Below are 114,255 nucleotides of genomic sequence, written 5' to 3' on the forward strand. Positions count from 1 at the left end.
ATTATGGATCTACTACCAGAAACTCAATGCGTAATCTTAGCATTCCATGTGTATTCCTGAATAATCTCATTTTTCAATTATTCAACCATTTCATTTTACCAAGTTCAATGTTAGTCAGATTAGTCATCTCGCTCTCTTCAACATTCTCGTTTTGAATCTCGCTCTCTCATAAAATCTCGCTTTGAATCTCGCTCTCTCATAAAATCTCGCTTTGAATCTCGCTCTCTCCTACTATCTCGCTTTGAATCTCGCTCTCTCCTTAATCTGCTTCAGCCTACTTATCTTCTTAATCGCTTTGAAGTTTCGACATGTGTGTAACCTTCGACAACCTAATATACAAAATTTTGTTCGTAGACAAAGCTAATTCGGAATTGTCTTTCATTCCAAGGCATAACTTGTATCCATGCGCTTCATATTCGCCTGGAGTTCGCTCCAAAAAATATAGCCACCCCCACCCCCCACGTCAATTCCACAAGCCTCCGTCTAATTCGAAATGATAAAAAAGGCATATGTTGTTAGAAGCAGCCCGAGTACACAGATACATATAGTATACCATCTCATACTTTATTTCCTCTATGAAGGGAAAAGAAAAGTAATAAACCTGCAATCTCGAGGGTGGATGTGTGTCGAAACTTCAACCTTCGACAACCTAAGCGAGATTCGCGAGATTTTCCTTGTCGAGGGTTGAAGTTTTTGCCTATGTATTGTTTCCAAGTTTTTCTTTGTTCGTCGAGTTCTCAACGTTCGACCTCCACATTAGTTGAGTTCTCAACATTCGACCTCTAGCCTCGAACTCCCAAAATAATAATATCTCTCTAATAAGTTTTGAAAACAACAATATTTCTCTAATAAGTTTTGAAAACAACAATATTAATATTAAAGGTCCATTTTGTCATTATTACTGCTCTCTTTATCTTTCTCTCCCTTTTATCAAAGTAGACTATTTTGCTTATTCGATTGGATGTGATTTAATGCTTTTTTTTTTTTTTTTTTGTATTTTTAATAGTAAGTTATTGATTTTAAATCTTATTTTGGTCAAAATTTTTTATCTTTACTCTATTTTCGAATTTTAAACCATTCATATTTTAATGGTAGATTTTGCATAAATACTTACTATGATTTTTTTCATTCATTTTAATAAAATACTTGATAACAAACATGGCATGATTAAACATTTTTCTCCTCCATTTACCTAAATAATAAATATTTATGATGATTTTTAAAAATAGAAAAATGAGAGAAACTATTTACATAATTAAAAAAAAATTAATTTTCTTTGATAGCGGTGGATAGAAGTCTATCAATAATAAAAACGGATAGAAATTTATCATTGATAGATGTTGATAAAAATTTGTCAATATTTTTTTTCTTTTATTATTTTTATAAATAGTTTAACATTTTTTCTAACTATAAATTTTTTTCCATATTTTGTGATTTTATTCTTATGAAGTTATTATTATTTAAATCCTACAAGTGTGAACTTTTCAAAAAAATAAATAAATAAATAAATAAAATACAAGTGTGAAAAGGTGTCTGAAGAAAAAACAATGGTTAATGTTATCTATTTGAAAAGGGGGCACGTGAGATGTAAAGAAAAACAGGTGAACAACCCATTAATGCCACCTGTACCGTGTAATATGATGACATCAATAACAAATAACATTAAGAAAAATAAAACCTTGGGAAAATTATTCCATATTTTAAATTTAATTTTTACAACAAAATTATATTTTTTAGAGAGGGAAAAAACCAAATTTGCCCTCTAAACTTTTGTATCAACTTTTACCTTAAAATTAGCGAGTGAACTGATTAATTGAGAGTACAAATTTGTAACATTTATTTAAGTTTAGGTCAAATTTAATGACATTAAAAGTTAGAAGTACAAATTAAAAGTTTGTAAACTCGGATTTACACGTCTAGTCACTATTTTTTTTTTTTTACTAAAAATCCATTTTCATTTTTTTTTTTTGAATTTAGTTTAAGATGTTACTGTTTATATCCTTGAGACTTGAGATTTGAAGTTTACATTTTTATTCTCAAAACGTTATTATATATTCATTTTCTATTGCTTCATAAAAATACAATTTTCTCTTAATTTTAAAATATCATATCATTATTAAAACAAAAGAAAATTATTAGTGATCTTTTAAACTTATTCTTAAAAATATAAAGACTAAAAAGATATATTTTAAAATTCAATAACGAAACGCATATATTTCATAAAATTTGAGGATTAAAAAATTAATTTTTTTAAATGATAATAATAAGCTTCTTAATATTTTTTAAATGAATAGTTGTCTTAATTATATTCAGTGATGAAAATATTCATGAATGTATTTGTAAACCAAAGGGTTAAACAATATCTTTTATAAATACTTGTAAAACATTGAAAATGTTATCTATTTTTTTAGTACAACAACCATGGGGATTGAAAATTAAATATTCGTGGAAGGTCATGTTTATTATTGCTAAGTTAAACTCATTTTGACTATCATATATTTAATTCAATAGAGATAGAAATACTAATAACAATATTTATAATTTAGCTCGAGAGTAAAAACAACTTAATTAATTTTTTATTTTTTATTTATAAAAAATATCAATCAGTATCGATATTTTATCGATATATCCATAAAATTGAAAATACGATATCGACTCTGACATCGATATTTTAATCCTTGTTATCATGGGTGGAGCCACATAGAGGCTAGGAGGGGCACGTGCGCCCTTTCAATTTATCCGTCTTTTGTATTTTTAATATAAAGAATAAAGTAATATATATTAATATATATAAAAGAATTCAAGTTGAGTAACAAAAATAGTGTTGGTTGGCTGGTAGATTTTATTTTGGACTTTTGTATGAGTTTTTACCCCTTTTTAATCTTAATGGGTTTTCAAAGACCAACTCATGTAATGAATAATAAAGGAAAGTGGGTCAAACAATATGACATATAGAATATAATAATGTATCGTTTTTTAATAAACAATGTGACATTTAAAATATCATAATGTGTTGTTTTTAATAAATAATCAAACAATATATTTTTTTACCTATAATAAGATTTGACAGTTTGTAGACTTTTTTCATTCTTTTCGAAATTTATTTTTCCATCGTTCATTTTTTGCACATAATTTTTATATTTAAATTGCACTTTATATATTTTTGTTTGTTTCCATGTTATTTTTACATTCACATTTACTCGTATAAGTTTTTAAAATGAATTTCAGAGTCTAAGCAATAGAATTATTTGTTGTCAATCGTTTAGATATACAAACTTGACAAATGAGTTTTAAAATCTTCTTAGACTTTAAGTTTTTATACCTTTAAATTTATATAATAAAATAAAATATTTTTATTATTAATACTTAGTTAATATATGAAGGTACAACTATTTTTTTACATTTATTTTAATTTTTTTTTTTGTCGTTAGACTTGTATATATAGTGGCACTATATAAAATTCTTGGTTCCGTCACCGTAAGTTATGTTATAATGTTTTAGAATGGAAGACTAAGAAAAATAATACAAAAAATAAGAAGGGAATTGGTCAAAGGGGGGAAAAAATAGAAGGGTCAAAATAGAGAGCGCGGCGAGGAAGGGAAAGGAAATGAGAGAATTTTGTGGGAATTGGAGACTAAAGCAGCTTTTGTAATGCCGTGTGGCTAAAGCACGAGGACAGAGAAAAACCATATACACCCCACCAACAACAAGTAATAAATAACAAGTTGACCCTTTATTTATTTTTTTTCTTTGATTAATATTTATTTATTTCAAATTTTACTTTTAATTTTTTTTTTTAATGAAAACAACTATTGACTTCAAACACAAAACTTTATAAATTTATATTGAATAACTTTATACTCTCGACGCGTGTTAGATAACTCTACAGCTTAAACAATTTCATTCATTATCCTAAACGTTTGAATTCTTAATCAAATTAAAATAAATATTAAAAAAAAAACAACAACAACTTTCATTAACTTTCAAATTTTACTTTGGGTTTTAAAAACATTCCTAAAAAGTAAACAAAAAAACATAATAACCAATAGATAATCAAAATGCTACTTTTTCTTTAAACTTTTTAAAATTTGACTTGATTTGTTTGGGAAATATTCATAACAAACAATAAAACCTATCTATAGAAGTAATGATTTTAAGCTTATTTGAAAAAAAGAAAGTATTTAGGGGAATGAGTAAGTTGTGAAGTCATGAGGCCTACAATAAAAAGTTTATAAAACGAAAAAAAATGATATCTTTCAGTCATGAGACTCGCAAACTTCTTGAATCAAACAAATAGTATAAACCCAATGTACCCAATCAAAATTTAGCAAAGCAACAATATATCCAAATTCCATTATTTATTTGCAATGATATTTTAGTGAGTCAGAATAGATGCTACCGAGGGACAGTCAAATACTATTTCACTAAAGCAAGACATTCTTGATTAAATACCAATACTAGAACAACTCTTTATTCCTATGGTGATTCAGTTACCGTTTTCGGTCAAGAACTTACTAACACTTAATAACTCTTGTAAGTGTAACCCTCCATTTTCAGGTTTCATAGAATGGTATCAACAAGCTCTCAATTTGAAAGAATGCTAAAGACGGAACTATGAAACTGAAGGAACTCGTATTGAAGGAGTTCCTTCAGCAAAAGCGGATTGTCCAAATTCCATTAATTATTGAAAACATAATTTACAGTAAACATACAATATATGCATTCATAATAAATTACAACATGCTTGATACAAGAAATAAAGGGTTCAAGATACATTACCTTTGAAGAATTATTCTTCGTGTAACTCCTTCGAACAGTCACGAACACTACAACCTCTTGAAGATCTTCTTCAAGAATTTCTTGAACAACAACAAGGACACAACCACAATGAGCCATTGGTATTTTCAAGGTGAGAACCCAAGAGTGGTGAGCTCTGACTATTTTGGTTAAGAGGGATAGTTTGAGTTTGGAGAAAGAAGATTGAGAAACACACATAACTTTTATGCAAAACTCAATCGTACAGCAAATACAACGTCCTAGCCGTTATGGAAGAAGAAGAAAACACTTTTTTTATTCCTCTTGCCACAAAAACAATAACCACCCTCTAAGATAGTTGGAGAGAAAAGAAGAAAGTTATTATTAAAAAATAATAAAATAATATAAATAATATAATAACTAACTTATCATATTATATTTATATTAAACTATATGTCATATCAAATATAACATATAACTTATAGTTTTAATATTGTATCATATACAATATAAACTATATTATATTTTATCTATTTTATGGCATTTAATATAAATCATATTTATATTAAATTAAACAACTATTAATCATATTCATATAAAATATATCTGAATCTTATTGAAATATTTGTTTTTTCCCATTAAACTATAATGCATCAAGTATATTATAACAATTATATCATATATAATTGAAACCATTTAATTATATCATATATAATTATATCATATATAATTAAATCTCTCTTATTAATTTGAACAATTCAAATTAACCCAAAAACTGATTTTCAACTAAATCCTTTTGAGCTATCAAGGGGACTGTATGGACCTATAGCTCGAAGCTCCAACGGTACATGAATAATTAATTGAACTCTTTAATTACATTACCTATCATCCGTTAATTGTCGAGCACTATACTAAAGACCGACAGTTGCACTCTTCGCACTATAGATATATTTTTGTGTCCATTGGATATAACCAATCAACAATATGATGACCCTTCACAAATTGCTCGTAAGTACAATTGGGCCAAAAATACCGTTTTGCCATTGTAGTTACATCTAACTCCTTAAGTATCATCGATCCCTCTAATGAACAATAAATCATAGTCCAACTATGATCAAACCCTCTCAGGGCCAGGAGAGAGTATGGTGTAGAGATGGCAAAATTTTTCGCGAGGTCGGTCCCCACCAGTCTCCGACCCGATCGAGGCGGGGAATCCCCAGTTTGACCGGGAATGGAGGTCAAACTAGGGATTTAAATCGAGTGCTCGGTCGGGGATGGGGAGGGGATCCCCGCCCTGTCCCCGACCCTGAACCCAATCCCCATTCCCGCCCTGATTTTTTTAAATTGTTAATAAAAATAATAATAATAATAAGAAGAAGAAGGAAGAATATATTGTACTGTTTCATTTTTTTTTTTAATTTTAAAAATATAATATAATAAATTTAATTTTTATTAATTAAACAATTATATGTAATAATAATACTATTTTCTTATATAAATTTACAATTTTATAATATAAATATTAAATTTAGTTAATTTTAAATAATAATATAAAAATAAAAATAAAAAAGCGGAGATTTTTCCCCACGGGGATACTTCGACTCCCTAAAATGGGGAATGAGGCGGGGATGGGGATAGGGAGTGCATCCCTGCCCCGGCCCGGTCCCGTAGTGTGGCGCCACATTGTTCAAGCCTCGGAATCAGCCCTTAAGGGAACAATTTATCTAACTTACCCCTACTTCGAGGAATGAGTGAATTTCATATTGTGTAGCTGAGTTCCCAGCTCCCCAATCAGATGAATCCCCAAAATGATAGGCCTGTTGAGTTGGCGATCTGGCCACTCTCACCCATACAAATAAAAGGATTATCATCATAGGCAGGAGTTCATAACTCACTCAGGATTCGGGTCTTGTTACCTATGGTCATCCTGGTGAAATGTAAGTCTCTATTATGAACGGTGTTATATAATGAGACTAAACATTTCGTGGTCCGGACTTATACAAACTCCTTTGTATAAAATATCCCCGCTTGCATGTCTATACATGAATGTTCTCAATCAGACCATTTGTAGCACTTTACAACAATTGTAACATCTACAAAGCGGGTCATACTCGCAGTGTCACCAGGATAAGGTACCCAACCTTATCCATATACTACGAACCATTTAGATTATCACTTAGACATGATCCACCTGTATGTCTCCACATACATGTTTAAGTTACAATGATAACCTTGGATGTTAATTTATTGGTTTTGGCTAATGTAACTAAAATATCACATATATTTATAGACAAAGTGAATAAAATATCATATTTTATTAATCACATAAAATTTATTCATGCAAAGTTTACAAACTATAGAACCCTACGAGATTTAGGGCATCAATCCCAACAGAAACCCTGTTCATTTATGAAGTTTGTGGTGTTCTGAATCCCATGCTACAACCCTCCGAGGGGATAGTTGCTAAAAATACAACTAGCTTATGTCGTCTAAAAATGACAAGCATGCACAACATAGGAATCTCATGATGCATCCCAACGGAAGAGACCGTAGGATATATTGACACACATTATTCACCCACTTACTATGAACTACTTCCCTTATTCGCCTTGCTATTGACCCATGCAAACAATTTCTAAATGGATCAGTTGTGGTAAAATTGACATGAACCAAGCATGGATCTCACGGTGTGAACTCTTAGGGACACGAGAGTTTAGAACAATATATTGTATATATTATTAATCTCCCAGTGAAGTGTTCTATTTGTTTTGGGTAAATATTTACTTGGGTATATTATGACTAATAAACATCCTAAGTCTGGATGATTATCCAAGTATAACGTTTATATTTGGATTTAACCTCCAATGTCTAAGTGATAAACCATTTTATTACCTCATGTCGTTCATACATGCTCATAAAATTGGGTTAACAACGCTTAAGAATCAACTAAAATTTCTAAGTAGTAGGTGTTATGTAAACTGTCAACTTAAGTACTTCCATCCTTAGACATGATTTAACCCAGGTGAGTTTGTAACCAAAGATTTATAAGATAACGACCTATTTTAACTATTTAAAACAAGTTATTTGTTAACCCTAGGTGAGTATAAATTTTATCTTTGTTATGGATTTTAAATGTATTCTATTTTATAAAACTTTATAAAACTATAGACATGTTTTTCATCCATAACATACATCACGCATTTCAATAATTAATATAAATATTTATATTAAAATCATGAAACCCTAAATCATGCATATTATATATTATGACAAATTATAACATAATTTCAATGCATGATTCATGCTTTCCTATGGTGAGAATTTAAATCTACATGACATACTTTATGCACATAAAATTTTTAATATACTTATTAAAGGAAATCAAACTCGAGATTTCCATGAGCAACAGAGAAAAGATCATTCCAAATTATAATCATGAATGAACATTATAAATTACAGTTGTAAACGAAGCATACAGTTATGCAATTGTTACAGAAGTTATAGCATGATAACTATAAATGAACAAGGCGAAAGCTACAAATATTTGTAGACTCGTCTCCATGCTCTTTACTCACGAACGCTCGAGCACAACAACCTCGAACGCTCGAACAACACGACCGCAACACTGCACGAACACTTCGCGCTCGTCCTCAACGATCGCCTCGGTCACGAACTCCATGAACGACCTCCATAGAACCTCAACGGTGTCAAGTTGAGTAAGACACCACCAAGAAGGTTACCTTGGTATTCTCGGTGTGAAAATCCAGATGGTGGGCTCTGTTCAGACATGGATTGAGGCATACAAAGGAGGAGTGAACAGTCATGTACACGATTGGGCAAGTGGGAGAAGACAGAAACCTATCGCATAGGTCGATGCCCAATCGTTTAGCTAAAGATAAGCGATCGTCTAGGAAAAGCTAAGTGATCGTTTAGCTCAGTGTCTGTTGCCTACAAAACACTACACGATCGTTTATTAAAACACGTTGTCGTTTAGTAAATCAGTATTTACTTGACAAGCGACCATGAGTTTCTTTTTGCAAGAGAACCTCAAAAAACAATTTTCAACCTTTTGTAAAAAAACTTACTAAAATTAGGAAAACAATTTTCCTTTCAACTCACGTTTACCATGAATCACCAATAACCACCCACTCAATTGGTTATTAAAAAAAAAAAATTAATTATCCAATAATTAATATTATTGTAAATATAAATGATAACCAACTTATCATACTATATTTATAACCTATAGTTTTAATATTTCATCTCATGAAATATATAAACTATAGTTCTTTTTCTATTCCATGGTACTTAATGTAAATCTCATTTACATCAATCCTCCACTAGATGTATCTCATACATCATACCAATTATGTCATATATAATAAAAATACCTCTTGTTAATTTGAACATTTCAAATCAACACCAAGAACTGATCCTCAACTGAATCCATTGAGTTACCAAGGGGACCTTATGGACCTGTAGCTTGAAGCTCCAATGGTACGTGAATAACTGACTAAACTTTTTAGTCACGAGATCCACCATTCGTTAACTGCCAGACACTCTACTAAAGACCGACAGCTGAATTCTTCTTACCACAGATATATTATGTATCCATCTTAATCAATTAGTATTGCGATAACCCTTCACAGATCACTCGTAAGTACAGCTCGGCCATTAACCGTTATGCCATTTTAGTTACATCTAACTCCTTAAGTACCACTGGTTCCTCTAATGAACATAAGTCATAGTCCTACTATGACCGAGTCTTCTCTTCCAAAGAGAAGTTGTGGCCACTATGTTCAAGCCTCGGAATCAGCCCTTAAGAAAGCAATCTCTCTACTTTTCCCTGCTTCAGGAAAGGAGTGAATTTCATCTTGTGGATTGAGTTCCTAACTCTCAGATCAGACAAGTCTCTAGAAAGGTAGGCATGTTGAGTTGGCAATCTGGCCACTCTCAACCATACTAATGAAAGGACCGCCCTTAAAGGCAGAAGTTCCCAAAACACTCAGGATTGAGGTCGTGTCACCTATGGTCATTTAGGTGAGATGTAAGTCTCTAGTATCAACGGCGTTAGAGTCTAGTCATCTCGTGGTCCAGGTCTTATACAAACTCTTTGTATAGAACACCTTCGCTCACACGTCGTCAGAATCTACCATCTATAGTAGTTTACAACACTTGCAATCCTCTACAAAACGAGTCGTATCCGTAGTGTCACTAGGATCAGGTGTCTCACCTTAATCCTTATACTACAAACTTATTTAGGTTATCACTTAAGGCAAGATCCATTTGTATATCACATATACATGCTTAAGTTTACATAAGATAACCAAGGAGTTTTGTTTATTGGATATAAGTAAATGCCATAATTAAATAACACTTATTTTATTCATTAAACGGTGTGTATCTTTACAAAACAACGAGACTCCGGAAGAATTAGGACACCAATCCCAACAATTATAACATACATTAAAAAATGCATAGATAATTAAACACACACTGATATGGATCAGTTTTGGCATCCTAAGCAAACAAACAACCTAAATTATTACAATAATATTTTTTTAAAAAAAAAACTACTTCAAACAGCCTTTAAAGCGCACAAACCGACCCGAATCACTTGAACCGGACCTACAGGCTCCAAAATGGGCAAAACCGATAAAAACAAGGCTGAATCGGACCTCTTTGACCCAAACTGGTCGAACCGGTTCACCCTAAACCGATCAACTCGCACGTGTCTGTACCTGGGCTTGCTGATGAACAACGTTGCAATACCACGAGGCTTCTTTTCTGGGTTGGCTGAAGAACGGTGTTGTAACGCTAGGCAATAGCTTTAAAAATGAATTTCTGCTATTGAGCTTGCTTCCTTCTTCCTTCAAGTACAATCTAATTGCAACTCTATTGACTTTAACAAATTCACAGACTCTTAATCACATACTAAGGCCCATAAACAAATAGTCAATTACAACTATCACATCATAATTGAAGAGAAATCTAATGCCAAATTTGAAATTATCCATATAAGTACCTATTTTCATACAACTTATGAAAAACACCTACCATACTCAAATTAATGTAAATTGAGTGTTTAAATCATGTTCTATCAATTGATGGAGTTAACATGCAATAAACAGAAGCAAAAAAAATCAATAAGCACTCTAATTACATCAATTTGAGTAAACAAGCATGCATAAACACATTTTAGAAAATAAGGTTTTGATATTATACCTTTGAAGAATCTTTCTCTAACTGCAATCTCAGTTGAATTCTTCACTCCAATACTTAAAGACTACCACTGATCTTTCCTACTATTCTCTAGGACCTTAGGTTGGGAGGTGGAACCCAAAAATGAGGATGAATTTTTGGGAAAAGACAGACTAGAGAGTCATTTTTGTGGCTGAGTTTGAGATAACTCATTCCCTATAATGATAGAAATTGCATCAACCTCTTTTTAGCCAAAAGTATTTTGTTTTTAAAGAACTTGTCCATGCAAGTCAGAAAATTCACAAAATGACACCAAATAACCACTTATTTGAGTGGAATTGAAGCTAAAGTGGAGAATTAGGGATTTCTCCCCTAAGTCAATATTTTGATTTCTTAAATGAATTTCACAAATTCATTATAATGTAATTTTAAATAACAATAATAAAAACAATTAATTTATATAAAATCTCTTTAAAACTAGTTTTAGAGAAAATTAATTTCAAAATTTAATTTAAAATAATTAGTTAAACAAAACAATTTAATATCAAATATTAAATTATTAAACCAATAATTCCACAATCAAATATTTAATATCAAAACAATTTATTTATGTATTTAAATTGTATTTAAATATTCACAACTCCCCATTTTAGTTTGATTTGCTAATTTAACGTTTAATTATATTGTATATAATTAATAATTCTTGTAATTCGAATTTAAACGTTTCAAAACTTCTCATCACACTATTCTAAGGTTTTTAGTCCGTTTATGAGTTAGTAGGGGAACTTAATGGACCTATAGATCATGAACTCCAACGACTCGAGATTAATTGGCCAAACTTTTTTAACCGATTTAACCAACATTCATTAACTACTGGATCACTCCACTAAAGCTCAGTAGTTGTACTATCCTCACCATAGATATATTTCTGTCTACTTGATTTAACTATGACTAGTAAGTCGATCATTCACAAGTTGTTCGTATTAATAGTTAGGTCAATATTACCGTTTTATTCCTGAAATACATCTTATTCTTTAAGTCTCCACTGATCCACTAATGAATAATTGGTTTATAGTCCTACTTATAAACCAAGTCACTCTCGGTCATAGAGAGAGCGAGGCCCCTTGTTCAAGACTAGGAAACAATACTAAAATAGGAGACTTATTGAGCGATGCCATTGAGCCACTCTCACCTATGCAGATTAAAAGATAATCCCAAGTAAATAGGAGTTCATAGTTAGCTCAGGATTGAAATCAAGTTACCTTAGGTTATCAGATTGAAATAGTCAATTTTAACAGTAAACGGTCGTTATAAAGAAAAGTGACTACTTCGTGGTTCGGTCTTATGTAAACATCTTTTGCATAGGATACCCCCATTCGCATGTCTCCACATGAACGATTTTGGAATCGCATCATTTATATCTAATACAAAGCAGGTCATATTCATAGTATTACAAGGATATGGTACCTAACTCTATCTTCATACTTATAGATCATTTTGGCTATATACTCAAACCTGATCATCTTTTATGTCTTCACATAAAATTCAAGTATCCATGTTATAACCAAGGGTTCACTAGTTTATTGGATTTAGGCTATTACTAGTGCAATTTACTCATTCAATAATAACTTTATTGAATAAATCTCAATGACAACTTTATTATAAACAAAATATATTTACTGTATATAAATTACGAGTTTTAGAACATACAACCCAACGAAAATCTCTTATTGCTATCAATGCTCTCAATGAAAATTCTTCCTCAGGAACGAAATGGGTGTTTGGTGTAAGAGTATAATGGAATCCTTTTAGCTCTATGCTTCTATGCTTCTTTTTCAATCACCCCTAAAGTTCAGTTCTTTAGCTCATTCTTTAGCATCTTTTGTAAACAACTCTAATCCCACTAATTGTTGGGTTGGTTATTTTTCTAATAGGCTTTTAACTTTAGCTCAAAAAGAGCTTATTTCTGATCTTCAGTAATAATTTTCTTCATTTTCAAAAAAGGAAAAAAAAAAAAAAGAAAGTTGGCAAAATGCAACTTCTTTTTGTATTTTGCAGCCTCTCAATTTCTATAAATTTTGTATTAATTAAAAAAAATTATAAATTTGAATATCTCGAAAATTTTAATATGAAAGCGCGTTGAATTGAATTGCGCCCCACATTCAAAGCTCTCTCCCATATTTATTACAAATCCGTCTCTTCGCTTTTCATTTCATTTCTTTTTCCTCTTTAACTTTCATTTCTCTCTCTCTCTCTCCTCCCCGATTTCGCGCTTCTCTTTTCCGGGATTTCGCCTCCTGGTCTTCACAATTCCTGTTTCGTTTGTTCTTGATTTCTGTGGAATCTGATTTTACTTCATCTCAATTTCGACTTGATTTAATTCTTTCATTCCGTTAGCTCTGTGAAACTAGTTGATTCTTCATTCATCATTTGAAGTGATGCGTAATGGATTTTCTCGGTAACCAAACAGGCAGTAGCAGAGGATTTCATAATTGCAAAGTGTTTCTTACATTGATTTTCCTTTTGCTGTTCTCCGGTGTATTTGATTCGGTTGTTGAAGCGCATGTTCCTCAAGGATTCGACAACTCCAATCGCTCTGGTATTTTCGGAATCGAATTGCCGGAAAATCTTAGCTCCGGTATTGCTACTTCATCCGCGAGTGCTCCTTGTAGCTTCGGAAAGGAAGGTGAAGAAGATGAGACAGAGACTTTAATGGCGGATTCAGTGAAACAATCGGTGAAGCTTCACCTGAAAAAGCGGTCAACGAGTCGAGCGAACGAGCCGAAGGAATCGATTACTGAATCTGCTGTTAGGGATTTGGCAAGAATCCAGACGCTTCATACCAGAATCGCCGAGAGGAAGAATCAAGATACGACTTCGAGATTGAAAAAGAGCAATGTCGAGCAGAAGAAGCCAACGGAGGCCGTTTCTCCGGCCGAATCGCCGGAATCTTACGCCGATTACTTCTCCGGTCAGCTTATTGCGACTTTGGAATCTGGCGTCAGTCTCGGCTCTGGCGAATACTTTATTGACGTCTTCGTCGGTTCTCCGCCTAAACACTTTTCTCTGATTCTCGATACTGGAAGCGATTTGAACTGGATTCAATGTGTCCCTTGCTACGATTGTTTCGAGCAAAACGGACCTTACTACGATCCTAAAGATTCAATTTCATTCAGAAACATTACCTGTAATGATCCTCGATGTCATTTAGTTTCATCTCCAGATCCGCCGCAGCCGTGCAAATTCGAGACGCAATCGTGCCCTTATTTTTACTGGTACGGTGACAGTTCGAACACCACCGGCGATTTCGCGCTCGAAACGTTCACTGTCAATCTGACCTCGTCGACGACGGGGAAGTCGGAGTTCCGTCGAGTGGAGAATGTGATGTTCGGATGCGGCCATTGGAACCGAGGTCTCTTCCATGGCGCCGCCGGATTATTAGGGCTTGGCCGAGGGCCTCTCTCTTTCTCATCACAGCTTCAATCGCTCTACGGCCATTCCTTCTCTTACTGTCTCGTCGATCGAAACAGCGATACGAGCGTGAGCAGCAAACTGATTTTCGGTGAAGACAGAGATTTATTAACTCATCCAGAACTGAATTTCACATCTCTGATCGGCGGAAAGGAAAATCCAGTCGATACATTCTACTACCTACAAATCAAGTCGATCTTCGTTGGAGGAGAGAGACTCCAAATTCCGGAGGAGAATTGGAACCTCTCCGCCGATGGCGCCGGTGGAACAATCATCGATTCCGGCACAACTCTCAGCTATTTCTCCGATCCGGCTTACCGGATCATCAAGGAAGCATTCTTGAGGAAAGTGAAAGGCTATAAACTAGTTGAAGATTTTCCGATCTTACATCCTTGCTACAACGTCTCCGGCACTGATGAACTGAAATTTCCAGAATTCGGCATCCAGTTCGGCGACGGCGCAGTGTGGAACTTTCCGGTGGAGAATTATTTCATCAGAATCGATCAATTGGATATAGTTTGCTTAGCGATGTTGGGAACTCCAAAATCAGCACTGTCGATCATCGGAAATTACCAGCAGCAGAATTTTCATATATTGTACGATACGAAGAATTCAAGATTGGGCTACGCTCCGATGAGATGTGCTGAAGTTTAATTTAACTCCATCTCTATACATAATCTTGATCTTAGCCGGAAGAAGAAGAATAACACAGTTCTTTGTTGTATTATTAAATTATTATCAATTATTTTTTTTAGTATTAAATAATTTAATTTTTCTCCTCGAAAAAAAGACAGAGGAGCCATAGTGCATACAGAAATTGACTGAATTTGTAGTGAAAAAACATCATTTTTTTTTCATCTATGAAATTTTCGTTTATTTTTCCTTCATTTTTATTTCCTCTACAAAATGTGGGTGATTATGATTTTAAAAATAGAAAAATGAGAGAAACTATTTATACAAAGTAGTAAATTTTAATATTTTCGGATAGAAGTCTATAAGTGTCTATGACGGATATAAACCATACTGTGTGATAAACGTTATTAGAAGTTGACATTTTTTCCATCTGTAAAAATTTTCCTTAAAAAACAAAAAAAAACTTTTTAAAAACAATTTTTTTTACTTTTCAAAATCTGGCTTAGGCTTTTTAAATCATTGGTAAAAAAGAATATATCAAATGAAGAAATTTGGATGTAAAAGTATTGTTATAGACTTAATTTTAAAAAATAAAAACTACAAATGAAAGAGTTATCAAATGGTTATTAATATTAAATTTGTTGAAATAATTAGGGTGTTACCTACCATGGAAGCCAAAACATTGTTGGAGTCAAAATAGGTAGACAACGAGTTTATTTTAAACTTGAATTAATTATTCAATCTTAGGAGAGTGCTTTGATTCTCGAAGAGATTGAGATTGTGCTGATTAAATTGAAAATTCCACCAACTAGTCAATAGTCAAAATTTTAAGGTTGGTTTTTTTAATATAAGAGGTGTGAAATTGAAATTTAAAACTTGATTTGGTACTTAGGTTTTGTTTAATAATAATTTTATTTTTTATTTTTGTTTTTAAAGATTCAATCTATTTTTTCTCCCTTCTTTGGTTATGATTTACGTTTTTCTAAATACAATGTTAAATTTTTAGTCAAATTTTAAAAAAATAAAATTTGACTTGATTTTTTAAAACATTGGTAGATTAAAAAAATGAAGAAATTTAGGGGTGGAAGTGGTGTTTACAGGCTTGATTTACAAATCATTTTTCGTTTTTTTATTTTTAAAAATAAAGTATATTTCCTCTCTATTTCTTACCATAATTTGCATATTTCTTGAATACAACGATTGAATTACTAGTCAAATTCTAAAAATAAAAACAATATTGTAAATATTTTTTTTCAGAAATTGATTTGGTTTTTCAACCATTGATAAAAAAAAATATAGATAACAAATAAAGAAACTTAAAGGTAAAAATAATGTAGACTTAATTTTAAAAAATCCAATAGTTACCAAATTCGACCTAAATTTTTAGGGTCAATAGAGTGGTATATTAGCAGATAAAATATCTACTCTTTAAAGCTAAAGTTTAAAGATGATAGTTCTTTGCCAATATTTGTTATACTGATTTTTTTTGTTTTTTTGTTTTTTTTGTTTTAAAAAAAAACCCTCTAATTTATGGTCTACATTCTCTATATTATCAAACTAATGGGAATCTCACATCTACAACAATGACTATAGTTAGTACTAAACATCAAGGATCACATCGACAATATAAGAGTTGTTAATTACATTCCACTTCTAACTAATAAATAGTTCATCGTTATAATTGAATCAATGACAATTTTGTTTTCTTTTTTCAAATTAATTATTCTCTAAGGTTTTATTTTATTCATCTATGTTTTAACAATTTAGTCTCCCATCAAATGAACTTAATATAATTACATAGTAAATGAAATTTAGTGAACTAATGAAAATTTAGAGAAATACTTAAAAAAAAAAAGGAAAAAAAAACCCGTTAACTTGTCACATTGGTAATATGTAGGAGTTGGATTTTGTTTGTACACATATTAATTAAGGAAAAAAAATATAAAAAATATTGAAAAAATAATACGTGATGTCAATATGGTCTCTATAGGTTTAAAAGTTTAGACTTAATTATGGAGTTTCCTAATTTCTCAGAGACCTTGTATATAATCACGTTAAACATATTATATGTTATTTATTTATTTATTTATTTAAATCTATGTTATGGAGTAGCCTTGAATTTCATAAGTCGGATCCCTTGGTTGAGGTAAGGAGGAACACTAACCGTACATGGAGGATATGAAGTGCCAAGCTATGCCTTAACTCGAGCCACTTGTCCCTATTCTTTTACTGATGAAGTAAACAAAGCTGCCATAATACGACTGTGACGAATGAGTTGGTGAATGTGAGTACAAATACAATGGACAAATCTATTAACGAGGTACATATAGAGATGTCTACGGAGCGAGGCAGGGCGGGAATGCCATTCTCTATCTCCGTCCCTGCTCTCCATTTCATTCTCCATCCTGTGAAATTCTCTATGGGGATCGGGGTGGGGAATTCGCGGGGATCGAGTTCTCCATGGAAATTTTTTTCATTACTTTTTTTTTTTTGTAAAATGTCAATTAATTTAAATCACTAATGTAAGCAAATTTTAATTAAATAATTAACTTTATCACTAAATTGTTTATTATGGTTAGTTTTATATGACCATTTGAATTTAAAGATAAATTACTTAAATTTTGGCCTAAAAAAGCTAATTATTTTTTAGTAGAAAGAAATAAATATAAATCAAATTATTCATATATATAATATAAATTTAGACATTCAATTTAAACATATTATCATTATTCCTAATAAATAATCAAATTTAAAATTTAAATGTAATATTTATATAATAATAATAACATAGCATTAGATAACTATATTAAATAAATATGTAAAAACTAATCGGGATGGGGACAGGGAACAGGGAGACCAGGGTCGAGAGCAGGGACGGAGAATGCATCTCCGTCCCCGTCCCCGTTTAACTCACGAGGAATTTTTTTCCCACCTCTCAGGATCCGTCCCCGTAAAAAAATTAGACATCTCTAAATACACACCATCCTAGCCTAACTCAACATCACACATGCTCTAAACACTGATTTAAACATCGGATCATGGTGGACATAACACTACATCATAAAATGCTTTTATTTTTTTTTTTATTTTTTTATTTTTATAGGTCAAGTAGTCCCTTTAAAATACTTACATAATGACATAACTCATCTATATTTATGACGAGAATATCCTGTAACAATTTACACGACATTTTCTTTTATTTGACTACGTCATGTTATTGTCATTTAACTTTGTATTGCATTTAGGCAGGTAAAAAGAATTTAGAAATGACTTGTAAGATTTAACTCACCATTGTGATCAAATTAAAACTACAACTACGTCAAAATTAAAAACACTAGATTCCAATTTCATAACCATAAAGATAAAATTGAAATTAAGCATGAACTATAAGGTAGAGGTGTACACGGGTTGAGTTGGGTTGGATTGTCGGGTTGTGTTTTTTTTTCCTTCCTGTTTTTGGTAGATTAAGAAACCTTGCAACAACCTAATCATTATAAAAACATTTATCCAAGATAAATATAAACGTAAAATAGTCTTTAAACATTAATTGGTATATCCATAATCCGTAGTCAGAAGCATATCCATGAATCAAATTTCTAAAACATAAAGTACAATATATCCATATATGTGAAACCACATATCCATGAATCCATAATTAGCCACAAACATAAAGTACAACATTAATAGAATACAATACACAACCACATAAGTTATTAATTCTATAGAATTACATAACGACAGCCAACGACTAAAATATGAACCAAACTTCTAAATCCACATTTATTAGCATCACGAGCATTCAACTTAGTCCTGAAAATTTAAAAACATTTCAAGTTAGTTTAAATAAAATAAACCAACAATACAAAATAAAAAGATACATCATATAAGAATTCAACTTACCATAAAAATTGTCAACCCATGGAGTTTCATTTTTGTGTTGTGATTGAGGGTTGGACATTATCTAGAAAGACAATATAAAGGTATATAATGCCATATAAAAATGCATAGTAAATTGCAACAAATGAATAACAATAAAGTTGGAGGCACCACTTACCACTCTCAATTTTTTCACAAATCTTCACTTCTTCAAGCTGTGTAGGAAGATCTAATAAGAATATTTCGCCACGGATCCAATTTTGTGTACCAATAAAAGCTTTCACTGTTTTAGGTGATAACGAACTTCTAAAAGAATCAAGAATCCTCCATCCTGTACTAAATCCTGATTCAGAAGCCACAGTAGACACTGGAACGACAAAAACATCTTGAGCAATTTTTGATAAAACTCGGTATTTATAGCCATTTAGTTTCCACCAACCCAGAACATCAAAATGATCACTTAGCTCTTCACTAGGGTCAGAAAAATATTGATCTACATCATTCCTCAATTCTAAAGTATGTTTTTCTTCTCTTCTTTTCTTGTATCGTGATAATACAAGACCACTCGGGTCAGTCTCAACAATAATTCCCGAACTCAATAGTCTTGAACTATCACTTGATTCAACTTGTTCATAAACACAACTTTGGACACTCAAATCATCACCAAAGCCATTAACTTGTGATTTGTAAAAATTATATAAACACATCAAATAAGATTCAATCCCATCAGCAAGAGCTTTAGCCATAGCATCATCATTAACACTTTCAAAACAAAAGCATATATAATCCAAATTATAATGAGGATCAAGCACCACAGTTAGAAATACAAGCTTGTTATTTTGTCAAATGAACCCCAATATTTGTCAATACAAGCTTGTTATTTTGTCAAATGAACCCCAATATTTGTCATACCTTGCCTTCATATTTACAACCATAGTATGCAAAATAGAGTTATGTTCTTTGCTTCAACGAATTAAAAGCTCATTAATACTCATCCCATCTCATGAAAGTAAGAATTTGCAGTCACATATAAAGAACCGCTTATCTTCGCGTGACATCATAGAATACCTTAAAAAACATGACAAATACTTCAATATTTTTCCAAACAGAATTACTTGGTGGCCCTACCTTCTTCTTTCCATGATCATCTTTGGCAAAACAATCCTGACAATCCAGCTCCTCTTCCTCTAATATTTGAAAAGCTTTATCAAATTTGAGTGCATGCTCAAGCATAAGATAAGTAGAGTTCCATCTTATTTCCATGTCCAAAAAAACAAGAGCTTTGCATTCTATTTTCTCTTGCTCCACACAAGCTTTAAAATTTTTCAATCTCTTACGAGACAATCTTACATAACTTACAACATTACAAACACTAACGATGGAAATCGTGCATTTCTTTCAATCCATCATTCACAATCAAGTTAATTATGTGAGTACAACATCTCATGTGTAATGATTCACCTTCCAAGACTAGAGTTTTCCAACTTCTAAGTCTTTTCTTAACATACGAAATAGCTCCATCGTTTGAACTTGCATTATGAATAGTTATGGAAAAGATTTTATCAATCCTCATTCCAACAAACAACACTCAATGACCTTGCCAATCGTCACACCCTTATGGTTAGCAACTTGACAAAAGTTCAAATTTCTTTTTTATGCAAAACCTATTCTAAATCAACGAAGTGTATAGTGAGCACCATGTAGTTAAAATTTTGTAATAAAGTCCACATGTCAGTTGTAAGACAAACCCTTTGAGAATTGCTAACTAAAAATGACTTCAATTTCTTTTTTTCCTTGAGATAAAGTTGATAAATGTCTCTAGCAATTGTTAATCTTGAAAGAGGGTCAAACTTAGGATAAGACACACTGCAAAAAATGTCTAAACTCTCATTCTCTATAAATTTGAATGGGAATTCACCAACAATTAACATCTTAGCACACACTTCTCTACATGCTTGTTGACTAAAAAATGTAGTAACACAATTACTACCACATATTCCATCATTAGAAGATTGAAGAGTCAAAATACTTTGTCATTTTTCTTCCTCCTTATATGGATACTTCTTACACTATTTTTTTAAGTGTTTCCATAATTTGCTAGTCCCACAAGAAGTAGTATCACAACAATAATATTTACCACAATAATTGCACGTGCACCTAATACTATTTTTTTCCAACTTTGTGAAGCGATCCCATATAATGGAGGTTGTCTTAGTAGATCTAGGCCTGGCCCTCACTCACACAAGCCGCAACAGCAGAGAGAATGTGAAGCGAAAATGGGGGCAGTCGGTCACACGCTTGAAAACATCCCCCTTCGCACGTGGCGCTGACCCAAATACTGGTTCTCGACTTTATCCAAGCTACTCAGGGGACCTAATGAATCTGTGACTCGAAGCTCCAACGGTCCGTGAATAGCTGGCTAAACTCTAGCCACGAGATCCACCATTCGTTAACTGTCAGACTCCAATAAAGACCAACAGTTGAACTCTTCTTACCACAAATATATTTCTGTGTCCATCGGATATAACCAATCATGAGTACGATGACCCTTAACAGATGCTCGTAAGTACAACTGGGCCAAATTATCGTTATGCCCCAGTAGTTACATCTCACTACTTAAGTACGACTGATTCCTCTAATGAAAAATACAACATAGTCCAACTATGTGTGAACACCTCTCGGGCTAAGAGAATGTGTGTCCCGCCACATCGTTTAAGCCCCGAAATCGACCCTTAAGGAAGTTATCTATCTACTTACCCCTGCCTCGGGGAAGGATTGAATTCCATCTTGTGTAGTTGAGTTCCCAGCTCCCAAATCAGACGAATCCCCAAAATGGTAAGTTCGACTCGGCGACCTAGCCACTTGCACCCATACAAATCAAAGGACCGCCCTCAATGGCAGGAGTTCCCAACTCACTCAGGATTAAGGTCATGTTTACCTATGGTCACCTAGTGAAGTGAAGTCTTTGTCATAAACGGTGTTATATAACGAGACGTTTACACTTCGTGGTTAGGTCTTATACAAACTCTTTGTATAGGATGCCCCACTCGCATGTTCCCAACACGAATGATCAGGATCAGACCATTTGTGACAAGTCACAACACTCATGACCATTCCACAAAGCGAGCCGCATCCATAGCGTTACCAGGATAAGGTTTTCCTCCTATATCCATATACTACAAACTATTTTAGTTATCACTCAAGACATGATCCACTTGTATGTCACCACATACATGCTTAAGTCACATATAGATAACCAAGGATTTTATGTTTATTGGTTTGTGGTAAAGCAAATAAAACAAGTAAATGAGCAAAAATAACAAAATGTGAAGTAAATATCATATATTAACAACATAAGCGTTCGTATAAACTGTTTACAAACTACAGGACACGAGACTTTAGGGCATCAACCCCAACACAAATGACTCGACAACCCAAACAATTCAGATTACCCAATCCAAAATAAAAGAGTTGAGTTAGGTTAGTTTAAAGTTTGGATTGGGTTGGGTTTTTTTTTATTTTTTTTTATTTTTTGGGTTGGGTTAGGATTTTGAAAAAATCGGGTTGACCCAACCCAACCCGAATTTTTAATATCAATATTAGTGGAATTAATAAAATATTAATATATATATATATCTTTTTTAACTCTAGGGTGTTGGAATTGGTGTCATAATTCTCCCAGAATCTCGTAGTTTGTAAACAGTTTGTACATATTGTTATTAATAAAATAAGAGTTATTTTTTTGCATTTATTCATATCCAATAAACAAAGATCCGTGGTTATTGTATGTAAACTTAAGCATGCATATGAGATATACAAGTGAATCATGCATTAAGTAATAACTTAAATGGTCTATAGTATAAGGATAAAGAAGGGATCCTTTATCCTTGTGACACTACGGATACAGCCCGTTTTATAAAGGTTTGCAAGTGTTGTAAACTACTACAGATAGTTTAATCCTGACCATTCATGTAGAGACATGTGAGCGGGGGTGTCCTATACAAAAAGTTTGTATAAGATCGGACCACAAGATTATTAGTCTCTTTATATAACGTCGTTGATAATCGAATTCGAGACTTACATCTCACTAAAACGACCATAGGTGACATGACCTTAATCCTAAGTGTATTGGGAACTCATGTCTATGAGGGCGGTTCTTTGATTAATATGGGTGAGAATGGCCAGATTGCCAACTCAATAAGCCTACCTTTTTCGGGGTTTGTCTGATTGGGGAGTTGGGAACTCAGTCACACAAGACGAAATTCATTCCTTCCCCGAAGTAGGGGTAAGTAGTTAGATTTCTCTCTTAATGGTTGATTTCGGGTTTTGAACATAGTGGTCACACCCTCTCTTTAGAAGAGAGGACCCGGTCATAGTAGGACTACGACTTATTGTTCATTAGAAGAATCAATGGTACTTAAGGAGTTAGATGTAACTACAGGGGAAAATGGTAAATTGGCCCAGCTGTACTTACAAGCGATCTGTGAAGAGTTATCGCATTGTTGATTGGTTGATATGAACACATAAATATATTTGTAGTGAGAAGAGTGCAGTTCTCGGTCTTTAGTGGAGTGCCTGACAGTTAACGGATGGTGGATCCCATGTCTAAAGACTTTAGTCAGTTATTCACGTACCGTTAGAGCTTCAAGCTATAGGTCCATAAGGTCCCCTTGGAAGCTCAATGGATTTAAGTTGAGAATCAGATTTTGGGGTTAGTTTGAAGTGTTCAAATTAACAAGAGGAAATTTAATTATATATGATATAATTGGTGTGATGTATGAGATACATGAAGTGGAGGAATTAATGTAAATATGATTTACATTAAGCACCATAAAATGGAAAAAGAACTATGGTTTGTATGTTTCATAAGATGAAATATTAAAACTATTGGTTATAAATATAATATGGTAAGTTGGTTATCATATTTATTTATAATATATTAATTATATGATAATTAAATCTTTTTCTCTAATAACCGATTGAGTGAGAGGTTATTGGTAGTTTTATGGTAACTGTGAGATAAAAGGATTTTTTTTTCCCTAAATTTAGAAGTTATTTCATTCAAAAAGTTCTTACAGAGACAAGTTATCAAGTGAAAGAGTTTCACTAAGCGATGGTCATTGAAAGACTAAACGATCATTTAAGAGTTGACAATACGATCATTGACCTTTTGATCATTGTTACATGATCGAGTAGTAAGTCTATGCGATAGGCTTCGTTTTACTAAACGATCGAGCATATCGTCTATACGATAGACAGTGTTTCATCTCCCACTTGCTCAATCGTCTTCTCGATTGTAGACCTTCAATCTCTTCCTCAATCCAAGAACATACAGAGCTCAACTCTTGGATTCTCACACCGAGAATACCAAGGTAACCATTGTGGTGGTGTCCTCACTCATTTTGTGGATCGAGTTAGACTCGATTATTTTCGATGAGCTATTGGCCGAGCTAACCCTCGACGACTCAACCTCTGTCGCCATCGTATCGTCTCCATCTCTGTTGTCTCCGTGTCCGTGTCCATCTCTATCTCCATCTCCGCTGTGTCTGTCTCCGTCTTCATGACCGTCGCCATTGTACGCATGTACCGTTCTTGCTATCTCCACTTTTACGCATGTACCGTTCTTGCTGTTTCCACTTTTTTTACTCTGATCAGTGATTCATCTTTAAGCTTTGCCATTTTTTTTTTAATTTCAAATCTCCACTTCTTCGTCTCCTTGACCGTCGCCTAAATTTCAGATTTCCAGTGACAGATTTCAAAGTTTGTAAAAATGTTTTTGTGTGTTTTTTTCTTTTTTTTTTTGTTGGACTGTTGGTGGATTTTTTTAGTACTCGTGTTGGTGGTTCTTTTAGATTTATCTGCTTACTTTGTTTATTGAATGTATACATTGAATAATTATAAATGGTTTTAGATTTTTATTTTTTATTTTTTATTTTATTTTATTTTGCTTGGTGATTGTTCTGTTTTGAGTCTTTGACTATAGTTTCTCAACTTTTATAGATTATGGACAATAGTAGTAGACATCTTAGCCAAACTAGTCCTAATCTTAGCTCTAGTCCTGCTCAAATTGGGAATTCAAGTAAATCACCACTATCTCCCACTAATCTCATCTCATCATCCTGATGTGATCCTATCCCTTCCCTTTCCCTCTGCTGATCTGGCATACTCTCTTTTTCTCTATCATTTTCTTTAGTTCAACTATAATAGGTAAGGAATTAGGAGTCTACACTCAAATCACACAAATCGAATCGTTTGTAAAATCGAATTGAATACTTATTAAAAATTTGAAATGTTCAAATTGACAAGAGGAAGTTCGATTATATATGATATAATTGGATTGGTTAATTATGTATGATATAATTAGCTGAATGTATGAGATACATTATTTTGGAGGAAATTAGATATAAATATGATTTATACCAAGTAGAGGAGAAAATACTATAGTAGATATGTTATATCAAACTATAGGATAAAAATATAATATGATTATATTTATTAATTAATCAGTTGGTTAATTATAAGATAATTATGTCAAATTTCACATTTAGATGTGGGTTAGTGGGGAGCGTCGGTTAATGTAACCGATGAATTAAAATGGAAAAGGTTTTCATTTTGATCGCCCGTCGTTCAATCGCCCGAAGAGAAAAGTGAGAGCGTGCATTGGTAGAAAGCAAAACGATCGCTTAAGCATTTCGAGAGACTATATGATAGCTCATCGCACCTAAACGATCGTTTACCTCGCGCCTAAACAATTGCACACTATTTCCTACACGATCGGATAGCTTCTCTAAACGATCGTATAGTGTGCTGGTTTTACTGACGATCATGTACCTTTTCCTAAACAATCGTTCAGTAAATCTTACACGATTGCATAGTTCCTCCTAAACGATAAGCACTTCTACTAGGTGATAGCATTGTTTTCACTCCCACTTGCTTATCGACTATACGATTCGTGTTTCCTTCTTCATCTACCAAATTCACCAAAGCCAACCCTTTAGGTTTTCACTCCGAGAATACCCGGGGCTCTTTAGTGGTGATGCTGTCCCCGTTGCGGTCGTGAGTTCGCGTTGTTCGTGCTGTTGCAGTCGATGTTTTCTGCCGGGCGTTGGTAGAACACTTAGAAGGTTCCGCTGCGTTGGAGTTCTAAAGATTGAAGATTGTCTTCAACTGGTATGGAACTTTGTCCCTTTGTTAATTTGTTGTTCATATCATGCCGATAATTAGATTTGTTTGCATAATTGTATATGTTGAATGTGTATTATTGTATTTCGGTCACTGTGAGATCAGAGCGATCCGAACGTGCTCATGAAACTCTGATCCTTCAATTTGAACATTCCTACTATAAGGTTTTAGCAATTCAACCGAATTAATATCATGAAACAATATTTAGAATCACAAATTAAAATAACATGCCATTTATGAAAGTATTCAGAATTATTTTTTAGGCATTTCAAATGGGCCGGGCCGGCCCAGTCACTTGCGGCCCAGTTGTGGAGCAGCAGTTTAGGGTTTTACTTCATCATTCTCGGCACAATTTTTACGCTTCTTAGCATTTTTTGGCTATCGGCCGTCGCGAGGACTAAGTTGAAGCACTGACCTCTCTCAGATCTTCGAGTTCAAAATGGTCACATTCAGGGTAAGAATTTACTTCATGAACACCAAAATTTTCTCGAATCGATTTGTCTTTTACGTTATTTTTCGCCAACATTTTTTTTTTCTGATGTTTGATTCACTTCTTCCACTTGGAAGTGAATTTGCAAGACGTTGATCTGTTTTTTCATTTGTTTTTGTCTTGCTTCATCGGGAAGTAGTTTCACCAGTACCAGGTCGTCGGGAGAGCTCTGCCTTCTGAGGCGGATGAGCATCCCAAGATCTATCGGATGAAGCTATGGGCTACCAACGAAGTCCGTGCGAAATCCAAGTTCTGGTATGTTGTTCTTTCCGTCCATGTTTATGCATCTTTTTTCATAGGTTACGGGGTAGAAAATGTTGGGGAAGAAGGTTTTCCCCCCCTTTTAAAATGATCTTTGTGTTGTCTCTATAGTTCTGGTTCATGTAATTAGGTCTGTTACTGTATTTGGTGTTTTCACAGTGATTCTTTCTACACATTCAGGAGGGACTTTTTAATAATTGTATATAGCTCGATCATGTAGTTTTAATTTTTTTAAGTTAGACAATGAGGTTTCATTTGTGGGTCTAGTTCTTTTAATATATATGTGTGTGTGTGTGTATATATATTTTTCTGCCAATACTGGAAGAGGTTTGAACAATTATGTTTATTTTGATTCTATAGTCCTAGTTCAATAGTTCGTATAGTTAGTTACACAGTTAGGTCAATCATTGGATTTAATATTTCAATCTTGTTCCCTTTGCAACTTCATAGAATGTTTGACTCAACCTAGGGACTGAGAAAGGTTTCTTTTCATGTAGGGGTCCTTGATTTTTGTTTTCTGTGTTTGAATGTTGAACATATAGACACTACTTCCCCTAATGTATTTCTTGTATTGTTATCCACATTTTACAAAAAGAAAATAGAAGAAAAGAAAGAAAAAAAAATCGAATTCCAAGCCGAACTTTAAAAACTGTAAAAAGTAGTTTTCAAATTCTTGTTTTTGAAATTTTGGTGAAAATGCAAATCTGTTTTTAGTAAAGGTGGACAACACATTGAAGAAATTGTGCAAAAGCTAGCTTAGTTTTTTACACGAACTAGGAAATATTAATGGGAAGATCTTTATCAAACTAGGCCTCGGTGTTTTTGTTTTCAAATATATTATAAATTTGGATTTCAAAGTTGTTTCTCCTTAGAAGGATTAAAGTATTTAATCCTTTTCCTTTTCAAGTTACGTTTGTTTAAGTATTGGGTTTTTGTTTAGTTATACTTGTTGCTTTGGGACTTGGGAGAGATGAAGTTTGTATTCTGATTTATTTGTCCTCGCATTTGGACAGGTACTTTCTGAGGAAGTTGAAGAAAGTCAAGAAGAGTAATGGTCAAATTCTTGCCATTAATGAGGTATTTGGTCTGGAACACACTTCTATACTCTTTTAAGTCTTTATCGTGTGACCAAGAGAGTAGTAAATTGAGCTAGTTTCAGCTTCTTTGTGACACCAAGAGAGTAGTAAATTGAGCTAGTTTCAGCTTCTTTGGTGTTCAACTCAAACGTGTCAGGATTCTTTCATTTGTCTATGAAATCTTCTATTTTAAGACATTATATTTAGCATATGATTCCTCAAAATGAAAAAAAATAGATAATGTTATTCATTTTTGAATGTCTACCAGTCTTCATGTGCTTGTTAGCTTTATCCATTTCATAAAGCATGCAAGTTTCTTCAAAAGCTTTCCTGCGTTCCTTGAATATGTTTGCATATATGTGTCGTCATATATATGTAAATTACTATATGCATAAATATGTATGCATAAAATATGTATACACTTTTATTTGTACATCTGAAACACCTGTTGTTCAATATGAATGGTTACTCCAAGCTGAACTTCCCAAAATGTTTTACTGTCGTTGCCTTTTGAATGGCAATGGGCGACGACTTTAGTGGTTTAAGTTTCCATTTGATTGCTTTTATTTCCTATATAGTAGTGTACTTCATTCAAGTAATTTCATGTAAGATTCTTGCCTGCAAATAAGCATCACTTTTCCTTTTGTCAGTTGTCTCCTCTGTCTCCATGTTCTAAATCGTAATACAATTATTAATCTTCTCACATTTTTGCAATTGATAGATTTTTGAAAAGAACCCAACAAAGATCAAGAACTATGGTATTTGGCTGCGGTATCAGAGCCGAACTGGTTATCACAACATGTACAAGGAGTACCGAGATACCACATTGAATGGTGCTGTTGAGCAAATGTATACCGAGATGGCTTCTCGCCATAGGGTTAGGTGCCCGTGCATCCAAATCATTAAGACAGCAACCGTTCCTGCAAAACTCTGCAAGAGGGAAAGTACGAAGCAGTTTCATGACTCAAAGATCAAATTCCCGTTGGTGTTTAAGAAGGTGAGGCCACCCACCAGGAAGCTCAAGACAACATACAAAGCATCTAGGCCCAACTTGTTCATGTAATTCTGCTCATCTTTGGGTTCTCTTCTATGGAAACAATTTGATTATTATTGATATGGGTAGATTATAGAAAACTTCGAGAAGTAGATGAAATTTCTTCAAAACCATTTGTTTTTCTAGCACAATTATTACTCTGTTATGGATTTTTGTGAGATGAGTTTGACAATTTTGGTTGGATTAATCTAAAGAAAATGTTTTCGAAGCTTTGTTTTTCAAGTATTGGAAGTTAAAAAGTCTTGAATTGTTACTTTTGGTATTTGGTCAAGCATTTTCAAGTTATCATGGTTTGATTTCTGAAGTGATTTTCCATTTTTCTGATGAGTTTTGCTTAGTTTAAGTGAAAATTGTGCTTCTCGAGAATTCAATCAAATTAAATTGATTGGTCTTTCTTATCCAAAAAAGTTGATTGGTCTAAATCGGGCTCTTTGCATCTTCATGATTTTTGTTCTTTCATTATGTATTGTTTATTTGGGTCGATGCATAAATGGTCAAAACAGAATGTGATGACTAAAACTATTTTAGTTTAAGAAAATGGTCAAATAACAAGGTTTACTATTTTTTTAAATCTCTAAATGGACAGATTTATCCCTAGTCAAATATGGTGTATTTTTTTTAAAAATAAATCTAACAAATTAAAAACAATGTCTAAGAAAATCTAAACCATTCAGACCTAAAGTCTATAAAAACACATCTAAAGGCTAGTTTAACAAATTAAAGAAATACACTCTACTTTGGATGGCTATTAATTTCCACCAACCTTGTACACTCTCTCTCCAAAAACTAATATCAGAGGCTAAAATATTTGTTTTAGTCAGGTAAATACAACGAACTAAAAAAAGAAGCCGCACACAGTTCCAACTTCTAATAAAGGATTCAGATTCATAAACCTCTCTTTGCAAAGTAAAATAAAAATAAGAACAAAAGGGTAAAGAAGAAGTAAACTGGACGGGAGCCTTTTTTTCTTTTAACAAATACCTAGTGATAGATATTATAATGTACAATTAAATACCTAAAGTTATATTAAATAAATAAATAAATAAATAAAAACAGTACTAGCAGAAAGGAGGAAGCAGAGCGAAGAAGCCTTTTTCTTTTTTTTCCTCCCTCCCTGCTGTGTTGCTGTGTTGATTGCAATTGTATAATTGTAGGCTAACGTCGTAAAGAAGAATGATCCATTGATAATCAAATATCAAATATAACAAAAGGAGGAAAAATTATTTTTAACGATTTATTAGTTATTAAAATTTAAAAAATAAAAAAAACCATTAACCCATATTACGATTTTGTCCAACTCATAGTCGAAATCATGAAATTTAAGAAACAAATTAAACAATAGATTGTAGTAGTGGTTAGTAATTTTGAAATGGGGATTTATGTATGGATGTAATAAAACAGTTGTAAAAATCACTAACAAACACGTGCATTTTAGGTGGGAATTTATTTATGTTAGAAAACATTTTTAGTCCAAGCTTTAATTAATGACTATAAACTTTAATTAACGAGGATTTAATTTCTGTAATTTTAAATTGGTAATAATTTCAAAAAAATTAAGACATCCTATTACTAAAGCCAACTCTTTTATGGCTAAAGTAGTTAAAGGGGAGATACTCTCCGGACTGATATTTTGCAGGGCAGCTGTAAATCGATCCAGCTCTTAATTCTGGAAGGGTCTCGTTTGGGGTTTGTGGCAGGCGTTAATGTAATGTTTGTTTGTTTGCTATTTTTTTCTATTAAAAAAAAAAAAAAGACTAATTTATCTATCTTAGATGTGTAAGAAATTTTATCCAATCGTAAGACTAATTTTCACCTTAAGAAGAAGAACAAATCCTTAGAAATGGTTAAGGAAATGGATCAACTTATTACAAATCTAAAAGTTAGCAGACTCGATCTTTGCGCATTAAAGTTCACTAAATTCTTCATTTTCATAGAAGTTGAGAAATCAATAGTGTTTTTTAATCATCAGCAAACAAACGATTACGTATATATATTTAATCTGGCCAATCGCTCATCGTTTAATTAGGGTTTTCCCGCTTTAAACTCTGCTAGATTTCCCGGCAGAATCTGAACACAAGAAGACTTTAGCAAACCAGCAGGATGATCGGCTCCATGAAAAAATTTGAAGAAATCGGAGTCGACTATTTGAGTTTCATTACTTGAAATTGAATGAAAGAGATTAAGAACAGCGAAACCAGATCGATCCATTTTGATCAATGAAGAACTGCAGCAGAGGCTACCAAGAAACGCCTTCAAGAATGGATGTTTTCCTATCGGGCAGGTTTCTGAAGAATTGTACAGAACTACAGCAAAATGGAGAAGAATATTATGGAGACTGTAGCCCTAATTTTGATGCAACTTCGAATCGAGTCGGAACAAAATTCGTCTTCAACGTCGTTGTCTTCACTTTGGAAGGCATTGTCCCATATTCAAACGCACGAGGTTCATATATATATTTATTTATTCTTAAAGAAATTCTGTGAGTCTTTAATTTGATATTTATTTTCACATGCGGATCTCGACGCTGAAAAGTTTGAGGGTTAGATCTACCTTTGTTTAATTATCTTGGATTTAAGTCTGTTTATGAAGAAACAACAAAGGATGGGTTGGTACTCGATAAATGGATTAAGGGTTCTGTTGCACTAGCAGTAGCCACCTAAATATGACCTTAGGATTATAATTCTTTCTTTCTTTTTTTTTTTTTTTTGGTAGGTGGAATTTTACTGGCTAGTGGTAGGTGGGAGGGGTGGTGGCTGTCCACTTGACTCTACTTTTGGTCTATTTGTATGCAACTTTTCTTCAATTTCCCTTGTTTTCATTGCTGATCATCTTTCATTTCACTCCCCTGCTCAGATTGAAGATCTAATTTGGCTTGGTTTTTTTCAGTTTCTTCGACTGCTGCTGCCGTTTTGATTGTTCATTTTGCCCACTTCCATCCAGAATTTCCACTTCGGAATGGCGCTGGAAGTTGTTAACCCAGATGAACAGGTAGTTCTTGACTGTTTTTCTGACTTTTTGGAATGTGACCCTTTGTTTTTAATATGATTTTTTAAACCATTTTACTTGTAATTAAGAATGTTTCCCCCGGCTGAAATTTTGTGAAAGTTTCTCACTCCTTCATTCACTTAATGCTTGTCCGGATTTAACTTTCAGGTTGTTCTGGGAGAAGTTGGAAATGTTAGGTTGATCACATTTAACCGGCCAAAACAATTGAATGTTATCTCATCCAAAGTGGTGTGTAAATTTTTAACTCCAATTAACTTGATGTTGATTGGTCTCGAGTTCTTGAATCTGGATGAACAAGGATTTTCCTCTCTTTTTGTATGTATGTAGGTTTCTCTGTTGGCTGGATGCTTAGAAAAATGGGAAAAAGACGATGAAGCGAAACTTATACTCATTAAGGTCAGTTCTGTCATATATGCCTGATAAAAATATTGCTTAGTTGCAGTTGGCCTTGACTCTTAGCTTATCCAAACTGCAGGGATGATAGTGTGCAATCCAGACAAATAAGAGCCTGAACTTTTTTAAACTGCCATTTATTTTTGTAAATTCATCTTTGTCTTGTGCCTCAAATAGGGAGCTGGTCGAGCCTTTTCTGCTGGTGGAGACCTGAGGATGTTCTATGAAGGCAGGAATTCAAGTAGGTGTTTGTTTCCTTTTAATACATGAGTATGCTCTTTAAGATTAGTGGGTTGGACTGTCAGCATAGTTGTAGTGAAGCTTCAATTCACTAGGAAAATCTGACATCTTACACTTAATATTCATCCTATCCATCCACATATTATCACATTCTGCAGTCTGGATACCCCCCCCGTTTTAATAATAATAATAATTATTATTATTATTATTATTATTATTATTTATCAGAATGAGAACAACGAATTCAAAATTTAAATTTCAATGATCACTATGTCAAGTTCCTAATGCATTCTGCTTGACAGAGGATTCATGCCTTGAAGTTGTCTACCGAATGTATTGGCTTTGCTATCATGTTCACACCTATAAGAAAATCCACGTGAGAATTTCTCTGACCCATGCCCATTATACAAGAATTGTCGGGCAAAAAAAAAATCTTCAGCCCTGTTTTTTTTCTTTAAGAAGTTCGATAAAGTTAAACATTTGGATGTTCTTCTGCTCATCTTATCACAGGTTGCACTTGTACATGGAATTGCAATGGGAGGAGGTGCATCATTTATGGTGCCAATGAAATTTTCAGTTGTCACGGAGAAAACTGTGGGTTTTTTTTTTTTTTTCTGCCTTCTTAAATGTTCCTTGATTTGTATGTTTGGTTTCAGTCTCCACAGTAATTCCCCAGTGATTTTTTTCATGGATTCTTTTTAATATAGGTTTTTGCCACTCCAGAAGCAAGTATTGGATTTCACACTGATTGTGGTTTCTCTTATATGTTTTCTCGTCTTCCTGGATATTTAGGTAATTGTGCAGTGAGAAAAGTTGATGTGAATTTGATTATATATATATAAAAGAAAGAAAAAAGAAAAATACGTAAAGAAGAAAGAAAGAAAGACAGAATCTTCAGAGTTGCGACTACTGGACATAAAAACTAAAATGTTCTACTTGTATTAGTTTATTTTATTTCTGTTTAATGTTCATGGTTTTCTATTTTATTTATTTATTTTTTTTTTGTAAATTTTTTAATATATATACATTTTATTTTCAAAATCCATCAACATCAAAATATCCGTGATTTTAACTCGTGTCCATCAACATCAAAAAATCCATCAACTATCATGGGTTGGCCTAGTGGTAAAAAAAGGAGACAAAGTCTCAATAAATAGCTAATAAGTCATGGGTTCAATCCATGGTGGCCATCTACCTAGGAATTAATTTCCTACTAGTTTCCTTGACACCCACGATACATAAAAAAGGAAGAAAAAACTGTGTCCAACTTTAGGCAGTTATCTGTAATTGTGAGAAGAAACAATGAATGGGTAAAAAGATAACAAGAAATCGACTGATTTAATGAGGATGTGGACATATGCAGGAGAATACTTGGCCTTAACTGGGTCCAGGTTGAACGGCAAGGAACTGGTTGCGGTTGGATTTGCAACACATTTTGTCCCTACTGAGGTAAGTTTGGCGATCTCCTATTGGGGAGTTCTGATTTCCAGATTTTGTTGACTAATTTTAGAAGCAATTAGTAAGAACACTTCATTTATCTGCCAAGTGAAGAAAAATAAAATTCAAGTGATGAAGGCACTAGAAATAAATTAGGGCATATTACTTTTCCTCAGTCTACCGTTCAATACATGAAGTTTGTTCCCATCTTTTCACTCAAATTATGTCTCTGAAGCACTATCCAGAAGCTTACATGTATAAGAAATAAAAAATAGCATCATCTATAATCAATAAGGTTCCACTTCATTTCAATTATTCAAGGTAATAGAAACTAGAAAGCATCATTTATGATCAAAGGTTGTTTAGTTTTTGATTTCACACTCAGTTTGCTTCAGTTCTGCTGCATTGTTCTATTTGAAATGCACTATGTGACAGACGGATCCTTCATATGTTGCAGAAATTAGGTGAACTTGAGAAGCGTTTGATTAGTTTGAACTCCCATGATGAAAATTCGGTTAGATCTGCAATTGAAGAATTTTCTTTAGAAGTTCAACTGGATGAAAATAGTGTCTTGAAGAGGTTGTGAATGGAATAGATGAACAGTTTCCTTTTCATATTGAATATCTATGAGATCATAATGAGTCAAATAGCTGACGTTAAATGTTGGGAATCTTCCAGGCAATTTGTAATCAATAAGTGCTTTTCGAAAGAAACTGTTGAAGAGATAATAAAGTCCTTTGTAAGTCTCTCTCTCTCTCTCTCTCTACCCTGCTAATTTCTTTCTTTCTCTAAGCAGCGGGGCCTCCATAATTTTGTGAACAAATTTGTTTTTCAGGAAGCTGAGGCAAGTGTAGAAGGAAACAGTTGGATAGTTCCCGTTCTGAAGGGACTAAAGCGATCATCCCCTACTGGACTGAAAATAACTCTAAAATCGGTACCTCATCCAATTCTTTATCTTGACAAATGCTAATAATTCTCTTCATCTTGACAACCTTGTTCCATTTCTTAATTTTAGAACAGACGCCAAAATTCCAATAATGTGCAGTATAATACTTTGCTTCCTTTCAGTTTTATTTATAACTTCGCTGTCTTCTACTAATGTGAACTCTTTATGTTATTTCTTTTATCCCACACATGTTGGCTGGAATAACTTCTCTCGTGTGTTTGCCTCTAATTCTCGTGTTTCTTTCCAGATACGCAAAGGTCGATCACTAACACTACAAGAATGTTTGAAGAAGGAATTCAGGCTAACAATGAACATTCTACTCACCCTTATCTCTGGAGATGTTTATGAGGTAATTATTGATCATTGATAGTTAAGAGAATCTAAAATAAGATATCAACACAATAGATGTGTCCACTTCTATACTAAACTTTTTCCTCTTGAACAAAGGGTATTAGAGCTCTCACCATTGACAAAGACAATGCTCCTAAGGTTTTCCCCTTTCTTGTTTATGTATTTTGTGTGTGATGTGTGTGCATGTGTCCCTGTCAAGACGAATATTTTCTTTGACTTCTTATCTAAAAATGATTTAATTGAATACAGTGGAATCCACCATCTCTCGAGAAGGTCGAGGACGAGAAGGTAAATGAAGTATTTCAGCCTTATGGGAAAGATTTGGAACTCCAAGTACCCATAAACGACGAACAAAGGTAGGTTCCATTTCAAAATTCAGTTTCTAAGAGCCAACTTTAGTGAGCCCTATTGATCAAGAATATGACAAGACTTTTTCTTTTAAAACCAAATTTGCAGGTGGAGTGGTAAATATGAAGATTCAATTTATGCAACTGTGAAAATGGAGTGAGTAATGCAATACAAGTTTCTTTCATCAATTTATGCAGCAGCTGTTATGGTTGGAATGGTTTTCTTTAATCAACTGCCTAATTTGAGTGATTCAATCAAGTTACTGACTGATTATGTCTATCATAAGTATTTCCTTTTAATCTAAAACACTTTTTGCATGCAAGGCAGTGATTTAAGAATTTTATTGTATTGATGTTATTTTGTTTACCGAACTTCATAAAAGAGATCGTGGAAGGTAATTATAGGAGAGGGAAAACGATGATAAAGGAGGAAGTCATTGCTAGTAGTAATGACTTGTTCATAATAGAATCTGCACGAGTATTAGAATCTAATACTACGCTACTATTCTACGACTTGCCAAAGGCTTGACCAAAGTAAAGGATCATACCTACAACTTGAGATTTTTCCTTCTCTCCCTACAAACTTATAGTATCAAGAATCTTCTCCATTCTCAGTCGAGAAGGAAAGACTTTCCAACTCTGTTTGATTTTGTCGTTTTTGGGATCAATTAAGAACCAAACTAAATTAATTGGTTTTTTTAAAGAAGGATCCAAACTAATATCCAATAAATATAAAAGTCAATGGATTAGCTTTTATTTGATTTGAATTATCATCGTTATGGTTTTCCGTTTTTAGTATTTCTTTTCCTTCCAACCTTTCATTTCTGTTCACTTTTGTTTTTGAGTAGGCCTTTTTACTCATCTCGAATGAAGATTTTATACTAAAAAAATCAAACCAAACCAATGAATTGATTGGCTTAGTATGATTTTTAGTATAATTCAGGTTTTAGCACTTTTTTCCCTTTAACTTTTCATTTTTGTTCACTTTTGTTTTGAATTGGACGTTTTTACTCTACTCGAATTAAGATTTTCAAACCAAATCAATGGATTGGTTAGCTTTAGTGCGATATTTTAGTTTTTTTGTTGCACCTATTTTGTAACAAGAATCTTCTCCATTCCCATAATTTAATTAGAGTATTATAATTGCAATTATCCTGAAGAAAAAAAAAAACAATTAAACATAGGAACATGTCTTAAACTATACAACTGCTTGGTATGATTACCTTTATTTATTTTTATATTCACCGAATTAAATGGATTAGAGAACCTTCGATTGGTAAATCTATTTTAAATGTGCTTTTAAATTCTGGGATTCACAGTGAAGACACTTTTATGTTAATAATTCAATATATTAAGATTTTAAATTAAAAAATTTTAAATGTAAAATTACATTAAAGAGAAATAATTTGATAAAACAAATTCATTTTATTTTTGTTAAAATTCAAACGTGTTACATAATATCCTAAAGATTGTTTAATATTATAAAAGAACAATTAAACAAAAATTATAATGTAAAAAATGCTAATGGAGATGAAAACAAATAGTTAGTTTACAAACACTTAAAAAAAAAAAGTAATATGAAATACAATGTGTTTTATAATTGAATCTATTGTTTTCAATTTTTTGTTTTTCAAATTAATTAAAAACAGTCTAGAAAGAAGAATTGTCAGTAAGAGTCAAATAATACAAAGGTCCAATTCAATGAGGCATTTCAGCATAATCAATCCATATAACACCAATTATAGATAGATATTACATCAAAAAAAGAAAAAGAAAAAGAAAACAGCATCAGAAGCTTAGGAGGGAAAGCAAAGCTCAAATTCAGTGAGATATTTGAAGACAATATACACCAACAATATATATATATATATTACACACAAAAAAACAGCAGTAAGATTAGAAGGGAAATCAAATAAGATTGTAGAGGAAAGAAAGTTAAAGCCTGATTAGACTACGAAACCCCTGGGAAGGACAACCGATCTCGAAGAGTATCGAAAATTGATGAAGCTGCTGAATTTTGTGCAAATGTTAATTTTAATCGACCTAGTAATTCTCCATCCTTTGCCTGTGAAGCAGCATCGGCTGCTTCCTTCGCCATGCCAATCCGAGCATAGGCCTGTAAACGGAATTGATTTCAGTATACTTTATTCAATAAGATAATCTGCTTTTAAAGTACTTCAAAATTTTATGAACTAATGCTAAAATTTTAGGTTCAGTTTTTAAATTTTCTTTTTGAAAATTATGCTAATAAACAATACTTCCACTTTTATTTACCTTTTGGAGTGTTATAAAAAACAAGCTTAAGTTTTTTTTAGGAAAAAAATGGAAAAGTAGTTTGTAATTTGGTTAATAATACAAATGTTTAGGAGAGATGAAAATCATGTTAGAGAAGTTGAAAGAAAATAAGTACAATTCTAAAAACCAAAAATCGAAAAGTAAATAGTTATCAAATGAGGCATTAATCTTTGACAAGCTTGTAAATCCCCATTTTCCTTACGGCATCAACTAAGTACTTCATGAGACTACTAGCTAGCAATACAGGCAAAACAAAGTGAAGCCTAATTGAATATTTACATCCTCAACCGAAAGTTCGAGTCCCCAATCCCACGTGTGGTTTAACTCTTAAAAAAATAAATAATAATAATCAAAGAAAAAGCATGGGTTAGAAAGTTACACTACCTCTGCTCTTTCTCGTGGATCTGCAAGTTTGGGAATATATTTCAGTGTTTCAACCTTTTCATCTGCTTCAATGCAAGCCTCCACGAAAGGTTTGTAACCTGTTAAAAGAAAAACGAGAGCGAGATTATGATAAATGGTTAATTGAATATTCTAATTCTAATTGTTTTGTCCCTTATATTGAAAATAAAAATAAACATTTAAGGAAATTATTGTTGGCAATAAAGGTAACAAATGAATCGTGAACTAAGGTCAAGTCGCTGCTCTGTAACGAACATGATTGAAATGAGGGTGAATAACAGCAATAAGTGCATGCCAAGATGCCAGTGTCACTCCACACAAGAGCTAGTAATATTTTCATTGAGATGGACAAAACCTTTCATTATATAAGTAGAATTTTTTAATATGAAATTAGGTGGCAAATTAGAGAAAACCAACTTTTTATATAATATTTTTAATCTAACAAAACAAGGGAGAACACCTGTCTTGCTCCTTGCACATGGAGGCAATTTTGTACGTGAGTGCTTTCTAAAACATTTCTCAAAATAAAAGACGTTAAATCAATCTTAGAAATGGTTTGCATCTCATTTTCAATATCTAGATAGAAAAAGTAGCATGGAAATACGTTTAATTTCTCAATGAAAGGACTTTTTTTTGGGATATCCATGAGTGTCTAGGCCAATCCGCCTGATCCTACAACATTTGAGTGTCAAGAAAACTTGTAAAATATTAAATCCTAGATAGGTGGCAGAAAAGATAATGGTCCAATAATAGGAAATTTACCAATTGGTGGCCTTTTCTCCTTCGAGAATGTCTCCAATGCAACCCAATCTCTTGTGGTAGCCAAAGCAAAAACTTTAAGCCAATACCATCTTTTCTCAGAAACCTAAGGCATAAGATGAAAATTAGAGTTGGGAGTTAAAACACGAAGGAGTTATCTAAGATTTCCATGCATGGTGAACCTCTTGTTACTACAATTTCTTTTTCCCACATAGTTTCTTATTTCTTAAACTTAAGGAAACAGTAAAGAGAAGTTAACACACCTTAAATTCTGTTTTAACTTTTAGAGCAGCTCGATGATTTCCCAACACAATACATGTTCGAATTGTATCGTTAATACTTGAATCAACAAAAATGGCCTGCTTTGTACTCACCTCCAGCTCATGTTGTATTCTACAAAAAAGATCAGATAATTATTCAGTATTGTTCGTCTTCCTGCCATTTTAAAGGGAAAAAAATATTCACAAACAAACAAAATGACCAAATTTACACTAACTTCAACAATCTTGCATGCTCTTCAGCAGCTTTAGACTCAAACATGTGTTCCTTGGTCTCTGCAAAAAGACTGTGGGCCTTCTCAATAAGTTTTGTGCGTGGACTATGGAGTGGAGATCCCTTGCTAGCCATCGGATTTTTCCCAAGCTCCCATGACTCTTTCCACAGAAGAAAAGCTACCTCCTTTAGAAATAGATAAATTGTGTCATGATTCATGAACATATGTCTAACGAGATAGATAATAGGAGAATGGACATCAGAATCCCAGAAAGATTATGTAATGAAAAATTAAGTATGATCTTAACTGTCTTATCTGTTCAAAGTCGCCTCTTGAGTGGTAAAGAAAAAAAAATAAACCAGAATGAGGGTAGGAGATTTTGGATTTGTAAAAGACTTGGGGATTTTCCATCGAGTCCATTTTCGTTCATCTCACAACTCAGGACTAAGGATGTTGTCTATTTTGGTCCTTGGTTTAGTAATCCTGGGGGATCAACATGGCTGATGAGATCCTAAAAGATAATTTTCTGCACTCTTTTTGGCCTATAAAGAAACTAAGAAACTTTTTGTCCCAAATAAACTGATAGACTGAGTACAATGCAATTTAAGCAGATGACATCAACCCAAATCCAAACCAATGGAATTTACCAAAAGCCTCACAGGACACAATTAGGGAATAAGGGGGTGGTAGTGAATGAAATGGTGGCCCGATGCTTGAATACGGCCGGAGCCTTGTATCACCCATTGAATACTGGCCAAACTCAACCTGGATGTCTAAGAAGGATGAAAGTGCTCGCATAATGGATTTCACTCATGGGGGAAGCCAGAATGGGGGGCGTGGGGGTGGGGCGGCGCGGGGGGATGGTGCGCGGCTAGTCTGGCCTTTACAGGATGGATGCTGAAGATACAATCACACAACATACATTTTTTAATCCATATAAAAGAACCAACCAGTGAGATGTGTGAAAAAGAAAGATGCAATCAAATATTGAAAGCGTGGACGTACATCAAGTTGTCCAGTTGATAGGAAAAAGTCCTTTAGGAATTCATGCTTATAGCACCTGAAGGAAGTAACATAGTCAGTCAAGCAAATAAAAAGGACATGTCCTTATAGAAATGCATTTCAAACCAAGAAACGAGCTCAAGAACCAAACAAGAGATGAAGCATGTGCCTATACCCCCATTAAGCTATTCCATTTATAAGCAGCAACCAACTAAATAAACGTAAAAAATTCGTAGATCTAGAATATGACATTCATAATGGTTGTAGTCAGCAGCTGCATCAATTATTATTTTTTTTATTATGCACATCTACCAGCACTGTGAGCAGTCTGAAAATATTATATTCAGTTTATTTTCCTTCTGATACCAGACAAGTTTGTAATGAAACCCAAAACAATTACAATAGATGTAAATAAATGGTCCTTCAACACATTAGTGTTAGCCAACGAGGAAGAGGAATGATATATATTTTTTTCTTTGATACAAACAACAACTTTCATTAAGAAATGATAGTTTAGTGTTAGCATACGAGGAAAAGAAATGATATCTTAAGTGCAGCTTACATAAGCTGTTAATTTGCTAATAATTTGTAAGCAGTTCATATCAGAATACCGATGGTTGGTTCTCATTGGTCTAACTGTAGGGATCCAGACCAAATTCACTTACAATGTTGCTGTTGTTGTTTCTCACCTCCCCAGATATCACATTATTGTTACTGTTATGTTAAATGAGTTAGACCATCGATTTGCAGTGCCCATCAACTTTCTATTTCATTTTATGTTTTTGTAAATGGAAGATAGAGTTTACATCAAAACTTAAGTATAGGCCATAGTGGAGGAAGATAAATCCTCAATCTAAAAGATAGAGTAAAAACAAAGAGAAACTCACCCAGATTAAATAGAGGCAGAATTAATCACAAAGTATTAAATGAAGAATGTGCAGTCTGAATAAAATACTATGTTTTTGGCATCAAATTTGTTACTGGAGGAATAGAAATATTTTATGCATACCGGGCATAAGTAATAAATAAGTCCCGTGCCTGAATTCTGGCTTGTATCATTCCAAAGAACTCCAATGGTTGCCTCTGCATCAAAGCCAATTATGTATGTTAATCAAAAGTTGTATATATCACTTAGCGCTTCTTGTTATGCATATCCTAGCAACATCCAACGTGCAGACACATGATAAGAAATTGTGTATCTATTAGGTATTATTGAACTACCTTTTGCCAGATATGAAACAGAACAAGATAAACAAGATCAGAATCGCCACTTTCAGTTGCTTTGATTAAGGCTGTGTCTTCTTCTCCTATGCTTAACAAGAGAGGTACCTAAATGGACACATAGAAAAAAGGCAACAAGCTTACATGATAAATATTTTCATCATAGTGATTTATTTCTTTCATCTACGGTTCCATAGTACTACAAAAATTTATCAATATACATTCAAAGGATATGATAACATCTCAACAAGAATGGAAAGTGGAAACTAATCATGTCTATTTTAAAAATCCTCAACCTCATCGAGCCAGTCTTACGGTTCGAAAACAAATCCTCAAAAGCTAGACGGCTAGTACCGAATGCACAGAAGGGAAGATGGAGAATCTCTATCTAGCTTGGTTAGTAAATGGCTCTAGGGATATTTTGGACTTCCTTTGGGGAGGATAATCCCAGCAATGAGGTTTTCTGGGACCCTGAGGTGAAGAAGGTTCAATGCTCTGATGATGGAAGAATACTCACTCATTTAAAAAGGAAAGAACTTTTTCATCCATGTTGGCCTTTTGCTCCTTAATCTCAAATTAATTAATTTATTAATATTTTGATGATACAAACTTGCTTTTATTTATTGACAATTTAAGTGTTTTGAAGTGTCTATTGCGTAGAACTCGGAACAACAATTCCAACGCAATTTGAATCGTCCAAATCGGAGCTCAAACGAAGAAGATATAGGCAAAACAAGCTTTTTCTATCAGAAGTTTTCTCTTCAAAGTGAACCAATTGAAAGGTGCCACTTGAAGCAATGGAATAGTGACACATGGTGATCTTTTGATCTTTAGATTGGTTTTAAAAAGAGAATGAATTATTTTATGTTTGTGTCTAACAGCTATTTTTGGACACATGGTGACCATGTGTTTTTTGTTGGATTTTAAAATATATATATTATTATATTTTTTTTGTTTGTGTCTAACGGCTAGTTGGGTTCAAAATCTTCACCATTGATTTTTCTTTTCCAAGATCCAATGGCCCTAATTAAATGTGGTTTTCAACAATTTTTCTTCTCTATTTAAACACATCTTCTCTAAATTAATATAACAATTTTTATCATTTTCAATCCTCCATAACTCATTAAGCCACTATTGTTGCTCTCTTTCTAAGTTTTAATTTTCTTCTTTTCATCTTCTTAGGAGAGATATTTTATGTTGTGAGGATTGATTCATTGAGTGCTACAACTTGTAAATCCACTCTATTGAGAGAGTTGTAATTGTTCCATTTATTTTTACAAACATTTTGTAAGGGTTGCTCTTGATCCCGGAAAAAGAGTTGTTACAACGTTTTGATTCTCAACCGTGGAAAGGATTGGGTTCGTTCTTGCTCCCGGAAAAAGAACGTTGTAGCGGTTCGACTCTAAGCTGTGGAAAAAGTCAAGTTCGTAGTGACATACCCAAGAGGAGCTTGGAAAGTGGATGTAGGCCGGTTGTGCCGAACCACTATAAAATTCTTGGTGTCAATTTCTCTATCCCTCTCCTCTTTAATTTTGCAATTAATTTGTTATTATATTTTTACTTGAAATCAATTGCAATTTTTGTTCTTGAAATTAATTGTTCATATTGGATTATCTCGATTGGTTATTCTTGAATTTCTACATCCATTATCAATCTTGTTAAGATAACCAATTTGGATACTTTAAAGTAATATTTTGAGTTGAATTATTTTGCATGAAATTATTGTTTAAATTACTTGTTAGCAAAAAGTCTGTTAGTTTATTTAATTGGGCCCACATTAATAAAGAGTTTTTATTAAGTTAAATAAACCCTATTCACCCCCTCTAGGATTGCCATACCGATCCTACATTCTAGGCTCAGAGGTCCGGGGTAGAGGGACTTTGAGATATATCAAATGAATTGATTCGAATAAACAATATGAGAATTTGGAAAGTTTGAACAATTTTCTTTTGAGTATTTCAATGTTTTGAACCTTCGCCACTAGGAAGAAAAAGAAGCAAATTGGAGAGCTTTTGCAGTCCCTTTAGCCTTCTTTGGTTTAAGGTTGGGATGGCTAGTCCTTGTCTCTACTGCTGTACATTCTTATATCTTTTCTTGATCTATACGCTTCTTAAGCCCAGAAATAACAGAAACCAAGAATAAGAAATGAGATATAAAGAAATAAAAACCTGTTTGGAGGAACGTGGTTCATGATCAACAAGCATAGCAGCTAATTTCCTGCGACCAATTTTATCTGCATGACCAGCAACTGCGGCATATGATATACCTTTGCACAACTTCAGCTGAATTTCACAAGAGTTCATTTCAGATGTCATTACACGGTAATTAAAACAGAGTCTCAATAATAGATATTTGAAAAATATAAACCTTATCAAGTAGAACTTCAAGAAGGGTGGCATCAGGAACATTTGATGAAGCTGTTATCTTTGAACATGCCCAGTGCATTATCACCACTTCCTGTATAAGATGAAAGATATATGGATCTTGTCGAGAACATAGGCAACAAGCAAAAATGGGTAGAAATATTCCGAGCATTTAGTGCTTTAAATTTCAGTTGAATTGGATCACTGAGAGAGACATGAGATCGAGTTGAGTGAGAATGACAGCTTTTTCCCGCTGTAACAACCTCAAAGTTCTACCAACGCTACTAACACCAAGCTGACAATCATCAATACGTGAGGAACAGCCAAAAGAGAGGCAAAATAACCTCAGTATTGTTAGGTTATGTTTCCTATACTTCCTGGAATTGTGAATCCTCTCAAAGTACACATTTATTTTCTTCTTTATGAGTCATCGCATCTAACTTTAGACTTAAATATCTTTTATCGACAGGCAACATTTGATTAAAAGTCGAAATCTCAAAGAACCTTCTTTTCCGTCAGAGGGGTTAACCATGAAAAGGAAGTTAGCTTCCCAACAATCGTCCAATTCTTCATTCCAAAGATTTTTCTTTCTAGACATTTGTGAGATGAAATTTTGAATAGAACCCTGCTTCTTAAATGAAAACAATTCTGGCTATACTTTTATCTTTATTTTCAAATTTCATATTTATTATTATTGTAAGAAAAAGGAAACGATTCAATTTAGCATGTCATTTTAAAATGAATAAAATAGTTTCTACATAAAAAGAGTACTATAAGAATAAATTTTATAAAACCAGGGATTACTTCCTAGTTCCTTATACTTTCACAGCTAGAGGCGCTTAGCAAAAATACAAGCGAAAAGAAAAATCCCCCATATGGTTCGATCCATGGATTATAGGATTATATATACCTGACTCATGCCAAGGTACTCAGAAACCCGTAATGCAAGCAAGTGTTGGTGGGCATTGATCAAACGAGCAATCAAAACAGATGGTGTAAGAAGCTGACAGGAACAAGTTTATCTAGTATTAATATGAAGATTCGTTGTAGTTCGAGGAACTGGAAACTTTTATCGGCAATAATAGAGGACCTTAAACTGTTGTACACTGAGAGGGATGCCAATCTCTGGGCTACGAACAGCATTTAAAACTCGCAATAATCTGCACATCTCTTGTATTCGTTCACGATTAAAATTGCTGCCAAAGCCAACTGGATATCATTATGGGAGAGCAAAATCAGAGATAACATTAAAAATCTTTAAATTTTTTATGTTAAAGGTTAAGGATAACACATCCTCCCAAAACCTAGCCAACAGAGTCACATCAGTTGACATAAATAAAAAAGGTAGACAATAATAATGAAAAGCTTAGAAAGAGCACTTCTAGTTCTAACATAACTACATGGCGTACAGCCAACAATGTCCCAAACGATGATCAGGTTAAATAGGACAGGTGTTGCAACCCCAAGTTACAAGTAGGCTTGTATTTGTTTAGAGGAATCAGCATACTTATCCTTTTCTCTCTCTCTCTCTTTTTTTTTTGAAAAGGAACACAATCAGCATACTTAATTCTTAAACAAGCTGTCCACTCAGTCGTGTTATTACCAAATAATAAATAAAAATGGCTGCCACCTCTCATTTCAATTATAAAGAAAATAAGAAGAAACATCAGGAAAAAAAGAATTAAAATGTAACACTATAATAACTTACCTGCAAAAGGCTTGGCCATAACTGGCAGCTCTTAGCAGGGTCTGCTGCCGAGAAATATCAAATTCATGGCCAGCAGCATCTACGCATGCTTCAACAGCCTCATGTAATGATGGACGTATTAGTCTTAAGTTCTCATCTGCCTGGAAAACATAGTATTCAAAATTAAATAAGGTGAATAATAACTCATGGAAAATATTTCACGATATTTTATAGGTACTAATACCTTGAAAGAAAAAAAAATTAACATGGGCATCCAGAAAACAAGACCACAAGAAGGATTGCCAGTTTGCCACTGTAGGTGCTAATATATCAACAAGAATATGAATTTGCAAGCATGCCCAGCTACAAGCGAGTAGCTCATAAATTAAAACTGAAAATACCATTGTAAAACATGCAACACCGAGCTCATATACCGAAACCTTTCAATGTGGTCCTCTATTTCAGAAAAATAAATAATAAATATAAAGCCACTGATTTTTTTCTTTCAAGTAGCTCTATCCTAAAAAATGAGGGCATATCATACCTGAAGAGGAATGTGAAGCCTAGAAATAGGATGCCTCAAAATTGGTAAAATGTGATTCATATCTATATCAATTTATTGTACATGTAGGATGCCAACATCTGGACATAAAATATGTTATTTTATTTATTGTACGTGTAGTAATGTAGGTTTATAAACATATTTCGCATCCCTTCATTACAGCACACCAAATGGCTCCCCCTTATAAACCTATATAAGAAACCAAGTTTAAGAACCTATTAAATAATTCTTTTAAGTTCATGGACCTATTAGACACAAACTTGAAAGTTCATGAATTAAACTTGTAATACAATAAAAATATATATATTATTAATGAAAGCCCACAGAAGCAAAGACCTAAAATTCCAAAAGCCAACATGGAGAATTACAAAGCATACCCTCTTTATTTGTTTTCTTATCATTTACAAACAACACAAATGGAAAATTATTTCAATAAGCACCAATAAGACTACAATTATCAGTGCTATAAATATGGCAAATGGTCAATGTATTTGAAACTTGTTCTATTTAGTCTTTGGAAAGTAGAAATTTAGTCCTTACACTTCGCATTGTGTCTTTTCTAGAATGAAATTTATTATTATCATTATTATTGTATCAAAGTTCAATCAAAATTAATTTCAAACTAAGAATGATAACTGATTTTAGGATTTATTGGAAGTATCTGGACTATATTTGGACATTTAGAAGTACAATGACACAATGACTAAAATGGAATGAGTCCAAAGTACAGAGACCAAAATGATATTTTAAACAATGGAATGAGTCCAAAGTACAGAGACCAAAATGATATTTTAAACAAAAAAAGAAAGTACTAAAAGATGATCTTTTGGTTCAATTCTGCCAGCAGACTCTCCTCAGTGGATGTCTCCGAAGAGATGACTCTCCTCAAGAGCTTGGTTAATGCTACATGTTTCCACAAGAAAGGGAGAAATTAACAATACCTTTGCACTACGCCTGTCAAAATGATCCAAAGCATCATACAGAAGAGCTGCTGGAGAGGTACTTCCAATCCGGAAGATTGTTACTGTGGAGTCGGGCACCCTTTGAAGAAATTCCATACTCGTATTAGATAATATCCTCACCCCATCGCACTCAGGGATAAGAACGACTGGTTCATCATAGAGGTAACGAACAGGATCTCCATCTGGACCCATCATCAAAAGCATATCATCCCAATAAAGAAGTACGCTGTCCATTCCACACCAAGCTAACTGCTGTGGAGGAAGAGCTGACTGCAGCAAGAAAACAAGAAACAAACATGATTAATCATGATCCAAGTACAACCCATTCAAGAAAACAAATGATAACTAGATGGCAATAACATAGGGAGGAGAACTTCAGAAAATTGCCCAATGAATGGATGCTTGTAAACTGAGTAAACTAATTGTCCTAGTCCACCTAGCTTTTCATGCAGGGAAAATGGGGAAGAGGATGAAATAATGAATCATCTTAACATCAAATGAAAGGATAATCTAAAGAAAATCTAAACCCGAACATCGAATCATCTATTAAAGTGAACAATTGTTATTATGCAAGTACAACGAAAAAAGTAGACTAGGACTGGCATCTTGCATAACTTTTATCCATTTCGTAAAAACAATCTCAAGTTGCAAAAACACATTGCTAACCTCACACTCACGATCCAGAATGGTTTTCTGCAAGTCTGAAGTCAAGACCAAAAGTCTCCCGTCGTGAGTAAATGCTGCCAACCACTTTCCATCTAAGGAGACGGCCATCCTCTGCAGTGGCCCATCCAGCACACCCTCACCGAGGCGCTGCACTCCATCTTCCTCAACCGCTATCACACAAGCCTCCCCAACTCCGAGCAAGACCTCCACATTCCCTGACATGGTGTATTGAGGCTCAATTACCACCATACAATGTGGCAAATCCTCAATTCCCGGGTCTGAAAGCTTACATGATTTCGGATTCTTGAAATCCGAGATGCAAAAAATCTGGTTGGCCTCGGTTATGCACACAACTCCATTCCCCCAAAATACACATTCCACTACATTCTGCTCGAAACACTCCTTACCCATCGAAAAGTTTGGCTCCAGAAGCTCAGCATGAATGTTGTAGCGGTACACAGTGCCATCCTGCACCACACAGACAAGAGTTTGATCATCGGTCCACGACATTCCAATCAACCGTCCCCCAGGGTTCCGCCAAATGGTCTCTGCCAGCTGAATACCAGCACAGTTGAAGATTCGTAGCTTCCTGAGGGCAGATTCAGCATAGAGCTGAACGATCTTCGAGTCATCGCGAATAATGGCGATGGGACCACCGAAAGGAGCACAAGCGACCTTGTTCCGGCCAAGGTCAATGTGCTTCCATCTCATAGGATAAAGCTCCGGCTTGCGGTAGTACCGATTGTGGAGGAGCTGCCATTCCGCAGCAACCGATACGTTGGCCATGAGAGAGCGATTATGGTAAGAGAATTTGCAAGATTTCAGCCCTCTGTGAAACGAACTAGACGAACGATAATTCACATCACTCTTAAATCACCAATTGACCGAAAAGCTTAAACTAGTAGTTTAGGCAAATTTAATTATATCATCTAACAATTACTCATAACGATCCGAAATTTGAAATTTATAGCAATGAGATGTGTGAAAATTGCCAACAAACGAACTTAATTTACCTGTATTAAGCGACCTCCGTGTAATTCACAAGCATTTACATGACATACATATCACTGACAGTATTTCTCTGCAAATTGCCGATAAACTAGCAATTCCAGATACTAACAAGCTACAAAACGAATCAGCTCGGAAATTCACCTTGCATCCAATACGCATATGAAATCACAGAATGAATCACCAATTCCAAACAGCAACTCGTATATCCAAAGATAAATTGCTGTATCGGAAAAACTGCGAACACGAACAGAGAAAAATTCAGGAGGTTGGCGAAATAGATTGAGGTTCCGTTCAAGCTGATCGTATGAGTCTGAAAATTCAATTATCAACAAAACCTACCTCCTCAGATCGCGCACCTCAAAATCGGCGATGGAATTCCGTTCAATGGCGACGGCAGATGAACGGGACCGAGAGACCTGTCAAACTCCAAATTATATGATATGGGCCGAGATTGGGCTTTTTGAAGATGGATAATATTGAGGTTGGGCAGTTAATAAGGCCCAAAAACCCCATTTACAGCCTCATCTGGGCTTAAACCATTGGGCTTAACTTTGGCATAGGCCCATAAACAAAAAAGATAGCCCAATTTGAAAAGTACAAAAATGGGCCCATTTCAAACTTTTCAAACTTTTTATATGTAAATGAGAATTTTTCATAATTATAAAATACCAAAATTCACTTAAGAACATTTGACAATCAACTTAATCAGTACCATAAAGTTCTTCATCATCTTGTGTTGGAGGGTTATTTTGGTATTAAATTTTATTCCTAAGTCATTAATTTAATCATAAGAACTTAGGTAAAATATCAATGTGATGTTATGTTGAATCATTTGCACCAACTTTTTCTTTTACTTCATAATGAACAATAACACAATTATAACTTCCTTTATCTCTATTTTCTGTATTTTTTCTCCTTTTCCTTTTTTTTTAAAAAAACTTTAAATTCAAATTCAAAAGATATATGATAAAAAATGAGCGGAAGAGATGAAATTAATTGGTCAGCCTTAAGGATGGCCAAAATTCAACATTTGTTCTTATGCTATGATCTCTCTTGATCTTTCTCCAAAATGTACTTTTATGTCTTTTCCCCTACCTCTTATATCATTTCCTCCCAAAAAAAATATATTCTTGTATGCTTCTCACCGTCAAAGTAGAGCGAATAAGGAGAGCAATTATCTAGTAGAAATATTATAGGTATTTTTGGATCTACGAATCAAATATTATGGTAAAATTATGAAAGTTGTCCCATCCTAAATGGAACTAAGATAAGTAGAAAATAGGCTTGAGAGATGCCAATGAAGAGAGAGCAAAGCGATTGGCTTGCCTCAAGCCTATCAATCTCAGAGGCTGAGGCCAACTTGCCCCACTCTTTGGAGCATATTCAAGTAGACCCTTATCTGACATCCATGTGTAGGCCAATTTAGTTTTCTGGAGTTTTATTTGTAAAAGGACGAAGGAAACTTTAGGTTTACCTAATATATATAGAGTACAACTACTATCCTTGGTAGGCCTCTATCTGGCGCCCATAGATTATTCTGATTGTTTTATCGGTAACATTTTCCTCCAAAATATAAATTCATTGTAAGTGGCATAAGAGGGTTATGTGAGTTCTCCTTACCAAATTTTGTCTATATATATAATCAAGAATCCTAAGACGTGTTTGAAATAATTTTCTAAACACTTGAGCATTTAAAAAGTCATTTAGAGAATATTCAACTAGTTAAAATATATTCTATCGCTTAAAAGTTGTAAATTTTGGAAATTTGAATTCATTGAACTTAAAATTTAAAAAAAAAAAAAAGAAAAAAAAAAGAAATATTCCTTCTCTCTATGACTCTCTTTCCAAAATGTATGTATTCTTATGTCACCTCTTTCTAAAAGCTAGCTAGAACAACTCAAAAGGTAGTTTTTGTGGGCAGCTTGATGATTAAATGTCATCTTGGATGTTTGCTACAATCTCTTTTCATTTGCTATGACACTAGGAAGAATGTCAATAAACTTTTAAACTTAGGTATATTTTGTCTTTCAATTCTAAAAAAATATATAATAAACTTTTAAGCTTTCAATTTGTGTCTAATATTTTCTTGACATAATCAACATTTTTTATAATTTACAAATCTACTGAAAACAAGATTGAAAAATTAGAGTCCTATCGAAAAAAAATCATTTTATATTTTTAATTTATTAGTTAAGTTTAAATTTAAAATTGAATATGTTAGAAACTTATATATATATAAATATATATTTTAAATTTTATTAGACACAAAAAATTAAAAATTTAGGAACTAACGATATATTTTTAAATTTTAAGGATTTATTAAATATAAAATTAAAAGTTTGAATCTATTCACCAATTGTAAATCTCTTAATTACAAATTTGATAGTTGAAAATTAAGTATGTAATTTAATGGAATTAAAAATTAGATTATGGGACCCAATTTAAAATTATAACAAAAATGAACTAATAATCTTAATATGTGAGGTTGACATAAAGAGAGAGAGAGCAATGATGATTGGCAAGGCATTATATTCAATCAAGTATTTTTTGTTATCTTTTTTAAAAAGACAGAGAGAGGGGTTCTAATTAGTTAGATGGTGCCAATCACTAATCTCTTTATCTCTCTAATTACAAAAACCACTTGATTAAACTTCAAACTCAAATTTTGCCAATCAGCCATATGCTAATTGTTTAAATTATTTAATCTCCCATTCTAATTATGATGTACTCTCATCACCATTATATAATTGTTTCCATAAAAGTTTGTTAGTTTGCAATTTCTTTGATCTGTAATACATTTTTAGGAATATTTTAAAAATATTTAACACAATAAAAAGAAAGTAGCTTTAAAATTTTGCTTAAATATTAAAAAATGAATAATTATTTTAAATAGTAAAATTATTGAAAATATTTTCAAATATGACTAACGTCACGTCTATCAATGATAGACTGTGATAGAAATCTCACCGACACATATAGATATCCACCATGGTCTATCAAAGATAAATAGTGACTTTTTGCTATATTTGAAAATAAGTTCGATTCGTTTTTTTATTTGAATACACCCCTTAAAAATATTATTTTAAAATTCAAATTAAGAGTTAAAAAGTTGGTATAAAAGACTAGTTTATTGAAGTTGCAACTTTAACCAAAAATTAACTATAAACATCAAGTACCATCCATATTAGTTTATTTTATAAGCCGTTAATAAGCCGAACTATAAATTTAATCTTCAACTTTAATGTTTGTATCTATTTAGTTCCTAAATATTTCAAATTACATGGATCTTTGAGCTTTCAAATTTTTTAAATTCACAGATCTATGTAGTGGACACAAAATTGAAAGTAAATACATTCATTAGACATCAAATTTAAATTTATATCTCATAAATCAATTAATTTTTAAAAATGTTGAACTTGTTAAGGACCTATTAGACACAAAATTAAAAGTTAGATTTATTAAATACTTTTGAAAGTTCAAGGACCAAATAAATTCAACCGTCAAAGTTTAGGCTTCCTTTGGTAACCATTTGATTTTTAGTTTTTGGTTTTTAAAATTAAGCATAAAAACTCATTTTCATCGGTTGATTTCTATGTTTGTCATTTATGTTTTAGGAGTATTTTCAAGATCCATGCCAAAATTTGAAAACAAAAACCCCTTTTGGTAACAATTTTGTTTTTTTTATTTTTTTAAAATTTTTTTTTTGTAAATTGAATCTATTTTCTCTCAATTTCTTATAATAATTTGCATCTTTCTTAGCAAAAATTCAAAAACAAAAAAATTTTTATAAAAATAATATATATATTCCATCTTGTGCTATATTCCAGTGATCTCTTTCTTCATGCTGCTTATCTTACTAATAAGAAGAAAATGGGGTGAGATAGGTGACATGTAGCTTGCTTTCAAGCCGGCCCGACCATGAAGAAGAAAGAGATCTTTGTCGGTGCTGACTTGGATCTCGGATGACGAAATAAGGCGGCCAAAAGCGACAAGCAGTCGCGGTCGAAGCTTGTCTGATGTCGATAGGCTAGCTGTAAGCTTGGTTAAAGCGAAACGCTTACCAAGCAAGAAGGAAAGGGCCTTCATTACTTGAATCGTATGCGGGGGAACTCGCACGTGCGATTCTTATAGGGGGAGAGGTAGTAAGAGTCATCCTATCCCGATAGCGTATGGAGCTCAATATGAAATCCTGCAGGAGACATAACTGTAGAGATTGAAATCAATTTCATTAGTTTTAGAAGAGAATACTCATCCAATCTCAGAGAGGATTGGTTCGTGGCACCAGATCTCAACATTGAAGAACACGGTATACCCACCAGACTTTCGACAGTCGAAGATCTCTTCCCAAGGGTGCCTTGTCGTCGCTCCCTTCATACGCCTTGCAACTTCATCTAAGTTGGTTTGGGCTAAGTCGTTGCGCTCCTACCCCACCTCTTGGCAAAGTAGGCCGATGGGCAAGACCCCTCTAGCTGCAATGGTGTGGGACTTCAGAGGCTGTTGCCTCGTGGCCAACTCAAAGGGGGCACAATGGGCCAAAAAAGGGAAGGATTTTTTTCCTCTGGGGGGAAGAAAGAGGCACATAGTGTGTAACGCCCATTGAAAGCTCGCTACTGGGTCGAGTCTAAGGCAAGAAACTGCAACTCCTTCCTCTTTTCTAGTTTTTTTTTCCTGGTTAAAATGGTCGATTTTGCATTTTTCAATGAATTGGATCTGCCCCAATTTGATCATGTGCTATGAGTGCATAAGTAGGTAAAGAGGTGCCTCCCCCTTACTTTCTATCGCTCTTTTCTATCTACTACACCAATTGAGTATAACACGAGTGATCTATACGAGGTGCTTGCGCTAGGGTCGAACTATTATTCCCTTCTTTTTAAATTTACGGAAAGAGGTCTTTGGCTCACCTTTTGTGGAATTTCACATCCCTCATCCTCTCCTCTCGCTCTGGGAATCTTGTCCTAAGTTTTTCATGGTCGTATGCTTTGAGCATCTTTTGTTATGAGTCCCACGTGAAAAGGGTCTCCACTCTCCTTGTGTGATTACTTTACTACTGCAATAGCTCGATTCTCGAAGATCCCTATTATTTTATCTGTAATATGATACTTCTGCATCTCTAGTCTCATATCAGCATGAGTCAAGTTGCTAGACCAAGCTAACATAAACAACCTTTTTTGTTTTGGTTGAGGAAAAAGAAACCCCAGCGACCAAGCACTTTTGCCCCTAAAAGCGAAGACCGAACAACTGCCAAGTTGTCAAGGACACGTCTGAGAAGGAGGCGGGCACCGTTCTGGTTCACCCTTATAGAGCTGGAAATCCGATTTACTCTACAACGACCGGGATGCTTGCACCTTCTATGGACAAGCCAAAGGAGGACCAACCGGAAAGGAAAAAAGACGAAAGCCCCGAACGGAAGGATAAGAGGTCGATCCATCCGGGTTCCCTCTAAATCAACCAAATCAATGTTTCCTGGACTTTGTGGAGCAAGTTCAACCAATTAAGGTTCCGTTTGGCAACCATTTCGTTTTTTGGTTTTGATTTTTGAAAATTAAGTCTATTTCCTCATAATTTCTTACAATGATTTGCATCTTTCTCAAGTACAATGGTTGAATTCTTAGTCAAAATAAAAAAAATATAAATAAGTTTCTAAAAGCTACATTTTTTAGTTTTCAAAATTTAGCTTGATTTTTTAAACAACTAGTAAAAAGTAGATAACAAATGAAGAAAATTAAAGGTGAAAGTAGTGTTTATAAGTTTAATTTTCAAAAATCAAGAATGAAAAACAAATATTTATTAAGCAGGATCTAAGAAATTGTGTGAAACATGGACAATTTTCAAAAGTAAAAAATCTAAATGATTAACAAACAAAACTTTAGGATTAAACTTATAGTTTAACATGTGGAATAATATTGAGTCAAAACTTTGCATACTTATTAGCTAATAAATGAACATTGTTGGAAAACATCCTGATAAAAAGTAAACTTGTCCTCTCTGTCTTTCTCTCTAAAATTTGAACCACACAAAATAGTAATAATAATAATAATAAATAATAATAATAAATAATAATAATAAAATAAAACTAAACTTATCCTAAGATATTTGTATTTTACCATTTGGATTACATATTCATTAAGAATTCTCTCAACCATACATTATGAAATTATAATCAGGATCGATGAAAGTAAAATCACTTGGATCTCATTTGATAATCAATCTGGTTTTTTGTTGCTGTTTTTGAAAATTAAACCTATTTTATCTACAAAGCCTATTTTATCTATATTTTTATAATGATTTGTATCTTTTTTAAGTATAATGGTTGAATTTTTAACCAAACTCCAAAAACAAAAACTACTTTTCGAAAACTACTTTTTTAGTTCTCAAAATGTGGCTTGTTTTTTGAACCATTGGTGAAAAGTCGATAACAAAAGAAGAAATTTGGAGGTGGAATTAGTGTTCGTAGACTTAATTTTAAAAAACAAGAACAAAAAACAAAATGGTTATCAAACGAGGCCCAATTTTCTTTTTTAGTGTATGCTTTGTTGAATGATTCAAACTAGTTAATTTTAATTACCTGTATTAGCAACTATAATCACGGGTTCAAAGGCAATAATTGTTAACAATATATCTTGTGAAAAAGAATTATCAACCAACAGTAATAGATAATTTGGATGGATCCAACTTTTTCCTTACCCACCAAACTCACCCTTTTAGATTTTCATGCTTCTTTTTTGGTCTGTGAGTAGAAAAATTATACATTAATCATAATTAACAATTGAATCTATAATCAACTTTGCAAAGTAAATATGCTTTTTCCTATCTACTTTTACTGATTTATGGGTGCTAATTGCTAAACTTCTAACTTTCACCATCTACTAAAACTAAATTCAGGGTAGTGTAGCCTATAGAACAACTTTTCCTAGAGCAACTTTTTTCAACTTTTCTTTTTGGGATGTGAAATTTGGTTCAAGTTGGTAAAAATCCAACTAGAAGCAAGGACTAGCGGCAAACATCCATTTATTTGATGGGTGAACAATGAAGATTAAGATTATGTTAAGTATTTGATTTAGTTAAATTTATCATAACATATTAGCTTAAGCTTTTAAGTTCAGTAATGATTTAATATGGTATCAGAGTAACTAGTCATGTGTGGTTGTGCTAATTCCTATTATGTTTACTTTCCCAATTAATATTGATTTTCCCTGTTGATCTTCTATCAACTTCTACCAGTGGGAGGAGTGCGATACAATGAAGTTTACCATAACCCATCAGCTCAATCTTTTACGGATTGTGAGAAAGTGGCGGATAAGTGGGCCATTAAGAACCTTGAAACCCTTGTTATGATAAAGAGCATGTTTGCTTTTCCTAATCGAGTTCATGTCTGTCTCCCCCCTTAGAATCTAACAATCTTGAGCTTAATAATGTCGTTAACCTTATGGACTGTGATTTATTTGAACTGAATAACTCCGTGGAGGAGATTATCTCCTTGTTTGAGGCTGCTTGGGTTGTGTCTTTCGCAGGGTACTTGAAGACCGAATGGGATGGCACATTGTCTTCCTCATGCAGTGGTGGCTTATGGTAACTTTGGTGCTAGTTCTATAAATCTCTCTTCTTCCTTCTTTGGAGAAGTTGGTAGAGATTCTATTAGGTTGCCTGATTGGTTTTTCCTCTACTATTTCTGAGGAGGTTCGGTTTTGTGGCTTTGTGTAGGTTTGGTCATCATATATTCAAAAAAAGGAAAAAAAAAGAAAATTGGGTTTGGTGGTGATTTAACGTTGCATGACATTTGTTCATTTGGCTACATGACACAACCTCTACCCCAAACAAGTTTAAGTTTATCTATCTATAATCGTTTATATTGCGTTAACTACATATATGTCAATTCAACTATAGCCTAAAAAAGTAGGAAGGAAGCAGTAATTTATGGTTAAATAACAGCAGAATGACTGAAAGAATTGTGACTATGAAGATGATGTAAGATTGGAAGAGATTCCATTGATAAATAAAGAGCAATTAGTTCAGTGACAATATAGCACTATACCCGTGAATGTTCTGTTAAATGGAAACAAACAAATTTCTTGAATGTGTGTGTGTGGGGCGACTGTGGCGTATGTGTACACAAGAGACCACAGTGGACAACAAAAGATAATGTTCTGAGCAGTATCCACTAGCAACCCACTTTCATATTCTGCCCCAAAATTCTTCTATTATTTTGAAAGTTTGCAACTATTTTGCTGTAAAATTCCACTTCATTCTTCATTTCACACCCCATAAAATGATATAAAATTTCAGTGAACCCCACATGGTTGAAAATTTTGTCTATAGTATACTTACTACCCATACCCCCCACCTTGAAAATTCCATACTAAAAAATGTTTAGGGTATGACCAACTTCAAATATTTCCCACTTTTTCTTTTGCTTTCTAGATCATATGAGAAAATGAGAAACAAAAGAATATGTATATGACTAATGACACCTTTTCTTAAAGTCAAGGAAAATCATTGAAGATCAAACTTCAAACTTTGGATCCTCTTGTCAAAATGGATCTTCTGTATATTTGGGGGTAGAGAAGCTGTTTCAGAGGGAGTATGTATAGTAATCTCAAAGGGGTTCGGGAACAAAGAGTGTATTAGATGATAGAATATTAAATTTACCTTCACCAATCAGATTAAGCTTTTAGGTCAATGGTGATTTAACATGTTATCTGAGCAGATAGTTCAGAAAGCCCTGTGTTCAAACCCTTGCCATGTTATTTCCTCTCCAATTAGTATTGATTTTTATTTGTTGGGTCTTCTGCATATGTCAAGCTTACAAATAAGAGAAAATGTTAGATGATGTAATTTTAAATTTACCTTCACCTATTCGCTTAAGTTTTTGGGTCAGATTTAAGAAAGAGAGAGATGGAGTAGTATTTCTTGAGAAAAATCAAGTATCTCAGTCCAGTGTCCTCTTTAGGCATTATTGATCACTACCTTTAGTGGTCCTCGTCTGACATTGTTCAACTTTTTCCTATTTCCTCATTGCTACAAAAGCTTTCAAGATCGCTTGTGAAATCCATAGCAACAAAGTAAGCAGCCTACAAGAGTGGCTTCTGCATTGTGCTCGGTGTTTGTTTCATCAGAACCAAATAAACAATGCTATTTTTGCAGAAGAAAGCTTTTACTTTCTCCATCCCTGCAAGTTCAATACTTTTTCTCCTCCTTCTTCTCACATTTCAACCAGTCAGCTCATCCCAACAGCCCAACAAAAATGAAGACTTTCCTACAAGCAAGAAAGACAACAGCCAACAGGTTCTCTCTTCTTCTTTTTTACATGTCTTGAAATTTGAAAGAAATATCAATGCAGAAAAAAGTTTCCTATTGAGAAGAAAAGAAGAGTGGTTTAGAATGCATAGCTAAAATTGATTATTGGTTATAATGGCAACAGATGAGTTCCAGCCTATTGTTTGATATCACACTCCATGGTTTTCTCCTATGGGCTTCAATGGGGTTCCTTATGCCTGTTGGGATACTTATTATCAGAATGTCTAACAGGGAGCAATGTGGAAGAAGGCTGAAATTTTATTTTTACATTCATACAATTCTACAGGCAAGTTCATCTCTTTGTTCATCACAATCTTCTCTAGCAATACTCTCAAATACTAAAATGAATGCTTTTTTGGTTATTGTTTACATAAAGAACAATCTTTTTAACTAAACAAACAATAAATGTAGAGAGTTGCAGGGAAGCATCATTAACCCAATTAACTTTATCTTTTTATTAAACAAGCAAACAGTCCACTTTTTTCTCTACTTTATGAGCTTAATGATGGTTTAAGAGAAACCATAAGGGTCCTGATTCTGAATATCTTATACATGAATACTTGTGTCGAAAGAAAAGACAGGCATCATTACATCATAACTAATTAGAAACTCATAGTCAAATATCCATATTGTTGAAATCTACCACGTTTATGGATTATAATATTGGAGTTAGGTGAGATTTAGCTCTGGAGAGTCAAAAGGATATGAAAATTTGTACTGGCAGTTGAAGGATTTTGATCATCCTTCAACCACATAGATGGGGTCCACTTTGATGAATCTCAGTCTAATAAACAACTGTGATTCACTGATCACAAAGCTAGTATTTTCCATTCTACAATAAGTTAATAGTAATACAGCCATTATATTATCTTGACTTGATTATGTTCGACAGATACTCTCTGTATTACTAGTCACAGCAGGAGCAGTCATGTCTATCAAGAAATTCAACAATGCTTTCAATAATAGTCACCAAAGGATAGGGATTGGCCTATATGGGATGATCTGGTTACAGGCATTGATTGGAATTGTAAGGCCAAAGAGGTAAAATTCCATATTTCATCAGACATAAAGCACTAGGTCCTTAGAAAGAGTTATTGAGAGATTGTTTTCACAGTGTCTTGTTCTATATTCAAAACTGTTTCTAAGATTAAATGTTTGTGTAATTCTACAAGAGAGCCTGCAATTTTGGAAGGATGAAGGATATTGGTTGTTGTAAAAATAGGTCATCCAAGAAAAGACTCAGCAACAAACAACTTTTGTGAACAACTATTCATCAACCATGTTTCTACTGAATTATTTGTCAAAAAGTAATTTTAGAACCAAACAAACAAACAAAGTTTCCTTACTCCAAAATCAACTGCAGCAGATTTAGTTCAGGAGAGAGGAAACAGATTGGTCGATTTCGACTTCTATACTCTGAATCCACTCTTCTTGCTATCTTGTAGGGGCTCTAAAACAAGAAGCCTATGGTTTTTCGTTCATTGGATGCTTGGCACAGCAGTATCTCTTCTAGGAATCTTCAATGTATACTCAGGATTATTTGCTTACCATGAGAAAACATCTCAAAGCATACGAATTTGGACTATCATTTTCACTGTTGAAATTTCTTTGATTTCATTCTTTTACCTATTCCAAGACAAACTAGAGTATATACAAAAGCAAGGAGTTATTTTGGGGAATGATTTGGTAATACCTACTGATCAAGTGCTCTTTCCAAATGACAAGCAAAAGGAGCTGCCTACTGATCCATGCTGAAGGAGTAGATAGACTTGTCAAAAGGTTGCTTTCACTAACATGATATTGTTGTCATTCTTCTTACTCATTTCTCTATTCTTCTTGGGATTTGTATAGGAAAAGAGTGGTATTTTGTAAGAAATGAAATCTGGGTTTGCAGGAGATGTTTTCTGATAAGATAATGTGGGTTTTCTGTTTTCTATTACAGATTTTAACATAATGGATACAGAGTTTTATGAAGAATAAAGATGTGATACTGTCATCTGATAGACAGTGAATGTAAAATACAGTCTATCATAATTTTCAAACTGGCTCAGGGAAACAGAAAAGAAAAGCAATGTTACTTGCATCTGGAAGTTTCATTATCTAGACTATGTTTGAGAGGGAGAAGGAGAGAGAGAACATTATTATATTACTCTTCACTTGTCTCCTCGGAAATCAAGAAAAACAAATCTATGTTATTATTCTGGAATAATAGTACAAAATAAAATAAATTAGATTGAAAGTCAATTTACAAATTTAGTCCATGAATTTTGAGATTTGTATCTATATGAGTCATGAACTTTCAAAATGACAAATTTAGTCCCCGAACTTATAATTTTTTTAAAAATCTATGGATCTACTAAACACAAAATTAAAAGTTTAGGGTTTTATTAGACATAAAATTCAAATTTATATCTGATAGTGATATTAAATTTTAATATATTCCAAATTTTCAAGGATGTATTAGACACAAAAGTTAAAGTCCCATATGACACAAAATTGAAAATTTAGGACCTATTTAGACGCTTTTGAAAATTCAAGGGCCAAACAAACGCAAACCTCAAAGTGTAAGGACTAAACTTGTAATTCATCCTAAATTAAATTCTAATTTTAAATATTAAAAGTTAATAAACATTTTCAAAAGGTTCCACAAGTAAGATTTCCAGAATTTTTCTATTCTTAAATCGTAAAATCATATATGAAGCAGTGGCCTAAATATAGAACTAGAAATAGAAAATTAAAAACAGAGAAGGAACAAAATTACCATATTCAGAAGGACTCAGGTGATATAATCATATAAAGATTAAGGGGGGGCAATGAATCTTCAGTATCAAGAGATAATCACTTCTCTATATACAATGTATGTATCGACTGTATATCATGGAAAAAGTTGCACATAACCAGTTAGTATAGCAATTCCCAATATTACAATAGGGGGCAAAATTACAAATGCTCCAACTGTAGCAAAGAAAACTGAATCGTTCCTCTGAGATACTTCATTCAGGTATGCTTGTCTTTTGATATTCCTCTTCTGAGAAATTGTCAAAAACTTGGCACTAACCTTCTTCAAGTTCTTACCCAACGGAATGCTAAAATCATCATCTCTGTCTCTGAACAATTGTGCAAGCTGATCACGGATCGTAATTTTCTGGTAACTGCCATCACTTTCATAACCTGAGATTAGAACATAAAAATCTCAGTAAGTTCGAGTGAAATCATCTCTTTCAAGTTCAATGAAAGAAGGCCATGCCATTCTATCTCATTCCAATTTTGTTTACTTGTTTAGAGCAAAGAGTCAGCTCACTCACCATCAACTAATTGGCTACCAGAAGAGAGTTGCTCCAAGAGATCAAGTTGTGTGCGTGCAGAAGAAGACGATCCTATACAGTTGGAAAAATAAAATTATGATAATCTTTAATTACTATGTAAAAAATAAAAAAATTAAATTAAAACAACTATGTTAAACTACACTTAACATTCTTTAACCTTAGTTTCATACAATTTGCTTAAAGGTGACCATATATATGAAGACAGAAGAACAACAGAAACCCCATATAGCAAGTTGATTGTTTTGATTATGTGAGAGTGTGTTACATAACATTGATTGAAGGCACAACTTTCGGTTGATCATTTTGATTGAAGTATAAAAATTGCTACGACTAATGTTGTTTTGGAGGACAATGGTCCCTTCTCAAGGGATATTGTACATTGAAGCTTTGTTATTCTTTTTCAAAGGAAACCACAAATACTAATTGGGTTTGTCTATTCCTTTGCTAATAATAAATGTTTGATAACATTTACTCAAATAATATGAACGATAATAACTTTTGAGGAATGGGTTCAAATCTTAGGGTGAACATCTACCTGGGATATTAAAATTACAGGAATGATAATGAAACTTCTAAAAGCATTGGAACTAAATTGGAAACGGAATCATGCTAGTCAAAGCATAGAAACTAGAAATGTATTTAACCAAGGAAGACAATATGATCATTATTCATTACTTCATTATATTTGTATAGATAGGCCACTTGGATTGGAATTGGATCCCCTTCCATATCAAAAAGGAGTCCATAATGACCATTCCCTTAATAATATATTCTGAAAAAGAATTTAAAGCCTTAATCGTTCAGATTTACAAATAGGATTCTTCAATTGTAGAGGAATATAAACCATAGGATTACAGAACCAATAAGCAAAGCACTCACAATTTTGAAGGAACAAATAAACAAGCAGCAGCAAAGAGACGAACACAAAGTAGAAAGAACAAATCGAGAAAATAAGCACTGAAGAATCAAAAGCAGTGAATTAATGCATACCAGAAGAAGATGAAATGAGAAGTTCCTCATCTTTAACTCTACCCTCGGCGCCCTCAGAAACGGCGAATTTTCTCGAAGAAGATGAACAACGAGAATGAAACTTCAAAGGCGGCGATTTATTCTGCAGCAGATTTGAAGAAGACGAAGAAGAAGAAGAAGAAGAAGAAGAAGAAGAAGAAGAAGAAGAAAAGTGTGGATTTGGGTAATGAAATCCAAGAATGAAATTCGAAGCCATGATTTGATCGTTTTCAAATGAGAAATCTATGGCTTCTGGTCTCCATTACTGGGACTTGGAGGGGAACTTGATTTTGGAGGCTGTGTTTTTTTTCTTTCAATTTTTCAGTTGGGTTTTCGAATTTTTAATTACCATCGTGCATTTATAGCCACTTCAATTTTATATTTTGATCGAAAATAGCTTCATCACAAATATTGGATAGAAAATGACAAAAAAAAATTATATTAATTCATTGGCAGATTTATTGGTCATCCACGAGTAATATTTTCAACAATTTAGACTCACTATTGTACTTAAAAAGAAAAAAGACTCATTATTAAAAATTTAATTCTTGCATATAAACTTCTATAAATATTGAACTAATAAAATAGATTATTAAAATTTATGAATAAATAATCTTTACGAGAAAATCTTTAATTAAGAGTTTAAATTGACTCACTTATAGAAATTAGAAATTTAATTGACAAAATTGTAATTTTACACGAAATATATATTCATATTCACACCAAAATGTAATGAACCGTATAAATAGATAAACTTAATTTAGTTCTTTTTCTTTTTTCTTTTTTTCTTTTTTTTAGCACAGTAGTGATACATACATCAATTTTATAACAATTTAGTCCATAAATAAGAATTTAGTCATTGTACTTTCAAATCTGTTTAATTTAGTCACTAACGTAACAAATTCCTTAAAATTATATGTTAATTAATATTATTTTATGGTATAGACTTTGTATTTTATAAAAATATAAAGTCTCTAATTGGTTTATCAATTTATTTATTCAAGAAATTTCATTAAATCTTAACATAATTTCTATAATAGGAACTAAATTGTTACGAATTTTAAGTGGAAAGGCTAAATTGTTACCTAGCACTGTTTAAGGGCTAAATTGACACAAAATTGAAAGTACATAGACTAAATTTTAATAAACCAAAGTTCAATTACTAAATTGATATTTTTATGAAAATTTAGGCCCTATGTGGTAACCATTTAGTTTTTTGTTTCGTTTTATAAAATTAAGTCTATAGAGAATACTTTCGCCTTCAAATTTCTTCTTTTGTCATCTACTTTTTATTAATTGTTTAAAAAACCACGCCAAATTTTGAAAAAAAAAATTAGAATTTGGTGAGGAAACATGTTTAATTTTTAAAAAATAAAACAAAAACAACATTGTTATTTCTTACCAAACCAGGCCTTGAGGACTAAAAATGATTTTTAACCAAAATTGAAGTATTATTTTTTTTCTTTGTATTTGAGTCTCATTTTATTTTAGTCTATATACTTTTAATTTTTATTCATGCTAGCAATAAATCTATAAAATAATTCAGGTAGTTAGTTTATTTTCTTATATAATTTTTTTTTTTTTAATATAAATGAAGTTGAAGGATTTAAACCGCGAATCTCTTAAATCCCAACTTATTTTAGTTTCTTTTATGATAGTTATTGCTAATTTGAAAAAGTTAATTTTAAATAGGTAAATTTAAGATTTAGGAAGTACATGACTAAGTTTCAATAACATGAAATGAAATCCAACGTCGGAACAAAAATAATATTTTAACTATAAAAGTAAAGTGAAGTTAAAATATTCACCGTCTAAGACTAACGAAATAATAATAATAATAATAATAATTAATTANCCAGAGAATGGGCATGAAAATATGACCGTTGAAGATCTACGAAAACCAGGCGTTTCGGTTTCGGCGTCATTATTATATTATATTCCATTTCAAAAAAAGAAAATATTTTAAGAACTCCACATCGAATCCGATTCAAAGTGAAAACAAACAGTCTTCCAAACAGCAAATTCCCAAAACTTTCCCCTAAATTACTCTCTCTTCTTTCTCCTTCACTCTCTTTACCCACATTTCTCCCTCTCTCAGAGAAACCCAACCAGAAGAAGAAGAGAGGGCGGCGGCGGCGACTTAATGGAAAATCGCGATACGGCGGAGCTGACAGCGGCAGCAACGACGGCGACAGCAGCGGAGGCTCATCCGTATGCTTTTCATGTATCTGGACCTCGCAATGTTACTTCTCCCAATTGGCGAGACCTAATCAATTCCAGTTGGTAACTTAATTCACTCTAATTCAATATCCAACTCTTTCGTCCAATTATTTTTCTCTCCACATTTCTTCTGATTCAGGCTACTTTCTTCGTTTGGAAGTGATTTAATTTTTTTTTCAAATAAATTCAACTTAATTTTACTTATTAAAATTGATTTTGGAGGAATAAATATATTTTTCAAATTTAAAAAATAATAAAAGTGATTTTAGTCAATTCATAATCACTCCAAACATTTCAATCATTTGTTAAATCAAGCTTAAAGCTCATTGGCTAAATTTCCGAACTGTACTTTTGATTTCACTCTATTTTAGTTTCATGACTTCTCATAAATTTTAAACTCAGTCCCTTCTAAATTAACATTTATCAAAATTGGTTTAAATAATAATGAAGATCCTAAATATATTTTCAAAATTTATAAGTGGATGCTGTATACCTTTTTTCTCTATGAAAAAAATAATTATAATTATTTTTAAGATTGATTGTACATGAATTAAAATTGAATATTTGAAAATACAGAGACGACTCAAAGTATCAAAGATATTTTATTTTTTAATCTAATTTTGATACTATATAAGCGATCAATTCGAATGGTCTACCACCAATAAAACTTGAGTACTCATTTAGATGATGTAAGTTTAATCAGTGCACTTACACTTGAAACTTGCATGCAAGATGTCTGTGGAAAACTTGATCAGAAACGATTTGAAATGAATTTGAAGACCAAAACCATGTAGATTGATTTTATTTATTTTTATTTTTATTCTTTTTATTTTATTTTATTTTATTTTATTTTGAACTTTTGACCTCTCAATCGATGATATATACTTTATATGCTAATTGAACTATGCTCATTTTTTTGCATTTTTGACAATTGGATTGAAATAGCATCATTTAATGATGCATGTTCAAGCTAATGAGGAATTTTACTGCAGGAAGGATGGGAATTACAAAAGAACTGTTATTGCCTGTTTTATTCAAGCAGTTTACTTACTAGAACTAGACAGGCAAGAGAACAGAAGCAACAAAGAAAATGCTCTAGCTCCTAAATGGTGGATCCCCTTCAAATACAAGCTAGTTCGAACCTTAATTGATGAAAGAGATGGATCAATATTTGGTGCAATTCTAGAATGGGATAGGTCAGCAGCCATGGCTGATCTAGTACTCATCAGACCCAGTGGTGCACCAAGGGCTGTTTTGGCCTTAAGAGGGACATTACTCAAAAGCCCGACAATCCGCCGGGATATCGAGGATGACCTTCGGTTTCTCGCTTGGGAAAGCCTAAAGGGTTCTGTCAGGTTTAATGTAGCTTTGGAAGCATTGAAATCAGTTGCTGAGAGTTATGGAAGCAACAATGTTTGTGTTGCTGGTCATTCCTTAGGAGCTGGGTTTGCTCTACAAGTGGGAAAAGCCTTAGCTAAAGAAGGAATTTATGTTGAAACTCATTTGTTCAATCCTCCTTCTGTTTCAGTAGCTATGAGTTTGAGAAACATAGGGGAAAAAGCAGAGTTTGCTTGGAAGAGAATCAAATCAATGCTTCCTTCAGGTAATGAAACAACAGAAAACAGCAATATTGAAGAAGAAAAAGCATATGGAGGAGCTGGTTTAAAGAGTTGGGTATCTAATCTAAACAGGTTAAAGAATCCAGGGGTGGGAATTGGGAAATGGGTTCCTCATCTATATGTAAATAATAGTGATTATATATGCTGTTCATATACTGAAAAATCAGATCAAGTAGAGCAAAGCAATGAAGGGAAAGAAAATGTTAATACCACAAATGGGAGAGCAGTAGCAGCAGCAGCAGCAGCAAAATTGTTTGTAATGTCAAAAGGAAAGCAGAAGTTTCTTGAAGCTCATGGATTGGAACAATGGTGGTCTGATGATTTGCAGCTTCAGCTAGCTCTCCATGACAGCAAGCTCATAAGCAGGCAGCTCAAGTCCCTGTACACCATTTCAGCAGCACAATCAAACACAGGGAAATCCTAGTAGGTGAAGTGTTCAGTTTCTGGGAATTGTGTGGCTAAATAACTCATTTTCGATTTCGGGATATGTCGGTATAGTTCTTCTGATGTCATGTCTCGTGTTGTTTATTGCTTCATTCGGATTGTGTTTGACTTGAATATACGAGGTATTCTCGTAGTGATTCTTTTCAACTCTGTTTGATTGAGCAAATCAACTTACAGTGTATTACATAAACTTGACAGATTATATCCATCATCATCAAATCGACTTCTTAGATTTTTTAACTGAGAAATTGAATGTTAATTGAGGAGAGAACACTAGCTAGAATTTTCTTTTGTGAATAATATGAATGGAACTCATGTATTCTATGAAAAATGCAACAAAAGTTGATCATGAACAAAACTTACATGGCTGGGCATTGATTTTTATTTTGTTTTGTGTTTGTGTGCTTTGTATGAAGCATTGGAGTTGAAAATATCAAATTAATTTAAGAGATTGTATCAACTTTCAAGCTAATAATTGCATCAATATCACCGTAACTAAATTATTCTTCTCCAAAAATTCTATCAAAGTAGAAAGGAAAATAATAATGTAATTTTTGGCAAATAAGTAGAGAAAAATAAAAGAAGACAAGAAGATGAAAAACTGAATAAAGAGTCATCTTTATTCATTTGATTCCAACATTTTTCTCTAATATTGCATTAATTTATGCATTTAAAGAAGTCTAGTCTAATCCACATGTGAAAATAAGGAATGATACGACAAAGCTTAGGTATATAAATTGATTTTTTTTCCAATTAATAAATAAATAGTTGGTGTTTGGATAATGCAAATGAATAAATCACATAGAAATGAGCAGCAGCCTAGGCTATAACCACTTGCAGTTGATGTGAATAAAAGAAAGCAGGAGATCAGCATAACCCTTACCTTCTAACTGTTCTCTTCCAAACATATACTAAAGAGTCCATTCCTTATGTATGAAAATAAAAATGATCAGCGTAAAGAGTAGAATAAAAATAATATTACAATCAGTTTTGCAATCTAAATGAGAAAAAATGGTGTTAAGAATGCCCGCAAGGATCACCTTGCTTGGAATGTCATATAATTATATAAGGACGTTCAGAATGATTTTCTAACTGCTTAAAAATATTTTCTAAGCACAGATGAAAAAAAGTAATCGTAAAATTTAAAAGCAAAAGAGATGTATTGTGAAGAGCTTAAGTCACGATCCACTGGTATAAGAAGAACAACATCAAGAATAGAAAAAGAAGAAAACAGCAAATATTTCTTCAGGAACGTCAAGTTTGTATATTTCTGCTCTCTAATCGTATTTCCCAAATTTTACACATCATACTTGACTAGTCTAGGAACATGAAGGTATGACTAACATGAGAAAAATCTCTACTAGAATTCAAAGGAAATAGTTCTTTCCACTCCATTACCATCACTGGTTAGCTAACTTAACAAACCCCTTTCTTCAAGAGTTGTCCTCCAACAAATAAGATGAAGCTGTCCAACAGTTAGAGGAGATGAAGATGAAACAGGCTTACCCAGAAAGTAATACATATGTACAGTCTTTGCTGGAGATGCAAACAAGCACGATTTGTCAGCATTGGTATTGAAACGACAATCTGAGCGCAGGTATGATGAGCTGATCAACAGCCATGAATGAATGGAACTGGTTTTGAAGTTGCAAGCTACGAGGCCTTGAGAATTCATTGTTGTACAGAACATGAACTAATTCCTTCAGAAAGAGAAAAACAATATGCCATTGACATCCAAAAAGAATAAAGCTAAAACAAACATTTTAAGAAAAAGAAGATGCAGATATAGCAGACATGGAAGCCAAGCAAGAAAAAGAAAATATAAAAGTGGGGGAAGAAAAACTCTATGATAGATTTTCCTTCTTTTTTTTTTTAAGATAAGAAACATTTCATTGAATGAATGAAATTAGGGGAATCCCCAAAGCACCTATAGGTGATTACAATAGAGATTTCCAATTGGAAAGTAAATAAGAAAGACTAAATTGCTTAAAAGGGTATATGAAAACTATATGATGAAGTGAACTCAGGATTGGGGAGCTTGTGTATTAGGTGCAGGGCTGAAAAGTTGGGTTGGTGATGCTTGTGAAACAACTGAACGAATGGAGTGCCAAATCTACATGAAGTAGTATGACTTCATACAAACTGATACGTAATTGCCTAGCCAATACTAAACTTTCAAGCTCCCGACAACACCACTCTACATCCTTCAAGGTAACACTCACAAACTTGTTAAAAATTTGAACGAGTTAAACTAAAATCAGTCTATGACTCAATGCTACGGTGAAAAGCTAAGATATGCAGAACATGGGTTGTTTTATGGCCTCAAAATAGTTGTTTTGTAACTATACCATAGACACCATTAACTTAGATAGGAAGGTCTTTTTGTAACCCTTCCTTTCAGAAAGGGGATGCCTTATCCCCTTGTCCTTTGGGTTGTTTTGTTGAGAGCTTGGGCCGTTTTGAATGATATCCTTTGTTTCTCAACAAATAATAATAATAATAATAATAATAACAATAATAATGTGCAGAGATTGATGTGCCCGTAAAATTGTTCTACACAAGAGCTTCCAAGATCCGTGAAGCATGTGTGACATGGAGTTCAAATTATCCAAAGTGATTATCTTCAAGCTTCTAGGAAATATATACTCTAGGATCCAATTCACTTGTGAACCAAACAAATCTCCGTGGATAGTTCCCACTCCTACCAGACATGGACACAACGTTTTTAATGAGAAACAAAGGACATGGACACAAGTTCAAATCATATATCAAACTTTCTATACTCACAAATTCATCCCTAAGGCACAAAAAATGCAGCAGGGCACTAAAGCTATCTCCTCCATCAACCACTACTGTTAATCTTCCTGATTCCTGGATGATTCATAAAATTATCTCGAAGATTTTCAGCAGCCAATTAAAAAAGGCTGGCCATTAATTTCAAGGGGATGGAGGAGAAATAAAAAATAAATAATAATATTAAAAAAAAAAAACAAAAACAAAACATGATTCTGCAGACAACAATGAAAATGGGGGGAGGAGGAAAATAATAATATACTGGGAAAGAGTGTACATGCTTACAATTTTGAATTCTGTTACCCACCTTCACCTAATAGGAAAAATAATGATGCAGACCTATGTTTTCAGTTCCCTCTTTCCAAAGACAATAATACTATAACAAGTATCTATACCTCAAGGATTTTCTGAATTGAACCAAAATCAGTAAGCTTCAGTCACATGGATTGCAAAGCAGAAACTTTTTGGAGTAAAAAACTAGAACCAGTTGATGCATGCATATATGAATATGACAGATATCCACTTACAGTTGGTTGACTGTTGACCCACTTGCCCAGGTTCAGTAAGACTTAATTCAACCTCATGACTAGCTGTCCAACCAGGCTCATAAGCTTCAAGAAAACCAATTTTTGCCTTATTAGGTAGATCGTGAGGATGAACAAACGGCACTCCAGGAGGCCACCCAATCTCCATTCTTGTGCTGGCACAAGGGCTATCTAATGTGTGAATGTGACTCTCACAATCCTTCAGACTACAGAACCTCAATTTGATACCCTTCTTATCTGCAATATCCTGTACTTTCTCCTTCAGAACTCTCTGTGCCTCAAGCCGTAATCTCTTAGAAGGGGGTAGAGGTTTGGTACTTGAATTATTCTTTCTCCTCCTCATTTTTATGGATCCTGTACCAGCATTTCATCGATCCAACACCCTGTTAATTGAAAGCTTCTCACTAAGGTGGCTACTAACGCTAAAATTACCATAGAAGCAACACTACCCAACAAGTGGATAAACATGAAATGAACAACTAAGTATTCGGGCAAGCCAACATTCAAACTATCAAGCAATAATAAAAAATAATGCAAATACATGGCTTCCAATCCATATTTCACCCAAAAATATACATTGAAACATGAATCATTTTCTCACAACGCTCTTTCACTATGAGATATTCTCGAAAAATATAGCGAAATGGCAATATAAACAGATGGCACTTTAATATGTCTAGGTAAACATTGAAGGGAAGGGAAATTTAAATTTCAGCGATCTACACATGCTTGTGTATACTGTAGAAAGAAACAACTAACATCAATCAAACCAAGCAGCTAAGTATTAAACATGTAAAAGAAAATTAATATTGCATTTATAAACCTGATAAATGTCTTTTTTTTTTATGATAAGAAATAATGTAATTGATGTGTTATGTAATTAAACTACAAAAAAGGGAGAGTCGACCCATGCCAAGGGAGGTTACAGAAAAAAGAGGGGAAAAAAACTCACTAAATGACATTCATTGTCTCCAAAATTAAAAATTATAAGATTTGGCCTACCATCTTGGGATGTAGAGAAACTGAAATTATGGAAATTTGGGCGGTTAAAGACTTGGTCGGTTGAGGGTGATCTCTGCATAAAGTCATCCACTGGTACTGGAAGCTGGAACTGAACATCTACCCCATGGCCAGCTGCTCTCATTTCCGAACAACTGAGGCTAGTCATGGATTTAGGCATGAGTTTGAACAACAAGGAGCACCGTCCATACATACTACCTTGAATATTATTCACATCTGTTCTGAGCAAAGCAGGATTCACATACCCCGCAGTTGCTTGATAGAGTGCAAGTCCAGGATAAACTATAGCATCTTGAGGCCCAAGATCTCCATCCACAAGAATCCATCTACCATTGAAATCCTTTATTAGTAAACCTGCCTTATCTGACTTTACCAGAGTAATAAGACTTTTATCAATTTGATGGTCATGGTCCGACGCATACATAGCCAAGTGGCTATCCTCTGGAGCAGTTAATTTATGGTGATGCTCTCCATGAAATGAGGGTCTCCCATAACAGCACACGGACAACACAGAAGATGATATCTCCCTACTTCTTAGGGGAACATTATCGAGTATTTCTGTGAAAGGAGAGCTGCGCAAGTTTAGATAGAAGCTGATGGCATCCAAAATTATTCGAGATGCCTTTCCATAGAGTGCAAATATGTCTGGCAAACCTGCAGGTGGTACCTCCATTCCATTGCTGGGCTCAACTGGAGTCAATCCAGGCCTATAATCATATGTTTCTTGCCACATCTGAGCATCCACATAATAACCAGAAGTTCTGCACCACTCTCGTGAATCATTGTTTTGCATCAACTCGGCAGATGAACATGCAGCTCTCTGGTGGAAGTAGAGACGCGCAGAATCTAAACCAGACCTTAAAAGAGCCCCATCACAAGCAGGGAATTGGATGATGGCAGCAGAGTATTGAGCTAGTGAATGTGACAGAGTTGAGACCGACAATTTGAAAGACTCAGAAGGAACACCTTCGGATGGTGCTATATCCGTAAGCTTAACACGACCCAATGATGGCAGGCCATTGCCTGCCATGAAATGGAGTGTTTTCAACGGCCAACACCTCAATTTAAGCAACTCTGTTCATTCTATATACAAAAACAAGCAAAAAGCGCAATCAGTAACGGCAAAAACAAATACTAATCATGGAAGTATGTTAACTACAGTGGGGTTTAATATGTCTCTTAAAACGTGGAATTTGAAAGTCAACTAAACATATCAAACGAATAATCAATATCAGTAGCAAACATATTTTTGGGCGCCTTCCCAACTCAAACAAATTAAGTTCCCTTTCAATTCATGCTTCGTTTCATCTACCACTTACAAGTAAAACTTTTGCAGAATTAACGAGGCAAATAACAGTATAATCCCCAAGTGACACAGACATACAGAAGAGAATCAATTGTAAAATGTAAAACCGAACAAAACCCGTCGATTAGAGCAACATCTGAAGGTCGGGTTTGGATAAAATTCAAACCCTAAACCATGGCGAAATATTGACGCCAAAAACTGAGTAACTTGTAAACAGACCTGAATATGACGAGGGTTCCTTCCTAAGTCGCCGGAGCTAGTTGTTTGCCTTGTGTTCTTGACAGCAACTGAGCGAAGATCAAAATCAAGCTGAAATTTTTTTAAAAGATATGGCAAATTTTAGAGGGCATAGAGGTAGATTTGCGCCAAAAAAACGTCAAGAGAGAGGATGAGAATTGAAGTTGGAGGAGAATGGGGACCTGAGAGAGTCAATTTGACCAAGAAGTTTGCGCCGTTTTCTCCTCTTCCATTTGGTGCGTTACTGTCCGAAATGGCGTTTTCTGTAAATCATTGGGCAAAATCCACAAAATAGACTTCCTATACATTATATCTTGTGGGATTTTTGTAAGGATTGACCTAATTTTTACTTTTATTTTTTCCTTTTAGAAATGAAATTTGACCCCTTTTTTTTGGGTCAAAAACGAAATTTTTTACTCTTTTGTTGGTATTATCAATCATTTTATGGGATTATTTTTTTTTTATCGCTCTTGTTTGATTATTGTCACTTCCTTGGACACGTATTTCTTATTTTTACCTTCCCTACTTGGTTCATTTGATGTTTTAAAAAATTGTTTACGTTGTTCATGATTATTGTCAAAAGAATAAGAAACAACTTTGCTCATTATCATAGTTGTTATCGTTAGAGGGAGCATACAGAAAGGAAGCGATATTGTTATCAAAACAACGAAGGAATCTAGAGAAAAGATGGAGAAGGAGTTTGTAGAGAGAAATACTAGAATTCAAAGAGAATAAGAAAAAAAATGAACTTGAAAATGGTCATAAAATCTTATTTTATAAAAATGAGGTCAAATAACACTTCAGCTGAAATGGATTTAAAAATTCAAGTTTATCATGCTTCAATCAATTTTCAACAAGTTTCTTTTATCTTAAATTTTAAGGACAGATCTATTTTGGTCTCTAAATTTTTAAAATAAGTTATTTTTACTTAAAGAATATTAACAAATTAATGTCAAAATTTTAAGTATGTGAAATGTTCATTTCAATTTTTTTTTCACAAAAGAATTAAAAAATTATTGGTTTCAAAATTTAAGAATCAAAATAGAAATTTTGAAAATTCATTCACCAAATAGAAAAAATTTTAAGGACAAAAAGAAATTTTGAAGGTTTAAATCTCATTTAATAACTATTCTAAATTTTTCTTTTTCTTTTCCCTTTTTTTTTTTTTTTTGACAGTTTCTCATTCCACCTATAATTTATTATCTACTTTTTATCCCACGTTTAAAAAAATCAAGATAGGATCTAAAAACCTTTTTTTTTTTTTTTTTTTTTTGAAGAAATGGGAAAATTTCAGATGATATTTGACATTTAATTTTATAAAATTATTACTATTTGAATAAAGGATCATTATTGTAAATGATAAAACTATTTAAAATATTTTCAAGTATAACAAAATATCACTATAACCACTATAAACATCTATCACATAGATATCTATCATGATCCACAATCCATTCATTGATAGTGACATTTGGATATATTTATAAATAAATTTTTTTATTTTCCTATATTTTTCAAAAAAAAATTAACCTTACTTTAATTAATAAATATAAATTTAACATTTATGCTGGCTAAATATCTAATATAAATTTAACATTTCTTCTATTGTAATCTGGAAATTCAAGTCTCAATTAAGAGTTTCTTTTGTGGAATCTGGCTTGGGACAAATAAACGTGATAATTATGATCATTTATTCAATACTAAACAAATTAAGTTAAAGAGTATAAATTTAATATTTAATATAACTTAAAGCCACAAATAAACTTATAAAGTAAGTTTGGATTAACAAAAACAATATTAGAAAAAGGAACATAAGGCATCACCCAAAAAAAATGAGGGCATCCTCTAAAACCCAGGAGAAAAGGAGGAACTTTCACGTCTGGACTTTTCAATAGTAGAAGTGTAATAATAGTACAGAGTGCAATTAGAAAAGTATATCTAAATGTTTAATCTAATAGTAACAAGAAAAACTAACTACAAACAAACCAAAATGAGAATTAATCCAAATACTTTTGGTACAAGAAAGCTCTTTACCAGGGCAAGGAAGAGAAAAAAAAAAAAAAGTCGCATATTTTGGAATACACAGATAGAACGAAAGAGGGAATTAGGGAGGGAGGTTGGGAGAGAGAGATGTGTAGAGTTCCTTATGGCTTACGAGGTGGAGAACTACTGCTACTGCTCCTGCTGCTGCTTCTCCCTCTCAACGGCCTACACACCAAACAATCACACACTACAATAGTTAAATATATATCTACATTCATTATATAAGATTAAGAGAGAATTAATGGTGTTTGGTTAGATGGTCAAGTTCACACTTAACAAGTGCTTTCTACTTTTGAAAGTCATGCTAAACTTACTATAATTCGAGCACCTACTCTTCGGTAATCTAGAAGCTTGGTCGGGAGAAAGAATATCCAACTCAAAGACACAGTTGTACAAACTATAGAACAAGTCTTGTTCATGTAAGGTCATTAATGGTGTCCTTTAGTTTATAGGTTTGGGAAAATATTGTCTTTATACATCTCACTCTCATCCCATCACAAACAAAAAGAATTATAATATTAAAAAAAATAAAGTGAATTTGTCACATGACAGATAATGATTAAACAATTTGGTAGGTCGTACAAAACATAGGTGCAGCCCGGGATGCACCTATATATTTTTTTTTGTGATTTATACTATAGAATTAGAGCAAACTAGGTCTTCGAGAACGTAAAAAATTTTCTTTCATTTTCAAGAAACATCAATATTTTGTGTAATGCATAGGATTACCTTCTCGGACTGCGAGATACCCTCCTGGGTACCTGTAAACATAAAATAGAGAAAAGTGAAGCGACTACCAATGCAAGGAAAAACAAGCAATAAAAGGGGTAAGAATGGGAAGATCAAACCTTGCGTGGACTAGGTGACCCAGAGTAGGAGGATGATCTCCCACGTCTACCAGCAGCTGCCGGCCGACCTCTGGATAGAGATCACCATAAGAAAATTATAAGATAAACAAATGGATTACAGCGGGCATTAAAAAAAAAAAAAAAAAAACAAACAAACAAACAAAGGTAGTAGCAATGTGGAAATAAAATATGGTTAGGGGAATGTAAACAGTCACAGAAGCGTAAAGTAAATGATGGTATGATTCTTTTTTTAATTGAGAAACCAAACTTCCATTGAAATGAAAAATTACACCAACATTCTGAAGAGAAACATAGAATCTACAGAAAGTGGACCACCCCAATAAAATAAGACCTACCGAGTAATTACAAAATGACCCAGTCGCTAAAGCCTAAAGAGAAACATAGAATCTTACAGGTACCAAACATCGCTATAAGATCTTGCCCACCCCTGCAAATTTTATTATTACTCTCACCAAAAATCCCACAAAATGGAACACAGGATATGAGATATTGACCAAGCCAACTAACCACAATACAAAAAGCTAACTTTCCTAGCATCCTTTTCAAAAAGCTAACTATACAATACAAATATTATCCACTAATATGCAATTATTTACACATTTTTTTTAAGACTTTGGGGACGATTCTGATTATTGTTTCTTAAACAAAATTTTAGGTAAAATGATAGGAAATTGGGATCGTTTAAAGCTTAGTTTCTAATCATCATTATAATATATACATAAAACCCCAGCACCACTAGACCAGACATCAAAGCATTTTAGGCCTAGGTCTCTCGGTTTGACAATTGGAGAAAAGATAACACATCTGCCAATGTTTGCTTCTTTTGAAAGAAACTTGGCTTGGAAAATGGTAGCTATAACTGTAGCCAAGAGCATCTGAGACGTACTGAGAATGCTCAACTTTAGATAACCTTCGCTAGAAGGGCCGGCCCCCATTGTCTAGATCGAAAGGATCCCTCGGGACATAAAGGCAGGAGGCTCTAGAACATGGAATGCTGAAACACGGGCAGTTGACTTCCAAATCGAAATCTAGAGTAATTACTCAAGAGTTGTCTAAAACGATTTGGAAAGTGAGAACAAAACTTCACAACAATTTCACCAACTTCCTACACAGCTACACCATTATAATTCTTTAGCTCAGTGCTAGCAAGACTCTATGATGGAAAAATAGAAGAGCAAGGAGAATCGTCTCATTTGTTTCATAGCTCTCACTTGGGGATGTTCAGAAAGGTTCATTGTGATTATTTTTCTTCTTGATCAATGCCCATGGTAGGGAATGCTGTGATCTACTTCGTCATTTAGATTATCCACCACAAACACAGAGTGCACAATCAATATGAAATAGTTTTTCTTAAAAAAGGAATTGATCATGACAAGAGGGGAAAAGGGGTATTCAAATCCATACATACTAACAGTTTTCCTTTAAACGCCAGTTAGTTGGTCATGACAAAAAAATTCATTTGGCATCAAGTTACCTCCGTGGTGAAAATGATCGAGAACGTGATCGAGCTGGTCTTCTAATAGGTGAACGGCTTCGTCTACGAACAACTGGAGACCTTCTTGGAGGGCTACGAGCACGCCGAGGTGGTGTACTGAGAAAGAAACACAATTTAATTATGCAACTCTCATGTACCTAGTAAAAATGTAACTGAAACCATTGAGTTAGACCACAGCACTTTCGAGTAAAAACTATGCTCAATCACAGTGAACAGCAATCAAAAGCTCTAACTGCCATGCTCAAATGCGTTAATTTCTCAAACATTAGAAAGTTATCATGCCCTCAGTCACCATTCTTCCAATTACCGAAGTAAAATTTTAAACAGTTACACCGAGAGATACTCTATTAGTTAATACTTCATTTTAAGTCGGCAATAGCATTATTTTAAATTTGCTTGGATCACCCAAAAACCACAGTTACCTGTGTCAAGGCATAACAAAATGATCAATGGCCAACAAGAACTACAGAACCAAACAAAACCTGATGCAATTTTTATTCTTCTTCAAATACCTGGCGATGCTAAAAAAATTTAAAATAAAGGAAACGCATGCTCTAAAAACAATAATTCAAGATTGAAAAGAAATTGACCAAAAAAAGCTCTGCCCTCCCACTCTATCTATCCAAGGGATGGAAGGGCAGAGGTCTCTTCACTCTGGACGGGAGGGCTAGTGGACACGGGGAGGGAGCAGGCAAAGCGAAAATTGATATTTCATATGCTTTTTTTTCTGCATAATTTGTGCAATAAGGCATAAATAGTAAACCGTGACATTAAATGATAGATTTGTGAGGTTAGGAAAAATAAACATCTCTGTGTATCATTCAAAGTGCAAGAGAAAAGACAACAATATCTGAAAACAGTCAAATGCATAATACCGGCGCCTAGGAGGTGGAGGTGAACGTCTTCGAACAGGACTGCCACGAATTCTTCTTGGAGAGGGCCTATTCAACCAAAGTTAAACAATGTTAATCTCCTGCCATTTCAAGAAAATGAAATAGATTGTGTGTGTGTGTGTGTGCCGCTGGAAGGGTTGAAGAGTGGGGAATGATGGTCAACCTTGGAGGAGATCTATGTCTTCTTGCTAAAGGTGATGGGGAACGGCCGCCTCTCATGGGTGATGCAGGCCTCCTTCTAGGAGGAGAATCGCGACGAAAGGGAGACTCCACGCGACGACGTGGAGGAGACTCCGGACGACGGCGTGGAGAATCGGGCTGTCTTCTAGGAGACCCACCTCGCCTAGCAACAGGCGAGCGCCTTCTAGGTGAAGGAGGTTTTCGACGAGGAGAAGCTGGTGTAAGAGAGCAGACATAAATCAATAAAATAACATACATACTCATACAAAATAAAATGAATAGTAGGCAGAAACAGCTGGACATTTAAAAATTTATAATTATTGAGAGTCATACGTTCTCTCTGCCTTTTCATGTCATCCTTCTCAGCATCAGGACCAACATTGTCAAGCTTAGGACCCTCTCTCTTTGGAACGGTTGCTACGGTCCTAGGAGGTGTTGGCATCTTCTGTCTTTGAGGCAATGTAAATCTTGCTCTAATAACATTCCCATCAATTTGGGCCTACATTTAGCCAATCATCACAATCATTCCCCAGTTATGAGAGAATATCAATAGATGCACTTCAAGTACTCGAACATTTAAGCAAACCTACACCATCCATGTACACTTGGGCTTTTTCAGCATCAGATCTTGTTTTGAACTCAACATATCCATATCCTTTAGGAAGGTTGACCTGCAAGCATTAGAACAGATGCATCGATATATTATTCAAGAAAAAGTTCTTCAAATCCAATATGCATGTTAAAAACTCACTGTGCGATCCATTGCTAGCTCGACATTGACAACTTCACCAAAATTACCTAAAGGGTATCAAGAAGGGGGGGGGGGGGGGGAAATAAAGAAATTCGTGAGCTAACTTCTTTTTTAAAGGAAAAAAAATGATAACAGATTACCTATTAAATCTAATAATCATCAAGTCTACTGAGCCATAAAGAGGTTTTTGGAGGAAAAATCATATTTGAGGGTGAACCTTTTGATTAAATGAGACTAGCAAATTTATAACTCATTCCATGCAATATATTCATAAAAAGAAACTATCTTTAGTTTAAAAACGGCTGAGAGGAAAGTAATGAGCATGCAGTAACTTTACATACCAGGTGGAAGGAAGAGTAATTGATATGACAAATTAATCAATTATTAAGGAGAAAACAACATGGTCAATGATCACTACAAACATATAGACTACGTTGAGTTGAATCTACTACATAAATACATATGTTTACACAAAAAAATACCAAGTTTTTTTTTTTTTGGTGATACAAAATACCAAGTTCATGAAGTCAGTGTTATATGAATATCATTTCGATGATGTGGTTGAAGCTAGAAATAAAACTTAAGTTAGTCTTGCACTTTGGTTTAATGGATGTATTAAACATTAAGTTGTAAAGTTTAAAAAAGAATGTAAACGTAAGTCCATTGGTCCACTGCAATAATTGTTTAAAGCCTAAAGAAAGCGAGTGAAAAGCCATACTGAAGATTTCTCTTAAATGACCCTCATGGACATTCCTACTTAGTGCGTCAATGTGGAGAACAAGTGACTCGCGGACAGGAGATGGTTTCCTGAAACCAATAGACACAGTATGAAAAACAGATTATATAAATATGACAGACAGACAAGGAAAATATCACTAAAAGAAAGCGGTGAACATAAATCATTGATATATAAATGCACATCGAAAGGAAATATTAATATAAACAAAATGTATATGTCAGTTTTGTAATTGTCAATGACAAAAAAATTGCAAGTGGTGATAAATTACTAAAGATAAAATTTACAATTGCAAGTCAACTAAAGCTAAAAGAACATGGTTTATCACATTCAAGTTCGACAACGGCAAACAACGGCATATGGTGTTAATCCATTGACCGGATGTCCAAAATGAAGCATCGTAGTTGCAAAGATATACGAAATCCTAGAAATTGTTCCCTAGCCATCCCTGACTTGTAACTTGTTAAACAAACCGCAGAAACATTGAAGAGCCTCGAAAGTCTTTAACAAAAGGCGAGCATCCAAAAACCGTGCCAAATCATAGATGTTCGACTTATTGGAAAATGCATGCCATGAACAAATAATGAAGAGACTATAAATGTCAGTGAGATGAAAACGAAATTAGAAGTTGGATTTGACTGTAGAATGTAGAAGGAGGCGTTAAAACCTGGGTGGCGGAGAACTTCGTTTAGCTGGTGGAGGTGAAGCGCGAGTCCGCCGAGCTGTTTCAGTCGGACTGAAAAACAAATGAAACTGTGATTGACCGCTTAAGAAAATTATCAACATTTGGTATACGAAGCCGTCTGTTTCTTTATAACGTAATCATTCCAAAACTTGGCTTCGAATAAATACATGAAGATCCAATCAACAGCGACATAAAGGGAAATGCTTAATCTACCAGACTCCAGACATAAAAGAAAAAAACCTAATTCTGATACTTCCTCTCACACTGACAAGCAATAAGCACCAAATGTAAGCCCCCGAAACGAAAATGCAAGCTCAAATGAGACGAACCTCTTTCTCTGAGGAGGAGGGCTTCGGCTCCGAGAACTACCGCTCCGAGAGAGAGACGAAGAGGAGGAAATGGACCTGGAACGAGAGCGGGAGCGGGACACAGATGCAGACCTGGAGCGCGAACGGGAACTGGAGCGCGAGTCAGAGCCGGAGAATGAGCGGGAACGTGAGGAGGAACCGGACCCCGACGGCGGCGAGCGACGGCCTCTGCTTGGTTTCGCCATGGCCGGCAATAGGTGCAGAGTGAAGATTGAAACCCTAGCTTAAACCCGTCAGAAACGATTAAACGAGAAGCAACACAGAAAAATAGTCGAGATGTAACTCCACACGGAGGTGAAATGACCAAAAAGGGAGAGATGAAACGCAAGCTTTTAAAAAAAAAAAAAAAAAAAAGAAACAAACAAACAAACAAACAAAAATAAAAATAAAAATAATAGAGAAATTGGGACGCACCTAGATGCTAGTCTTATACAGTTTACGTTGGATTGTTTTTTTAATTAGGGTGTGATAGTTTTGTCTGGGTCAACCAAAAATCAAACCAATCGATTTTATAAAATAGGGATTCAAATCAATGTCTAATAAAAAAAAAATTGATGGATTGATTTTATTTGGATCAGTTTATTATCTAGTGCTTGGTTGTTGACATCTTCCCTTTTTCTTCTAATTTTTTATTTTTTATTTCCACTTTGTTTTGAATTAGTCCTTTTTACTAATTTTATGTTACAATTGGGTTTATTTATTTTTTTTATAAATTGAAATGTGATATTTTGTTTTTTTTTTTACAATTTTTCTAAAAAAAAACATACATATTCGATAATAATTGGTCTTTTATCTGAACATCAAATATACATACACTATAATAATTAAAATATTAAAAAACTCCTAATGAAAAGTTTATTTTCAATATCTGATTTTTAGTGGTTTTCCAAATAAAAAATCGATCCAAACCAATACTTTTTTATTTTCTCCAAATACAAATCAATATGCCCAATTTTATACTAAAAAACCAAACCAAACCATTGAATCTATTTTGATTATTTTGGATTTTCAGTTTTTTTGTTTTTTTATTGGACTCCTACTTTTAGTACATTGAGTTTATGGAAACTAAGGGTATTCAAAAAATCAGATGATCCGAAAAAGTCGATCCATCCAACTCAATTTGTATAGTTTGGGTTAGGTTGGGTCAAATAAACAGAAAATTTATGTGTTAGGGTTCATGAGTGAGTTCACCTAAAAGAATCTAAGCCAACCTCGAACCAACACAATTTATTATAAACTTTAAAAGATATAATTTTTTACTTAATAAATAGATATACATTTTTTATATTCAATTTCATTAGATATATAACTTATTCTCCAACAACTCCTAAAAATAGTTTTTTTAGCACTTTAGAAAGAGATTTTACATTATATAATTTGAAATTGATTGTTAATCTTAATTCAATATATGAAAAATAATTAAATTTATTTTTTACATATTAACATTTTACTTTCTTTTAGAACACAAATTTAAATAAATGATCCGAGTAAACTGACCCGACCCGACCCAAACGTTTCATAATCGGATTGGGTTTGGTTTATTTGAGGTTATTTGGGTTGAAGAAATTTACGATCCGAATAATTAGGTTTGATCTAAAAAGTCATTCAACCCGACCCGACCCAACCCACGAACACCCCTAATGAAAACCTTTTCTTAATTTTTTTTTTTTTTAAATGGTTGGATTATTAGAATATGGATTGACTTTTAAAAAAAAAATTGATTGAAGGTAGAACTTGAAATGTTTAAGATATGTTTGATAGATAATTTGAAAATATAGATTTGAAAACAAGGGATTTGATGAAAATAAAATTGTATTTAATGTTTTCAAATATATGTTTGACAGCAGATTCAGAAATTGAATTCTAATTTAAACCATTATTTAAGATATGTTTGATACTATATATTTATAAATCATAAAACTAGTTGTAGTTATCTATTAATATTTAGTTGACAATAAACTATTATTAACTTATTTATGAATATGATTTATGTTTAAAAAATTATATAATTATTATTTTGTAATATTATATACTTTATAGTACATTACATGATACATATTATATTTTTAAGAAAAATGAATTTAGTTTATTTTTGTGTTTTATACCCTAAAACTCATAGATGGTGCATGTAATTAAATGATTGTCATTAATAAATAGTTGATAATGCTTTTGTCAATAAGTGTTATTGATGTTTTATTTAATTTTGTCTCATTAACCCTAAAATCCAATAAACTAACCTCATAGGTTGTTTTATGAGTCTTGAACTGTAGAGACATACAAGGATCAATGTTCATGATACAGTCTAAAGGGTCTATAGTATAGGGATAACATTGGGTACCTCATCCTGGTAATACTATGGATACGACCCGCTTTGTATTTAATATAAACACATTGATCCAACATGTTCGTGTGGGAGACATGTGAGTGAGGGTATCTTATGCAATGAGTTTGCATAATACTGTACCGCAAAATATGAACCACTAGATGTAACTCCATTGACTAGTTAGGTTTCTATTTCAATATGATGACCTAGGCAACTTAGTCTACTCCTTAGTATATTATGAACTCTTGTTCACAAGAGATTGTTCTTTGATTTGTATGGGTGAGAGTGGCCAATTCGCTGACTCAATAAACCTACCATTTTGGGATAAGTCCGAGTGGGTAGTTAGGAACATGATTATACAAGATGAATTTCACTCATTCCCGACTTCAGGGTAAGTAGATGATTGTTCCCGTAAGTGGTGTCTCAAAACTTGAACAAAGGGTCCTACCCTCTCATTGGCCCATAAGGGTTTTTGTTTAATGGTAAGACCATAAACAGGTTGTTCATTAGAGAAGCAATGGTACTTAAAAATTTAGAGATAACCTAGGAGTAAAACGGTAATTTGACTCAGGTGAAGTTACGAACACTCTTAAAGGACTAACTTGCTATTATTAGTCTATATCTGTTGACACAAACATATCTGTGGTGAATAGTGCAGTCATGGGTCTTTAGTGGAATGTACCCACAGTTAACGAATATTGATTAATTTGGTTAACGAGTTTAGCCAATTAATCTTACATCGTTGAAACTTCTGATTTGCAAGTCCATTAGGTCCCTTTATAGTATGTAAAGGGTATTGAGGTAATTTGTCATTAAATTGAATTTGAAATATTCAAATTCAAAATTGAGAAATTTTTAATGTATGTCGATATATTTTAATATAAAGTTTAATTTTAGACTTTATTATTAATTTTGGATATGATTCAAAATCAATAAATGAGATAACGAAATATTTGAAAGAAGTTCAAATATTAATTTAATATGAAGAAGATTCATATTGAAAACTATAGTTTCAAAATAATGTGCATTAAAACTATAAGTAAATTAGAGAACTGTTTTTTAATATGATTCAAATGGGATGTGATATTTAATTGGATGATTAATTAATTGTTTTATTTAATTTTGAATTTAATTAAATTGATTAAATCAAAACTATAAGTTAAAATTAATGTACATTAAAACTATCGGTGATGTGAGAGGAAATCATTTAAATATGATTTAAATGATCATTTAATTGATAAATTTAATTTAATTTAAATTAAACAAATTAACTCCCCATTTAGGGAAGTTACGAGAAAATGTGGGATCAATTCCACATTTGAAAAATTGTTTTGTGATATTCCCAAATCCTAAAAGACAGAATCCCACAATTCTCCATAGCCTCAATTCAAGCAATAATAGGTAGGTTTCCAATGGTGGTGCTCAATGCTCAATCCCAATTCAACATATAAATTCTTCAAAAGATTTGTAAGGTAGAGTTTCTTCCCCTGTATAACAATGCAAAATTGTTTTGTTTTTAAATGTCATTTTGAAAAAATGAAAGATTTTCATCCATTCATTTACAACCTGACATATTGTATTTTTAAAATGGTTTTATCTTTATTTAATGTAATTAAAATTTAAACTTCAAAACTTGGATATAATGAAAACATAAAAATATTGTTCTCGAAATTTGCACTATTTGGTTCACATGATCCGAAAACAGTTTTCAGAAACAGAATTTGAGTTGTTTGTCAAACACATATTTGATGAACTTAATGAAAACGAAAACATAAAATATGATCAGTGGTGCATCCAGGATTTTATATAAGGGGCGATAACTTGTAGAAATACAGACCATTTTATCTTCTTTTTTTTTTCATCTAAAACAATTAGAAAAAAAAACTCTGAAAATGCGATAACTTAATAAGGAATTCATAAAAATAATTATATCGTGCGATCACACATGCACAAAGTCTCTTTATCTACAAAAGTTATAAAAATCATGCTTTTTGGGTGCAAGAAATCTACTTATGAGATCACAAAGAATTCTTGACGCTAACATTGGAATTGCATAGTTGGACAAGTTGGTAGCCGTATGCGATAAAGGGTGACATGACGCATGGGTGGTGAAAGTCAAATCAGAAACCAAGTTGGTAGCTGACAAGAAAGCTTCAAGACAGAGCCACTAAACTTCTGACATGGAGTAGGTGACGCATCGGGGTATGAAATTTCATGCACTTTATCGGCATAATCATTAATAAGAGAAGAAAAAGTTGCTCCTTGATGCCTATAAATACCCAAATGAATTTTTCATGCAAAACAACAAAGACATTGGAGAAAAACTCTATCCAAATTCTTACTTAAAAAACACTTCCCCTTTAAGCCCTTGTGAAATTTTAAGTGAAAACTTAGAATTCCTCTCTGGAAGTAAAAAGAGAACCTTCAACACAATATCTATGAAGCAATCGTCCACAGAGTCGGAGGGAGCAATGAATTGCATACCACGACTTGACTTTCTGTCTTTATCTCTTTTCTTCTATAGCTGTCATTTGTATTGTGTAAACATTGAAATACTTTTTTTTTTTCTCAATATGAGTGCATTTATAGTTTATCTCTTATCCATCTCCTCGACTTTTACTATGAGCAACTAATTTATTTATAGGTTGAGAAACATTGCAACTAACATGAATTAAGACTTAATCATGCGTTTAACTTGTTTTATGTATGCTTTATAAACTATTTGAATAAGTCGAAAAATTATTCTAAGTAGATTAAATCTAGGTTTGAAAAAACTAAGGATCTAGACCTCACAAAGCAAGAAGATAACATCTTTAGAAATAAAGAAACATCTTTTGCAACAAATACTTATTGCATGCATCCTAGAGATAGGATATTGTGGCTAAATACACTAAGAGGTATAGGTTATAATTTTCGAGCAGTTTGCTTGAATGCATGATTTATGCTTTTACTTAGGAATGTTAGTAGATATTTTTCTCAACCCTACATTCATTCCTTCGAATCTTGTACTTCTCGCACAGACTATTTCACTTTCAAGTGTGATTTCCATCGCATTCATCGCTATTTACTTTAGCAATAGAATAGGATCAAAATCATCGCATATTTAGTAAACAACTCGCACCAAGATTGAAACAATATTTGCCATCGCATAGATAGAACGCAATCCTTGAGTTCGACCCTATATCCACCAGGACTCTAGTTAGACTGATACTTGGGTTTAATTAGGTAAAACAATGCGTTAATAAGACATCATATAACACTTACTCCATCGCATATTTAAAACGCATAAAATTTTTAGCGTCGTTGTTGGGGATTGCGATAACTAAGAGCACTAAGATTATTGTTTTTTTTTTTTCCGCTCATTTTTGGCTTATTGTACCTTTATTTGTGAAAAAGGTACAAACGTTTTATGAGTGAGGGATCTACACCTGGGCTTGTATACGACCTAGAGATCGATAGGACCTTTCACAGAAGAATAATGGCAAATTATTATTTTTTTAAAAAAAAAAAAGATAAAGGAATAGAGCTTAAAGGATGATTGATCAACGAGATAATCCAAAAGAGTCACATGTAGTAATCAATGATAATGTGGATGCTCTCGCCAACCCCATTATTGTAGCTAATGATTGCAATAGACCCATCAAGGACTATGCTTCATCAATCCTATATGATTTCTCACCTGGGATCATGCGAACAATACTAGATGGTTTCAAATTTGAAATGAAACCTGTTATGCTTTAAATGATTAAGACAACTGGTTAATTTGGAAGAAGACAAGGCGAAGATCCTCATAATCATTTGAGGAGTTTCATCGAAATCTGTAACGCGTCTGTATTCCCCAAATTACTCCTAAATAAGTTAATCTCACCTTGTTTCCATTTTCACTATGTGACGACGCCAAAAAGTGGGCTTATTCATTTAAACCTGGTGAAATCACATTGTGGGAACAAGTTGTAAAGAAGTTTGTGAAGAAATACTTTCCACCTACAGAAAACACCAAAAGGAGAAGAGCAATCACAAATTTTCACCAGGAAGAAAATGAATCATTAAGCGATGCGTGGGCTAGGTTCAAAAGGCTAGTAAGAGATTATCCACACAATGGACTCCCTGATTGTTTACAAATGAAGATTTTATATTATGGCTTGAATTCAATATCTCAAATAGCTGTGAGAACTGCTGCCGTAGGCATTTGTTGGATAAGACCATCTCAAAGACCCATGAGAATTTGAAAGGAAAGTGAATATGGTTCAAGAACAAACGAGAGAGGGTAGAGCAACGATGCCATCGCATCCCTTCAGACGTAGGTGAATATGATGACGAGTTTGTTGCAAGCGATGACCATGACAAAAACTGATGTAAGAAATAGGCAAGTGATGTGGTCACCCATATGGCTAATGAAAGTTGCGTTCTCTGCGAAGAACCTCACTCATTTGAGGTATACCCACGTAACCCACAATCTGTCTGCTTTATCAAAAACAATCTATTTTCAAATAACTACAATCCTGGTTGGAAAAACCACCCAAAATTGTTGTGGGGAGGAAATCAACAAACACGTGCCAACCATCACAGTGCCTTTAGAGATGGACCATCTAGATTCCATCACAGATAGAATGGGCACCAACAAGCATTAAGCTCATCGCAATAACCAACAACTTCACCTTTGAAAAATCTGTTAAATGAATACATACAGAAATATGAGGCAGTTCTGTAAAATCAAGTGACATCCATTCGAAATCTTGAAATTTAAATGGGGCAGATCGTTGGAGAGTTGAAAAATAGACCATAAGGCTCACTACCAAGCTAATGAAACAAACACATACGCAGTGGAAGAAATAGGGGATTTAAAGTACTCTAATTATGTTAATTTTGAAAGAATAAACATGCAATTAGGATATAGAATATACAATCTTTGTGGTTTTAATTCTTTTCAAAATCCGCTTCAATCTCCTCACGAACGGTTTGTAGACCACCACGAGAGTCTTCGAATTAGGTTACTATTTTTTCTCAAAAAAAAAAAAAAAAAAAAAAAAAAAAAAAAAAAAAAACTCATAAAAGTTCACTTTGCCAAGAGGATTAAACATCATAAAACTCTTTTATTTATAGGCCAAGTCATGTCAATCATGCAAATTTAAGTTAATCAGAATTTGAAACTCAAATTCCACTAACTTAAAGTGGGATTGACACCTAGCAATGCAAAAATAGGATCTTTCCACTTACTTGGTCAAAAGTCTATATTTGACCCTAAAAGTCCATAGTCAACAAATTGGGTTTTTGACTTCTCAAAGTCTAAAGTCAACAATTTTGACTTTGTTGCAATTTTGACCAATTCTATTTAATTCCAAAATTAATTATAATAATTAATATAAAATTAAATACTTAATTAAACAATTTAATTAATTTAATTTAATATCAATTATTAAATTCAATGCTAATCCCAGCCAGTATGAATCCTTATCCATAATCTTGATATTTAAATATTATTTAAATATCTTTAATTCTCTCTTTATATGTGTAATTCATAATTAAACATTAGGTTAAATATATCAGATATATTTAACACTTTACTCCAAAAGTCGAATTTGAACAGTTCAAACGCGTTTGTCACACTGTTCTAATATATGAGCTAGTAGGGGGATCTCGAGGACCTACAGATAATGGGCTCCAATGATTCAAGATTAACCAGTTAAACTCTTTAATCCAATTAATCAATATTCGTTAACTACCAGATCACTTCACTAAAGCCCGGTAGTTACACTCCCTTCACTGTAGATATATTTTTGTCCGCTTGATATAACCATAATTAGTAAGTCAATCCTCAAAGGTTTTTCGTAATAACAATTTGGTTAAAAGATGTTTTACCCCCAAGATTACATCTTGCTCCTTAAGTCCCACTGATCCTTTAATGAACAATTGGTTTGTGATCCAATCACCAAACTAAGTCCCCCTCGAGCCAATGAGAGGGTGGAGCCCCTTGTTCAAGACCCAAAGTCAACACTTAAGGGAACAATCTCTCTACTATCCCTAAAAGCGAATAAAAGTGAATTTCGTCTTGCACCATATGTCCCTAACGATCTACCTAGTCTTATGATGCGTTATTTTATGATGTGGAATTGTGGATGAAATGTGATGGTGAAAAAAGCGTTGGGCACTCAAGTTTTCTCAGTGGAATCCAAGTGTAAACCCCACTGAGTTCCTGGTAAGTCCAGGGTCGAACTCAGGGACTTGTGAAAACAAGTTGCGATGGTAATTTTTAGAAAAATTTGCGGTAATCGGTAACTCAATTAATTGTTGGTTTGTTGTTGATTGCGGTAATGAAAAATAAACAAATGCGGCGGATTTAAGAAAAGTTTGATTGTGTGATAGATGCACTGAGTATGCGAATGAACGGGTTAAGAAGGTCTCTAGCTACCGTTACTTGGGAATGCGTCATACTATGCAATCATGCTACAACCATGCACAACCATTTTCCAATGCAAATGCGATGCTCCTACGTCTATGACGCATGTGTTGAATGCAAAAGTGTCCATAGAGCTTATCCTAAGTCTCTACTCTTGTCATATGCGATGATGCAAGATGCATAAAGGTAAGGTGACCGCACACAATCATATCCTATCTCTAGGATGCATGCGATACGTTAATAGCAAACAATGCTTATTCCTAAGCTTCTATCTCTTGATTATGCATTCTAATCTGACTCTCCTGAGCCTAGATTCTAACCTGACTTTCCCAAGCATAGATCCCGTCCTTAGACTACCCTCCTGAGTATCTCTAATAGATGAATGAAACAAACATAATATAAGATAATCGCATAGAATGAAGATTCCCAGTTGTGCTAGCTAAATGCTTCTCAACCCATTCAACAGATTTAGCTACTCATGCGTAAATAACAGAGAGTGAATAGATATAGAGAAGTAAAATCCATTTTTATAAATGAATTTGAGTATAAAATAACAATGGAAGATAAAAGTAGAGAGCTTGGTAGTAATTCTTTGCTGACCAAGGCTTTTACACCATCAATCTCTATTCGGTTCAAAAGATATTCCTGCTTCTGCAGGAGTCGACCCTTTCTATGTTCTTGAAGCTTTCGGCGCTCTCCTAAGCTTACCGGAACGATTTTTCGGCACAACCTTCTTCTCTCGCGTCCACCTTAAAGTAAAAGAAAATCTAAGAACAAGCTGGCTATACTATGAATATAACTTGTGAACTCGTGAGATGGTGAACCCCTTTTCTGAAGGATGCCTCTGGTATTTATAGACCTTCGGGGTGAAGGCGGCTTCTCTCTTATGATTGCACAGATGGGATGGCTTTAATTCCCTGATTGATGCACCGAATATTTGTCACCAAAAAGTTGAATGTACTTGTTATCATTAGCGACCGTCATCAACTTTCTGTCCCATCGCGATTAATTATGCCTTTCACCCAGATGCGCCCACCAAGTTGTGCCGACCAAGTTGCGGTAATCCTTCTTGAGCAAATATTTGCAAACACAATCACCGTAAAGCCTTGTGGTAATGCTGTGTTCGACCAATGATTTCTTATGATCGCAATTTCCGCCTTGCATCAACAAATATTCTGCATAAAAATACAAAAATCAACTATTTCTATGCGATGAATGCATGCGACCGCAATATTATGAATTTGATGCTTTTTCGACGCATTCTAACATATTTTATCAATGCAAACCAGCATTGTTTAAGAACTTAGCACTATGATAACGTGCATTTCTTCCCGTTATCATCTTACCCCTGAAAATGAGAGGTTTATTAAGTCGACGCTGTTGAGCCAACCCTCACTCATGCAAGTCTATGGATAATCCTAAATAAATAGGAGTTCATAGTTAGCTCAGGATTAAGGTCAAATTACCTAGGTCATCGCTTTGAAATAGTTAGTCTTAAACAGTAAACAACATTATAAAGTATGAGTAACTTATTTATTGGTCTGATTTTATACAAACACTTTGTATGGGACGCCCCCACTCACATGTCTCCACATGAACGATTCAAGATCACATCGTTTGTAATAAATACAAAGTGGGTCTCATCCGATAGTTTCCCCAAGATAAGGTGTCTAGCCTTGTCTGTATACTATAGATCATTTTGGCTATCTACTCGAACTTGATCCACTTTTATGTCGCTACATAAAGTCTAAAGTATTCATGTAGTAGCCATGGATCTTAGTTTATTGGATTTAGGTTCTTTCTAAAAATGAAATGAGCAATTCATATATTTAATAACAACTTTGTTGAATAAGTCTCAATAACATCTTTATTGATAACAAAATAAGTTTATTGTTTACAAACCACGAGTTTCGGGACATAAAACCCAACGCAAGAAACACTAAAGTTCTTCAAAATGTGGGACATTCAGGCAAAGAACAATGTCATGTAGTGACATTAAGAAGTGGTTGCATCATGAAAGAAGATTTGAAAGAAAAATCAAGCAAGTCTACTAATGAAGCACATAAATATTCTCCTGATGAACACACTGACACATAATCAACATAGGAATCACAAGTACCATCTCATAAAAACAAAAGGAACGCATCTACTTCGAAGGCATCAAATAAGGTGCAACCACCTCTATACCCACAAAGATTGAAAAAGAAGAATGATGAAGGCTAATTCCAACGCTTCCTCAGAGTATTAAAGCAGTTGCATATTAATATTCCACTCATCGAGGTGTTGGAATAGATGCCATCTTATGTCAAATTCTTAAAAGATATCATACAAAGAAAAGAAAGATGGGAAATTATGAGTCTGTCACATTAACATTATAGCACTATTATTCCACAAAAAATGCGAGATCCAAGGAGTTTCACCATTATCTGTTCCATTGGAGGAGTTTATATAGAGCAAGCCCTATGCGACCTTGGAGCCAACAACAATCTTATGCCTTTATCAATCTTCAAGCAACTAGGAATGGAAGAACTTGCACCCACCATGGTTACATTGCAACTGGAGAACCGTTCCTTGGTACACCTAGAGGGAAAACTAGAAGATGTGTTCGTAAAAATGGATAAATTCATTCTGCCAACTGATTTCATTAAGATATACCCATCATTTTGGAAAGACACTTCCTATCCACAAGAAGAACCCAAATTGATATGCACAGGGAAAAATCACCATGTAAATTAATGGACGGAAGATGAAATTCAACATTCTTAAGGCGATGGAATACTCGGATGAGATCAACGCATGCGAAATGGTTGACTTGGAAGAGGTTTGGCCTTGTAGGCTGGAATCTGAAAACAATGAATAAATGGAATTGAAGGATGAGACGATCGCAACATTTGAATCCTGTTATGCGATAAAAGAGATACAAAGGAATTTTGAGCCCTTGGGTTGAGAAGATCGAGAAGGCAAATCAAGCCTTCGCTCGAACAATCGCCAGTTTTAGAATTGAAAGTGCTCCTTGCCCATTTGAAATATGTGTTCCTTGGTAAGAATGATATTTTACTTGTCATTATTTTAGCAACACTCCCAGAAGAGAAGGAAGATGCTCTTTTGAAGGTTATGAAGAAATACATTAAGGTGATAGGGTGGACCTTAGTTGATATCAAGGGAATCAGTCCATCCTATTGCATGCATAAAACCATACTCCAGGATGAAAAATGAGGTTTTGTTGAACACCAACACAAACTCAACCCTACGATGAAGAAAGTTGTCAAGAAGGAAATTATTAATGGTTGGACGTGGAAATGATTTTTCCTATTTCAGATAGCATGTGGGTCAATCCCATGCAATGTGTCCCAAAAAAGGCAGAATGAATGTAGTTCCCAACCAAAACAATGAATTAACTTCAATGCGTACGGTTACAAGTTGGATGATATGTATGAACTATAGGAAGTTCAACGCAGCTACTAAGAATGATCACTTTCCTCTGCCATTTATTGATTAGATGTTGGACAGATTAGCAGAGAATGACTTATTTTTCTTCCTAGATGGTTATGTAGGGTATAACCAATTCATGATTGCACCTGAGGACCAAGAAAAAATAACTTTCATTGCCCCTATGGGACATTTGCCTTCCGGTGCATGCCCTTCGGGCTATGTAACGTCGCAAGTGCGCTATATCTTGTAGAATCCTATAGTTTGTAAGCAATATTGAACAAACTCATTGTGTATTTAATGAAATATATGATATTTTATTCATTATCTATAAAACATATGATATTTTAGTTTCATTAACCACAAACCAATAAACTAACATCCAAGGTTATCTTTGTAGCTTAAACATGTATGTAGAGACATACGGGTGGATCAGGTCAAATCGAACCGAATTTTTTAAAATGTGAAACCGAATTGAACCGATTTATTGGTTCAAACCAAACCGAAACGAATCGCATATATGCAGTTCCGTTCGGTTTCAAATTCGATTTTGGCATTTTTAAAAAAATCCATGTTATATTCTTTTTTAATTAAAAAACGGTTCGGTTCGATTCGGTATTAAATTTGATTTTGTTCTTTAAATTAAAAGCGGTTCGTTTTTAAATTCAGTTTTACTCTTTTTTAAATTGATATATATATATATATATATATATATTAGTTAAAAACGGTTCGGTTTGGATTCAAATTTTATTTTTAAAAGTGAAACCGAACTGAACCGAATTAATTCAGTTTCAGATTTTCTTCAAACTGAATCGAACCGCATTTTTCGGTTTCATTGAGTTTCCGGTTTGGTTCAATTTTTAGAAATGGTTGGGTTTTTGCGGTTTGAATGACCACCCCTAAAGGTTGGGTACCTTATTCTGGTTACACTACAAGTATAGCTCGCTTTGTAGGTGTTACAATTGTTGTAAAGTGCTACAAATGATCTGATCCTGGTTATTCATGTATAAACATATGAGCGGGGATATTCTATACAAAGAAGTTTGTATAAGACCGGACCACGAAATTTTTAGCCTCATTATATTACGTCGTTCATAATAGAGACTTACATTTCATCAGGATGACCATAAGTAACATGACCTGATTCCCGAGTGAGTTATGAACTCCTGCCTATGAGGGCGGTCCTTTTATTTGTATGGGTGAGAGTGGTTAGATCGCCGACTCAATAAGCCTACCATTTTGGGGATTCGTATGATTGGAGAGTTGGGAATATAATTACACAAGATGGAATTCACTCCTTCCCCAAGGCAGGGGTAAGTAGATAAATTGCTCCCTTAAGGGTTGATTCTGGGTCTTGAACAATGTGGCGCTACACCCTCTCGTGGCCCGAGAGGGGTTTAGTCATAGTTGGACTATGATCTATTGTTCATGAGAGGGATTAGTGGTACTTAAGGAGTTAGATGTAACTACAGGGGCAAAACGGTAATTTGGCCTAACTGTACTTACGAGTGATTTATGAAGAGTCATCGTATAGTTGATTGGTTATATCCAATAGACACAGAAATATATCTGTAGTGCAAAAAGTACAGCTATCGATCTTTAGTGGAGTGTCCGACAATTAACAGATGGTGAATAATTTAATTAAAGAGTATACGTAATTTATTCATGTACCATTGAAGCTTCAAGCTACAGATCCATGAGGTCCCCTTAGTAGCTCAATAGGATTAACTGAGAATTAGTTTTTGGATTAATTTGAATTGTTTAAATTAATAGAGGGATTTAATTATATATGATATAATTAAGTTGATTCAATTATATGTGATATAATTGTTATAATGTATTTGATATATTATAGCTCAATGAGAGGAAATAAATGTAATGATCCGACCCCCTAGGACTTAGGGTAGGCCGTTACTAAAATAAATGCATGCATAGAATTTAAAACGACGCTCAGTTATGTTGAAATAAATGCTAATTAAACAAGAGAAGTTCAAAAGACATTTATTAAAACAATAATAGGGTACCCAAAATTCGTAAAGACTAATAAAAGTATATAAAAGAAATAATCCTTAGTAATAAATTTCAAACAGTAAAACTAAATATTAAGGAAAAAATAAAGACTCTAAATTTCATGATGCGGAAGCAAGAAAAACTAGTCCCAGTGACACGATCACGAATTCCGCTGCGCCATCGCCGCTACATCTTTACCTTTATCTAAAACGTCAACATAAGAAAGAATGAGTATGAAATACTCAGTAAGTAACTCCACCACTGGGGCCAGGCTAGGCATCTATGTCCTCTAGATACCCACCTATGGCACATAAACACATGAAATAGGTAAGAGACTGAGTCTTATCCTACTGTAGTTAAGCATGCCCACAAAACTGGTGAATCCCGAAGGAAACACAAAACTGGTGAATCCCAAAGGAAACAAAAACTGGTGAATCCCGAAGGAAACACAAAACTGGTGAATCCCAAAGGAAACATAAACTGGTGAATCCCGAAGGAAACATAAAAATGGTGAATCCTAAAGGAAACACAAAACTGGTGAATCCCGAAGGAAACACAAACTGGTGAATCCCTAAGGAAACACAAAACTGGTGAGCATCTAACTAAATCAGTGAGGATATTCACACAGTCTCACCATTCAAAAATCAACACCGTACGAATCTATGACATACAGGCAATCCTTGATAACATGGCTCTACCACATACACATAATCCTCAACAACCTATTCTACAACATTCATGTATACCTTAACATCATAATTCCACAACATACAAGTATGCCTCAACAACAGCAAATCAGATATTAACGTATGAAAACACATACCATCACATACTAACGATCAAGTGCCTAGGTGTATCTTTAAATAAAACAGAAACCGTGCCAAACATACTTGATTCAGGTCATACTATCAGTCAACATGGTAATATTTACCATAACATACACTTAACACGCTAGCATATAAATAAAACTTGGCTCGTGGGCAGTTCCAGTGGTAAGATTACTTACCTTAATCGAAAATCCATAGATAAACTCCAACAACCAAACGATGACCGCGGTTTGAAGAAACGACCCTAACATACGAATACAACTATTAAGTTTCAGTCCAAAAATAATTGCGACATCTCAGAGTCAAAACCACAATACCCAAAAGCTTACCCAAGGAACTCGATTAACAACCACTCCAAAACTCCTTCCAACAGATTTTAACTCCCAATGGACGACAACTCAGAACCTTAGAGATGCAAGGGTTAAGTCAAACTTAATTCAGTTATCAAAGCGTGCTCACAAACCAATAATAAGAACTATATCTCTTACTAAAACTTTTGTCGAACGATCTCGAACCTGCTGGACAACCCCTCCAACAGTTTCCTCGATTCAAATCTAAGGCCAAAAATAATTCGAATAAGTTAACTTTCATTCTAAACTTAATGGGGGCCCAAACTTCTACCCAAAACTTCACAAGAGGCTTACCTAAAACTGCCAGATCCGGCAAACCCAAAGATGACGGCAGTGGCGGACGGCGAACAGAGGGCTAGAAAGCGCTGTAGTTGGATATTGGAGTGGCAGCGGGCGGCGGACGTGCAAATCCGCTGGCTGGGCTCGGACCTGGGCGAAATCAGCATGGTGGGCGGGTCAAAGTGGGAGCGGGGCAGCGTCGGCACAGCATCAGGTGGCTCGTGCGGCGAAGGGAGGGAGTAAGGAAGGTGCGGCGGTCGGACGACTGCGCAGACGGCAAGTGAAGGCACGGCTGAAGAGCTGGGCGACTGGCGGCGTGTCTGACAGGCGGGATCTAGCCGACCGAAAACCACGAACGACGGCGATTGGACAGCTGAGAGGGAGGGCAGTGAGGGCGCGTTGGAAGCAGAAAACAGAGGGGGGCTCGCGTGAGGGAGAAGGTGTGGGGGGTCCTCTTTATTTAAAAAAAAAAACTAATAAAATAATAATAATTTAAAAAAGAAAAATAGTATAACTCTAATTAAATCTTTTCCTTAATCCACTTTATACTATTTAATTTCTTTCCTTTTCCAAAGAAAATAAATTCTTACCATAAATTTCCAAATTGAGTTTGAAAATTGAATAATTTGAATAATTTTCATGCCAACACTTAAATCCTCGCACTTAAACTTTAAATTCAAAATTTCAAACATGCCCTTCAACTAAGGACAATTATTGAAAAAGAAAAAAATTATATCATTAATAAATAAATAAAAAGGTGCGGGATGTTACAATAAATATTTGAATGAGATTCATATATAGTTTCTATGAATTGCATTCATAGTCGTTAAATTTAATATAAATATGGTTTATATTAAATGCCATATAAGAGAGAAAAGAAACTATAGCTTATATTGCATGCGATACAATATTAAAACTGTAGGTTATATGTCATATTTGATGTAACATAAAATTTAACATATATATAAAATATGGAAGTTAATTATCATATTTATATTTGTATTCATTATTCTTTTAATAATGAGGGAGGGAGTTACAACTCCCTTCCTCTTCTTTTCTTTCCACCCACATAAGTAGATGTTGGTTAATCTTGGCATGTTGAAAAAGAAAAGGTTTCTTCTTCTTGCTATTGATTGTCGGTTTTGATAGTGAGAAAACAACAGAAGAGTTATGCGTGTTTTTGAGTTGTTAAGAACATTATCATTCCTTCCTCCTTACCATTAAGTTTTCCTTCAAATCCAAAATAGCAAGAGCCCACCACTTCTAGGTTATACCAAGGAAACCTTCGTGGTCGTGTTTAAACTTGTTCGTTTTATTTCTTGGAGAAAGTTTTCAAGTGGTTCGTGTTTTGTTCGAGGAAAATTTTGAAGAAAGGTCTTCAAAGGTGAGGTTTCTAAAACCCTTTCATTAGCATGCTGTAATTTATAAATAAATGCATGTTTTGTTTCTTGTTTACTATAAAATTTATATTCGATGAAAAATGGATTTTGGTTGATTCGCTTCCGCTCAAGGTTCGCTTTTCACATACTTCCTTCACTAAGTACCTTTCAAAGGTGCATAATGGCCATCTTCTTTGATTATCTTGAAGAGTCTTTTGAAATTTTTATGGATGACTTTTCAGTATATGGCAAGACATATGAAATATGTCTACCAAATCTTGATAAGATTTTGAGGAAATGCGAAGACACCAACTTGGTTTTGAATTGGGAGAAATATCATTCATGGTAACCGAGGGAATTGTGCTTGGGCACAAAGTGTCTAAATCCGGGTTGAAAGTTGACAAAGCTAAATTTGAGGACATAGAAAAGTTGTTACCGCCTACCAACGTGTAAGCACTTTGAAGCTTCCTCGAACATGTTAGATTCTACCACATATATGTTTAGGACTTCTCTAAAATCGCAACACCGTTGAATTTGTTGTTGGAAGTAAATAGATCTTTCAAATTTGATCTTAACTACTTAAAAGCATTTGAAACATTAAAAAAAATATAATGGTAGCTTCTACTGGTTTCTACTGGCCGCAAAGGCAAGACCAATGCTGCAGAGTAAAGGAAAATGTTTCTCCTGCAACAAAGACGGGTACTGGAAGAGAAACTATTCGAAGTACCTTGTAGAAAAGAGAGCAGAAAAAGCAAGGCAAAGAAATTAGTTCCTAAATGTTGCTTGCAATAAAAGAAATAATGCTCCAGGTTATGAATAAGAGAGACTGTCTCAGGAAAAACAATGGGAGATATTGAAGTTGTTGTCAAGAGATGAAAATCCATGTACGTTTGTTAATGTAACAATTTTTTTTAGTTTATCTTTTGTAAAGAACAAGTTATACAGAAATATTTTTTTGTTGTAAATGAAATGTTCATTAACAAAAGGAATATTTTATATTTGTTCTACTATAAAGCAACTTCTATGTTAAAACCAACCAAGATAAACTCATTGCAAATATTTAGATATTTAAACGGCTGAAAAATAGTAAGGCAAGCATTTTCTTCAAGTACTTATCTTTGGTAATTAAATTTTTTTGACATGAAGTCTTAATGAGACTAAGAAGAGGGTTAAAAGTGGTCATCTAAATAAGTTAGAAGACAAAACTTTTAACATTATGTGTGACTTTTCTTGGAGATAAGTTAACCAAAAATTTTAGAAACCAAAGAACCCTTAAAGATTAGACATTCAGATCTTTAGGGTTTGGTGAATGTTAAAGCATAAGGAAGGGTGTGAATATTACAGTAATTATTCAACGTACAGTAATGTTTACCTAAATTATAAGTTTAAAACTTTTGAAAGGTTTAAGGTGTATAAAAATTGTTAGGTAAAGTAAAATCGAAACACTTTGATCAGATCAAGATATAGAGTACAGAGAAGATTTCCAAGGCTATTTTGATAAAACATGGAATCTAGTGACAAATCTCTACACTAAGTTGCCTTAATTATTTTGGGGATACACAATAATGACCGTTATATACTATTTTGAACGGTGTTTTTGAAACTCTATATGTGATATGGAGAAGTCATAAAAGTTGTTTATAATATGTGAATGATGTTTACATATTTTAGAAATTTTGGAAAAGTTCGGCACATATGTTAATGTTGAACACTTAAGTATTGGAATATCGTTCAAAAGGTATGTCTATCTATAGGCAACCCAAAAAGTAGTGTACTTCTTCAAATTTAGTAGAAAATCAAGTGTGTCGACAACTGCTAATTTTGTTAGAAAGATACATGTATAAGAGATCATCATGTATTATATCTAGTTTCCATAAATGCAAAACAAATATAAATAAGAGTTATTGACTAAGCTGACCTTGTAACAAAAGTTGTTGAGACAAGTCAGATGCATTTTACTCAAAGAGTTGAGCGATATAGCGGGAGGATTGTATGACAACCTATATATAATTTATGTTTAGTGGAAACTTAGGTCACCGGTTCTTGGTGATGGCATTGAGAGACAAAAAATTGTGGATATAAGATGCATTCCCTAATTTTGTTTAAACAAGAAGTAGACTATATGCCGATATGTTTATAGCGATCCTTTCAGCTAAAGTGTTTGAGGGTCACCTAGTGAGACTAAGGCTACGATATGTATAACCTAGGGTAGGTGGGAGAAAAATCCATGGGTATGTGATACCTAAGGTAAAACCATCGGTATGTAATGCCCTAGTTTATTGTTTTTTTTCTTAAAACTCAAAAACTCGACATTATATATACATATGTATGTTAGCACTAGACTTTTAGTCCAAGTGGGAGTTTATTGGGTTTTATGTCCTAAAACTTGTAGTTTGTAAAGGATAAAATTATTCTGTAAATCAATAAAGCTGTTATTGAATATATGAATTGCTTATTTCATTTTAGAAATAAATCCAATAAACTAAAAGATCCATGGCTATTACATGAATACTTGAACTTTATGTGCAGACATAAGAGTGGATCAAGTTCAGTAAATAGCCAAAATGATCTATAGTATACGAATAAGACTGGGTACCTTATTCTGATAACACTATTGGATGCGACCCACTCTGTAGTTGTTACAATTTGTTGTAAAGTGCTACAAACTAAGTGATCCCGATTTGTTCATGTGGTGACATAAGGAGTGGGAGCGTCCTGTGTAATGAGTTTGTATAAGATCAGACCAAGAAATGAGTCACCCTTACATTATAACGTTGCTTACTGTTTAAGACTGACTATTTCAAAGCGATGACCTACGTAACTTCCTTAATCTTAAGCTAACTATGAATTTATATTTATTCGGGATTATCCTTAAATTTGCATGGGTGAGAGTTAGCTCAAACGTCGACTCAATAAGTCTCCCATTTCAAGGGTAAGACCAGGTAGATAGTTGGGGACATAGGGTGTAAAATGGAACTCACTCCTACCCGCTTTTAGGGATAGTAGAGTGGTTGTTCCCTTAAGTGCTGACTCGGGGTCTTGAACAAGGGGCCTCACCCTCTCATTGGCTCGAGAGGGACTCGATTTGATGATTGGATCTCAAACCAATTGTTCAATAAAGGATAAGTGGAACTTGAGGAATAAGAGGTAATCTCGGGGATAAAATAGCTTTTGACCCAACCGTTATTACAAACAACCTGTGAAGGGTTAACTTACTAATCATGGTTATATCGAGTTGACTCAATATATCTACAGTGAGGGAACTGTAATTACTAGACTTTAGTGGAGTGACCCGATAGTTAACAAATAGAGGTTAATTCGGTTAAAAAAGTTTAGCCGATTAATCTTGGATTGTTGGAGCCCATGATCTGTAGATCCATTAGGTCTCCCTACTAGCTCAAAAATAGAATTAGCCTTATAATAGCGTGATAAGTTAATTTGAAGCGTGCAAATTCGAATAAAGGAAATTAATAATCACATGTTTAATTATGGAATTAAATGAAATTGGAGAATCAATTAATATTTAAATATGATTTAAATATTAATTTCATGAATAGGAATTCATGGTGGTGGAATTGATGTTAAATTAATTTAATATTTGATATTAAATTAATAGAATTAATTATTAATTTTATTAGGAAACTTAATTAATTGAATTAATGGTAAAATTGATTTTTCAGTTTAATTATAGAATTAAAACTGAAAATAGTTTTTTTTTTTTAAAAAAATTAATTTTCAAAATTAAAATGAAAAATAGAATTAAAACTGAAAATAGTTTTTTTATTTTTAAAAATAATTTTCAAAATTAAAATGAAAAATCAAAATTTTCATTTTACTCAAAAGTGAGATTTTCCCACTTTGAGATGTTAGCACCTTAGTCATCTCCCACCTTCAAATTTCACATCAAATTCAAGTAGAAGTTGTGTGTTGTTGATGCAATATGATTGCATGAACCTCTTGCATAAAACACACAATGATTCAGCTGAAAAAGGCGACGCAAACTTGCTGATTTGCTGAGAAATTAAGCTAAATAAGGGTTCTTCTGTTTCAGGAAAATCTGTGTACTTCTCCTCCAAAATTCCCTAAAGTTTGAGTCCCACAACTCAATCTAAGGCTCCTAGAGGATAGTAGAAAAATCCTAATGGTGGTTCACGACCAGAAGAGGAGGAGAGTGCAGCTGGTTTCTAAGCTCAACAAAGATCTCACAGGTATTTATGAAACCCTCTTATTATTTGCTGAACAAGTTGATTTTATTGCTAAGATTGATGAATTAAAGTACTTAATGATAATGTTTTCTCTCGTTGCATACTTGTTCAAACTAACAATTGGTATCAGAACTTGATTTAAGCACTCAATTCGGGATAATTTTAGCTTTGTGGGTGTTTTTTCATAAGTTGTATGAAAATGATGAACTGATATGGTTTTTCTCAGTTTTGGATTCAAATTCTCTTCAATTATACTGTAATTCTTGTAATTAGCTCTTGTTTGATGGACCTTATTATGTATATAAATGTATGTAATTCAATTGGAGTCATTAGAGTTGAAATTAGGGTGTAATTGAAGAAAGAAGCAAGGAGGGTCAACAAAACGTTTCTGGTTTTGAAGCTTTTGCCAAGCAGCATTGCGACGTTGCCTTTATAGCGTTGCAACGTTGTTCATCTTTCAGCCCAGATTTGAACGAGCAAACCCGTGATGTTGCAACGCTGCTCATCCCAACCCAAAAATCGTGCACATAACCTAAACCGGCAGTTCAAGTGAATCAGTTCAGCTGATTCAGATCTGGGTGATCCAGTTCAGCACCTTTTGAAGCTCGAAGGTCCGGTTCGGGTCGATTCGTGCGGTCCAAAAGTATTTTGGAGCCAATTTTGCTGATTTTTGTACTAATTTACTTGCTTGCAATGCTAAAACTGGTCCATATCAGTTTGTGTTTAATTATTTATGCATGTGAATGTTATGATTAAATAAATCTTGTATGTACATATAGTATGTTATGTAGATTTAAAATCCCACCGTAGGAAGCATGTTACATGCATTGAAAGTATGTTATAAGGAGTTATATTATATAGTATGCATGTTTATGGCTTCAATTGTTTTAATGTAAGTGTTATATTAAATCATGAAATATCTGATGTTTGTTTTGGATGCACAACATGTCTAAAGTTTTATAAGTTGTTATAAAATTGGGTTAGACACTTAAAATCTATAACAAAGATAAGTAGCATGCTCACATAGGCAAACCATTTGTTTTAATAGTTAAAATAGGTCGTTATCTTGTAAAGCATTCGTTACAAACTCAATCGGTATATAGTCCTATCTAAGGTTGGAGATATTTAAGTTGACGGTCTATGGAACACATCCTACCTGGGGGATTATGGCCGAATAATTGAACATTGTCAATCGGTTTTATGAGACACGTGAGCGGTGTAAAATTTGGTTTATCACCTAGACGTAGGTTTTTTAATTAGCCGAAAAATACCTAAGTAAAGATTTACCCAAAAATAAATAGAACATTTCAGTGGGAGATTAATGACATATACGATAAGTTGTTCCTAGCTCTCATGACTCTAAGAGTTCACACCGTGAGATCCATACAACGCTTCGTGTCGATTATACCTCGGCTGCTCCATTTAGAAAGTGTTTATATGGGTTAATAGCAAGGTGAATATTGGAAGTAGTTCATAGTAAGTGGGTGAAGGATGTGTGTCAGCGCGCCCTATGTTCTCTTCCATTAGTTTGGACCGTGAGATTCCTATATTACACTTGTTTGTCGTCTTTAGGGCGACATTAGCTAGTCGCTAACCACGACAATCCCCTCGGAGGGTTGTAACATAGGATTCAGAATAACTCAAACTCCAGAAATGGATAGAATTTCTTAGGTCGTTTTCCAACTTTGACTCTCTAATTCGGTAGCATCGTTGGGGCCCATAATCTTTGAGATTTGAAAATGGAGGGTTTCACTTATAGAATTACTAAGTGTTAGTAAGTTCTTGACCGAAAACGGTTACTAAATGACTATCAGAATATGAATTATTTTGGAGATAGTATTTAGTCAAGAATGTATTGCTTTAGTGAAGGAGTATTTGACTGCCCCTCGGTGACACTTATTCTGACTCACTATAGTATCGTTGCAAAAATAATCAAATTTATGTACATTATTAATTTGCTAAAATATGATTGGGTTTAAAAGCAAATATATTGTTTATATTTTTCAGAATGACTAGTTCATTAAAACAGTCGTTGACTTCTAATAAATTGACTGGGGATAATTATGCTACATGGAAATCAAATTTGAATATAATATTGATGATAGATGATTTAAGGTTCGTTTAATAGAGGAGTGTCCTCCAAACCCCGACTCAAACGCAAATTGAACTATTCGAGAAGCATATGACAAGTGTGTTGGGGTTGATGCCCTAAAGTCTTGTGTCCTGTAGTTTGTAAACAGTTTGTACGAACGCTTGTGTCCTATAATATATGATATTTACTTCACATCTGGTATGTTGCTCGGTTGCTTATTTTATTTGCTTTACCATAAACCAATAAACATAAAATCCTTGTTCATCTGTATGTGACTCAAACATGTATGTGGTGACATACAAGTGGATCATATTTTGAGTGATAACCAAAATGGTCTGTAGTATATGGATATAGGAGAGAAACCTTATCCTGGTAACGCTACAGATGCGGCCCTCTTTGTGGAATGGTTCTAAGTGTTGTGACTTATCACAGATGGTCTGATCCTGATCATTCGTGTTGGGGACATGCGAGTAGGGGCGTCCTATATAAAGAGTTTGTATAAGACCTGACCACGAAGTGTTAACGTCTCATTATATAACACCGTTCATGACAGAGACTTCACTTCACTAGGATGACCATAGGTAACATGACCTTCAATCCTGAGTGAGTTGGGAACTCCTTCCATTGGGGGCGGTCCTTTGATTTGTATCGGTGCGAGTGGCCAGATCGCCGATTCAAACCTACTATTTTAGGGATTCGTCTGATTTGGGAGCTGGGAACTCAACTACACAAGATAGAATTCACTCATTCCCTGAGGCAGGGGTAAGTAGATAGATAGCTCCCTTAAGGGCTGATTTTAGGGTTTGAACGATGTGGCGCCACACACACCTTCTCTTGGCCCAAGAGGTGTTCACACATAGTTGGACTATGTTGTATTGTTCATTAGAGGAATTAGTGGTACTTAAGGAGTGAGATGTAACTACAGGGGCAAAATGGTAATTTGGCCCAGCTATACTTACGAGCATCTGTGAAGGGTCATCGTACTCATGATTGATTATATCCGATGGATACGGAAATATATTTGTGGTAAGAAGAGTTCAGTTGTTGGTCTTTAGTGGAATGCCTGATAGTTAACGAATGGTGGATCTCGTGGCTAAAGAGTTTAGTCAGCTATTCACAGACCGTTGGAGCTTTGAGCCATAGGTCCATTAGGTCTCCTAGGTAGCTTGGTTAAAGTCGAGAATCAATGTTTGGGTTAATTTGAAATGTTCAAATTGACAAGAGGAAGTTCGATTATATATGATATAATTAGACTGGTTAATTATACATGATATAATTGGGTAAATGAATGAAATACATTATTTTGGAGGAAATTAGATATAAATATGATTTATCTCAAGTAGAGGAGAAAATACTATAGTAGATATATGATATCATACTATAGGGTACAAATATAATATGATTATATTTACTATTAATTAATTGGTTAATCATATGATAATTAAGCCAATTTTTCACGTTCGGACGTGCGTTAGTGGGGCAGTGTCGGTTATCGTAACCGATGAATTAAAATGAAAAATGTTTTCATTTTGAATCAGTCGTCAGGAAAAAGATAGACGTGCGCATTGGTGAAATCGTAAATGACCGCTCAAGTAAATCAAGAGCCTATACGATAGTTTCTATGTGCCTAAACGATCTTCCACCTCGTGCCTAAACGATTGTCCACCTCGCGCCTAAACGATCGCACATTAGTTCCTACATGATCGGATAGCTTCCCTAAACGATCGTATTGTGTGCCGAGTTTGCTAAACAATCATATACCATTTCTTAAACGATCGTTCAGTATAACCTACACGATCGTGTAGTTTCTCCTAAACGATAAGCATCGTGCTATACGATGGCGTCTTTTTTCCCTCCCACTTGCTTATCGCCTACACGATCTGTTCTTCCTCTTTCTTCTACCAAATTCACCAAAGACCACGCTTTAGGTTCTCACTCCGAGAATACCTGGATCTCTTTTCTGATGGTGTCGTCCCCACAATGTTCGTGTTCGTGCGGTTGTTCGGGCGTTGGTTGATCGGGTAGAGATGTCCACTGCATTGAGTTCTGAAGTTTGAATAACGTCTTCAACTGGTATGGCAACTTTCCATTTCGTTTATTTTTGTTCAAAGCATGCTGTAACTTGATTATTCGTTTGCATAACTATGCGTTTGAATGTATATTGTGTATTTCGGTCACTGTGAAATTGGAGCGATCTGAATGCGCTCATGGAACTCTTCAGTAAGTGATCCTTCAAAGTGGACAAAGGCGAATGTGAAAGCCCGAGTCTACATTCTTGCCAACATATTTAATGTTTTAGAAAAGAAACATGATAGCATGCATACTGCCAAAGAGATTATGGAATATCTGCGGGGGATGTTTGGACAGCCGTCCTTTTTCTTGAGGCATGATTCTATCAAATATGTTTACAACTGTCATATGAATGTCCTGGACATGATGGTCCAATTCAATGTGGCAGAAGTAAACGGAGTTGTCATTGACGAGAAGAGCTAAGTCGGTTTTATTCAAGAGTCTCTTTCAAAGAGCTTATTTCAATTTCACACTAATGCGTTAATGAAAAAGATAGAATATAACCTGACCACCCTCCTCAACGAGCTATAGGCTTTTCATTCCATTTTGAGAACAAAAGGATAGGAAGCCGAGTTAAATGTTGCCACTGTTGATAAAAAAAAAGTCCTTTAAGATAAAGTCTGACTCTGCTTTTTCATCCAAGAATAAAAGTATTCTAGTTAAACAAAGTAAAGGGAAAAAGAAGACTTCTACTGGCCGCAAAGGTAAGACCAATGCAGCAGATAAAGGAAAATGTTTCTACTGTAGTGAAGATGGGCACTGGAAGAGAAACTACCCGAAGTACCTATTGGGTTTTATGTCCTAAAACTCGTGGTTTGTAAAACAATAAACTTATTCTGTAATTCAATAAAGTTATTATTGACGTTTGATTAATTAAAGTTCTTATTGAATTTATGAATTATTTATTTCGTTTTAGATATAAATCCAATAAACTAAAAGATCCATGACTATTATATGAGTACTTGAACTTTATGTGGAGACATAAAAGTAGAACAAGTTCGAGTAAATAGTAAAAAAGATCTATAATATATGAATAAGGTTAGGTGCCTTATTCTGGTAGCACTATTGGATGCGACCCACTTTGTAGTTGTTACAATTTGTTGTAAAGTGCTACAAGCTAAGTGATCCCGATTTGTTCATGTGGTGACATGTGGAGTAGGAGCATCCTATGTAATGAGTTTGTATAAGATCAGACCAAGAAATGAGTCACCCTTACTTTACAACGTTGCTTACTGTTTAAGACTAACTATTTCAAAGCAATGACCTAGGTAACTTGACCTTAACCCTGAGCTAACTATAAACTCCTATTTATTCGGAATTATCCTTAAATTTGCATGGGTGAGGGTTGGCTCAATAGCGCTGGCTCAATAAGCCTCCCATTTCAAGGGTAAGACCGGGTAGATAGTTGGGGACATAGGGCTGTCTCTTATACACATCTAGATGTGTATAAGAGACAGGTTGGGGACATAGGGTGTAAGATGGAATTTACTTCTACCCGTTTTTATGGGTAGTAGAAAGGTTGTTCCCTTAAATGCTGAGTCCGGTCTTAAATAAGAGGCCCCACTCTTTCATTCGCCGAGAGAGACTCGGTTTAGTGATTAGATCACAAACCAATTATTCATTAGAGGATCAATGAGACTTAAGAAACAAGTGGTAATCTTGGGGGTAAAACAGTCATTTGAGCCAACCGTTATTACAAACAACCTGTGAAAGGTTAACTTACTAATTATGGTTATATCAAGTGGACACAATATATCTATAGTGAGGGGAGTGCAACTATTGGGCTTTAGTGGAGTGACCCGGTAGAATGAATGGGGGTTAATTCGGTATAAAGAGTTTAGCCAATTTATTTTGGATTGTTGGAGCCCATGATCTGTAGGTCCCTTAGGTCCCCCTACTAGCTCACAAATGAAATTAACCTTCGAATAGCGTGATAAGTTGATTTGAAACGTTCAAATTTGAATTAAGGGAATTAGTAATTCTATATGATATAATTAAACGTTTAATTTTAGAATTAAATGTAATTGGAAAATTGATTAATATATAAATATAGTTTAAATGTTAATTTCATGAATAGGGATTCATGGTGATGAATTTGGTGACAAATTAATTTAATATTTGATATTAAATTAATAGAATTAATTAAATTGATTAATTAATTATTAATTATAATTTTATTAGAAAATTAGTTATTGAATTAATTTTGTAAAATTAATAAAATTTCAATTTTAATTAAAGAATTAAAATTGAAAATTGATTTTGATTTTGAAATTTAAATCCAAATTCAAAATGGAAAAAATTGGAAATTTGGAAAAACCCATAAAGTGGGATTTTTCTACTCAACTTCAAAACACCTTAATCACCATAATCCACTAATTCCACCAAGTAGGTAGTGTCTTCATAGGATGAAGACTTCAAAGCATGGGTTGATGGTTTAAAATGCAAAAGGGATATAGTTGAAAAGGATATGCAATTGCTAAATTGTTGAGTTTTTGAAAGTTAACGATGTTATTCTTCAACAATTTGAAAACTAAAAAAGCTCTCCTTCAATTTCCCTAAGTTCAAACTTGTTTTGAGTCCTACAACTTAATTTAACACTCCTAAAGAATAGTAGAGAAGCTCCATTACTTCAATTGGAGAAGATTGTAGCTCAAATTTGTGTTTGAAGAGGATCTTCAAAAGTATGTGTTGAAACCCTTTTAATACCCTATAAACATGCTGTTGGTTTTTATGTCCTAAAACTCGTGATTTGTAAACAATAAAACTTATTCTGAAAATTCAATAAAGTTGTTATTGAATATATGAATTGTTTATTTCGTTTTAGAAATAAATCCAATAAACTCAAAGATCCACGACTATTACATGAATACTTGAACTTTATGTAGAGACATAAAAGTGGATCAGGTTTGAGTAAATAGTCAATATGATCTATAGTATATGAATAAGGTTGGATGCCTTATTCTGGTAACACTATAGGATGCGACCCACTCTATAGTTGTTACAAGAAGTTGTAACGTGCTACAGACGAAGTGATCCCGATTGTAATGACATGGGGAATGAGGGTGTCTTGTGCAAAGAGTTTGTATAAGATTGGACTATGAAATAAGTCACTCTTATTTTATGACGATGTTTACTGTTTAAGACTGACTGTTTCACAATGATGACCTAGGTAACTTAACCTGAATCCTGAGCTAACTATGAACTCCTGCTTATTTGAGGTTATCCTTAGATTTGCATGGGTGAGGGTTGACTCAACAGCGGCGGCTCAATAAGCCTCCCATTTCAGGGGTAAGACCGGGTAGATAGTTGGGGACATAGGGTGCAAGATGGAATTCACTTCTACCCACTCTTAGGGATAATAGAGAGGTTATTCCCTTAGTGCTGATTCTGGATCTTGAACAAAGGGCCCCACCCTCTCATTGGCTCGAGAGGGACTTGGTTTGATAATCGGATCACAAACATATTGTTCATTAGAGGATCAGTGGAACTTAAGAAACAAGAGGTAATCTCGGGGGTAAACAACCATTTGACCCAACCGTTATTACGAACAACCTGTGAAGGGTTAACTTACTAATAATGGTTATATCGAGTGGACATAATATATCTACAACAAGGAGAGTGCAACTCTGGGCTTTAGTGGAGTGACCTAGTGTTGGGGATGATGCCCTAAAGTCTCGTGTCCTGTAGTTTGTAAACAGTTTGTACGAACACTTGTGATGTATAATATATGATATTTACTTCATTTATTGACTTTGCACATTGGATGTTTTATTTGCTTTACCACAAACCAATAAGCTAGAATCCCTGGTTGTCATTATGTAACTTAAGCACGTATGTGATGACATACAAGTGGATCATGTCTTAAGTGACAACCAAAATGGTATGTAGTATATGAATATAGGAGAGGAACCTTCCTATGGATGTGACCCGCTTTGTGGAATGGTTACAAGTGTTGTGACTTACCACAGATGGTCTGATCCTGATCATTCGTGTGGGGACATGCGAGCAAGGGCGTTCTATATAAAGAATTTGTATAAGACCTAACCATGAAATGTTAATGTCTCATTATATAATATCGTTCATGACAGAGACTTCACTTCACTAGGATGACCATAGGTAACATGACCTCAATCCTGAGTGAGCTGGGAACTTCTGCCATTGAGGCCAGTCCTTTGATTTGCATGGGTGCAAGTGGCCAGGTCGTGGACTCAAACCTACCACTTTTGTGGATTCGTCTGATTTGGGAGCTTGGAACTCAGCTACATAAGAAGGAATTCACTCCTTCCCCGAAGTAGGGGTAAGTAGATAGATTGCTCCCTTAAGGGCTGATCTCGGGGCTTGAACGATGTAGTGCCACAGACCTTCTCATGGCGTGAGAGGTGTCCATACATAGTAGGACTATGTTGTATTGTTCATTAGATCGATCGGCGGTACGTAAGGAGTAGGATGTAACTACAGAGGAAAAACGGTAAATTGGCCCAGCTGTACTTACGAGCACCTATGGAGGATTATCGTACTGATGATTGGTTATATCCAATTAACACAGAAATATATCTGTAGTAAGAAGATTTCAGTTGTCAGTCTTTAGTGGAATGTCTGGTAGTTAACGGATGGTGGATCCCGTGGCTAAAGAGTTTAGTCAGCTATTCACGTACCGTTGGAGCTTCAAGCATAGGTTCATAAGGTCCCCTTGGTAGCTTGGATACAAGTTGTGAATCAGTTTTTAGGTCAGTTTGAAATGTTCAAATTGACAAGAGGGAGTTCGATTACATATGATATGATTGAACTAGTTAATTTTATATAATGTAATTGACTTTATGTATGAGATACATTAATTTGGTGGAAATTGGATATAAATATGATTTATATCTAATGGAAGAGAAAACACTATGGTTAATATATGATATTAAACTATAGGTATGAATATAATATGATTATATTTATTATTTTATTAATTGGACAGTTATGGGATAATTGGCCGGTGTTTTCTCCGTAACCATGCGTTAGTGGGAAGTTCCAATTTGGTTTTCGTAACTGAAGAATAAAATGAAAATTGTTCCCATTTTGCAAAAGAACATGGTTAATAGCTCACAAAGTGTTTTGTATTCAATTGCTTAGTAAATTAGAGCCTTTACGATAGTGCAAGTTTACTAGACGATCGCTTACACCCGCACACGCTTCTTCTAAACGATTGCCCACATTTTACTAAACGATCGCTTAGCGCCCGAGCTTTAGTAAATGATTGTATTGTCGATCGCCTAGCTTTTCCTACATGATCGTGTACCTTGCCTAAATGATCAAGCATCTTGACTATATGATAGTCGCTATTTTCTCCCACTTGCTTGATCGTTGTATATAATCCCTTTACCTTCTCCCCTCTACAAAATCTGAACAGAGTTCGCTCTTTTGATTCTCACTCCGAGAATACTAAGGACTCATAGTGGTGGTGTCATCCCCTTCTTCCTGTTGTTCTTGTGGAGTTGTTTGTGGTAGACGATTGAAGTTTTGCTGAACAATAGCTTGCTATTCTAGCGAGAGTGCAAGGAGTCCGTTCGTGGAGAGAGCGAGATTTGCTGTGAAGAGAGTCTTCAACTAGTAAGTTCTCTCGTTCTCTTGTTTATTTATCTTTAAGCATGCCGCTAATTTAGTGGTTTAATGCATATTTGTATGTGTGAATGTAAATGTTGAAATTCTGTCACAATGATTTGGAAAGATCCGCTTCCTCTAAGAGGTACTCTTGTATAGAGTTCCTTAATCCCTTGTATAATTTAGTGGAGTGACCCAATAGTTAACCAATTCTCCAATTTCGTTTAATTCTAAAATCAAACTTGTAATTATATCACATATAATTACTTATTCTCTTAATTCATATTTGAACGATTTAAATCAACTTATCACACTACTTTAAGGCTAATCTGTTTGTGAGCTAGTGGGGGACCTAGTGGACCTATAGATCATGGGCTCCAACAATCCAAGATTAATTGGCTAAACTCTTTACACCGAATTAACCCCCATTCATTAACTACCGGGTCACTCCGCTAAAGCCTGTAACACTCCTCTCACTGTAGATATATCGTGTTCACTTGATATAACCATGATTAGTAAGTTAACCCTTCACAAGTTGTTCGTAATAACGGCTGGGTCAAAAGGTTGTTTTACTGTCAACATTTCTCCTAGCTTAGCCCTCAAGACTTGAAGGGAGCGTGAGGGTACACCAGTAGTATTCCAAGCAAACATTTAAATTTAACATTTCCCCCCTATCTATTAAAAATTTCAAACATGTTTACAACACTCTATCTAACTTTCATACACATAGTTCAATTTTCTATATTCTTTATTACATGATTCGAGCCGTGCCCTAAGAATTTACCAAGTCCTGGTGTGTTGGTGGTTAGTAGACTCCTTCCTGAACGCTTCGCTTTGCTACCTTGGGGGGGGGGGGGATATAAGAAAAATTTGGAAGAGTGTGGGCTACTAAGCCCAGTGAGTGGTGCTTTTAAAATAATAACCACTTTGCAAAACATATTTTTGGGAAGTCATCACACATCAAATTCCAATATATTTTATGCATGATCATGTTTACATTCATTCAATCATCATCCTCCAATTCCATGCTATACGTGGCATGCTCATATCATGGACACATTATCAATCATAACAACTTTTTATGGAAACTTTCCTATAACCACTTTTCCCGCCAATGTGCACATCGACAATTCTTTTCCCGCTAGTCATACTTAGGTAACTTGACTATATTTCCCGCCGGTCGTCACCGACTATTATTTCCCGCCGACCGAGGTCGACTATTCCCACCAAGCACCTTTTTATTAAGCATGATAACTTATGTAGTCCGGGTATAATATCAGTTTTCCATAGAAATTCCACAAATAATATCATGGCAACTCATAACATCATAAGCATGCATTTTGCACCTACATATGCATATATTCACATATCAATGTATAAAACTAAGTAAACACTCACCGCAAGCAAGTTTTTCCACTAAATCACCTTGAGAATACCTTCTTGAGAATTCCTCCATATCAATAGAAATTCCTCAATTAATACTTGTTATATCAATAAATAGTGTCAAAATAGCTGGAAATATCATTATATAATGAAAATACCGGCTTACCCTACTCCAATTTAGCCAAAAATCCCAAATTAGCCTCTTTAAAGGTTATTTGGACCGTGGTAGGCAGCTGGGCGTTTGGGCAGTAGGGCAGGGTGGGGAGGCTGTGCCGCACAGGGGGTTGACGCGTTGGACGTGCGTTGCACTGGGCGTGATGCGTTGCGCGGGGAAGGTAGCTGCGCTGGGCTAGCGCACGGGATGCGTCGAGCGAGTCGTGCGGATGGCCGCAGCGCTGCGAGGCGTGCGCACAGGGTATGGGCTGGTTGTGCATCTGGCTGACTCAAGGCCTCACCAACGCAACCTTTGTTTCTTTTGATCTCCAATCAATTTGGCAGCGTAACTCTCTAAATATGCTCTCAACACAACATTTAGGTGATGGTATGATTAAATTCCTCTTGCCCAACCCCTTTATTTATAGCCATTCCAAACTCACCCCATGGTGACAACTCAACTCCCATTTGTCTCACTTTGGAGCTATCAACACTTAGTCTACCCAGCCTAGCCTTGAGTTGTTCTCATCTCAGCTTACCAACCAAAATCTCTTTTTTTGCATGAAATCTCCTTCACCCACCTCCTGCTTGGGGTGACAAGACTTCAATTGCATGAAATCTCCTTTGTCCACCTCTTACTAGAACTTTGTGTGATCCTCCTTTTGCCACCTAAATCACTTAAATACTTAACATGTTCTTCTATTTAAATTGTTTAAGACTTATGCTCGCCTACATTGGCATCTTCCCTTGAAGTTTTCCATCACATCTTAGCCCTTACCTATCCTTAATGCATTTGAT

The 114,255-nt window shown here is 34.1% G+C and overlaps 9 protein-coding genes across 20 annotated transcripts; 5 read left to right on the forward strand and 4 right to left on the reverse strand.

The window, feature by feature from the left end:
* The first annotated feature begins 13,146 nt into the window (after nt 1-13,146).
* On the forward strand, nt 13,147-15,314 carry LOC120086369 (aspartyl protease family protein 2-like). Its single transcript, XM_039042987.1, has one exon. It carries the CDS (start codon nt 13,402-13,404, stop codon nt 15,079-15,081), a length of 1,680 nt encoding a protein of 559 aa, XP_038898915.1. The 5' UTR covers nt 13,147-13,401; the 3' UTR covers nt 15,082-15,314.
* Nucleotides 15,315-26,431: 11,117 nt separating this feature from the next.
* On the forward strand, nt 26,432-29,207 carry LOC120086370 (60S ribosomal protein L18a). The gene is made up of 4 exons (XM_039042988.1): nt 26,432-26,572; nt 26,748-26,863; nt 27,883-27,946; nt 28,667-29,207. The coding sequence occupies exons 1-4, from the start codon at nt 26,558-26,560 to the stop codon at nt 29,006-29,008; spliced, it is 537 nt and encodes a 178-aa protein (XP_038898916.1). The 5' UTR covers nt 26,432-26,557; the 3' UTR covers nt 29,009-29,207.
* A 1,618-nt stretch (nt 29,208-30,825) lies between these two features.
* On the forward strand, nt 30,826-36,077 carry LOC120084983 (3-hydroxyisobutyryl-CoA hydrolase-like protein 5). 6 transcript variants are annotated; one of them, XM_039040794.1, is made up of 17 exons: nt 30,826-31,441; nt 31,712-31,783; nt 31,886-31,987; nt 32,153-32,233; nt 32,333-32,401; nt 32,576-32,639; nt 32,941-33,014; nt 33,149-33,232; nt 33,346-33,430; nt 34,002-34,087; nt 34,533-34,654; nt 34,754-34,814; nt 34,911-35,009; nt 35,269-35,370; nt 35,469-35,510; nt 35,622-35,728; nt 35,829-36,077. In XM_039040794.1, exons 3-17 carry the CDS (start codon nt 31,955-31,957, stop codon nt 35,878-35,880), a joined length of 1,161 nt encoding a protein of 386 aa, XP_038896722.1. In that variant the 5' UTR covers nt 30,826-31,441; nt 31,712-31,783; nt 31,886-31,954; the 3' UTR covers nt 35,881-36,077. The 6 variants fall into 6 exon arrangements, with proteins under 6 accessions (XP_038896722.1, XP_038896724.1, XP_038896725.1 ...); XM_039040795.1 differs by lacking the exon at nt 30,826-31,441 and adding an exon at nt 31,543-31,604; XM_039040796.1 differs by lacking the exon at nt 31,712-31,783.
* Nucleotides 36,078-37,400: 1,323 nt separating this feature from the next.
* LOC120085974 (protein VACUOLELESS1) lies at nt 37,401-49,594 on the reverse strand. Of its 5 annotated transcripts, XM_039042334.1 has the most exons (18): nt 49,482-49,594; nt 49,145-49,376; nt 48,422-48,972; nt 48,132-48,346; nt 47,445-47,735; nt 45,963-46,102; nt 45,345-45,450; nt 45,165-45,257; nt 44,259-44,348; nt 44,060-44,173; nt 41,892-41,999; nt 41,680-41,753; nt 40,674-40,728; nt 39,672-39,853; nt 39,439-39,568; nt 39,179-39,281; nt 38,399-38,496; nt 37,401-37,835 (listed from the first exon to the last, which is right to left on the reverse strand). In XM_039042334.1, exons 3-18 carry the CDS (start codon nt 48,915-48,917, stop codon nt 37,671-37,673), a joined length of 2,460 nt encoding a protein of 819 aa, XP_038898262.1. In that variant the 5' UTR covers nt 48,918-48,972; nt 49,145-49,376; nt 49,482-49,594; the 3' UTR covers nt 37,401-37,670. The 5 variants fall into 5 exon arrangements, with proteins under 5 accessions (XP_038898262.1, XP_038898261.1, XP_038898260.1 ...); XM_039042333.1 differs by having other exon boundaries at nt 48,132-48,960; nt 49,284-49,376; XM_039042332.1 differs by having other exon boundaries at nt 48,132-48,972; nt 49,284-49,376.
* Nucleotides 49,595-58,086: 8,492 nt separating this feature from the next.
* LOC120085432 (cytochrome b561 domain-containing protein At4g18260-like) lies at nt 58,087-60,519 on the forward strand. Of its 2 annotated transcripts, XM_039041394.1 has the most exons (5): nt 58,087-58,424; nt 58,561-58,722; nt 59,329-59,477; nt 59,882-60,215; nt 60,379-60,519. In XM_039041394.1, exons 1-4 carry the CDS (start codon nt 58,269-58,271, stop codon nt 60,189-60,191), a joined length of 777 nt encoding a protein of 258 aa, XP_038897322.1. In that variant the 5' UTR covers nt 58,087-58,268; the 3' UTR covers nt 60,192-60,215; nt 60,379-60,519. The 2 variants fall into 2 exon arrangements, with proteins under 2 accessions (XP_038897322.1, XP_038897321.1); XM_039041393.1 differs by having other exon boundaries at nt 59,882-60,519.
* A 680-nt stretch (nt 60,520-61,199) lies between these two features.
* LOC120085265 (suppressor protein SRP40) lies at nt 61,200-63,115 on the reverse strand. The gene is made up of 3 exons (XM_039041168.1): nt 62,753-63,115; nt 61,742-61,813; nt 61,200-61,607 (listed from the first exon to the last, which is right to left on the reverse strand). Exons 1-3 carry the CDS (start codon nt 62,985-62,987, stop codon nt 61,312-61,314), a joined length of 603 nt encoding a protein of 200 aa, XP_038897096.1. The 5' UTR covers nt 62,988-63,115; the 3' UTR covers nt 61,200-61,311.
* A 1,553-nt stretch (nt 63,116-64,668) lies between these two features.
* On the forward strand, nt 64,669-67,293 carry LOC120085264 (GDSL esterase/lipase At4g10955). The gene is given in 3 exon segments (XM_039041167.1): nt 64,669-65,053; nt 65,983-67,011; nt 67,013-67,293. Coding segments are annotated over 3 exon segments (1,197 nt in total). The 5' UTR covers nt 64,669-64,913; the 3' UTR covers nt 67,041-67,293.
* A 901-nt stretch (nt 67,294-68,194) lies between these two features.
* On the reverse strand, nt 68,195-73,256 carry LOC120085262. 2 transcript variants are annotated; one of them, XM_039041166.1, is made up of 5 exons: nt 73,137-73,256; nt 72,937-73,026; nt 71,394-72,494; nt 70,374-70,745; nt 68,195-68,753 (listed from the first exon to the last, which is right to left on the reverse strand). In XM_039041166.1, coding segments are annotated over exons 3-5 (1,422 nt in total). In that variant the 5' UTR covers nt 72,442-72,494; nt 72,937-73,026; nt 73,137-73,256; the 3' UTR covers nt 68,195-68,751. The 2 variants fall into 2 exon arrangements, with proteins under 2 accessions (XP_038897094.1, XP_038897093.1); XM_039041165.1 differs by lacking the exon at nt 73,137-73,256 and having other exon boundaries at nt 72,937-73,130.
* Nucleotides 73,257-74,813: 1,557 nt separating this feature from the next.
* Nucleotides 74,814-81,270, reverse strand: LOC120086839 (serine/arginine-rich splicing factor SR45-like). The gene is made up of 12 exons (XM_039043649.1): nt 80,936-81,270; nt 80,589-80,657; nt 79,904-79,992; nt 79,186-79,232; nt 79,025-79,105; nt 78,768-78,933; nt 78,418-78,649; nt 78,237-78,302; nt 77,341-77,457; nt 75,846-75,915; nt 75,727-75,758; nt 74,814-75,162 (listed from the first exon to the last, which is right to left on the reverse strand). The coding sequence occupies exons 1-12, from the start codon at nt 81,157-81,159 to the stop codon at nt 75,099-75,101; spliced, it is 1,257 nt and encodes a 418-aa protein (XP_038899577.1). The 5' UTR covers nt 81,160-81,270; the 3' UTR covers nt 74,814-75,098.
* Between the last annotated feature and the right edge of the window lie 32,985 nt (nt 81,271-114,255).

The sequence above is a fragment of the Benincasa hispida genome, chromosome 9 (genome assembly GCF_009727055.1).
Source record: "Benincasa hispida cultivar B227 chromosome 9, ASM972705v1, whole genome shotgun sequence".
NCBI lineage: Eukaryota > Viridiplantae > Streptophyta > Magnoliopsida > Cucurbitales > Cucurbitaceae > Benincasa > Benincasa hispida.

What these genes read in the sequence shown, in the direction of transcription:
- LOC120086370 (XM_039042988.1), top strand. An exon ending in CGTGCGAAATCCAAGTTCTG is followed by an intron (nt 26,864 to 27,882) that starts GTATGTTGTTCT and finishes GCATTTGGACAG; the next exon opens with GTACTTTCTGAGGAAGTTGA. An exon ending in AAATTCTTGCCATTAATGAG is followed by an intron (nt 27,947 to 28,666) that starts GTATTTGGTCTG and finishes TGCAATTGATAG; the next exon opens with ATTTTTGAAAAGAACCCAAC.
- LOC120086839 (XM_039043649.1), bottom strand. Translation starts at nt 81,159, where the DNA reads ATGGCGAAACCAAGCAGAGGCCGTCGCTCGCCGCCGTCGGGGTCCGGT. An exon ending in AGCTAGCAATGGATCGCACA is followed by an intron (nt 79,106 to 79,185) that starts GTGAGTTTTTAA and finishes TAATGCTTGCAG; the next exon opens with GTCAACCTTCCTAAAGGATA. An exon ending in CCTCCACCTCCTAGGCGCCG is followed by an intron (nt 77,458 to 78,236) that starts GTATTATGCATT and finishes TTTCTTTCTCAG; the next exon opens with TACACCACCTCGGCGTGCTC.
- LOC120085265 (XM_039041168.1), bottom strand. Translation starts at nt 62,987, where the DNA reads ATGGCTTCGAATTTCATTCTTGGATTTCATTACCCAAATCCACACTTT. An exon ending in TCTCATTTCATCTTCTTCTG is followed by an intron (nt 61,814 to 62,752) that starts GTATGCATTAAT and finishes CCAACTGTATAG; the next exon opens with GATCGTCTTCTTCTGCACGC. An exon ending in TGGTAGCCAATTAGTTGATG is followed by an intron (nt 61,608 to 61,741) that starts GTGAGTGAGCTG and finishes TTCTAATCTCAG; the next exon opens with GTTATGAAAGTGATGGCAGT.
- LOC120085432 (XM_039041393.1), top strand. Translation starts at nt 58,269, where the DNA reads ATGCTATTTTTGCAGAAGAAAGCTTTTACTTTCTCCATCCCTGCAAGT. An exon ending in AGAAAGACAACAGCCAACAG is followed by an intron (nt 58,425 to 58,560) that starts GTTCTCTCTTCT and finishes TAATGGCAACAG; the next exon opens with ATGAGTTCCAGCCTATTGTT. An exon ending in GGAATTGTAAGGCCAAAGAG is followed by an intron (nt 59,478 to 59,881) that starts GTAAAATTCCAT and finishes GCTATCTTGTAG; the next exon opens with GGGCTCTAAAACAAGAAGCC.
- LOC120085974 (XM_039042333.1), bottom strand. Translation starts at nt 48,917, where the DNA reads ATGGCCAACGTATCGGTTGCTGCGGAATGGCAGCTCCTCCACAATCGG. An exon ending in AACCACGTTCCTCCAAACAG is followed by an intron (nt 42,000 to 44,059) that starts GTTTTTATTTCT and finishes GTGTCCATTTAG; the next exon opens with GTACCTCTCTTGTTAAGCAT. An exon ending in GAGCATGCAAGATTGTTGAA is followed by an intron (nt 39,569 to 39,671) that starts GTTAGTGTAAAT and finishes TCTTTTTTGTAG; the next exon opens with AATACAACATGAGCTGGAGG.
- LOC120084983 (XM_039040794.1), top strand. Translation starts at nt 31,955, where the DNA reads ATGGCGCTGGAAGTTGTTAACCCAGATGAACAG. An exon ending in CGAAACTTATACTCATTAAG is followed by an intron (nt 32,402 to 32,575) that starts GTCAGTTCTGTC and finishes TGCCTCAAATAG; the next exon opens with GGAGCTGGTCGAGCCTTTTC. An exon ending in TCTCTGGAGATGTTTATGAG is followed by an intron (nt 35,371 to 35,468) that starts GTAATTATTGAT and finishes TCTTGAACAAAG; the next exon opens with GGTATTAGAGCTCTCACCAT.
- LOC120085262 (XM_039041166.1), bottom strand. Translation starts at nt 72,441, where the DNA reads ATGGCAGGCAATGGCCTGCCATCATTGGGTCGTGTTAAGCTTACGGAT. An exon ending in TTTCTCTACATCCCAAGATG is followed by an intron (nt 70,746 to 71,393) that starts GTAGGCCAAATC and finishes ATGCTGGTACAG; the next exon opens with GATCCATAAAAATGAGGAGG.
- LOC120086369 (XM_039042987.1), top strand. Translation starts at nt 13,402, where the DNA reads ATGGATTTTCTCGGTAACCAAACAGGCAGTAGCAGAGGATTTCATAAT.